Source organism: Balaenoptera musculus, chromosome 10 (assembly GCF_009873245.2).
Source record: "Balaenoptera musculus isolate JJ_BM4_2016_0621 chromosome 10, mBalMus1.pri.v3, whole genome shotgun sequence".
Classification (NCBI taxonomy): domain Eukaryota; kingdom Metazoa; phylum Chordata; class Mammalia; order Artiodactyla; family Balaenopteridae; genus Balaenoptera; species Balaenoptera musculus.
In genome coordinates this window covers 8,843,925-8,988,103 of record NC_045794.1, presented here as the reverse complement: position 1 = coordinate 8,988,103, position 144,179 = coordinate 8,843,925, and the positions used below count along the sequence as shown (strand labels likewise).

Genomic DNA, 144,179 nt, shown 5'->3' with positions numbered 1-144,179 from the left:
AAGCTGTGGGAAGGATTTGGAGAGTGATTTGGTGGGAACGGCACTTGCCGCTGCAACTTGGAAGGGAATTTAAGACAAACTGGCCTCAGTGGAGGGGAATCAGGGAGTTAAGAAAGAGTTGGCTTTCTTGTACAAACATGAAAGGTCAAGTCAAATGATTTCCGGGAACTCAGGACTTGACTCTTCCTTTTATTATCTCTTTGACCTTGAACATTAAAACTGAAACAGCTGAACTAAATGTTCTCTAAAGCCATGCTTGTCTTCATGCAGGGAGTCTGAACAGAGTTTTAAGGATAGAAACTGCTATTTTATCAATTCTCTGAAAAATTACCAAAAGAAAGGCCATTTTATAGGCAGTAGGAAAATGCCTGCTTGAAAGAGTACACCTAAAAACGAAAACTTTCCGTTGGTTCTAAGCAATAAACTATAGAAGTTAAGTGTTTGTGTCCTGAAGTCAGATGTGGTTTCAAAATCTGTCTTTATCACTTATTGGTTGTGTAATTTGGGCAAACTAATTAACCTCTCTAAGCCTCTTTATCTATAAAAGAGAAATAGTAGTAACTAACGTAACATTTTGTGGGAACTAAGTAAAATTACAAATATAAAATGCTTATCCTGCCGGGATTTCCGTGATGGCACAGTGGTTGGGAATCCACCTGACAATGCCGGGGACACGGGTTCGAACCCTGGTCCGGGAAGAGCCCACATGCCACGGAGCAACTAAGCTCGTGCGCCACAACTACTGAGCCTGCGCTCTAGAGCCCGTGAGCCACAACTACTGGGCCCACGTGCCACAACTACTGAAGCCCGTGTGCCAAAAGCCCGTGCTCTGCAACAAGAGAAGCCACGACAATGAGAAGCCCGCGCACCGCACTGAAGAGTAGCCCCTGCTCACCGCAACTAGAGAAAGCCCGCGCACAGCAACGAAGACCCAAGCAGCCAAAAATAAATAAATAAAATAAATAAATTTATTTTTAAAAAAAACCTTTGCTCTGTCTTTCATTTAAAAATGTTGTCTCCATCACAGGCCTTACGGAATTTGTGGGTACACAGAAATAATCCGTGAACTATTACCTATTTCTGGACACTGAATTGAGTCCAGCAAAGTGTCTCAAAACACGAGAAGGCTGAGATGAAGGCAAAGAGTAATCATCCTTGTACTTTTGCTGTCGTGGATCAATTATGCTAGATGGTCTCATTCTCAATGATGTGTGATGCCTCCTCATTATGAAAGTTTTCCAACTCAGGATTTAGAAAGGGTTCCTCATTCAGATTTCCTGAATGGTTGTTGAGATTGGCAGGAAAGATAAATATGTCAGGAAAGAATAAAGTAAAAGAGTCAATAACACCAGGTGGAACAGAAAGACAGCCACTAACAGCCACTCTAGGCAGTCTGATATTCCTAGTTGAGAGAGGAATGTTCTAAAGAGCATAATATCTGTCAGCCTTCACTTAGTTGATGATCTGTGTTAGGCTTCTGTCCCTGCATACATGAGGTAGCTATCCAAGTTCATCTTGTATTTTCATCACTTTGTGCTTAGACCACACAGAGCTTCTGTGAGTTTCTTCAGAGCTAACCATCATATTCCTCCAACAAGCAAATAGAAAATAAAGGGACTATGGTGGAGGGGGAAGATTGGGAGTTGGGATTAGCAGATGCAAACTATTATATATAGGATGGATAAACAACAAGGTCTTACTGTATAGCACAGGGAACTATATTCAATATCCTGTGATAAACCATAATATGAAAAAGAATATATATATGTATAACTGAATCACTTTGCTGTGCAGCAGAAATTAACACAACATTGTAAATCAACTACACTTCAATAACATTTTTTAAAAAAGAAAGTAAAGGGACTGTGATTATTTTTGCTGATTAACAAAATTTGTTGTTTAAAGGGATTAGAATTTTAAGAGCAAATGCAATTCTTTTACTGAGGCCAATATCCATTTAAATTAGATATGTATGTCTTCCCAGTTTTGTTGCTGTTGTTGTTTCAACAACTTCTTAATCTAAAGGTCTCAAGTCTTATTTCTAGGGAGTTATAGTTCCTCTTTGAATGAAGACACTTAGCATCAAAGATATAAAGGAACAATGCAATAGCTTCTTGTGGTCTGTTCCCTTGCCTTAAAATCATTATACTCCTTCATGCTGACTCAGATATATTTATTCTTATTTATGACATACAAACACATAGATTCTTCACCCTTTTGTATTCTAGAATGAACAACCTTCATTATGGCACAATTGTCAGATTCTTTTATTTATCATTAATTCTTCATGATGCCACTATGACATTTCATTTTAAAAATTATGTGCAGTGTTCCTATATTACATTTTAAGTAGAACTTTGCTTACTTTGATAGCAGAGGGATCTTGTCTCAGCTTTATTTGGTTTTGTTTCTTGTTATTTTTCACTGAGAGAACCGAATCAGCTTATCTGACATAGTAGCAGTGACCATTTACATATGTTGAGAAAGAGGGAGAGCCTGGTGTTGGAGTGAAGTCCTGGCTATTTAACAGAATGATTCAAAAATGAAGGCCAGCAAAGAAATTTAAAAGACTTTTATTTGGAACACCTTGTCTCTAAGAATCAGGTTTGTTCAAACCTTAAAAAGTAAGAAATGAGAAGAAGGAGGCAGTCTTGCTCTGACGGAGATAATGCTGTGAGTTCACCAAATCCCTTCTAGTGCTTGTCCTCCCTTGGAACAAGGAAAACTACTTCCCAGTCCCCCAAGTAGTTGGCTGGAGCCATGTGACCAATCCTGGGCAATGAATATGAGAACAAGTGACATGTGTCATTTCTGGTTTGAGGCAGCGAAAAGCCTTTTATGAGTCTCCAGGCAAATGTGCAGGCCTCAGGGTCAGTTGGTGGGACCATAAGACCAAAGCAGCCAGGATCACTGAGCAGCTGCATGCAGAGCAGAGAAGCTTTCAGACCCACAATGAGCTTTATGTGAGGAGGGAAAAAACAAACCAAAAAAAAAAGAAGAAGAAAACCTATTCTCTTAAGATTTGAGGCTTGCTGCAGAATAAACCCAAGAAAACTTACTTGCAAGAAAAATTCGAGAACTTAGAAGCAAGTTGAAACAGATATACAACAGAAAAGGAGCTTTATACCTGTACCTATGGCTTTTAAAGGCTGGGCTAAAAAGGAGAGAGAGAGACTCAAGACTGACTTAACGGAGAATGAAAAGCAAGAGCCTACATAACAAAGGGGAATCACTTTCCCAGGAGTAGCTGGTTTCAGAAATTATTCAAAGTATGACAGGAAATCATAAAGCCAGCAATTGACACCAAAAGTATTAACCAAGAAACAAAAAATAAAGATATTTGCAACACAAGTCTTTGATAAGGGCTTGTATCCAGAAGTTAGAAAAAACTCCTGCAAATCAATACAAAAAAATGAGAAAACCCATACAATAATAGGTAGAATTTGAACAGACTCTGTATGAAATAGTAAATGGCCAAAAACATAAGAAAGGATGCTCAACTTCATTAGTCATCATGGAAATGCAATGGAAACTATTACGTTAGAGAAAAAATAGAAGCACATGTGAAAAAAAAAAAAACACTAGACACCTGTCAACTGAAAAAAGGGCACAACCTAAAAGCTGAGAATTATGTTTTACTTGGCGGACAAAATCAAGGACTTAAGCCTGGGACACAGCATCTCAGATAGCTCTGAGAGGTAAGGGAGAAGCCAGGATACATAGGAGTTTTTGCAACAAAGACCAGGTAGTCGGAACATCAAAAGTTTACTGTTAATTAAAGAAAGTCAGATATCTCAAGGAATTTAGTGCTTTTTTATATATGGGAAGATACAGAAGTCTGGACTCACTGAAATCGTTCCTTTGATATGGATCTCAGTTATCTGGGGCCAGTATCTGATGCTTTCTCATCCTGAGTCTCCTCAGGGTGCGCTGCTGGGGGAGGGCGCCGCAGTTGACTGCTAGGTGGCGGGCACCCTGGTTCCATCCTGAGTGCCCTCAGAGCTCACCGTCGGGGCGGCTGTAACGTGACGGCGTGATGGCTGCAACCCCCTTTGTGTACTGACGTGGCGGCAGCATGTTTTTCATTGAGACACCTAGTCCACTTCTTCAGGATAGGATTTGGAATAGAGAGATATTTTTGCTGCTCTTGAAATAGTGCAGTTTACTTATGGCCTGAAAAATTCAGAAGCTGAAAAAAAAGGATGCTTGTGGAAAAGAGCAAGTTGATGAAAAGGGGTACACTGTTCCTTACCAGGACCTAAGGGCAGTTGCTCCCAAAACATCAAGAGCCCAACTCAAGAACAAGTTAACTGAAATGTTCTTTATCTCAATCTGGGAAGTAGATTTGTATGTACATACATACAAATATACATACAATTATATTTATACGTAAAATTTCATTAAGCTATAGAATTAAGATCTGTGCACTATACAGTATGTATAGTTAGGCTCGAAAAAAACCCTTAATTTGTTAAAAGCATAAGGTAAGAGTAATTCTCCAGGTGAAATGATCTTGGGAGCAAGAAAGAAACCTCCTCTAGGAGACAAGATTCATAGGCATCAAGAATGTCACTACAGGAGGTCACAGTGACAGACTTTAATGTAAGGATAAAAGGTCTGAGGCTCCTGCTGGGGACGAAAACATACATCTTCCAGAGCAGAAGACTGGAGTGAAGGTCAAGGTGTCTAGAATTGCCTATTACAAATAATGGTACCCTGCTTAAAAAGTACTGTAGAAGAAAGACTCCATTTATTTGTGATGCTAGGAACATGGGGTTCAAAAAAAGAAAAGGAAATTTAGAGGTTTCTCATCAACTAATGGGAAGAATTCCTTAAGTAAACTTTAGACAGTGTTTATAACACTTCAGACAGAGAGTTTCACGTTCCACCCTCTGACAGAGAATATATACATAAGGCATACAATCACTATTAACTTCTTAAAGGAGATATTTCTTCTAGTTGAGTTTTTAGCTCACAATTTGTGGACTATAGACATCTGGTAGAAGTTCACTGATAGTCTAAGTTGAAAACAATAATTTTCTCCTTGTTTTTGTTTTTCTTTTTCCATTTCCCTACCTCGGTGGCTTGCAATAGTAATGCAGGCACATTGCTTTTGCTCTTTAAATGTTATTGCTCCGGGCAAATTTTCTAAACTTATGTATAGAGATATTTTTGTAATATTCTTTTATATGCAATTATCCTTTTCATTCTTTGGAAAATGGGACATATAAGACACTGTGGGTGGAAAGCAAGGGGATATTTTTTCGACTTTGGAGAGTCAAGGACCTATAATTACTCAAGTGAAAAATGGCTTAAGCTCTGTTACAGCTAAAGGCAAATAGAATCTAACGAGGTATCTGAATGGCTTAAGGTGAACAGAAGATGAAATTGGAGAGCAGAGTATTTTGGAATTTAGTTTTTTTAGGATTTTAATTTGTAAAGGATAGGAATATTTCTTTGAAAAATTAATAATAGGAGGCATTTCCTTTGGTGGTGTTTTTCATTGTAACTTTTGGGTTCATTTTGTAACTATAGGACAGTGGATTTGCAATGGGGGACTTATGGGGAGAGAGGCATCTTTACCCTTCTCCATACACTTTTGACCTCCTTCCCATGTTTCCAGTCCTTTTCCCCATCCTTTCTCCTTTCTTCCCACCTTCCTTTCTGCTTCCTCTCAGGAGAGGAGAATTTGCTAATCTGCTTGTTCAGAACCAAGGATATGAGGCTATTAACTGTGCTCTATTTTAGGGCAGGTTTGCTGTGTCAGAATCCAGGAGAGGACGCTCTTGTCCATCCGCCTCCTGGAGTAAACCCTAGCCGGGCTCGCTCTCTTGAGGCAGCTGACTGCCCCTTCTCTCCCCACCATTTGGCTAGGACACTAAGTCACTTGGTTAAGTCAGCAAGTAGGTAAGGGTCCCCTCTGTGCTCAGCCTTCTTGAGAGAGAAACAGAGGTCAGAGGCCCCACTTGTGTACTTCCAATCCAGTTTATACCAAATAGTGCTACATAAACCTGTGCCTACCCAGATAATTTCAAATATTACAATGAAAGCTTTCCATCCATTTAACTTACTGAAATATTGTGTATACATTGGTCATCACTTATACTAAGTTTGGTTAAGCTGAAAAGAGTTGACGTGTGTAAGCAAACCTGAGGAAATAATACACAACGGATTCAAAGGATTTTTCAGATAGAAAGAAAGAGAAAAAGAAATGCACAGGGACTTCCCTGGTAGTAGTTAAGAATCCGCCTGCCAATGCAGGGGACATGGGTTCGAGCCCTGGGCCGGGAAGATCCCACATGCCACGGTGCGCAAGCCACAACTACTGAGCCTGTGTGTCACAACTACTGAAGCCCGTGCGCCTAGAGCCCGTGCTCCATAACAAGAGAAGCCACTGCAATGAGAAGCCCGCCCACTGCAATGAAGAGTAGCCCCTGCTCGCTGCAACTAGAGAAAGCCTGTGCACAGCAATGAAGACCCAATGCAGTCAAAAATAAATAAATAAATAAATAAATAAATAAATAAATAAATAAATAAATAAATAAATAAAAAAGAAATGCACAGTTCATGTGGCCAGACACGTGACTAGTGATGGATGTGTCAACATTTTTGAAGGAGAGATGGAAGAATTAACTAAGGGCATAAAAAAGCATAGACTAACAAAGGGTTATAGGACCTGATATCTAGTTGTAAAAACAAAAACAGGTGCCAAGCACTTTAACTTCGGCTGATTAGGGGATTTCCATGGGTAATTCTGGCAATACATGATTTTTCACCTTGTGTTCCAACTTTGGTTCTTAACTTGGTATCAGATGCCGCTCCACTGCAGTGTGTTTTTCTTTTTTCCACTGTTCCTTTCATGTAAACTCCTTAGTCAGGAACCCTGAGGCAAAAATCTGAGTGGCAGGATCCAGGATAACTGTTGAAGGACATCCAAAGCCACCAAATCTCACTCTGCCTTCTAAGAAGACTTCCTTTTTGTTCTGTTTTTTTTTAATTAATTTTTATTGGAGTATAGTTGATTTACAATGTTGTGTTAGTTTCTACTGCACAGCAAAATGAATCAGTTATACATATACATATATCCACTCTTCTTTACATTCTTTTCCTATATAGATCATTACAGAGTATTGAGTAGAGTTCCTTGTGCTGTACACTAGGTTCTTATCAGTTATCTATTTTATATATAATAGAGTGTATATGTCAATCCCAATCTTCCAATTTATCTTCCCCCTTTCCCCCTTGGTAACCATGTTTGTTTTCTACATCTGACTCTATTTCTGTTTTGTAAATAAGTTCATTTGTACCTTTTTTTAGATTCCACATATAAACAATATCATATGATATTTGTCTTTCTTGGTCTGACTTACTTCACTCAGTATGACAGTCTCTAGGTCCATCCATGTTGCTGCAAATAGCATTATTTAAGAAGACTTCCTTAACAATCTTTCCCTTTTCAATCTATTGTACTGGCTTCGACTCCCATTACTCTACAACATTACTCTGGATCCATCCTCTGTGCATGCCATGAATATTCCGCCTGGAAATAAAGATGACCTGTGATGCTTGGGATGGATACTGATTGCCTGAACAAAACACCTAGCTGCAAATGAGCCCACAGCTGTAGTTGCTTGTGAGGGGTAAACTGTGAAGATACCTGGGGTCATCAAACATCATGAAGACAAGCAAGAGGAGCATCTCAGCTGTCTCTTTCCTTGACTGGAACTCAGTTAGTTTTAGTTTGCCCTCAGTTCTATTGTCAGAAGAAGGGTCCTGTCCTCCTTGTCTCCTCCCACAAAGACAGGGTAGGTGGATACTTTCTATTGAATTGTTTAAAGGACCCCAAGGTCAGAGATCTCTACCTGTTTTGCTCACTAATATGCCCCAAATGCCTAGAAATGTTCCTGGGACACAGTGAGCAGTCGGTATGTATCTGATAGTTTTATGTAATGTTAATCATTAGAACTTGAAGGCTATTTCTTACTGGTTCGACTGGGAATAAAACATAGATTAACGGCAAAAGTAATGAAAGAATTTTTTTATTCAGTGATCTCTGATCAGTACAGAGGCAGTTTTTACTTTGGATTATTTATTTTGTCTTAGTTTGTTCAGGCTGCTCTAACAAAAAATCACAGACTGGGTAACTTACAGGCAACAGAAATTTGTTTTTCACAGTTCCGGAGGGTGGTGCCAGCATGGTTGGGCGAAGGCCCTCTTCCAGATTGCAGACTGCCAGTATCTCACTGTGTGCTCACGGGATGGAAGGGTCGAGGGATCTCTGATGGGTCTCTTTTATAACATTAATCCCATTCCTGAAGGCTCTACCCTCATGGCCCAAGCACCTCCCAAAGGCTCCACCTCCTAATACCATCCTCTTTGGGGTTAGAATTTTAACATATGAAATTTGGGGAGACACAAACATTCAGACCGTAGCAATTTCCTAACGTACTACTTACAATTCAATGAACCCATTGATGCTTTTTTTTTCTGTTTTAGCCACCTCCCCGGAGAACCTTGTAACAACAGAAGATCTGTCCTTCTCTTCATAATAGAGTACATGTCTCCAAAGAACTGAATTATTCTGCCTGTCAGATTCTTTGTTTCCTGCACTTGAATAGTAAAAGATGAAAATGATTAAAGTTTTGTTTTCAATTCTTTTAATAAAAGTCATGGATATTCTGCCACAACATTTTTTCAACAATTTAAAAAACAGTTATTTTTCATTCATGTCTTCAGGGAGATAAAATTCCAGTCATTGTAGTTGAACTTGAGTATTTCAAAGTCTTTTGAGCTATAGGTTGCCAAGTGTTTTCTTGCTTTAAAGCCCTTAGTACAGTTGAAATGACTTTGTTTTAGTATAATCACTCCTTTAACATCTGTCTCCTCTTCTGGTTTGTAAGCTCCACGAGAGAGGATTGTATCTGTTTTGTTCAACACTATTTCCTGACACATTTTGTGTTCTCTAGAACCTAGAAAGCATCATGTGGAGTTACCACTGCAAATGGTTAGACAGTACTTATATATATGTCTGAGCATGTGTGTGTGTGTGTTTGCATTTTTGGAGAGTTCTCTTCTTTTTTTCTGAGCTTATCCCTAAATTCAGTAGGACTTTAAAAATTGGTCTTACATATAATGATATACTGTAGTAAAAGATGCTGGACACGAGTTCAAAATAGTAGCAATAATAATAATAACAACAACAGTTACTATTTATTGAGTGCATATTATGTGACTGGAACAGTTCTAAGCTCTTTAAATGTAATCCTCACTATAATATTTTGAGAGCAGTACTGTAATTGATAACATTTGCAGATGAGAAACTAAAAGATGGGAAAATTAAAACTTTTTCAAACGTGACACAACTAGTTGGTAATTGAGGTGAAATTTGCACCCAGTGTAGATTTTGTACCTTTAACAGCTATCCCTCCCTGGGCGTTGAATCTTTCTCTGCTTCACGCTAATGGTGTGAATCTCAGTTAATCCTTGGACATAGTTTTCTCAACTTGAAATTATAATGATTATCTCAGACTTGTGGAGAGAATTTGGTGATATAATTTATAAACTTTTTGGAGATTGCAAAATGATGTCAGTTTATACAGGGTAGCCTATGATAATTATTCATGTTTACTCAGTTCAGTGCTTCGCTGATCTATCTATTGATCAGAAGTTGCTGAATACAAATATTCTTCCATTACTGGTATTGTTAATACGTGTTTTACTAGCAGTCGAGCCAATAAGAAATAGCTTGAAATAAGGAAAACAATTAATTAGTGGGCATTACTAACAGAATGGGCGAATGCAACAAACCTGACCTCCCAACAAATTTTTGAAAATGAATTTAGAAATAAGGAATAAATCCTTAGCCATACTGGAAAAAAAGAATGTCATTAGGAAAACAGAAATGTTTAGATACATCTAAAAGATAGAAATCTGACAGGATTGAATTGAGGAAGGAAAATTGGCTGAAAGGTAGACACTAGATATAATGGCTGATATGGTGAGATTAGTTCTGGAGACTCTTCTATCTCATAATCAATGAAAATAACAAGGAATAAGGAGCCAAGGATTAGGGTGACTGCTTAGAGATGGAATGTAAAACAGTCAAGCAGGTTGGTCCTGCTTCCACCCCTTCTACACAAACAAACACAAACATTCACACACCCACACACCCACACACACACAGAGCCAAGCAGTAAACAGTTCGGCATCTGCTTTCAGACTGAAGAAGTCAGTATGAATAACTGGGTCACAGAGGCAATACAGCCTTCCAGGTGGCTGGCAACACCCAAAAGGAATGGAAAAATCCTAATAGAGACAGCAGGAAGATTCTGTGCTAGCAGATTCCAACCCTCTCTACTGCAACAGTGGAAGCACTCAGGAATAAATTTAAAAAGTGTCCACAGTCAGGGAAAGAGGAATTCGCAAATGGAAAGATAAGCCTGCAACCAAGACTAACAAAACACACAGGGAAAAAACAATTTTGTTACAGAGAGGGTCCAAATAGGACAGCAATAAGGAAAAACGAACAAATAAAAAGCACAGATATTGAAAAGAAAGCAAGGAAAGGATCATTAACTATAGGTGATGTGATTGCTTTTATTGAAAATTCAAGAGCAGTTAAGCGACAGACCAGTCGAGTTAATAAACAAGTTCACCAGATAAAAGATTACTAAAGGATTTAAAATAACACCCTGTACATGGTAAGTACTATGTAAATCTTACCCTTTTATACAGCAGTGACCAATAGAAAATGCAAGTTAAAAAAACTGTTTACAAAACCTCAGTGTAAGATCTTTAAAAGGAAAACATAAGTGTTACCGAAGGACATAATGAAGATGTAATAAATGGAATGATAAACCATGTTTAAGAATGAGAAGAATAAATATTGTAAAGATATTGTCTTCCTGAATTCTTCTATAAATTGGGTGAAATCTCAATCCAAAATCATACCAGAATTGTTCCTTGAAATTTACAAATTAATCCCAAAATGTATCTAAGAGATTAAGTGAGTGGTCATGGGGCCCATCAAGAACAGCCACCCCAGTTCAAAGAACTAAGAATTCTAGATAGGACATGAAAAAATCTATTTCAGTGCATTGCTGAGCTAGCAAAAAATCAAAGGATATGCTCAGAGATTTAACCAAATAAAGTGAAAGCAGTACTCCATGGAGAGAAGTAAAGCCTGAAATTGGTGTCTGCCCTAAGAGGATCTGTCCAACCAGGAGAAACTTGAGCTTCCATTTTATAGCCCATGAGAGAAAAGGACTGACACAAAAGCAAGTACTCACTTAAATTCACTAGTGAAAAATCAGGAGTCAAGTTGGAGATGAGTTAATGGAAACCAACCCCTCCACACATACATGCATCTGAAATACAAGAAGGCTACACTCATTATGAGGGTGAACTGCAAAAAACAAACAAATTAAAAAACAAGCAAACAAAACAAAAACATAAAAACCCCTCCCCAGAAAAAGAATGACTTATTATAGAAAATGAGGGGAGAGAGGGAAAATAATCTCCACTGAGAATTCATAACCATAAACCAGCTTTCAAACACATTTGCTACATTTAGTCCTCAAAACCTCAAACCGAGAATTTGTTTTAAAGCGATAACATCAGTTGCCTCTAATAAACAAAAAAGAGAACCTCTGTGGAAGAAAGTAACTTGAACACAGATGCCAGAGAAGACCCATAGATGAATTGCTCGGCACTGGAAGTTATGGGAGAAATCACACACACACACACACACACACACACACACACCATGCACGTACAAATGAGGAACCTGGTTGCCACAAGTAAAACCCAGTGGAAACAAAAGGCAATAATCTGCTAGTATGTAGTGTTTTTGTTTTCCTGTGCTTGGAAATATGGAAACATGATAGAAAAGGGAAATGGAAGCAGGGACACCTAGGATGGATCAAGAAATATGTATTAATTACATATCCGTTGGGAATTCAGGTGCCCTGAGTAATACAATGAAGACATCTTTGCTTTCAAAGAGATCATAGTCTGGGCTTCCCTGGTGGCGCAGTGGTTGAGAATCCGCCTGCCAATGCAGGGGACACGGGTTCGCGCCCTGGTCTGGGAAGATCCCACGTGCTGCAGAGCAACTGGGCCCGTGAGCCACAACTACTGAGCCTGTGCGTCTGGAGCCTGTGCTCCGCAACGGGAGAGGCCGCTACAGTGAGAGGCCCACGCACCGCGATGAAGAGTGGCCCCCGCTCGCCGCAACTGGAGAAAGCCCTTGCACAGAAACGAAGACCCAACACAGCCAAAAATAAGTAAATAAATTAAAAAAAAAGAGATCATAGTCGAGCTAAAGAAATAATAATGCACATGTTAAAATAACATATAAGTCAGAGATATGAGCCCCAAAAAGATGTAGCATGGACCACTGTGGCCTGCAAGGCTCAGAAGAAGCAGGTTGAGGAACTTCAGTTGTGCCCAGAAGAAATAGGATTTGCATAGTATCAGAGAAGTGGAGGGATTTTTTCAGGAAGTAGGAGGAAACACAAAGATGGAAATTCTACAGCGAATACAGATAGGCTCTTAAACTATCACCAGATACTTCCACAGAAAAGAATGGCAAGAAAATGCTTCTAAAGGAAGAAAATTGGCAGCACCCAGGAAACAGACTAGAAGAGAGGAAAAACACACGTATATACAGTGCTATAAGCAAACTAATTAATTGATCAATTAAAGCCTGCTTATAAAATAAGTAAATAATGAAAAAATGACCACCAGCTAATTGTAAAAACAAGGCTCTGTTATCCAACTGTGTAGTGGGAAGACGGTCAGTTGGAAGTGAAGACCCAAAATTCTCTTCCTTCTCTTCTTCAGCCTTGAAATTCAAATTATTTGGGATTCAGCTTTAATATTTGAAAATTGGGGGAGGGGGTGTGTCCATGGAGGAGGGCAGGTTAATGCACGATCTTATTCATGCTGCAGCACTACCTTCAACTCTGCAAACCTACAAACGCCACAACTCTACAAATGGAATGATGAGTGTGGTATTTCCTTCAATGCCCAGAAGAGGGCACTCACACTGACAACTGAAATTTACTAAAGTAACTGTAATCCCCCTCTTTCGCTGGCTCAGACTGAGCTTCATTACCCAAGAAATCCACGGGGTGGCAATAACACTGAGTGAAAAGTAAATTCACAGTTGAATTCTAACAGGCTTCTTCAGTGGCTAATGTTGACACAGTTCTCTTCCCCCGCCTTTATGATGTCACCAAGGCCAGAGAAGCTGGGAGAACAAAGGCTGTCCCAGTCCTGCGAAGGAGACTTTACCGTCCTCATCCTCATTTTACATAAGAAACTAGGAAGAGAGAAATATTATCTAAGGTAGCAGAGATAGTAAGTGATCCAGCCAGAATTCAAAATTCAAAATTTGACCATGGTCAAAGTCCATGGTCCCTTCGCCACACTTGCTGGGGGAGCTGAAGAAAACCGATTTGATTGACAAAGGGACCTTCCTTCCTAACCACCCTTCACTGATACAGAAATGAGATATTTGCTCTTTTCTTTATAACTAAGGGGCACTTAAAATATTTGATTCCGTCTGAGCACAGGACAATACATATAACTTTCCCAGACACTATTAAATAGTGTAGTGATTGCTATAGCAATTTTCAACTTTAGGGTTTATTTGAATCACTCATATTTCTTTCCTGCCACTTAGATGGAGCAGGAACACTTTTTTTCATTGGCCATAAATTTAATCAAGGCACTGTGAGTTACACATAACAGAATTTCATTCAAACTTGGCTAAAGGGGAAAAAAAGGATAATTTTTCAGTGGAATAAAGGTGCATTTCAAAGAATCCAAAGACGAGAAGTTTCTTTAGGTGATACAGAAGGTTTAGAATCAAGAACCAGAAAACCATTAGGAATTATGGCAATTGCTGTCATACTCATTCTCTCTTTCTCTCCAGGTTCTCTAGCCCATGGATTTCTTGGCATGTCTGGGCTATTGCCTCTTTCTAATGACTGGCTTTGTCTTCTTCTCTAGATGCCACAGCTCCTGGGTTCACACACCCTCAGCTCCAGTGGCTAGCAGAGACTGGCCCACATCTTTCAATCCAGATTCCTAACCTCTGAGAGAAAGAATCCAACTTGGTTGGGCTATGGCTATGGCGTAAGTAATTAAGCACAAACAAGGGTGATGATTATCTAAGAGGGATGTTCTGAGCCAAGCAGCCACCCTAGAAAATGTATGTTACCAGTGGCTAAGTAACTTTCTGGGGAATTTGAAAGAATATCAGGATGAAATTCTAAGCCATTTGGCATTTCCACACGTCCCCCTATGCTAATGGTGATAACTCTCAAACCATAATTTAGGATACAGATTTTGATAATTTTTCAGGATATTTAAAGTTAGATCAAAATTAGAAAATTTGAAAATTTTCACTTACAACATCTATACCTCAGCCTACCCATTTAAAAATGGATTGTAAAAATTAAGATGTACTTTGATGATAGATCAAGTAGCAATACACTTAAAATGACAAAAGAGTAATTTAAATTTGACATACAGAAAGACTTCTGTCTAAGGGTGCGTCACTGAAATAGGTTGTCATTTACAGCAAACACATCTTTCCTGGAGAATGACCCTCAAATAATAAAGTGGATCTAGCAAGGGTATTTAATATCCTGATTAGAACCAAGTCAGTGAAAAAAAATTTTTAAGTGACACCCTTAAGTTTTAACAACCAACATTTAGTCTATTTAGCAAAAGAGAATGTAAAAGTTAATCAATACGTTACAAATGTGCACTATTATCAAAAGCTAAATTAAATGCTGTTTATACTCTACATCAGTGATTTTCAAAGTGTAGTGCACTTCAGAATTGCCTGGAAGTCTTGTTAAAACAAGAATTGCTGCCTGTCCCTCCTCCTCCAGTTTCCGATTGTCTAGGTCTGTCTAGGGTCTGATAATTTATAATTTGCATTTCTAAAAGTTCCCAGATGGCATTGATGCTGCTGGTTTAGGGATTGCGCTTTGAAACTTCCTGCTCTAAACTCAGGACAGAAGAACCGTTTCTTCTTCCTTCCTTCCTCCCTTCTTTTCTTTCTGTTTCTTTCTTTCCTTCTTTTCTTTCTTTCTCCTTTCCTTCCTTCCTCCCTCCCTCCCTCCCTTTTTCCCTCCCTTCCTCCTTTCTTCCTTCCTTCCTTCCTTCATTCATTCCTTCCTTCCTTCCTTCATTCCTTCCTTCCTTCCTTCCTTTCCTTCTCACATATTTTTTGGTGTATGTGAGAACATGTAAGTTTTCCTCCCTTAGCAAATTTCAACCATCCGATACAGGTGTTGTCACTATAGTCACCATGTTATACATTAGATCCTCAGACCTTATTCAGTTATAGCTGAAAGCTTGCACCCTTTTACCAACCTCTCCCTATTTCCCCCATGCCCAGCCCCTGTCAACCACTTTTCTACTCTGTTTTCTCTTCCATAGGTTGCCTTTTCATTTTGATGGTTTCCTTTGCTGTGCAGAAGCTTTTTAGTTCGGTGTAGTCCCACTGATTTATTTTTGCCTTTGCTTTTGGTGTCAAATCCAAAAATTTATTGCCAAGACTGATGTCAAGAAGCTTTGAGAACTTTAAGAACTCTTGTTCTAAGCTCAGAACAGAAGACCCATCTCTAACTAATATTTTTCTGGGTTCATGCAGAGTTATACCAAACACAACCAAAGGCACCAAAAACTGTAAGCAAACAAAAAAAAACAGGAAAATATTTTACTGGCTTACTTCTCAGGGTCCTGGTTTATCCCAATTGCAGATGTAGATAACAGTGGTTGGGAGAGTTAAATCTATAGACACGTTCACAAATGACATGTCATAAGCTCTCAAAGATGAATGAAAGCTCAAAAGCTGTAGTCAAGGCTAGTACTAGACAAAATGAAAGACAAAGAAATATGTGTTCAGATTGTCACATGTTTGTGAAGGATCATGGTATAATGGAATCATTACAGATTTTGTTGTCAGGCTATCCAGAGTTTAAGACCTAGATCTGCCATTTACCAAGTATGCAATCTGGTATACTGGTTTTCATAATACCTATTAAAAGTGATGTTGAGAACACTATCAGGTAACATATATTAAAATGTCTAGCACATAGTAGGCATTCAAAAATAACAGCCACCATATATTAGAGTCCTATTATGTGCAAGGCACTCAACTAGGTGCATTAGCTTGTCTAATCCTCATAAGAGCCCCTTGAGTTGTCATCATCATCATCACCATCATCATTCCCACTTCGCAAACAAGAAAACAGAATCCCAAGTCACTTAGGCAAAAAGTCAAAGCAAACCCCCAACAGCTTGAGACCAAATGCTTACCTTTTTTTTTTTTAAGCTTTTTTTTTTTTTTAATATCTCCACCTTTATTTCCCAAAGATGTCTTAAACTTTTTAAATTTTATTTTATTTTTTGGCTACGTGACATGCGGGATCTTCCCTGACCAGGGATCGAACCCGGGCCCCCTGCAGTGGAAGCGTGGAGTCTTAACCATTGGACCACCAGGGAAGTCCCCAATGCTTGCCTTTCTACAAAGATGAGTTGTCTAATCCCCCTTATCATTCTCTTCCCAAGTTCCCTGGCTGCAGTTATGAACCAGATGTTCTTATGCGAGAACAATTTCCTCATTTAGTTGATTTCCCATACCTTGCCTTTAACTTTCCTCTCTCTAAGTAATGTTCACTACTCTCATATCTTAATTCATCAAGATCTTGTTGGCAGACCTAATTAGGGAAAACTAAGATGTGAGGAAATTTTATTTTTCATAATCTAGTCTCCAGCTTTTTCCTACATTGCTTGAGTAACTCTGTAGTCTATCTGCTATTAGAGTCTGCTACCAGTCGGGAAAAATCTGACCCTGTACTTCTACAGCATATAGTTGCTCATCCTCTCTGACTATGCGGTACAAAGGAGTCTGTTTTATGGCATAAACTAGTTTGTATGGTACTGTCAGTGATAAAAATGATAACAACCTTTCTGGGCTATTTGATCACCTGCCTTTGAATAGCTGTTTTGATTTTTTTGTTGCATTATTCATTTGATTCTGCTTAGATACATTGTACAGTTGCTCCAGCAATTATGTCCCTAAATAATAACAGTAACTTACATCTTTACTGTCACAATGTTCACATACAATATTGCATAAAGCTCTTTATTGTCTCTGGTAGGTGGGTCTTCAGAACACCCCTTACTCCACACTTGACATTCAGAGACTACTGTGCTGTGTGGAGCAGAGACACCCTGTCATTATTAACTTAGTTTTATGAGGTACTCCTAAGTTATTCAAGTCTTTTACACTCGTTTACAAGCTGCTCTCGGAGCAATACTGAGAAACGGGTCAGCATTGTCATGCATTTTACAGATTGAAAGAAGAGGTCTCAGTTTACAGGTTATTTTCTGAAGGACTGACAATCAATGCAAAGTCTTTCTTATAAACAGAATCTAGAATCTCTTTTGCCTTTTTGGTCATGAACATTGTAATCGGCAGCAGGCGTTAATAAAATAATGTTATTTTCTTAGTGATCTTGGAATGCTTGGACTTTATTAAATCTCCACAATATGTGAGTTGTTACACAGATTACAGCTCTGACACATAGTAAGATGGATAAGTGACACAATATGTCAAATGTATAATGGCCCATGTGTATTGTCTATAGTGTGTTGTAGATTTTAATTTGGGTGCTTAGGTGTGGTAAGATATTCACATCAGGCTCTTCTCTTCATCAATGTCATTTTGATCCCTTCCCCGCCCTGCCCCATGACCATAATAATCATAATCAATTACAAAGATGCCACAGGGTCTGCTTCTAGGCCTTCTCCTTCTGCTCCAAGTCCTCTTCAGCGGTGCCTATCTCTGTGATTTTCTTCCATAGCAGTTGATAGTTGAATAAATTTTAAAACCTGTATTTGATTTGTAATGACAGAAAAGTGTATTTGAGTGTATGGTATACATATACATACTACACAACATTGTAAATGTATATAAAAAGCCAGAAAGGATTAAAAAGCATGTCTTAAAAGTTATTTTAACTTTTTTTAAGTAGATAATTTTCAAACATTCAGAAAGGCTGCAACTATAAGAATAATGCAAAAAAAAATCCACATACCTTTTACTCAGGTTTGCTTAATAACATTTTACCCCATTGCTTTGTCACTCTCTCTCTTTTTGCCTGAACCGTTTGAGGGTAAGTTACACCCATCATGGCCTTTTACCCCTAAACTTTTCAGTGTTGTCTTTCCTAAGAATCACAAACAGTCTCTTACATAACGACAACTCAATTATCAACTTCAGGACATCTAACACTGACACAGTACTTATCTAATCTACTCTCCGAATTCCAATGTCGTGAATTAAACCAACAGTGTGTTTACAGCATTTTTTGCCCCCTCTAGCACACATAACCAGTCTAGTGCTGTATTTCATGTCTCTTTAGCCTCCTTTTATTTTTTAAAATTAGTTTATTTATTTATTTATTTTTGGCTGTGTTGGGTCTTCATTGCTGTGCACGGGCTTTCTCTAGTTGCGACAAGCAGGGGCTACTCTTTGTTGTGGTGCACGGGCTTCTCATTACGGTGGCTTCTCTTGTTGCAGAGCACAGGCTCTAGGAGCTCGGGCTTCAGTAGTTGTGGCACGCAGGCTCAGTAGCTGTGGCTCACGGGCTCTAGAGCACAGGCTCAGTAGTTGTGGCGCATGGGCTTAGTTGCTCCACAGCACATGGGATCTTCCCGGACCAGTGCTCTAACCCATGTCCCCTGCATTGGCAGGTGGATTCTTAACCACTGTGCCACCAGGGAAGTCACCAAAAGACTTTTTAAAATGGCTGTGGTTCAAGATCTGATAAGAGTTCATTTGATAACTAATTCAGTTATTTTTGTGGCATACAACAATTTAAGACAATAATTGGATAATGAGGATATTGATAAATTTCTCTGAACTTCAATTTCTGGAATACCTATATCAGAAAACTTATATCCATATATATATAACCTAAGAAGGTTTATTATCACTTCTTATTTGACAATGTTTCCCATGTAATTTAACATGCCAAATAAACTTAATTAGTTTAACATCTCCTTTATAAGGTGAGAGACAAATCTTTTGGGAATTTCCAGGGGCCCTCTGGGAAATCTCAAAGTTAGTTTGAGGTCAAAAAGACTCCATTTAGATTTGATCTGGGAAGTTGTAAAAAATGTCAAAAGGTTTGAACATTTGACTAAATAGGATCACAAGTCATTATGAAATAATGCTTATTTAGCAGGAGTGACAATAGAAGATATTAAAAGCAAATACGGAAGGTTACATTGTTGTGAACAAAATTTAGCTCTTTTAGTATTGAGAAGACTCAGTTCTCCAAGGTAATCAAAGATCTAATAAATAAAACATGAAGCACAGGAAATTATTTTGGTAAGACACAAAATCTTTGCTTTCCTGGCAAGATTACCAAAGGCAACAAAACAAAAACAAAAACAAAAGCTTTCCCCCATCTCCTATCAAGAGCAGACTAATAGTCCAATAAACTGTCTTTTTAACAGAAACAAAAACATTATTCTAATTCTGCACCAGTGTACTTTTGATATTAAGGCTCATTCTTTAAAAATATAATTCTGATCATAGCCAGCTTGACCACACATAAAATTCATTTCCAGGATTCCTTTTCCACAAACCTTCTACAAGGTTTTTTTGTATCCCCTCAGGTTTTGTCTTATATTTGTCCTTACTCATTCTTCATCAGCCAGTCATTCCACTTCTGGACAAAATTACTTTCTTTTTCCTCTTAACAGAAGTATGTTCTTTATACCTTTCCTTATCCTAAAAACATATTCTTAGAACTACCATACGACTCAGCAATCCCACTACTGGGCATATACCCTGAGAGAACCATAATTCAAAAAGAGTCATGTACCACAATGTTCATTGCAGCTCTATTTACAATAGCCAGGACATGGAAGCAACCTAAGTGTCCATTGAGAGATGACTGGATAAAGAAGATGTGGCACATATATACAATGGAATATTACTCAGCCATAAAAAGAAACGAAATTGAGTTATTTTGTAGTGAGGTGGATGGACCTAGAGTCTGTCCTACAGAGTGAAGTAAGTCAGAAAGAGAAAAACAAATACCGTAGCTAACACATATATGGAATCTAAAAATAAAAATAAAAATGGTTCTGACGAACCTAGGGGCAGGACAGGAATAAAGATGCAGACATAGAGAGATGGGACTGAGGACACGGGGAGGAGAAGGGTAAGCTGGACGAAGTGAGAGAGTGGCATGGACATATATACACTACCAAACATTAAAATAGATAGCTAGTGGGAAGCAGCCGCATAGCACAGGGAGATCAGCTCAGTGCTTGTGGCCACCTAGCAGGGTGGGATCGGGAGGGTGGGAGGGAGACACAAGAGGGAGGAGATATGAGATATATGTATACGTATAGCTGACTCACGCTGTTATACAGCAGAAACTAACACACATTGTAAAGCAATTATTTTCCAATAAAGATGTTAAAAAATAAATAATAATTAATGACAGTAATGCAATATAACTCCCTTGAATAAACTAAGAATCTATAAAAAAAATTCTACTTTCCTTACCTACTTTTTATACACAGTTGTTTTCTTCACTCTTCTTACTTTAGAGTTTTTAATTAAATGTATTGATTAGAATTCTTAACCCTTAGAAACCTTAGTTTTAGTGAAAACTGAGAGGTAAGCAATTATGGGCTGGTTGTTACACCAGCATTCTGTGCACCGGCAAATTTATAAATGCTCAGTAATTTCTAGAAGTTACACTCTTTTCTCAGTCAACTTTTTAATTGTGGCAGAAGACGTGTTAACTATTAGACCCAAAATCTTTAATTCCTCTGTAATAAGAATCCAAAAGTAGATGAACTTATATTCAGTTATTAACACTTCAGTGTTATATTTTATTTGGAAATGATCTAGATATTCAATGACTATCCATCATTTAACTTAACTTTAAGGTTTCAAGCTAACAAAAAGATTTTGGAAACTATTTTTAAACAATTATGTTTAGATTACTCATGAAAATTTCACAAGACATTAAACAGCTAGCCATCTTCTTAAGTTACTTTTCTTGCTGACAGATTCTGGAACAGTGATAACATGGGCTTATTTGACTTTTAGTAAACCTAGGTAGAATAAAAGTTGTATGTTTGCATTATATTTAATGTGAATAGTTCTGAAGACATGTTCATTTTAACTAAACCAACAAAACTTCAAGTAGCTTATATTTATTGAAGATTATCCTGTATCACTTGAACTTGAAACACTTTTGGGTTAGTTTCTATATTTCTGAGAGAATACTTGATTTGTATAAACACTTATTTTTCATCAAGCTAATTAAATAGAGCTCTTTTACAAATTAATTTTGGCAATATCCTCTACGGTAGAAAAATCACACATCTATCCATATGTATATAAATATACATAAACATACAGACAGATACAGAGATCTTATAGTTTTTTTTAATTAATTAATTTTATTTTATTATTTATTTTTTTCTGTATTGGGTCTTCGTTGCTGCACGCAGGCTTTCTATCATTGAGGCGAACGGTGGCTACTCTTCGTTGCGGTGCATGGGCTTCTAATTGCGGTGGCTTCTCTTGTTGTGGATCATGGGCTCTAGGCGCACGGCTTCAGTAGTTGTGGCACATGGGCTCAGTAGTTGTGGCTCACGGGCTCTAGAGCGCAGGCTCAGTAGTTGTGGCACACAGGCTTAGTTGCTCCACAGCATGTGGGATCTTCCCGGACCAGGGCTCAAACCCATGTCCTCTGCACTAGCAGGTGGATTCTTAACCACTGTGCCACCAGGGAAGTCCCAGAGATCTTATAGTTTTAATTTTTAAATTACAGCCATGAGAGAGGATTGGTTCAAGATGGCAGAGTAGAAGGACGTGCGCTCACTCCCTTTTGTGAGAGCACCAGAATCACAACTGCTGAACAATCATCAACATTAAGACTCTGGAACTCACCAAAAAAAGATACCCCACATCCAAAGACAAAGGAGAAGCCACAATGAGATGGTAGAAGAGGTGCAATCACAACAAAATCAAGTCCCATAACTGCTGGGTGGGTGACTCACAAACTGGAGAACACTTATACCACAGAAGTCCATCCACTGGAGTGAAGGTTCTGAGCCCCACATCAGGCTTCCCAACCTGGGGGTCCGGCAATGGGAGGAGGAATTCCTAGAGTATCAGACTTTGAAGGCTAGTGGGATTTGACTGCAGGACTTCGACGGGACTTGGGGAAACAGGGACTCCACTCTTGGACAGCACACACAAGGTAGTGTGCGCATCAGGACCCAGGGGAGGGAGCAGTGACCCCATAGGAGACTGAACAGGACCTACCTGCTAGTGTTGGAGGGTCTCCTGCAGGGGTGGGCGGTGGCTGTGGCTCACCGTGGTGACAAGGACTGTGGCAGCAGAAGTTCTGGGAAGTACTCCTTGGCGTGAGCCCTCCCAGAGACCGCCATTAGCCCCACCAAAGAGCTGGAAAGGCTCAGTGCTGGGTCGCCTCAGACCAAAAAACCAACAGGGTGGTTACCCAGCCCCACCCATCAGCAGACAAGCAGATTAAAGTTTTACTGAGCTCTGCCCACCAGAGCAACACCCAGCTCTACCCACCACCAGTCTCTCCCATCAGGAAGCTTGCACAAGCCTCTTAGATAGCCTCATCCACCAGAAGGCAGACAGCAGAAGCAAGAAAAACTACAATCCTGCAGCCTGTAGAAGGAAAACCACATTCACAGAAAGATAGACAAAATGAAAAGGCAGAGGACTTTGTACCAGATGAAAGAACAAGATAAAACCCCAGAAAAACAACTAAATGAAGTGGAGATAGGCAACCTTCCAGAAAAAGAATTCAGAATAATGATAATGAAGATGATCCAGGACCTCGGAAAAAGAATGGAGGCAAAGATCAAGAAGATGCAAGAAATGTTTAACAAAGACCTAGAAGAATTAAAGAACAAACAAACAGAGATGAACAATACAATAACTGAAATGAAAACTACACTAGAAGGAATCAATAGCAGAATAACTGAGGCAGAAGAATGGATAAATGACCTGGAAGACATAATGGTGGAATTCACTGCCATGGAACAGAATAAAGAAAAAAGAATGAAAAGAAATGAAGACAGCCTAAGAGACCTCTGGGACAACATTAAATACATCAACATTCGCCTTATAGGGGTCCCAGAAGGAGAAGAGAGAGAGAAAGGACCCGAGAAAATATTTGAAGAGATTATAGTCGAAAACTTTCCTAACATGGCTAAGTAAATAGCCACCCAAGTCCAGGAAGCACAGAGAGTTCCAGGCAGGATAAACCCACGGAGAAACATGCTGAGACACATAGTAATCAAATTGACAAAAATTAAAGACAAAGAAAAATTATTGAAAGCAACAAGGGAAAAATGACAAATGACATAAAAGGAAACTCCCATAAGGTTAACCGCTGATTTCTCAGCAGACACTCTACAAGCCAGAAGTGGGTGGCATGATATATTTAAAGTGATGAAAGGGAAGAACCTACAACCAAGATTACTCTACCCGGCAAGGATCTCATTCAGATTCGATGGAGAAATCAAAAGCTTTACAGACAAGCAAAAGCTAAGAGAATTCAGCACCACCAAACCAACTTCACAGTAAATGCTAAAGGAACTTCTCTAAGTGGGAGACACAAGAGAAGAAAAGGACCTAAAAAACAAACCCATAACAATTAAGAAAATGTTAATAGGAACATACATAGCAATAATTACTGTAAATGTGAATGGATTAAATGCTCCAACCAAAAGACACAGGCTTGCTGAATGGATATAAAAACAAGACCCATATATATGCTGTCTACAAGAGACCCACTTCAGACCTAGGGACACATACAGACTGAAAGTGAGGGGATGGAAAAAGATACTCCATGCAAATCAAAAGAAAGCCGGAGTAGCAATACTCATATCAGATAAAAGAATTTAAAATAAAGAATGTTATAAGAGACAAGGAAGGACACTACATAATAATCATGGTATCAATCTGAGAAGAAGATATAGTAATTATAAATATATATGCCCCAAACATAGGAGCACCTCAATACATAAGGCAACTGCTAACAGCTATAAAAGAGGAAATCGACAGTAACACCATAATAGTGGGGGACTTTAACACCTCACTTACACTAATGGACAGATCATCCAGACAGAAAATTAATAAGGAAACACAAGTTTTAAATGACACAATAGACCAGATAGATTTAATTGATATTTATAGGACATTCCATCCAAAACAGCAGATTACACTTTCTTCTCAAGTGCACACGGAACATTCTCCAGGATTGATCACATCTTGGATCACAAATCAACCCTCGGTAAATTTAAGAAAGTTGAAATCATGTCAAGCATCTTTTCCGACCACATTGCTATGAGATTAGAAATCAATTACAGGGAAAAAAATGTAAAAAACACAAACACATGGATGCTAAACAATATGTTACTAAGTAACCAAGAGATCACTGAAGAAATCAAAGAGGAAATCAAAAAATACCTAGAGGGACTTCCCTGCTGGCACAGTGGTTAAGAATCCGACTGCCAATGCAGGGGACACGGGTTCAAGCCCTGGTCTGGGAAGATCCCACATGCCGTGGAGCAGCTAAGCCCATGTACCACAACTACTGAGCCCACGTGCCACAACTACTGAAGCCCATGCACCTAGAGCCCATGCTCCACGGCAGTAGAAGCCACCGCAATGAGAAACCCACGCACCGCAATGAAGAGTAGCCCCTGCTCGCTGCAAATAGAGAAAGCCCGTGCACAGCAGCGAAGACCCCATGCAGCCAAAAATAAATAAATAAATAAATTTATATATATATATAAAAAATACCTAGAGACAGATGACAATGAAAACATGACAATCCAAAACCTATGGGATGCAGCAAAAGCAGTTCTAAGAGGGAAGTTTATAGCAATACAAGCCTACCTCAGTAAACAAGAAAAATCTCAAATAAACAATCTAACCTTACATCTAAAGGAACTAGAGAAAGAAGAACAAACAAAACCCAAAGTTAGTAGAAGGAAAGAAATCATAAAGATCAGAGCAGAAATAAATGAAATAGAAACAAAGAAAACAATAGCAAAGATCAATAAAACTAAAAGCTTGTTCTTTGAGAAGATAAACAAAATTGATAAACCTTTAGCCAGACTCATCAAGAAAAAGAGGGAGAGGACTCAAATCAATAAAATTAGAATTGAAAAAGGAGATGTTACAATGGACATCGCAGAAATACAAAGCGTCCTAAGAGACTACTACAAGCAACTCTGTGCCAATAAAATGGACAACCTGGAAGAAATGAACAAACTCTTAGAAAGGTATAACCTTCCAAGACTGAATGAGGAAATAGAAAACATGAACAGACCAATCACAAGTAATAAAATTGAAACTGTGATTAAAAACCTTCCAACAAACAAAAGTCCAGGACCAGATAGCTTCACAGGTGAATTCATCAAACATTTAGAGAAGAGCTAACACCCATCCTTCTCAAACTCTTCCAAAATATTGCAGAGGAAGGAACACTCCCAAACTCATTCTATGAAGCCACCTGAAACCAAAACCAGATTGAGATACTACAAAAAAAAAAAAAGAAAATTACAGACCAATATCACTGATGAATATAGATGCAAAAATCCTCAACAAAATACTAGCAAACAGAATCCAATAACACATTAAAAGGATCATACACCATGATCAAGTGAGACTTATCCCAGGGATGCAAGGATTCTTCAATATATGCAAATCAATCAACATGATACACCATATTAACAAATTGAAGATGAAAAACCATGTGATCATCTCAATAGATGCAGAAAAAGCTTTTGACAAAATTCAACACCCATTTATGATAAAAACTTTCCAGAAAGTGGGCATAGAGGGACGCTACCTCAACATAATAAAGGCCATATACGACAAACCCACAGCAAACGTCATTCTCAATGGTGAAAAACTGAAAGCATTTCCTCTAAGATCAGGAACAAGAAAAGGATGTCCACTCTCACCACTATTATTCAACATAGTTTTGGAAGTCCTAGCCACGGCAATCAGAGAAGAAAAAGAAATAAAAGGAATACAAATTGGAAAAGAAGAAGTAAAACTGTCACTGTTTGCAGATGACATGATACTATGTATAGAAATCCTAAAGATGCCACCAGAAAACTACTAGAGCTAATCAATGAATTTGATAAAGTTGCAGGGTACAAAATTAATGCACAGAAATCTCTTGCATTCTTTCATGTTTGGTAATTACAATCACTGTTGCTTCTGTTGTGGTCATCCATTTACAATGTTTGGTGTCAGTTTATTTATCTCTCGTAAAAATAAAATACAGTGTGTGTGTGGGGGGGAAAAAAATGAAATCTCTTGCATTCCTATACACTAACAACAAAAGATCAGACAGAGAAATTAAGGAAACATTCCCATTCACCATTGCAACAAAAAGAATAAAATACCTAGGAATAAACCTACCTAAGGAGGTAAGAGACCTGTACTCAGAAAACTATAAGACACTGATGAAATAAATCAAAGATGACACAGACAGATGTAGAGATATACAATGTTCTTGGATTGGAAGAATCAATATTGTGAAAATGGCTATATACCCAAAGCAATCTACAGATTCAATGCAATCCCTATCAAATTACCAGTGGCATTTTTTACAGAACTAGAACAAAAAAATCTTAAAATTTGTGTGGAGACAAAAAAGACCCTGAATAGCCAAAGCAGTCTTGAGGGAAAAAAACGGAGCTGGAGGAATCAGACTCCCTGACTTCAGACTACACTACAAAGCTACAGTAATCAAGACAATATGGTACTGGCACAAAAACAGAAATATAGATCTGTGGAACAGGATAGAAAGCCCAGAGATAAACCCACGTACCTATGGTCAACTAATCTATGACAAAGGAGGCAAGGATATACAATGGAGAAAAGACAGTCTCTTCAGTAAATGGTGCTGGGAAAACTGGACAGCTACATGTGAAAGAGTGAAATTAGAACACTCCTTAACACCATACACAAAAATAAACTCAAAATGGATTAGAGACCTAAATGTAAGACCAGACACTATAAAACTCTTAGAGGAAAACATAGGAGGAACACTCTTTGACATAAATCACAGCAAGATCCTTTTTGACCCACCTCCCAGAGAAATGGAAATAAAAACAAAAATAAACAAATGGGATCTAATGAAACTTCAAAGCTTTTGCAAAGCAGACTACAAACAAGATGAAAAGACAACCCTCAGAATGGGAGAAAATATTTGCAAACGAATCAACGGACAAAGGATTAATCTCCAAAATATATAAACAGCTCATGCTGCTCAATATTAAAAAACAAACAACCCAATCAAAAAATGGACAGAAGACCTAAATAGACATTTCTCCAAAGAAGACATACAGATGGCCAAGAGGCACGTGAAAAGCTGCTCAACATCACTAATTATTAGAGAAATGTAAATCAAAACTACAATGAGGTATCACCTCACACCAGGTAGAATGGGCATCACCAGAAAATCTACAAACAACAAATGCTGGAGAGGGTGTGGAGAAAAGGGAACCCTCTTGCACTGTTGGTGGGAATGTAAATTGATATAGCCACTATGGAGAACAGTAGTAGTTTCCTTAAAAAACAAAAAATAGAATTACTGTATGACCCAGCAATCCTACTACTGGGCATATACCCAGAGAAAACCATAATTCAAAAATACACATGCAGCCCAATGTTCATTGCAGCACTATTTACAATAGCCAGGTCATGGAAGCACCCTAAATGCCAATCGACAGACGAATGGATAAAGAAGATGTGGTACATATATACAATGGAATATTACTCAGCCATAAAAAGGAACAAAATCGGGTCATTTGTAGAGACGTGGATGGATCTAGAGACTGTCATACAGAGTGAAGTAAGTCAGAAAGAGAAAAAGAGATATCGTATATTAACGCATATATGTGGAATCTAGAAAAGTTGTACAGATGCACTGGTTTGCAGGGCAGAAATAGAGATACAGACGTAGAGAACAAATGTATGGACACCAAGGGGGGAAAGTGGCGGTGGAGGTGGTGGTGGTGGGATGAATTGGGAGATTGGGATTGACATGTATACACTAATATGTATAAAATAAATAAATAATAAGAACCTGCTGTATAAAAAAATAAATAAAATTCAAAAAAATTAAAATTAAAATTAAAAAATTTCAGCCATGAGATAGGTACTTTTATTTTTCTTCTGGAAAGGATTATCTCCCTGAAGTTTGTATTTCAAAAAGATGGCCTTGGGTTCCTAGAGAAGAGAGGGTCAAAAATTTATACCTCAAAGGCACAGAGAATAGAGGTTAAGTTTTTCTCCAAGAAGGAGTTTTGTTTCCAGTGTCCTGATCTTTTACAATGTCTGTAAGCCTTTTGAGATGAATGTGAAAGGTTTGAGGATTGTTAAAAAGGATTGGTGGACTTTGAATTGCTTCTAGTGCTGCATTTCTATTATTGTAAAACAAAATACAGTTGTTTCTAATTCCTCAAAGAATTGAGTTGCAACCTGAAAGATATCAAGGGACTGATGCAGCCTTTTAACTTGTTGCTTTATATTAGGGAGAAGATTTCCAATAAAGATGGAAATCAAAAGAATCCTGTGTTCTAGATGTGGAGCTGTGTGTCTTTGGACTGTTTTACTAAATCCTTCCACAATAGCTTCAGGATGTTTTCTTTCCTTCTGAGTACATTGTTCCATTTTAGCTTAGAAAAGAAGGCCTTAAGAAAAGTTTCTATCAAGCTCTGAATATCAGCTTCCATCATCTGATCATAGAGCTCATTTTAAAAAGTCTGTCAATTTATTTTTCACATTACTTTTTCATTTTTTGATGTTCAGTGTTAGTAATAAATAACATCTACCATGTTTTGTGTCAGATAAGACAATACTGATATAGGTGCTGACAGATGATTCATCTTGTAAACAGATGATGTAAACTTATGGTATCAATAAATACAGTACAGTACTGTAGAAAATATAAAAAATTAAAAATGCTTTCAAATATCTTATTATCTGGTTTTAACCAGGACAAACAGTAAATATTTCTGGCTGTATTGAACACCTTAAAATTTTTTTTCCTTTTTCCTTTTAAACCAAAGGCATACCTATAAAGTGACTCAGAACCAAAACCAATAAGCCTTTTATGGCTTAACCATGGACACAAGATGTGTCCCCAAAGAGGGTTTGAAAGATACCCCTCCCAAGATCCAGAACCACTCCCAAAGATAACCAAAAGGAAGAAAGGTTTAGACAATTCTCATGAGACCTGGCAACAGTCAGTAGGATGCTACTGCAAATGGAGTGCAACCCACATTCCTATCCAGCCATATTGGGGTCCCAAACCTGATGGCTGAGCTGCCTGCACACACAAGAACTGACCACCTGCATGCCCTAAAGGGAGGAAAGCCAGGACACAAAACAAGACAAATGAAAGCAATAGCGGCCCCTGGGAGGGAAAGAATTGATAATCAATAGGTACTCCAAAACTAAATTCACAAGAGTCTGAATTTGGAAAGGAAGGAACAATATGAGATTTTACGTCTCTTTCTCGACCAAGCACTACAGACAGAGATCCAGAAAGCTGACTTTGGTAAGAATTCTTGCCCTTTGTCAGCTTCCACCAGTTTTCCCAGGATCCCATCTGCAGGCTCCAGAGTGAGAAGGGTGTCCCAGCAGGTCCCATCTGGATGATCAGAAACTGTAGGGGAAGAAAAATAATTTTCCCTCTGCCGTTTTGAGTTCTTGGCCGAGACTCCTTTTCCTCTAGGGCACCTCATAAATGGGTAAGCTTATCTAGGTTAAAAGTTTTCCACTCTGGCCACTGTAATTCAAGATTATGTTTCATAAGATTAACCTACTTGTTCAAAGAAACGCAACTTCTGGGCCCATAATTTTCATACATATAGTTAGCCAGAGTCCCAGATGGAGGAGTCCCAGATTCTCTGGACTTGAAGGAACGCTTTTTCTCTTTTTTTCCCCTTTAAATTTTTCTTATTAACCTGAGACCTAAAACTGGACCCAGTCTGGTTTAAACTAGATCCAGTTTGACCCCAGACCCAGTCTGATTTAGGAGGGATGCAGTCCAACTCTGGACCCAGTCCGGTAAAAGAAATACTTTAAGTCTGAGAGCTCATAATGCAAAAGTTGCAGAGCTCATATATCTGAGGGACCTGCCCACAACCTCCAGATACAGCGAGAAAGGATCTGCTGTCTTCAGTAAAGGGACCCAGTCAACCCATAGGGAAAGATCTTTGGAAATAAATGTCCCAATTTATTCTCCTCCCTTTCTCTGATCTCCTGCCAGTGCCTCTCAATGGCTGGACACAATTGGAATCCAGAGGTCAAAGAAGTCTGTAGAAACCATCCAGAAAGTTAACCCCCCTAGGCACAGAGCAGGGAAGAGAAAGGTGGAGACTAGCTGTAAGAGACAAACAAAAATATTCAGCCTACGTACATATTACATAGAGCAAAGTGTATTCATGCCTGCTGCTGAGATGGGCATTGTCCAAGCTTGTGAGAACGTCCAAGTCTGGTGGTCCCTTGGCTCTATGCCACAGTGTCCATGGGAATCTTTAGCAGAGTCGAAGATGCCAGGGAACATGATGCAACCCCAATGTGCCCACCATGCAGACATCCCCACATGATGAAGTCCCTACGGGGGCACCAGAGGGAGCAGGTCACGGTCCCAGTCACCCACAGTAACCTAACGTCCCTCTCCCAGACTTCAGAATCTTCTTGTCTTGGCTTCTGCTTTTGCATATCTCCTGACAAAGACACTAGCTCTTCTGCCCTTACCATTCAGAACACTCTAGAACATTATCTTTAGTCAGTTTGGATATTCATGATAGAAAGAGAGGTCTTGGGTCAGCTTCTGCCTTCGGTCCTATAGACCTAACAGCCAAAATCTTGGCTTTCTTTTTGGAATAAGGCAAAAGAAAATCCCAGAAACAAACCCAGTTGTTCAGAATTCTTCCTAATTCTTTTATTGCGACGTAAATAAATGCAACTTAATTTGCATAAATCAAACTGGAAATTTAAACGATGTTGGGGTACTATAGAAAAGGGGAAATTGAGATTAATTCTAGCATGTAAGACAGAAACAAGAAAAAATATACTAAAAAAAAGAAAACTAGCGTATAAAAAGACAGAAAACAGCCATAGCCTCACCATTTATTTTACTCGTATCTCTCCTTTCCTCTTCCTCACTTTGCTTCCATGCGTCTAAGCCTTTGAGTTTGATAGAAATGGAGGGACTTGGGAGGATAAAGGTAAGCAAATAGTGATGACTTCCTCTATAATTTTCAAGCAAACTTAACTCTCTGAATGAACGGTAGATAACTTTATAGAGCTGGTAGCCTCACATACTGTGTATGGATAAGGGTGGGAGGAAGCATCAGGGTAGAGTTGAGGAGATGGTCCTGACTTTGGACCTTGAAAGACCTGAGTTTGAATCTCTGTTCTGTGATCTACCGGCTCTATGACCTTAGACAAGTCACATAACCACTCTAAGTTTTGGTTTCTTCATCTGTAAAATTAGGGTCATGATACTAATCTTGCAGAGCTGGGGTAAGGGTTAGAAATAATAACTGTGAGGCCCCTGTTTAGTACCTAGACCATGAGAGATACCAGATAAATGATGCCTCTATTAGTATTCAGGTAGCTGTGCCACCCTCAGTACTATAGAAAACAGCAAATGAGAGAAAGATCTTAGAATCTGATGGATTCAAATGTGAACTGGACTAGAGTTAAGGACAAATGAAATTATAACAATGGCAACTGGAAAAGGTCAAGTGAAGAGAATAAGAAGTCTTTACCTAGAAGATATTTTTGTCTCTTTTTTTCCTGTTTTTATTTGAGGAATCAGGGAATCCTCTGATTACAGAACTTGCTCTCAATATGAGTTTGGTCCCCATCTGGAGGAAAAGGCATCAGTAATCCCAATCCAGCACTTTCTTGACAGACTTCTATTTCAAACACCACTATGGCCTATTTCTGTAGGTATGTACAGCTTGATTAAGAGTTTCAGCCATAAAAGAGGTCAAGAAAGTATCAACTAGTCTTGAGGGACCAGAATACATTGAGATCAGAAACTAAGGCTAAAGTGTGCCCAGTTATACCCGTTGAACAGCCATAGTAAATCTTCCTAAGCTGTAAAGAAGAGTTGAGTGATGAACTGAAGTGAGTATCACCCTCCAGAGCAGACTCCTGCTCCTGTCAAATCCAGGTACTAAAATACCAATTAAGACCATCTCTCTGGTGTGGAGAAAAGGGAATTGTTCTACACTGTTGGTGGGAATGTAAAATTGTACAACCATTATGGAGAATAGTATGGAAGTTCCTTAAAAAACTAAATTTAGAACTACCATATGATCCAGCAATCCCACTCTGGGCATATATCTGCAGAAAACCATAATTTGAAAAGATACATGCACCCCAATGTTCATTGCAGCACTGTTTACAATAGCCAAGACTTGGAAGCAACCTAAATGTCCATCGACAGAGGAGTGGATAAAGAAGATGTGGTGCATATATACCATGGAATATTACTCAGCCATAAAAAAGAACAAAATAATACCATTTGCAGCAACATGGATGGACCCAGAGATTGTCATACTGAGTGAAGTAAGTCAGACAGAGAAAGACAAATATCATATGATGTCGTTTATATGTGGAATCTAAAAAAAATGGTACAAATGAACTTATTTACAAAACAGGAATGGAGTCACAGATATAGAAAACAAATTTATGGTTACCAGGTGGGAAGAGGGGGAGGGATAAATTGGAAGATTGGGATTGACATATACATACTACTATATATAGATAACTAATAAGGACCTACTGTATAGCACGGGGAACTCTACTCAATACTCTATAACAACCTATAATGGGAAAAGAATCTAAAAAAGAGTGGATATATGTACATGTATAACTGATTCACTTTTCTCCACACCTGAAACTAACACAACATTGTAAATCAACTATACTCCAATAAAAATTATTAAAAAAATAAAAAGCCATCCCTCTGGGCTTTTCACAGTAAGTCAAGACTACATCCAGACACCAAACAACCTCCTGCCCACAAAGATTGACTTTAGAACCTTTCCAGTCAGGGCTGCCTCAAAGTCATTTTTCACATGACTGAATTTCTCACCACCTCACTGTCAGATGTTATTAAACTGACATCCTTCTTGGTACAACTTAATGTGGGTTCTTTTAGTTTACTCTTGTTAAAGATAAAGAAATAGCTGGCTAGCATTATTATACATTAGTGAAATTCAAAGAAAATGGCATTCTTCTATTTTCTTAGACCCTGACACACCTTTCAGGTCTTTTTAAATGTCAGGCTCCATACTTTAGCTTTAGGACAATATTTCATTTTATTATAGTTATAGATTATGGACCTTGAATCTGTATAGAAACTCATGAAATTGAGATACAGGAGAATAGGAGTAGCCACAGTGAAACAGTGTAATATATGTCTTTACTGTAAAATACTTCTTTATATGGTCCATCATCCTGAAAACAGGATTCTAGCTTAGTTGGTTTTTTTTTTTACAGTGGCAAAATAATAATAATAGTAACACATACACACAAAAAAATCATCACACCTAACCACCACCAAAATAAAGTAAGCTTCTCAAAAAACAAACAAAACCACTCCACTTGATTCTTGCAATCTTGTTTTTAAAAATTAGCCTATCCAAATTTAAATTTCCCTGTTGATATTTTACAACTCCTAGATTTTTTCATTTTCCATCCATGTAAGTTCTCGCTGTAGGGACTCCTACTGTGGTATAGCTTAAACTCTAAAAGTTCTGCTTTCATCTTTAAAAGCTCTAAAATTGCTCCATCTTTATCAATGAAACCATTTTATTTATTACTCCTTTTCACCTGAAATGGCATAATAAGCCAAAGAGAAGAAAAAACTGGCTTGAGAGTCATGATGTTGAAAATTACTCTAAATTGCCTAAGCAAGAATACAAATAAAGGAAAGATTATTTTACTAAAACTATTTTTGAAAATGTATTTCATGGCTTAATCCAAAACAGTACTAGGTGGATGTGTTTCTGGAAATTTGCAACAAGCTTATCTGTAATTACAAATTGCAGTACAATACAACTTAGTAAGGACACAGGTGTCCTACTATTATACTTCTTTTTGCTCACACTCTGCTCTCCAGCGTCCTATATGTATTAGAAGATCAAGGCCAATAGTGATGGATGCAAGGGATTCAGCAAAGGCAGAATAAAAGAAAGAGGACTAGAAAAATTTGCTCAGAGTGCAGTAAGATTTCTAGAGATCTAAGTACTTGGAAGAGGTAGATATTACTCTCCTTGTTTATATTTAGTTCGTAATATCAAAATAGGTACATACTCAGAACTACACTAGCAAATATTGCTAGTTTATGGTAATTTTTTTGCATATATATATATATATATATATATATATATATACACATATTTTTTTTCCCTTCAATATTATGCCCTTGTCATACAGAAGTCAAAACTCTGATGGGACTTGACTTATCCTTCTCTCTTGCAGTCTTATTAGGAGCTAGTTTCTTCCTTACCCTTCCAAATTTTCTCATTCTCAATTTCTACCCTAAAGTTCCCATGTTGGGGGGAGTATCAAAATCAAAATAAACAGATGTCTCCAAAAAATGAGTACTAAATGGATCATTATAGTGAGCAGTTAGGGATGCTAATAGAGGTAAAATGGAAGTCTGACTAAGAGGAAGATTTCAGATTAAAGAGGAGAGGGGAAAGAATTTTGAAGAGCAAAAATTGAAAAAGAGATCTTTTGGCAGCTTTTCCTTTTTCCCTTTGCTGGTTGAAGACTTATTTCCCAGAATTATCATATCCACCAAGAAACATAAGACATTAGATTTTATAGACAAGAATTTAGATTAGATATCCCTTGAGATTTAATTCCTAAACAAGTGAGGACATATAGGGAAGTAATGAAGAAGATGAAAACAAATAGAGAAAGCAGATTAAAACAGGAAGAAAAAAAAAAAGAGAAGTAACCTGCAGAAAGAGACAGAAGGAAGCTTTTTCAGGAAGAGGAGAATACATTTTATTCATTGTTTCAGAGAGTTAGCTCCAAAATGCTATAAAATAAAATTGCACACAGCTGCTTGTTTTCCTATCCAGGGCTCCTAATTGGGAAGATATGAACATCTTCCAGTATCCAGAGAACCTGCTCAGTTCAGTCTATTTCTGAAGTGAGTTCAGAGTGTTTACAGATTTCTCTGCATGTTTCTTACATTTTACCAGATTCCGATTATTATGTACTTAATCAAAGAGGAGAGTTGAAACACCACTAGACTCAGTGCCAGACCAGGAGGATTTTTTCAACCAGAGTTATATATACAGTAGAAAGAGCACTGGATTGAGTGTAAGGAGACTCAGGTTTGGGTTCTAGCTTTGCCATTAAATAGATGAATGAGTTTGAGAAAGTTGGTTAATCTCTCTGAGTCTCATTTGTAAAATGAGTGGGGTTGAAATGGGTAATTTCTAAGATTTCTTTCTGGTTCTTATTTATCTATCAGAAAATCTTTTCAAGTTCTTCAACCAAAAGTACACCAATTTGCTAGTCTTTAGAGAAACATTAGCTAAGTAGTTCAGGAAAAACCAACGAAAGCAAAACCAACGCAACGAAGTCTTTTATTTATTTTTTGACTAGCTTCTTTTTTAATTAAAGTATAATTGACATACAACATTATGTTAGCTCTATATGTATGATATAATGATTCAATATTTGTATACATTGTAAAAGAATCACCACAATAAGTCTAGTTACATCTGTCACCGTACAAAGTTACAATTCTTTTCTTGTGATGAGAACTTTTAAAATTTATTAACGAAGTCTTTTAGAAGCCAGAATTTTTATATAAAATCAGCATATGCTGAAGTAATCAGATTTTTTTAAACCTGCTTTTGAAAGTTCTCAGTAATTGCTTCTCCTCTCTCAATAATCTCAGATCTAGAAGTGCAACATTTTCCAAATCCTAAATCCAGTTTCCCAATGGAGAGAGATAAGTCACAATCTTACACCTACTCTTAGTTCTCTTAATGAAAATGAAGAAAGCCCACAATATATCTTCACTTTGGTACCAATATATATTAAAGTTAAAGAAGGAGAGTGTATGTTTGCAAAGGCAGTGATGACATGGAATGGATACTGTAGATTAACTTTATCAATACATACCCTACAGCTCTTCAGAATTATAGTTCGTGTAAATTCTTTGGGTATTATACATCATGAGGAAGCTCAAGTGTGTTATAGGTAGCATTACCCTGATGGGTTACCACAGACTGATGCATGGTCCAGATTGAAGGGCCAGGACGTTTTCCATGATGGGCTTCTGGAGAATTATTCATGCTAAAACTTCTAGTTGTCTAGAAGACTTGTATAACTCTTCTAGTGGCAATACGGTAGCCACTAGCCACATTGAGCACTTTAAATGTGGCAAGTCCAAATTGAGACATGCTATAAGTTTAAAATACACACCAGAGTTTAAAGGTGGTACCAAAAGAAAAAAAATGAATGAAATATATTGTTAATAATTTTTATATTGATTAAATGTTGAAATGATAATATGTATTTTGGATATATTGGGTTAAGTAAAATGTATTAAAATTAATTTCATCTGTTTATTTTTATGTGTTGTGGCTGCCAGAAATTTTAAAATTACACATGTGGATCATATTTGGGGTTCAAGTTATATTTCATTTGGACAGTGCTTGTCTAGACCATAAGCTCCTTGAATACAGGGCCAGTCTGGTCTTGATTTGTATATCCTTGGCACCTAATGTGACTAATCAATAAATGCATTGAATGCATTATTAGTGAATGACAGAGACTTGTCAGGGTACCTTCTCCCATGAACATTGCTCGAGACCATGACACACCTTTGATCTCTTATTCCTCTACTTTTTTTATTCCAAATTCTGTGTTGTTTTAGAATCAACCAGGTGTAGATTAATATTTCGCTGTTTTCCAGTTTTAGATATGCTCATATAGCAATGCTTCCATACTTAAGCTTTAGTCTCTTGAATGGTTTAAACTCTCCTTAATCTCTTTAGTCAATTAATTGCACTGTCTTCCTTAGGGTGATATGCTGGGTAGTCTCTTGTCAACTCAGCATCATCCTTAAGCCCCCTCAAAGGCAGGCACTACATTTCCCAGAATCTCCTTTCCTGTATGGTTCCAGGTTGGAAACTCAATGGGAGTCAACAGTTCAAGATTTAGAAGGCAGAAGAGGACAGCATTTTTTTTCCAGTCAGTTACAGGAAGATGCATGGGCAGATGGAGGTTCAAAGCTGCTTCCAGATAAACTTATTGAGGAACTCCAGCATCTTCATTGCCGACTTGGATAGCTGGTGCGGGTGGACTCAAGGTGAAGCTAATGAAGTTTAAACTTTGGGGCTCCTTTCTTGCATGGGCTCTTTCTAAGAGTCTGGAAGTGGCTAGCAATTTTGTTTTCACACTTTTATTTATTCTCAAAGTCAGCTCTCTAAATCGTGTAAACTTTAAGTCTCACGAAACCTGGCTCTAGCCCTGAATAGTTGGGAGACTGCCAGGGACCCTGTGACTCCGGTGGTTTCAGGAAAGCTCTTGAGAAGTACCGCCCTGATGGGGCTGGACTCTGAGATCCTCAGTGGTGCTCTCTGACTTGCTCTCCCACAGCCCTTCCAACAGTTGCGGAAGCTCTAACTTCTTTCATAATAGGAACAGAGTGCCTTTTGTTTTCATGACCAAACCAGTCATAGCTTAAAAATGATAGCTGTCAACAATTAGATTATGATTCTTTTTCATTGCTGTTCCACCTAATCTCAAATTTAAGACATGATGCTTTCCTTCGGTGTAAATGATGTGAAAAAAGTGATTTCACAGGAAAAAAACCTTAGCGGAAGCTTCATTTTGATCAACATCGGATACTCATAATGTAGCACTTTGACACACATAGTGTGTAGTTTAGTAAATATGTGCTAATGAGTGAGCAAAGGGATGGAAGACTTCGTGGCATCTGTATCAAAGTTGCTCTTTGATTATGATTATTGAAACCACATAGATCATGTTTGGTCTAGTTAATTCTCTCTAGATTTATTTAGCACAGTACCAAGAACTTCCAGCTGCTCACTGCTTTTTTTTTTGGATGAAAATGATGACTAGTTTTGGGAGCCATTCCAGCACAAAATTCTAGGAAATCCCAGGATGCATCTGTAATTATTTTAGGGTCTTCCAGAGGTTGGAGACCACACCTGTTACTTATGAATTATTTTCCAAGGGTGGATATATATATTATAACAAAGTGAATCAGCTATACATATACATATATCCCCATATCTCCTCCCTCTTGCGTCTGCCTCCCACCCTCCCTATCCCACCCCTCTAGGTGGTCACAAAGCATGAGCTGATCTCCCTGTGCTATGCAGCTGCTTCCCACTAGCTATCTATTTTACATTTGGTAGTGCATATATGTCCATGCCACCCTCTCACTTCGTCCCAGCTTAACCTTCCCTCTCCCCGTGTCCTCTACGTCTGCGTCTTTATTCCTGTCCTGCCCCTAGGTTCTTCAGAACCATTTTAATTTTTTTTTTAGATTCCATATATATGTGTTAGCATACGGTATTTGTTTTTCTCTTTCTGACTTACTTCACTCTGTAGGACAGACTCTAGGTCCATCCACCTCACTACAAATAACTCAATTTCATTTCTTTTTATGGCTGAGGAATATTCCATTGTATATATGTGCCACATCTTCTTTATCCAGTCATCTGTCGATGGACACTTAGGTTGCTTCCATGTTCTGGCTATTGTAAATAGAGCTGCAATGAACATTGTGGTACATGACTCCTTTGAATTATGGTTTTTCTCAGGGTATATGCCCAGTAGTGGGATTTATACATATATTTTTTAAGGGCTTGGCTATTAGATTGGAGTTTGAAGAATTCAAGTCCTCTCATTTTTTCCCCTTGCAATCCAGTTCTGCATAGCAATGATAACCATTTTGTTAGATAAGAAAGTCAATGGCCAGTCCTCACCAGAATAAATCATGCATATTATTTAATCGTAATTAAGACTACACTCTTTAAAATTAAGAAATAATTTAATCACACTTAGAACTGGACCAGCATTTTTAAATTAAAAAAAATTTTTTTTACACACCTATGTAATTTTCACTGTATGGTCCATATTGAAGTCAAACTAAAATATGAATCTAACATTTACCTCTTTGTAATTTTAAAAATATAGATGAGTTACATGGAAAAGTCAGATATTCCATATTTTGCTATTTTTTTCCTAAGAATTTTTTTTAGGTTTTATTTTTCATGGATGGAGTAAGAAAGTAGTAAGGCAGGATAGTTTTATAAGTATTGATAATGAATTGTTGACAAGTAATTGAGTTTGGAAAGTGTTGGAAACATTTACTGTGTTCTAGCTCTGTGATGGATACAGTGGTAACCAGTGTAGATACAGTGAGGAAATACACTTGGTAGATAGCCTCCTGATGTAGCCACATAACACATAATTCCAGGGGAAAAAAAAAGGGTAAATGGTTTAGGAGAATAGGGAATGAAAACAAGGAGCTTTTGTTGGATCAGACATTGGAGTTACATATGATAATCCCGTCTACTTTCCGTGGTACCTTGGAGAAACTCTCATAAAGGAGGAAACTGACGTTGGGACGTTGAACACCTAGTCCAAGTTGACTCCGTTAACTAAGAGCAGCACTTAACAGCCCTGTATCACAGTAGTTGTTGAGTGCAGGGCACAGTCCCTCTGGCCGGTGTTTAGCATAATCCAGTCCATTCTCTAAAGGCCATGTGGGCGCTTCAGACTCAGGATACCGTTTATTGGGTAATCTGTTTCTCGGTAGCTCTCCTCCCTGAGGCTCAGAGAGCTCAATTGCTTAAGTTTTCACCAGCTGGCAGAGGTAATTAGAGCAGAAGGTGGGATGTGGATTTATTCATTTTTTCCCCTAGTATTCTTATATGCATATTAACAGCTCGTTACTTGCTGCAGGTTACATTGCCGTAAACTGATATTGACATTAATTCTCGGAGGTTTGAACTTCAGTTTCCTCACCTGTGGCTCATAGACGAAATCATCCGTAACTTACCTTTCAGGAGGAAGTAGCCAAATAGCCTTAAGATTGTAGTATTCCAGCTCCTCATTGCTGTATCAGAAACGGTTTCTGGTGCTTCATAACGTTGAATGGGTAACTAGAAAGGATTTAAGAACGAGCGTTTGGGAGAGACAAGCGCCCCGTCATTTGGATGCCCTAGTTTGCCCCTCCTGGAAGATGTGGCGAGGAGGGAGAGCCCCGCTGCCTCGCTCCAACAAAGGGACGGCAGCGCGTGCTCCGCACAAGACTCCAGAGCAGCCTACCAAAGCTCAGATCCACCCTTGCCTTCCTTTCCCCGGCCCCTCGGCCCCGGCGCTCCCTCCCGCGCCGCTAGGCGGGCGGAAAGGGCAGCGGGCGCCTTTAAATGCTAATGAAGTCGATGCCCAACTCCGGAGCCAACTCTCCCCACCCTCTTCCCTCCCCGGCCCGTGCGCCGCCTAGAAAAACTTGAGCGGGGCCATTTTTGGGGCAGTAAGATCCAACGAGGAGCCCAAGAGCGAGCGCGCAGCCCGAGAGCTCGAGCCGCCTCCGCCGCCAGCGCCTCGAGATCCGCACCGGCCTCCCGAAGAGCGAGCCCCGGCCGCCGCGACCTCCAGCCGCGCTAACCGCCGACCAACCGCCACCGAGGCGCCCGAGGGAGAGCGGAGGAGGCGGCATGAGCGAGGCGGGCGAGGCCACCACCACCACTACCACCCTCCCGCAGGCTCCGGCGGAGGCGGCCGCCGCGGCCCCCCAGGACCCCGCGCCCAAGAGCCCGGCGGGCGGCGGCGGCGGCGCGCCCCAGGCCCCGGCCCCGGCGCCCGCCGCCCTGGTCGCGGGCAACCCCGGCGGGGACGCAGCCCCCGCGGCCCCGGGCACCGCGGCCCCCGCCTCTTCGGCCGCCGCGGGCAGTGAAGACGCGGAGAAGAAAGTTCTCGGTGAGTCAGGCCCGGGAGGGTGGGGGCTGCCCGGGACGGGGGCGGGATCGCTGACAGCACGAGGTCCCCGGGGACGTCGGGTCCCCGCCGCCGGTGGCCGCGGTCCCGCAGGCGCTGCTGAGCGAGCGCGCGGCGCCCTGCGCTCCCGGCCGCCCGAGCATGTTCCTCCTGGTCCTGGGCCCGGAGATTGGGTTCTTAACTCGGGCCCCTTAGGCGGGCCCTGTCGCATCCCGCGGCGAAGCATCCGTCGGTGCGACGGGGAGAGGAGCGGCAGTCGAGAGAGAGGACACGGGGTTGGGATGGATGTGGATGTAGGGATGGGACAGGCACCCACGTGGGACGGGGACTTTGGAGTCTTCGCGTAGTATCTGGGTGAGGAGAGCATTTCCTTCGGGGAGAGGAAGGCGCTCAGAGGAGACGGGGGAGGGAAAAGTGGAAAGGCTTCTTGCTGGGAAGGCTCAGGTGTCTGTCCCTGACGCCCTTCCCACGGGGGCGCGGGAACGAGGCCATGCTTCTGTCGGCCACTTGCCGGCGGAGAGGTGTTGCAATCCTCTCCGGGAAACTTGGGTCTTAGTCCTGCGTCCTCCTCCCTCTCTGTGCCCGCTGCTGCAGTGAACCACTGAAGTGTTTACCAATCACTCTCTTCTTCCTGGATTGTGGGAAAGCCTTTGGTGCAGCAGCTGAAAAAACTTCGTCGGAAGCGCGGGTATGACGTTAGTTCACAACAGCGTTATCTTGGGACTCGTAACTTAGGGAGGGAGCTCGGAAGTTGAGGTGTTCAGGTCGGGTGGGGGGCGCAGAGCATCGCAAAGGATGGCTGTGGTCGTTGTTGGTTTTGTCGAGTATTTCAGCCTTCTCTCCTTAAGTAACGCCCTGTGTGAGGCCTTAAAACAGGCTCACAGAGGGCGTGTGCTCTATCACTCCCTCTTTTTATTAAACAGGGAAGGTCAGAGATGGTGTAGGATGCTTCCGAGAAATTTTCAGTATTTTGGATGGGGCGTGTTTGATCTCTCTGAGCCTTGCCTGCGCAATTTTCTAGGAAGAAAATTGGGGGAATAACGTGAAGAAAGTTTAATACGATTCCATGTTTCCTGCCTTGAGAGGACTGTTTTCATGTTTTTTTTTGTTTTTTCCTCCTCCCCACAGGGCTGCATTTTACTCAGTTACTGTCAAACAACGTGCTAAATGTAACATGTGCAGGTTAAGAAACAAAATAAGCCTCATTTCCCTGGGCTAAAAGTTGCTTCAGTCCAGTCCGTGTCCTATTGTGATATTGTTTGCAACAAGTGTGTCTTGGAACACTTCCATGCAAAATGTCAGAGAGACAACCTTGGCTTATCCAAAGCAGTGTTAGGATATATTCTTAATTTGACTGATTTTCGCATAAAGGAAATTTTGCAGTTTTTCGCTTGATCCTTGTACCTTTCTGGATCTAACTAAACTCCTGAATTTTAAACTGAAGAAGATATCTTTAAAGATGAAAGAAACAGATCAATCAATTTCCTCAACCAACTGCTCTTAAGGCACATCCCTGGTGATGATGAGTCTGGAGGTCTTGGATCTTTCCACTGTCATTCCAACTCTCAAAAGCAAGGACAGCCTTCTGCATGACATTTCAATACTATCTCTGTCCAGTGTGTTCTGCCATCTCCTTTCCTTAGCCAAGCAAGCACATGGTGCCTAAAATGTGCCAGGCGCAGTGCTGACTGAAATGGAATTCTGGTTTGGGATTCTCACATTCTAGTTTTTACAAATGGTTCTAAACTTCAGTGCATAGCCACAGGCCAGGGAAAGTAGTTGACAGGACTGAAGGAAAACTTCCCTCCTAATGAAGCCTGATGGTCTTCCTCCGTCCCCACTTCCCGTTCTGTGTATATAAAGTGAGTTTATGGTTTTAAAGCAAGAAGAGTGCATGGATGTGTTTGGCCTTATGAAGTCATTAGCAATATTTGTGGAATTAGGAAATTTTTAAAAACTACAGTGGGAGTAAAAATAACCTTCAGCCTGGATTGAAGTTATACTTGAAAATCACTTTCATCTTTCTCGCTCTTAGTGTTGCTTTTTTAATCAAGATTATGCCTTTGACAGTGCCTATAGACATTAACTATATGAAAATGAATCAAAAAGAGTTCCTAACTTTATATTTTCCTTATATTTTTCTAGGTCATTAATTTTGGGGCAAATGAAGGGAGACACAAAAAGCATATCATTTGAAATAATGTGCGATTTAAAAGCATATGATTTATCAAAACCAGTCTTCTGTGTACATTTGGATCCAAAGCATAGAATGTTTTTTTCCTCTTTGCCCTGCTGCTCTAATTTAAATGACCTAAAACTGAAGATTTTAATAGTTTAATCTCTTCATTGGAGAGATCTTCCTTACTTAGCCTAAGAGCCGGAGATTCCTCAGTAAATGGTGGGCTGAATGACTTTGAAGGCATAAAGAGTTTTTTGTTTTTCTTTTTTTTACAAAGAGCTAAAATACTTCCCCAAGCATATCAATCTAGCAAAACTCAGAACTAACCCTGCCCACAGCAAAGTAAGTCCTAATTACTGTTTTAGTCTTGAATTTAAAAGCCAAATCTTTATTGTTTATCCTTGGAAATTAAACACTCTATATCGCATAGAAAGGTAGCATGGATTAATGTTAATTGTTACTTTAATTTTCTACTAAGCTTTTTTCTTCTTTAAAGGTACTCTATTGTCACATTTCCTGTTGCACTGAGTCTTGATAATTGCTTTATGCCTTTCCTAAATTTAGGCATAGGCATTTCTAGAGGTACTGGATTTGGTATTCACAGTTGATTCAGGGGAGTCATCTAAAATAATAAATGGCTGAAACAAATATGAATCTACGAAGTATAAACTCTATGACCATACTGTTTGTTTAGATTCCTTCTCTTGAGTTCTATTAAGATCTGGCATTCTACAGAAATGGTCCTACTCATGAGGGAAAGTAGAGACAATAATCAAGTTAAAGGGGAGGAGGTGATAAGAAAATGCTGAGGGTTTGATTCCCACCAAATGGAGAGAGTAGGGTAAACAATGAAACAGAATCCCAAATTCATCACTGGTTTGAAGAGGCCTGTTACATCATGTCTCAGGGTGGTAAGTACAGGACTGGGCTGAGCCGGCCTCAGTTCTATTATTACTCTCCACTTCTTTGATAGGCCCCCATCTGGCACCCAGACAAGTTTCTTCAGGTCCCTGTAGATGAGCTATTAACAAGGAGCTACTATTTCACTATGTAGTTTGCCGGCTATTTCAAAGTGTGATGAAAGTGATGTGTTAGGTGGTCGGTACTTACCTTGTTCATGTGTCTACAGTTGTTTTCGTTGTGACCCTTCTTTTGCACTTAGAACATTTTTCTGCTGTAAAGCTTTAAAGAGTGTGTTTTGCTTCATTTTTCTTTAAGCAGTGTTTTTCAGTTTTAATTATGGCAGAATTGTATAGACTTACGACCACTCCTTATCTTAAGACTTTATTGAAAAGTTTCATGAGGAAGAAAGGTTTATTCTTTCTGAAAAGTATTTCCCTGTGATAGCTTCACTTGCTCCATTTTCTTCTCCCAGTATACTTTGGAGTTAAGCTTTTAATGGTTTCCTCGGGTATGTTTAGGCTTTAAATAATGCTATCAAGACCTTAGTGGTATGAGCTTTATCTTTTTGTAGGTCAGATACTAATTTATCTGTTTAATCCTATTTTAGCCACCAAAGTCCTTGGCACTGTCAAATGGTTCAACGTCAGAAATGGATATGGATTTATAAATCGGTAGGTGTGTGTACCTCTACATGTTTTAAATACCTACTCGTGCTGTGGCACCTGCTGTTGGTGTCTTTTCCCATACTTTATGAATGGCTTGTGTAAGTTTTCAGATTTCTGAGCACCGTAAATATTCTCATTTCTAAGCTACTGATCATTAAACATTAATTAAAATACCTTTCTAAAACATTGTTAAGTACTTATTTTATACAATCTAGTCATTAAAAGAAAAAAAAGGTGGCGGTGGGGAGGATGAATGGGAAATGGGAAGGGCCTCAGGATAATTGAGTTGGTATCCACAATTTCACAGATGGAGAAGTGGAGTCTTAGACTGGGTAAGCAACTTTCCTAAGGTCGCACAACTAGTGAGTAACTGAGCTGGATCTGTAACCCAGGTCTGGTCCAAGTCCTGTAGAAACCGTAGTGTTTTCTTTAAACCATGGTAACTTCTAACCATATAGGAATGAGAACACAGCTGTAAGCTATGGGGGTATTCTGATGTTTTTATATGATACCATCCTTTTCTCTATTCCCCCTCCCAGGCCCCCCTTTTTAAAAAAATTCCTCCAGTTTCTTCCTTGTATGTTTTGGTGGGTGGTGGCAGTTTGGGGGGGGGTGTTTTAGGTTTCAGTGTAAGGAGAGCCTAGTTCACAGCTGTGCCCTGTCCTTTTAGCTGTCTTGCTTTGCTTTCGCTGGGAGGGAAATCTAGGGCTCTGGTTACACACCATGTGATTTAGAGAGAGATGAGAGGAAAGGGATGTTTCTGTAGGTTGAATCTGTATGCTTGGGTCCAAGCACTGTGGTCGTATGGAGGAGTGAGATGGATAGCTTTTGGGTTTAGAAGTTTTTAAGGAGGATTGATCTGAGGCATCTGAATTGAGTTTAGAGGATAAACAAACATTTATGCTGTGTTTTGAGGTCGTAGGATCTAAACTGTTCTTTTAAGTTTTTCCACATACCTAGTCCCTTTAATTGTGAGCTTTTTGTCTTCCAACAGAAATGATACCAAAGAAGATGTATTCGTACATCAGGTAAGAGTGATGATAAGTGTGACATTTGCTCTGTGAGGAGAGGGGCGTCTGTAATGTGCTATTATCCCTTTCCCAAAGTGAAGTCCTACACATTATTGTTCTACTCAAAACTCTTTCTGGGACTTTATTTTGGCAAGAGAGCCCAGTTCTACATTTTAAGATTTGCACATAAGCTCTTCTGTCCCAACATATTAACTGTTTCCAGACAGTTTTTATTTTTGCAGTCTCATGAAGTAATAATCAGACCACTTTCTAATTTTTAATGCCTTTGAGTCTTTAGCTAAAGCCCTTCTGTTTCCATGTTAGCATCCTATGCTCCCTGACTGTGGTTCTTCCTTGTGTTGGGCTGGACCCCATCTTCCTTGCGCCTGGCTGTGTATTGGTTAAAGCTCCTCCATCAGAGCAGCTTGAACTTGAAGTAAATAGCACAGTGAAACAGATGGTTAGGGTGTGTGTATCTAAGACATTAGGAAACTCCCAACTCCCAGGATAGTCCTCTCTCCTGCGAGAACGAGACACGCTTAGCTCATGTCCAGGTGAGGAAGGCCCGCAGCCCCCTAGATTCAAAGGAAATGTAGAAAATGGGTAAAATATGGAAAACATGGGCTTCTCTGTACAGGAAGCTCAGTCTTTCTTTACATTCTTAGCCTAGGATGTTATTCTGTTGTTCTGTATCCTGGACTTGCTTGGAAAAATAGGTTAAAAGAAGCATTATGTGCGCTTACTGTTCTTTTTGTATATTTAGTGTTCAGTGAATTGTCTCGCGTACGTGTGCAGTTCTCAGTGTATAACAACAAAGAAGTGCAGAGGCAGGTACCAATACCAGCATGTTCACCTCCAGGGCTCTGTCAAGCGTCTGGTTTTCTGTGTTTTTGTTTCCTTCTTTTCAGGATCGTGTGCATAATGGGGTGGAGTTTGGTGACTGGCGAGAGTGATAGCTAAGAAAAAGCTCTCTGGTTGTGGTTTCTATCAGTTATATTTCAGTTGCTCCTGGGTAACTGGAGTAGATTGGTTCAGACACAAGGACTTTTAAAGTCATAACAGACCTAAGGGGAGTGTTGCTTATAACACCTAGGGGTTAATAGACCTTTTGGGGTAAGAACGCTGCCTTTTGGTGACTGCTGGAGTAAAAGGACCTCACAAGTTTCTGTGCCTGCGGCCAGCTTCACTGACCTGATTCCAGCCCCCTGTGAAGCTGGGCGGTGAGTCACCTCAGTGTGTTGAGGCTTGCCCAGTTTAACAGGAAAAAGGGAAGAGCCGGCAGGGAGGGGCTGTTTTTGGACTGGCTGAGGGTTCAAGGCCTGCGAGTATATCCTGTCCTGAGCTGCCTTTTTCCTCTCTGGGTGAGGTCTCTGCCCTATTGGCTCATTTCTTTTTTTTTTTTTTTCCTCCCTCCTACTCAGAGTAAGGGAAGGGCTGGATTACACATGCCTAATCGCTTTATAAAATAAGGTTGACCTAGTTCCATAGAAACTCAGAGCCCCTTTAACTATTTAGAGATACCAGCTAAAGAAATGGGGAATTCGTTGCAGGAATTATTCTCTTCCCTCCACTGACTGAAGAAGAGAGGCCTAGTCATAAGCAAATATTTAGGTGCAGATGTTCAATGCAGGATAACATCTTCATTAACTTTTAATGTATTATCAGGGAGTGTGTAGGGATAAGTTGACATACTAATGGTGTGATGAGAAAAATTTGAATAAATATCATAGAGTTACAGTACAAGGGGTATAAATGTCCCCCATCTCCCCTCCTCTTCCCCCGGGCTGTATTTTTATAACCTCAGATAAATCCCTTATCAGCCTCCAGTTGGTTTCCTCATCCGTAAAATGGGAGGGGAGAAGGCGATCAGCAATGTTTTGTTCTTGAGGTAATTTCGTATATTCTGACGGAAATATTTATCCCCTTGGCATTTTTAAAATTTCTTCGAGGTTAGCAGTTTCTCTTGTGTACAGAAATCTGTGTCCCCGTATTTTTGTGTTTATGTGTGTATGTAAGATTTCATGAAGGCATCCCGCCACCAGCCCCCTGCACTGATGGAGATATAGTCTGAATCTAAGACACTTAACAGAGTGAGGGAGCTCATCTCTCCAGTATCACGACTAGTCCATCAGGCTGCAACTGCACATTCTGTTTAACCCAACTACCAAGATGAATTTTGAAGGCTAACATGAATCAAGACAGTAATGTGGAACATAGTTTTATACTGTTTTTTGTTTCGTTTTTGTTGTTTTGGAGATCCAGGTTAGTTGGGAGAGTAATTTTTAAAAGTAATGTTAGATCAACAATTTCTTCGGTATAGCCAGTAAACTTGAGAGCAATGAAATCTGTGGCCAGTTTTGACACATACTTCATTTAAAATTTTCTGTTCTCTTGACAGACTGCCATCAAGAAGAATAACCCACGGAAATATCTGCGCAGTGTAGGAGATGGAGAAACTGTGGAGTTTGATGTGGTTGAAGGAGAGAAGGTGAGAGGAATTGTGGCTGGGTATCCAGGGTGCTGGCACAACTCTCTTGCATAGTAAATGGTCTCTCAGCCCTTTATGAATTTGTCATTATGTACATTGTTTGATGTAGTACAAAAGAACATCTTAATTTCTATTTTAATAAACGATGAACCCTATTTAATCATGGAAGGAAAAGCTAATTTCTCAAGGTATAAGATGACATTTTATTTTGGTACCAAATGTATATTCAAGTGTAGTTTAAAATTAAACTGTTTTATAGTATTAAAAATAGATAAAAGCTGCTTTGGGGCAAAAGATATCTCTTTTTAGGGTTTTTAAAATAACATTTGTTTCTTAAAAGTTAACATGTGCATAATAGGAAACCAAAAAACACAAGAAGCAAAAAACAAGGATATCTTTTTCTAAGAGTAAAGTTTTTAGGCTGTGATTTATAAGCACTTCTGCACAAATAATACACAGTAAAGAATGTTTTAATCTCAATAAAAGAAGATTCAAATCAAATATAATCATTGTGTTTTCTCTTTGGCTTGGGTTTTGGAAAGCCAGAGGCATCTTGAGAGACTGTATAACGACCATCTTCAGATGAAGAACAGGCCAAGAAGCTAATGGATCATCTTGATGCGCATCTACAGATTTTTTCTTTATACTGTTATATACTTAATTCCAACATTAGTAATGTCCTTTATGCTTTGTTTTTAATCAACAGCATATTCTAAGTATCAGTAAAACAATATAGGATAAGAATAAAAACATTTTAAAGCCATATATGGTACTGCTGCCATGGAGGCTGATCGTGGCAGCTGAATTACAAGCTGAGTGAATGACTAGTTCACTCCCAAATGAGTGCTGTTTTCACGTACACACCATTCATTCCATAGTCCATATTCTTCGCAGCTCTCAAACTGTTTTCTGCTTTGAAAGAACAACAACTTTATTCCACCTAATGTAGAAATTTAAATGATTTCTTTACCAATGTGATCCCCAGGTTATCTTGCAAACCTCTTGGAGTTTCAAATTATCTACCTGCAAATGCTGGCCTGTAATGATCTCTAATGTCTCACCCAACTCTTAAAATTTTGTTTTGCCAGGTTAATTTTACCTCTGTATATTTTCAGAATTTGAGGTTATACAAATTGATGTAGAGTGGGAAATGTGCTCTTTTGAATCTCCTTTGTCCGAACTTTTTATACTTTTGAAGCATTACTTTATCAATTTGTCCATATGAGAATCCGAACGCTAAGTCTGTTTCAAGGATAAGAAGAAGGTTTAGAGAGGGACTACATTGTGGACACTGTGTATATATGCGGACGCTAAGTCAAGGACCGTTCATTCCTGCTGCTGCCAAGCTGGGAGAAGTTTCCCTCTCAGTAGCTCAGTGCTGGACAGAGCCATGTGAGCCCACGAGTGGATTCTCTTAGTACCTCACAGAGTAACACAGGTTTCAACATTTTCTAGGAAGAGAACATTATCTCAGTTGTTTTCCAGTGAGGAATATTCCTCCTGGTCTAGCATTCCTTTGTTACAGTTGCATTATATTTACCAGTTTGTGTTCCTTAAACAGATATATACTGCTCTTGAATCAAACAAGAAGGCAAAGGTTGTGGAAGCAGACAAGCTGTATACATTTATTATTACTATTTCTTTAACTTTTTATTTTATGTTAGAGTATAGTTGATTAGCAGTGTCGTGTTAGTTTCAGGTGTCAAGCTGTATACATTTAAATCAGGACGTCAAGCACCTTGCTCACCTTATTAAAACATGGGTGTGTTTTTTAGGTCACCGAAGGAATCTCTAGTATGTTCTGCCAGTCTTCAACCCTCTGGCTATCTAAGGCTGTGCTTTTGGCTTCTTTTTAACTCCGAGGCCGTCTTTGCTTCTTCCCTTTCTCAGGGTGCAGAAGCAGCCAACGTGACTGGCCCGGACGGTGTTCCCGTGGAAGGGAGCCGATATGCTGCAGATCGGCGCCGCTACAGACGCGGCTACTACGGCAGACGCCGTGGACCGCCCCGTAATGTACGTTGTCTGTCTCCCTAATCAGTGACTGAAGAAATGCACACATCTAAACTCAAGTGTGTATCCTTGGAGCACATAAATGCTGTATCTTCTCCTGGAGACACACTGGTTTTTTTGGCCGGGGGTGGGGGGAGACGGGAAATTTTTCATGTCCAGAATTTATCTGTATCTACTGGTCTTATGGGAAACTTGCCATTCAGCAGTTGTATCAGTTTGTATGTATTTGGCTGCAAGGAACAGTCATTTAATTATCTTGTAACAAGAAGGCTTAATGAAGGTTGCTGTGCCAAGGTTGTCAAAAAGGTTTTCTCTTTCTTTGGCTCTTTTACCCAGCCAGAACCGCGCCATGTGGCATTCACTGGGAAAGGGGACCGGGATTCCTGTGACTGGCTTGAATCTGTTGTTCCTCCCTTGTTAACGTCTAAGAAAGTCAGCCTTTGGTTGGCAAGGAGGAATGGGGAATGGCTCGGGAATAAGTGATGAACAGTGCTGGCCACAGATATATAAAGTAATTTGCCTCAGTTACGTAGCTATTTTATTTAGCATTGCATTTCCCATCATTTCAAAGTAAAGAAGCAATAAGTAATGCTCTGGATTTTTAGTTCTTTAGATTGGTACCAATCCAGGTGGAAGGGCTTACAACCAAGTCCGGCTGGAGTTTTCTTAGGAGGCTCAGTTTAAAGTATTCTCAAGGCACCCAAAAAGACTCCCGTCCAGTTTGTGGTCATGAGGATCCTATTTTATGTGAGTCATTTTTTGATGTTTCTAGAGTTAGTACCTGGGATTGGTACTATGGAATGAAATCCGAACACTAAGTCTGTTTGAAGGATAAGAAGAAGGTTTAGCATCACAAGATGCTTTGTGAGCACAGGATTGTGGCTATGTATAACATCCAAGGGAAACTTTGGAAAAATCTCACCGGAAGAAAGTATTTGCAGATTGAGAATGATTTATCTCTACACTTTGATAGATTAATATCTTTCTGCTTACCTAAATGCTTCCTCTCTTCATTCTGTCATCTTCACACACAGCCCAAACTGATTTTTATCAGATTCCTTATGACATCTTGTTTTTATATTTCTATATTTCTCTTACCCATGTTTTGCTTATCCTATGTGATTTTTAAAAATAAGCTGTGTAGGGGTTGGTAGAAATGAGCTACCATAGCATTTAGTCTTTCAAGTTCACCAGATTCACGGAGTTCTAGTTGTAATTATTTTGATTTCTAGGTTAATTCAGAAGTAAAAGTGGGCGAAAACCTTTAGTGAAAACTTTTCCTTTGAAGGCTTTTCTCCTCAGCTGGAAATTCTGAAGTCATGCATGTGAAAGATATTTAGAAATAAAATTATCAAAATTCTGAAAGTAAACATAAATGAAGGTTTTCTGTTGTGATGTCTTTAAGTCCTAACAGCTTATTGAGTATGTTTGGTAGTGGTGGTGCCATTGTTCTTATTTTGTAAAACTCTTAATGAAAGATCTGGCTATGGAAGACTCAAGAGATACAGAAAACCTAAAGAGAAAACCTTACTATTTTGGTGAACATTTTCTATGCTAATATGTCTTTACATATTTGGGGATTGTACCTGATACAGGCTTTCTAAATTGTAGAATGGCTTGGTTTTTCTGAAATTAGACTAGTTGAGGCCGTAGTTGAAGCTTTTCCTCTTTGGGAATTGGGTTGCCCATGTGAGCTTTGTTCTGGAGGGCTCTAAATCTTAAATATCCTCAACCCCAATGTCAGTCATTTTATTTTGTTCATTTTAAATTTGTTCATTTTTAAAAATTATAGTTGCTTCCCTTAAGACTACCTTTGGCATAGCAATCCCCCTGTAAAGTAGGATTTGAAATAAAAAATTCTTTGAGGGATATTTAGCTGTTTGCTTTTTTTTTTTTTGATATAAAATATTAGTAGGTGATAGGGTAGTTTAAATACAGGAAAAAATATAAAATGAGTCAGTACTTCCCTTTGTTAATAAGGTGTATTATATTCAGAAACTGTATTTATTACTTACTACCGTCTATTAAAGTGCAATTAAAACTTTATTCCTAAACATATAAAGAGAATCATGCCATAAGTCAGTGGTTCTCTTTTGGTTTTTGGACACATTTATATGCTTAAATATGGGATCCCAGAGTTTTTGTTTATGTGTGTTTATACCTATTAATATTTATTGTATTAGAAAGTAAAGCAGAAATTTAAAAGATTTAGTTTATTTAAAATAAGCTCATATTTATAAACATAAATAACATTTTTTTCATGAAAACTATATTTTTTAACTGAGAAGAGTGGTGTTGCTTTATGTTTTTGTAAATCACTGATCTCCGGTTTAATAGAAGACAACTGGATTCTCACAGCTCCTTCTGCATTGGGGCTGCCAAGAAGCCACGTGTCACTGTAGTTTCTGGGTGATTCCCCTTCCCCCCCAACTCATGAGAGAATGAGAGGAGAAAAGACAGATAGCATCTTACCAGCATTATGAGAATAGTTTGATCTCAATAACCCCCTGGGAAGGGTTTCAGAGAGCCCCCCCATCCCTACTTTGAGAACTGCTCCAGGAAGCAAACCACTTAGGACCAACCTGTTGATAACACCACAAAACATATTTTTCTCGCCTTTGCCCCAGTGGATGGCCAATGTTGGGGGAGACACATTTGGTGGAACTAAATATTCTAAACTTGTATATGTTTTTTGGGTGGCTGGTCAACTGGTATTCACCAATTCTAATTAGATGGGAACTAAATTCGTTAGAGATTGATTGCACTTGCCTTTCTGCTTCTTGGTATTTTATGTGCGCAGATCTACTTGAATCTATATGTGGTTTATCCCAGTTAATCACCTGATAATCTGGGTTAAATGCATTTTTGTCCGTCTAATAGACGGGATTGTCCCTTTGGGGGAGAGATTGTTTTCTTCCGTTGACATTCACCCTACATGGTACTCTTTGGTTCTCATCTTGCCGAAGCGTCTTCTGAACCTCTGTTTCCTTGCCTCGCTAGTGCGCTGGGGAGGAGGAGGAAGGGAGCGGCAGCGAAGGATTTGGCGCCTCCGCCGCTGACGGGCAGCTCGCTGGGGCCCTGAGTCAGCGGCGCCGCCCCCAGTACCGCCCCCAGTACCGCCCCCAGTACCCGCGGCGCTTCCCGCCTTACCACGTGGGACAGACCTCTGACCGCCGCTCCCGGGTCTTTCCCCATCCCAACGGAACGCAGGTAAACTTGCACCGGGGGCTCCTCTTCAGCAGTCCTCGCCCCTCCGTCCTTCCTCCGCCTCCTCCTCCTCCTCCTCCTCCTCCTCCTCCTCCAGCACCAGTGGCCGGAAATCAAACCTTGCTTTTGCCTTCCCGATGCTTCCAAAGTAGACTAGGCGGCCTTCTCAGAGCATTCATGCTAGTCACACTTCTACAAGCACGACCACCTGGGCCATGCCTATAACCGGGGACGCTGGGTGGACAGGGTACAGTTCTAGTTTATGGAAGAGAGACGTAAAGTAGAGACAGCTGGTACGTGTAAGCGCTGAACTCTGAAGCCAGGCGGTCCTGGATTTGAATCTTGCCTCCGTCTGTGAGCTTTTGAGGTTAACTTGGCCATCCATTGAATGGAGATAATTGCCTCACTCTGGGGTTGTGATGATTAAATCAAAGGTAAAGACCTTAGTGTGATGCCTCAGGTTGGAGAATGTCTATATAAAGTCCTTAATTTAGATGAAATAGTGTTGATTATTAAGAAAACCTAACACAGAGTAGAGATTGTTGATTCTCGACTGGTTCTCCTTTTTACTGCAAAATATTGATACAACTATCATGAACTTGACCTGTAAGTAATAAGCCTTTTAACAGCTTTGCAGTTCCCAGGAAACTTGGAAATCTCGGGATAGGACATCATTTTTGTTAGTTACTACCAGCTACAACTTCTTCCTCTTAGTATCCTTGGTTTTTGTTTTTTTACTAAGTGTTTTGACTGAACATTATGTTCAGTCTGTTCTTTGCTGCCCTTTTCCCTTCCTATCATGCATGACTGTGTTCTTTCTACATGGCTTCTTGTTTTTTTTCCCCTTCTACTCTTTAACAGCTGTCCCTGACAAATGTGCTAAAAATAACAAGTAGCCTTACATATATGGAGAGATTGGGTACATGAGGCATAGTAGGTTTCTTTAGAGGGCAGCACCCTGGGCCTCTAGGAAATGAGGACAGGGAGAGTCAGGGAGATTGGAATACACATTTATTTTTAGGGCATTAGTAGTACCTTCCTGAAATAATCCTTCTTAGTATTAGCATATACGTGTGTATCATACTTTTTTGAGAATATGATGATTATCTTCTAGATCGTTTGAAATAAAGTATATTTCACCTTAGGAATGGGAGGTTCAGAGCAAAGGGATTCTTTGGTGCGATGCAGAAGAGCAAGTTGAAAACTAATTTTGAAAATGTGCATATTCTGGTAACCACATTTAGTTCTCTTAACTTGGGTTGAAATTCTTACTCATTTAATAGCTAACATGAAATCTTCAACAGTTTTTCCTTAGAACCCTTCTAATACATACCATGTTTAATGTTCAGTGACAGAAGTCGGCTTAAGCCAACCAACAGCACCAAACAAAAATTTGTAGAACTTTCTTCTGTATAGTTTAGGCTACTTCCAGGTTGTCCATGTAATGGCTTAAAACTATAGAGAGATCTCTGAGATGGTAAAGATTGTTGAGGTCAAATGGAAAAGTCTTTGCCAACATTTTCTACTATTGTATATACAAAACTGTGAAATTTATTGGACACAACAGGAAAAAAATGAAAATATGAAGGCCAATAGTATTTCCCTTCTGTACCGAGGACGTAATATAGCATGATATATCAGTGTCCAGATGACTTCCATTTTTTTAAAGATAATAATTCTAGATATTTGAAAAATAAGTCGAATTGGTTACTGAGCTAAATCAGCTGTTTGTAGTCTGTGAGAAAAGAATTATATGACAGAGGAAAAGGAGCAACATTGTTTGGCATCCACCAAGGGACAGATGTTTGAAATCAGTTCTTAGTTTTCCCTACAGCTTTTTGGAGTTGGCAGTGGTATCCAGATTTTTGTTGTTGTTGTTGTTACAAATGAAGGGGTTTGAGTAGTTTAAAAAATTAGCAACTTTTACCTAAGGTTACATGGGCAAGAAGTGGTAGAGCTTGGTTTAAACTCAGTCTGTCTGTCCAGTCTCTTCCCATTCTGTCATTCCAGTAAAGGCTTATCCTTTATACATGTTCATTACTGTTTCTGTGTGTGCGTGTGCGTGTGTGTGTGTGTATCAAAGTTCCTGAGGAAGCAGCAGCTTGTTCAGAGAAGTAAGGGAGGCTCATGTGTTTGGGATGGTGTGAGTGAAGAGAGGGGTGAGGTGAGATTAAGGTGCTGTCTTAGGGCAGGTCAAGCATGCTGGGTAGACCAAGATAAGAACTATTGACCTACCCCAAATGTGCTGAAAAACCAGTTAAGGGATCTAAATAGGGGAGGAACGTATTTGAGGAATCACTGGACAGTTTAAGGAGGCTAGACCCCGGGGGCAGCAGCAGAAGTAGGGAGACCAGCTAACGTACTTCCCCCGTGGAGAGGGGATCAGGCGGGCACGGATTAGAGTGCTAGCAGTGGAGGTGTGAGGAGTGGTCAGATTTAGGAAATGTTTTCAGCATGGAAGGGGCAACATGTGATGATGGCGTGAACGTGTGGTGTGAGGAGTGAAGGGTACCTTTGTGAAGAGAGGCCAGGTTTGGGCGGAAACACAGAAGTCATTTGGAGATCTTCTCTTGGGCAGATCAAATATGCCACACACACACACACACACACACATACACACATTTACGCATGTGTAACTTACAGTGTGTGTATGTGCCTATGTATTTGTGTGTGTGTGTGTGTGTGCCTTATTTCTGCCTACTAAAATGGCCTGAAGTCAATGACATGTTAATAGCATTGAGCATGTCTGGCCCTCGATTTTTCATTTATAAATACCATTCTCCAATAAAAAGAAGCCCCTCTGGAGAAACGGCTGATTTCAGAGCCAGGCCAGAGAGAGTACAATATGAGCCTGGAACATCTTGCTGTGCCAGAAAGCAAGGAAGTGCTCAAAGAATGCTGGAGACACGTCCAATAGGCCATGAGCCAGCTGGAAAGGGTTCCCATTGGCCACTAATGATAGTAACAGATTATAACTCATTGAATAGCATAGAAAACCATGAGTCTTTACAGATATAGACAAACAAATATATTGAATTTGATAAGGAGTGAAATATTTATAGACTTTGAAAGTACTTCTTCACAAAATCCTCATAAATTACAAAGGGGGATAGAGTAAACTTACCCTGGAGGAGCCGTACTGCTTCTCAAAGTGAACACTGTCCGTAACGGTACGGATTGAAACCATATGCCGTCTGACAGGATGCAGTGAGAAGAATCCAGTGCCACTTTTGTGGCTTCCCTTCCAAAGGTGCATAAGCTAAATCATGAGAAGACACCAAACAGCCCCAACTGAGGGATGTTTTACAAAATAACTGCTCCTGTAACCTTTAAAAGTGTCAAGGTTGTGAAAACCAAGTAAAGATTGAAGAACTGTTCAGATAAAGAGACAACTAGATTCAAGGCATGGTTCCAAATGAGTCCCTTTGCTGTAAAGAACGTTACTGGGACAACTGGTGAAACTCGAATGGAGTCTGAGGATTAGAGTCTATACTTCCAGCTGTCCTGTAAGTTTGTGATTATTTAAAGAAAAAAGTTGGAGAAGATGGGTGCTATTTCAACATGTTTATATGCCTGGAAGGAAATGATGGAGGAGAGAAGGGGGTGGGGGATTGAGAGTTCAAGTGCCCTAGCAGGCCAGAAAGAGGGGCTGGCTTTGGCTATGAGCATGGACCACTTAATCAGTGTAATGCGAGAAGAAAAAGCAAGTGCAGTAGGTTGGTAGATTTGATGGTGAAAGAACGTGGAGATTCTTCTCTAATTGCTTCTCTTTTCTTAGTGAAATACGGAGAAAGAAGGGATATTACTTTTGAGGGGGAAAAATAAAGATTGAGATGTGGCTGTATTATAAAGAATTTCAGAGATTGTTGGTGGGTTTTTTTGTTTGTTGGTTTTTAGCTCTTTCTTCCCTTGAAGTTCTGCGATATATTATTTCCCCAGCTTAAAATAAATTTCTCAAGGAAGGATATTTTATTTTTTTAATGCTATACTTCAATAAATAATGCAAACAGATGAAAGGAAAAAATTGTGAAAGGAAGAAATCAGAGGTGAAGGTGTGGTGGAAACTTTGAATGTAGAAACCATTACCGTATTGAAGGGATACCCAGTCTGTAGAATGAGTGGATCTGAGTTTGAAAAGACCGAAAAGATTCTCTTTGCTCCAGTGTAGTACATCATTCCATTTCCTTTTGTAATAGAGGTTTTCTTTCAAGAGGTGAATGGAACACTTAAAAATTTTTAATATTGTAAAATAAATTTAGGTGTACTGGAATAAGGCAAAAGACTGTCTAAGGCAAAAGACTGTCTAGTGAGAATGAGTCTTTCTTTCTTTCCTGTCATTCACACAGATCTAATCAGTACATAGTTCACTGTTAGAATTGAGAGTTCCCAGCTCTGTAATGAAGCCTTTCATTTTCTCCTTTTAAAAAAATTTCTGAAGGCAACTGTGTGCTGTGTCTCATATCCTGCAGCCTGACACTCATCTTCAGCTCTCCTTGCCTCCTCCTAGGCGGGTGAGATTGGAGAGATGAAGGATGGAGTCCCAGAGGGAGCACAACTTCAGGGACCAGTTCATCGAAATCCGACTTACCGCGCAAGGTACCGTAGGTAGGTAACGTTTTCTAAGAGCTAATGACCGATTGCAGAACTTGTGAGCGACAGTAGGATGGAAGAGGACGTTGCAGGTCTGTTTTGTGGATTTCTTATGTAATGAGAAGATGTGGCTGTTTGGACCGTATGTCCAAGTTGTGGGAGGGGCTCTGCGATCTGTGTTTTCACACGGCTGTGTGGCATTCCCCCTGCTTAACAATTGGGATTTTTAGTTATCCCTGTACCAGAGCAGCATTTACTTCTGAGCACTTGCCCATGATGTAAAGTCATACTGGATTTTTACGATATTGAACGAGACAAGCGGAAATGAATTGATGGGTCATTCATCCGGTGGTGGTGCTATGAATGGAGGGAGAGTCGGCTGCCAGCGAGTGTTTGGGACACTGAATATTCTGACGACCGGGGCCGTCTAATGCGGGGGTTAAATCAGCCTACAGATCACATCGTCTGTGTTTAAATCCCCACCCTACGGTTAGCAGCCCCTGTGTAGCTGTGTCTCCTCCGGCAAGTTTCAGGACTCCTCTTAGACTTAGTCACCAGCTTATGCAGTGGACAGTAAGGGATATTCTACCGCTGTCATAGGGTTAGATATACTAAGGCGTTTCAGGCAATCAGTGTGATGCCTGGTATAGTAAGCCCTCAGTAAATTAATCGATTAGTACTACTACCAACATTGTTAAGGTTAGTGAGGGAGGGACTTCCCCGGTGGCGCAGTGGTTAAGAATCCGCCTGCCAATGCAGGGGACATGGGTTCGAGCCCTGGTCCGGGAAGATCCCACATGCCGCGGAGCAACTAAACCTGTGCGCCACAACTGCTGAGCCCGCGCTCTAGAGCCTGCGAGCCACAGCTACTGGAGCCCACGAGCCACAACTGCTGAAGCCCGTGTGCCTAAAGCCTGTGCTCTGCAGCAGGAGAAGCCACTGCCATGAGAAGCCTGCACACCACAACGAAGAGTAGCCCCCGCTCTCAGCAACTAGAGAAAATCCACATGCAGCAATGAAGACCCAACGCAGCCAAACATAAATACATAAAATAAATAAATTTATTTAAAAAAAAAAAAGATTAGTGCAGGAGTGTTATTTTATTGCTGCTTTATCCCTTGTGAAGACTGGATTGGGCTAGACTCCCTAAGGTTCTTTTTAAGCTTTTTATATTATAAGCCTTCCTGTTGCTTTACCCTGTCCTTGAGGAGCTTCATTCCTGAATGACGTTCATACCGCCCTGAAGTGTGGCAATATGGGTCTGTTGGGAGGCGAGTAAGTATATTATTTGGGGAAGGATTTGTAACACTCTACGTCTTCTTTTCTCCCAAGATTCGTTTCAGAGTTAGACATAGTCATTCTAATGATTCATTACAAGGGACTTTGGAAATAAAAGAGGCTTCATAGAAATGTCTTCAGGAAAACAGAAAAAAGACAGTAGTGTATGTGAACCCCAGCTCTGTCAATCTCTAGCTGTGTGATCAAAGTTGCATTTGACCTTTTTTGACCTATAAAAGCAGCAGTCCTTTATGGTTCAACCAAATACTTACCCTCTTTAAACCCCTTGGTTTTCTTACTGTAAATCTTAAACTCACAGAATTAGCCCTGAAATTAAATTAGATAATTAACGTGAAAACACACCAGCACAGGCTTTGGCACACAGTGAGCGATGTTCGTTTGCCTCCCACGTCGAATCCCCTTAGACTCCACTGCATGCTGTCCATGGAGGGCAGATATGGGAGCGCTTTTCTTTTTTAATTTTTCCATCCTCAGTGCCTGTCAAAGTGCCTGGTATGATCATAGTGTATGTTCGGTATATGTTTGTTCACGGTGTTCAGGTGAAGGGGGAAGATGACAGAAAGATAGGGTTTTTTCACCACATCTTTGTTCCACTTGCCTGTGCATAATTCTAACAGTAAGTCTTGATCCCTTGACTTTTTAATCTTTAAAAATAAAACCTGGGAATTTCCTGGCGGTCCAGTGGTTAGGACTCCGCCCTCTCACTGCTGAGGGCCCAGGTTCAGTCCCTGGTTGGGGAACTAAGATCCCACAAGCTGCGCAGCGCAGCCAAAAAATAAATAAATAAATAAATAAAACCTGATGTTCTTGAGGGCATCTGTTCTCTTTTCTCCTGTGTTCTCTGCTCTAGGGGCCCTCCTCGCCCACGACCTGCCCCAGCGGTTGGAGAGGCTGAAGATAAAGAGAATCAACAAGCGGCCAATGGTCCAAACCAGCCACCTGCTCGCCGTGGATACCGGCGCCCCTATAACTATCGGCGTCGCCCCCGTCCTCCGAATGCTCCTGCACAAGATGGCAAAGAGGTGAGTCCAGCCAGCGGAGGGGGTGCTGCCAGATCACCCGTAATCATGTCAGGCTTCAGTATTCCCTTCTACGAGTGGTTTTATAACCTGAAAACTGAGGCTTAAAACATGTGTAATATGTATCAGATACTTTTGTGTATAACGGTGTTCATTTATGTATGTGTGCGTGCGTGTGTGTGTGTGTGTGTGTGTGTGTATAAATATATAGAGAGAGAGACAGAGAGAGAGCATGCCCTGCACATATCACAAACCAAATATTTGAATTCAACCAGTTAGCATTCTAGCTAGAACGTTGAGAGCTTTCCAAACAAAAGACAGCGTTTAGAGAGAGGAACCTGCTTCTCAGCACATGTTGGAAGCAACTGTATATTTTTTATGGCTTTTTGCTATGGAGAGTGGTGGTGTTTAGTTGCCATCTGGAGGCCATTCTTCTGTGGTTCTAATTTTTTCCTCATACTTTAAGAGTAGTTAAGATTTTGCACAGTGACTTTACCTTCACAGATCCCGACTTGTGAGACCTTTCCGTCTTGAACTTTCCACTGCCGTATGAATCAGTTAGTTTCTGGTTTGTGGTTTTGTTGTGTGTTTCAGACCAAGGCAGGTGAAGCACCATCTGAGAACCCTGCTCCAGCCCCCGAGCAGAGCAGTGTCGAGTAACATCTGGCTCCCCAGGCACCTTCACCATCAGCAGGTAGGAGCTCGGGCGGCTGGCACAGGAGCTGATATTCTCTTTAAATAGCACTGATTTCTCAACAGTAGCACAGATCAGTCTCAACTAGTTCTGTAATTCATCTGGGCCAACTTTCTGATCTCCATCAGGATTCTGGAGAAAGAGCGGCTTTGGTGGTGAAATATCTCTGAGGCTGATCTTATTTTGCTAGGCATTGGGGACGCAAATATGCAGACAGAGTTAATGAGAGTCAAATTCATTTTTCTAGATAGACAGTTGTTAACTATTATCACCACCTCAGAAAACTTTTGAAAGTTTCACTTTTGTGACACCTCGTGGCCAATTTGATAATTTTAAAGTGCCTGACAAGGCCTCATTTGAATAACAGAGACTGTGATCTGTAGAGTAAACAAGAATGTGTTTTTTTCCTTCCCTTTTCCCTTTGATAACCAACATTATTTTGAGGCAGTATGTGTAGTACGTGAGAGCCAGTGGGTTTATATATCCAGTGCAGGAGCTAGTAGTCATTTGCTTGAATGATCTTGAGCAGTTGATTTATCCTCTGCAGCGGTACTGTCGGCTGCTGGTAAAATGAGGATACTGGCTAGATTCCCCACTAGGGTTGCTGCAAAGACTTAGTGAGATGACACATATGAGGTGCTTAAGCAGGACGCGGCAAAGAGTAACCTCTCCATAAAAGTTAGCTTGTTTTGGGCTTCCCTGGTGGCGCCGTGGTTAAGAACCCGCCTGCCAATGCAGGGGACACGGGTTTGAGCCCTGGTCCTGGAAGATCCCACATGCCGCGGAGCAACTAAGCCCGTGCGCCACAACTACTGAGCCCGTGTGCCACAACTACTGAGCCCGTGTGCCTAGAGCCCACGCACCGCAACGAAGAGTAGCCCCCCCTCGCCGCAACTAGAGAAAGCCCGTGTGCAGCAACAAAGACCCAACGCAGCCAGAAGAAAAAAAAAAAGTTAGCTTGTTTTTCTTCATTGTTGCTTCCTGCTTTTTTTCTGTCTTCTTGTTAAAGATCCTGGAAATTGTATATATACAGGTAGAAATATACTAGAAAGACTGGCTCAGCGAGTCTTACAAGAATTTATAAACCATAGTTGGTTTCATTCTGGGTTTTTCATCTAATAAGTCCTGAAAGTTTAAGTTTTTAGTATTTCTTGGTTGTTGCCCTTTTCACTACATAAATAAGGACTTCGCTTTTAGTTGAAAGACAGGTTGTAAAGCTCATAGCAGCAGTGTTATTTTTCCAAAAATTGTTCAGATTTTGTAAAATTTTGAGATCATTTTAAGTTTCTACTTTTTAAATGCCATCTGCTTTTATATGCAGAGGTTTGGGATTTCAATTATCCTTTCACTAGGTAGACAGTTGCTATGCTGAGAATATTCTGTTTTATCTCTGGGTAGCATGGACAGTTTATTATAGAAATAAATTCCGTATTCACACTTGCTCACATTAACTGACGGAATTATATATTAATCATTTGGCCATAAACTTTTACTTGGTAACATTATTTTTAGGTATTGTTCCTAAAGAAATAATCCAAAATATAGGGGGAAAAAATTTCTATTTACAATCTAATGTTGGAGAAGTGGTTAAATACTGTGGTATATCCATATTAGGAGATATTGTACAGCCACTAAAATGATTATGAAGAATTATCAATGCTATAGTATCATTTATTTGAAAAGGCTTCATGATGATAATTTTCTAGAATTTTCTAGAATTTTTACTATTGTGTACTGACTGTTCTGGTTTATAAAAATGTTTTATTAAAAATTTTCCATTAAATTAATGTTTCAGTTTACAAATCTATAAAAGATACACGGTGTAAGATTTTGTTTAGAGCTTTTGAGAATTGATTTTTTGAACTACATAAAAAACAGATAATTTTTGCCTTTTTATTCTTTAACTCTTGGTCATCTTGTCACTCTTCATAAGTTTGATTTGAATTTTTTCCAGGTGACCTAAAGAATTAATGACCATTCAAAAAATAAAGCAAAAAGCAGACCGCAACCTTACCAACACCAAAGAAACGTCCAAGCAATAAAGTGGAAGACTAATAACCAAGACGTGAACATTAGAATGCTCACTACTATTCTTTACGAAGCAAACAGCTATACAAGGAAAGCGTCAGCCAGTTTTTCCAGCAGCTGAGATCCTGGGAATGCCTGCACGCAACAAGAGAGCAACCTCCCTGGTTTCAGCAGCTACTAGGTTTATATTTTTTTCCTGGTTTTTACTGTTTTGGTAATATGAATTGAAAGAAGAAATATTAATACCACATGGGGAGACCCCCCCCCCCCAACCAAAGAAATCTAAAATATGTAGTAAATGCTTTTTTTTCCTTTTTTGTTCATTTTGGATGCTGGTGCTAAACTTTCATGAGTTAAAAAGAAATTTTATGCCCTTCTTATTTATTTTGAGGATGAGGGGAGGATAACAGTTTGCTTTCTTATGTGACTCTCTTTGAAAATGTGCAGTATGAAATTCCTCAAAAATAAAATTTTTACCCTTGAAAGGAAAAGATGTATAGCTGAAGTATGTTTTCCTATCTCAGCTGGAGTTGTTTTGTCTTTTTTTTTTTTTTGGTCTTTTTTCGTCACTTCGTTCGCTGAATAGTAAGCTCAGAGCCAAAGGTACAGGTGGAATAGCGCTCTTTAGTAAATGTAGGTGTATGAGCTGAGAGCATAGGAAATGGGGTTGTTTTTGGAATGAACAAGTTCACATCTGAGTTCAGCAATAGGCATGTTTGGTTTGGTGCTCTTAGCTCTTGACTAATCCTGGTTGAGATGGTTGATTACATTTCGGTTAACAGCTTCCTTTAGGTTAATGAAGGGGTTAGTAGTTCTAATATCCTTGAACTTCTAACCGCAGAGGTTTTCAGCACCAACTGCTGTGTCGTGCTTATATATGTGTGTCTTTCAGAAAAGAGGAAGGGGGCCTCTTTGCAACCGCACTACAAATTTCTTCCCCCAGGGAGTAGATGGTGCCCCTAGGTTGAGAGACACTACAGTATATGTCAATTCTGTTGAGTTACTTCTCAGATCCACTGCACCTTTCAAATTGTTTATTCCCTAAATCAAGTACATACTTGAGCCTAGGCTTGCGCAAAGCACTGTTCGAGTGGCACAAACCCACAAAAGACCCGAGTCCAGCTGAGTTTGCGTTTTAGTGAGTGAATATAGAGAATCAACAAATATGTAAACAAATGTGAAATTTAATATCAGATGGCAATATATGTTATAAAGAAAAATAAAACATGGTAAGGGGCAGAGATTGGCATAATTGTGGGAGGTATGTTTATTTTAAAGGGAGGTGTCTTTCCTATAAGGTAAGAGGATATATAAATGGAGTCCTGTGGTGAGAGATGGATAACCATTTGACTATCTGGAGAGAAGAACATTCCAGGCAGAGGGAGCAGATGCAAAGACTCTAAGCAGGGAGCATACGTGGCTTGTTTGAGAAATCATAAGCTGGAGAAATTGGATTGTTCAAGAACCTTGTATTGCTTTGCAAGTTTAAAAAAATCAAAACTGGTAATATATACAAGGCAAAAATGTTCAAAGGTATAAAAAAGTATTTTATGAAGTAAGTCTCCCATCTCAGTCCTGGTTCCCTCAAGGCAACCGGTTAGCATGCTTTTAAAACATACATCTATTTCAGATATCTTTTGTGCGTGAGTCTGTGTGCATGTGTATGTCTGACCAACTAATGTGAATTCGGGCAGATGGGGTCTTAATTGTCTCTAACGAGACTTATACATCTGTTGTTATAATTCTGTAGGTAACTTTACTGCCCAGCTGTTTGCTGTCTTTTCTAACTTTCCCCTTTTCCCTGCTCATTTTAAAGCAATTTTATTATTATGGAGTATTTCCAACATACTTTTTTTTTTTTTAATAGAATGATCTCGTGGATTATTACATAGGCATATGGGAGTCCACGGATTTTTTTTTTAAATTTTTATTTATTTATTTATTTATTTATTTTTTTTTTAGAATTTTTTTTTTTTAAGGCATTGTTTACTTTGTTTATTTATTTATTTTTGGCTGTGTTGGGTCTTCGTTTCTCTGCGAGGGCTTTCTCTAGTTGTGGCAAGCGGGGGCCACTCTTCATCGCGGTGCGCGGGCCTCTCACCATCGCGGCCCCTCCCGTTGCAGGGCACAGGCTCCAGACGCGCAGGCTCAGTAATTGTGGCTCACGGGCCTAGTTGCTCCGCGGCATGTGGGATCTTCCCAGACCAGGGCTCGAACCCGTGTGCCCTGCATTGGCAGGCAGATTCTCAACCACTGCGCCACCAGGGAAGCCCCTATTTATTTATTTATTTATTTATTTATTTATTTATTTATGGCTGTGTTGGGTCATCGTTTCTGTGCGAGGGCTTTCTCTAGTTGCGGCAAGCGGGGGGCCACTCTTCATCGCGGTGCGCGGGCCTCTCACTATCACGGCCTCTCTTGTTGCGGAGCACAGGCTCCAGACGCGCAGGCTCAGTCGTTGTGGCTCACGGGCCTAGTTGCTCCGTGGCATGTGGGATCTTCCCAGACCAGGGCTCGAACCCGTGTGCCCTGCATTGGCAGGCAGATTCTCAACCACTGCGCCACCAGGGAAGCCCTCCAACATACTTTTTTTTTTTTTTTTTTTTTTTTTTTTTAAATTTTTTTATTTATTTATTTTTTTTATTTTTTTTTTATTTTTGGCTGTGTTGGGTCTTCGTTTCTGTGCGAGGGCTTTCTCTAGTTGCGGCAAGTGGGGACCACTCTTCATCGCGGTGCGCGGGCCTCTCACCGTCACGGCCTCTCTTGTTGTGGAGCACAGGCTCCAGACGCGCAGGCTCAGCAATCGTAGCTCACGGGCCCAGTTGCTCCGCGGCATGTGGGATCTTCCCAGACCAGGGCTCGAACCCGTGTGCCCTGCATTGGCAGGCAGATTCTCAACCACTGCGCCACCAGGGAAGCCCCCTCCAACATACTTTTTAAAATGTTTTTTTAAAAATGCACCATATACATTTGGGCCCTGAGATTTTTTTCCACCTAATATCTTTCCTCTTGTTCCATCACCAGTGTATGTAGAGTCCTCTTATCCTTTGTACTGGCTCCATAACTTCGCACTGCATAGCTCCCCATACCTGTGTCAGTCTTCTGTTACTGGGTATTGAGGGTTTTTCAACATTGCAATTATAAACACTTTGTCATTCCAACACCCTTACCTCTAAATACCACCATCCATCAGGGTTACAGCTATTCTATTTCTAGAGAAAAAAATGTAGCAATGAGTGCATAGAGTTGGGGAAAAAAAGTCTTAACTTTGGTAGTGTATATAATTACAACCCTAAAACACACTGGTTGGAGCTACAGGAGAAAATACAAATTGGATGTGATATGAGGATGGGCCTGAAGTAAGTTCTTTTACAGCACAAAATCAGGGACTTGAATTACTTTACCAAGAGACACACGGTCCCTGGGTGGGAGCACAGCTATAGAGATTAACTAGAGCCTGTTATACCGTGATTACACATTAGCTGTGATCGGTATTCATTTGAAGCTCTGGAGTTTTGCATATTTGCAACAGCTCCTATTGGGAAAGTAGCCCTATGCAACTGAAAATGATAGAGTGCCTGCCTGCTATGTGCCAAGTAATGCTGGGTGTTTTCACGTCACAAATATATCAATTGCAACAGCATTATCGGGATTCCTGCGTTTATTGCACAGAGGCAATTTTCGAAAGTACTTTTGCCCTTAGTGGATTGAAGAAATGTATTTATAAAGACTAATACTTCGAGATTTTGAAGTAATAAAGTTCTTTGAATCTTAGAACTGACACATTAAATCCAAGAGCTCGTACTTGCTTTCAGCTGAAAAGAGGGTAAAAATTCTCTTGACTTTAGAGGAATAATTGTATATATTATGGCATGAATGTCTGGTTTAATAGGAAAAGTCTAGAAAGGAAGCAGGTGCTGATAGAAATCTCTGAAAATTAGGTGATCTTGTCAGTGGCAGTGGTAAAGACTTCATCAGCTTTGTGACTTTCTCAGGGTGAAAGCATTTCATTTTAACTGATAAGCTAGTTCCAGAGTCACCCAGGTTCTCAGAATGGGGATGGGAAGCTGTAACGGAATTGAAACCCACGCTGATAATGTAATATTCCCCCAGCCCCTGTAGTTTGGGCAGTATTCCATTAAGAAGGGTATAGAGTGGAAGCATGTGAGAAATGAGAAATTGCTACTTTGTTACTGCCATAGTATCATCCTTTCATGCACTGATCTTCTCACTTTAATTCATGGAGGATTTCACCTGTGGAGTTCTGGGTGACTCCTATACCTGCTACATTGACATGGCACCACTGGGAACAGGATTTACCAAGCAATAAAAACATTGGGAATTGCATGCGTGTGTGTGTGTATTTTATTTAAGAAATTCCTAAACTATTTGCCAGAATGGTTGTTAGGGGCTGAATTATGTTCCAAATTCTTACGTTGAAGCCCTAACTCCCAGTGCCTCAGAATATAACCATATCTGGAGATAAGTTAATGAGGCCAGTAGGGTGGGGCCCAATTCCATAGGATTGGTGCCCTTATAAGACCAGGAAGAGACACCAGGGGCTCGCATGTGCTGAAGGATGACCATGTGAAGGGGCAGGCAATAGGGCAGCTATCTGCAAGTCGAGATGCCTCAGGAGAAACCAAACCAGCCAGCACCTTGATCTTGGACTTCCAGCTCCAGGACTCTGAGAAAATAAATTGTTTAAACCATCCAGTCTGTGGTGTGTTTTTGTGGCAGCCCTAGCAATCTAATACAGTGGCTGTATCATTTTACATTCATAGCGGCCATGTATGAGAGTTCTTATCTGCATTTGGTATTGTCACTTTTTAAAATTTAGCTCTTCTGTAAATAATGTGTGTGGTGATATTTATTGTGATTTTAATTTGCATTTCCCTAGTGGCTAATAATGTTGAATATATTTTCATATGCTCATCTGTTGTGTGTATATTCTCTGGTGAAACATCTATTCATGTCTTTTACAATTTTTTTTTTTTTTTTTAAGCTGGCTATGAGTGGCTGAGTCCTTGGGCTCAGCCAATCTTTTCAGCCTCTGGATCTAGAAGGGACCGTTGGAGGAACAGACCCTGGTCCCTGCTTCTTTGTCCTGGTGGCTGGGCCGAACAGGGCCCTTGCTCTTGAAGTCTGAGACTGGGCATTGACCTTGTGGGAACACCCTGAATTTAAAGTGCTGGGAAGATTTTTAAGGGCCAGGGATGGATCTTTTCTAAATGTTATTACTTGTAAATAAAGTCTATTTTTCTCCCTTGGTGGGAAAATTTATTAAAAAAAAAAAACAATTCTTTATGTATTATAATTTAGATATGAGTCCTTTGTCAAATATGTGGTTTGTAAATATTTTCTTCCAGTTAGTGGCTTGTCTTTTCACCCTCTTAATGGTGTCTTTTGTTAGAGCAAAAGTTTTTGATTTCGATAAAGTCCAATTTATTGATTATTTTTCCTGTATGAATTGTGCTTTTGGTGTCGTGTCTAAGAACTTTTCATCTAGCCTAGGTCTTGAAGATTTTCTTCTATGTTTTCCTCTGAGATAATTTTTGTATAGGATGTGAGGTATAGGTTGAGGTTCATTTTTTTGCCTACGAATATCCGATTATCCCAGCACCATTTCTTGAAAAGACTATCCTTCCTTGGCTGCACTGCTTATGCCTTTGCCAAAATCCAGTTGGCCCTGCTCATGTGGGTTTATTTATGGGGTCTCTATTCTGTTCCATTGGTCTAGTTTGTCTGTCCCTCTGCCAACAACACATTGTCTTGATTACTGTAAATCTTAAAATATAGAAATACAATAGATTTTTATATGTTGACCATGTATTCTATAAATTCACTGAATTCATTTATCAGTTCTAGGAATTTTTTTTTTTTTTTGGTAAATTGGAATTTTCCGTAGTTACAAAACAGGATTTTTATCATATTATCTGAATATAGGGACAGTTTTATCCTTTTTTTCCAGTCTGTGTGCCTTTTATTTCCTCTCTTTGCCTCATTGTGCTGGTTGGCTAGGACTTCTGTTTTTATTTCATTGATTTCTGCACATTATTATTTCCTTTGGGTTTATTTTGCTCTTCAGTTTCTGTTTTTTTTAAGATGGGAGCTTAGATTATTGACTTGAGACTTTTCTCCTATTCTAAGATAAGCATTTTAATGCTATAAATGTCCCTCTCAGCACTGCTTTACCTGTGCCCCACAAATTTCAAATGTTGTATTTACATTTTCATACAGTTTAATGTATTTTAAAATTTGAGACTTTCTCGTTCACCCATTTAGAAGTGTGGTGCTTAATTTCCAAGTGTTTAGTGCTTTTTCTGTTATCTTTCTGATGTTAATTTCTAATTATATTCCCTTGTTGTCAGAGAACATGCTGAATAATTTTACTTCCTTAAAATTTGTTGAGTATTATTTTGGTTTTACGGCTCATGATATGGTCTATCGTATAGCATGTTCTATGAGCTCTTACAAATATTTCTGCTCTTGTTGGGTGGACTGTTCTATAAATGTCAACAAGATTCTGTTGATTGATGTTGTTGTCAAGTTTTCCTACTTTCTTGCACCAACAGACCATCTGTCCATCTAGACCCACTGGTTTCTCCTCCATCAACATGTAGTGCTGAGTTTTGGGGGAGACAAAGGAAATCTTCAAAGCTATATACTGACTGAGTTTATCAAAAGATGTGGTTTCAAACTGGGAGATTGGAATTGACATATATACACTAATATGTATAAAATAGATAACTAATAAGAACCTGTTGTATAAAAAAGTAAATAAAATAAAATTCAGAAATTCAAAAAAAAAAGATGTGGTTTCAGCCAGACTGAGTGAAGAAGGGGCAAGATCTTAGCACCTTTCCCACTTGGAAACTTGTCTTGTGAACTCATGTAGACCTAAGCTAAACCTATCTTAACTCCTTCAAAAATTTAAGAAACTGGGTTAGGCAAATTAAAGATGATAAAAATTGTATAGAAAAAAAGTAAAGAAATATGGTATTATTAACTTAGGGACTTTTTAATCTTTAAGGTTTCTTGCATAAATGAAAAATACATTAAGTGCCAATGTTCTCAGCATTGTTTTAAACCTTCACACCAATCCTGGCTAGTAGCTTTTGTTGCCATTTAGGAAATGAGAAAGTTGTGGATCCAGGTCACACAGATTCACTAGGAGGCTCAAACCCATGGAAATGGAGGAGACAGAGAGAAAGAGTCTGGGAATCAGAAGATCTGGGTTCAGATCCAAAGTTCTCATCATCTTTAATCTCAAGCCACTCACTCAGCAGCAGGGTTTTCATGTCTGGCTGAAAGGAAAAACGTTGTGTGGATCAGTGGTTTTCAACTGGGGGTCAGGGTGAAGTCATTGCAGAGTTTTCCCCAGCTCTCCCTCAACTTTAGTATGCCATTGTCCTTTCATAAGTGCCTCTGTCAAGATCACTTCTAGGGATGGCACCAAAGAACCATATTTCACTGGCTGATATTCGTAATCTGGGTCTGCACATAATTGTAGGGGAAATGATAGCAGAGGCAACAGCCAATGTAGAGTGTTCCAAGCATGTGGCAACAAACAGGAACAGGCAACGGAGAAGCTGAATGAGGATTGGACAACTTGCTCACTTAGTGTCAGTTTAGAAGTGTGTTTAGGAACTTCCCTGGTGGCACAGTGGTTAAAAATCTGCCTGCCAATGCAGGGGACACAGGTTTGAGCCCTGGTCCGGGAAGATCCCACATGCCCCGGAGCAACTAAGCCTGTGCACCACAGCTACTGAGCCTGCGTTCTAGAGCCCGTGAGCTACAACTACTGAGCCCGCGTGCCACAACTACTGAAGCCCACGCACATAGAGCCCATGCTCCGCAACAAGAGAAGACACCACAATGAGAAGCCTGCGTACCGAAACGAAGGGTAGCCCCCACTCGCCACAACTAGAGGGACCCCGCGCGCAGCAACGAAGACCCAACACAGCCAAAAATAAATAAATAAATAAATAAATTCATTTAAAATAAAAAAGGAAAAAAAGAAGTGTGTTTAAACTGTGATATGAGACCATTTTTGACAAGTATAGTTTGAGATAACTCTAAAGTCGCTGAAGTTAAAATGTACTAGTGACGGTTAAGAACTACTGAAGTCATTTTCTTGACAGACTCTGAACTTTTCTTTTTTCCTCCACTTTTCCTTTGCTTAGTCCTTGCGCTCCTCTTCCTTCTTTTAAGACATTCATTTTAAGGTTCAATTACTGCTGGTGTCACATCCTTTACAAATATGACTGTAGTTGGGAGGTTGCAGATGAACCACGGGAAGAGTTTTCCAATGCTTTCAATCTGGATTCCCTTTCCAATCTTATTCATCACAATGTCCCAGTTTGTGTACTTATAACTTAGAGTGGTCAGAGGTTTGTTTGTTTTTTTCCCTACCACAACCCTCAGGGATAAATTTCCTGATGTTAATAAAGAAATAAGAAAAGACTCAGTTGTACAGTTTTTCTCATGATACTATGCTAGTGGTTTCAAATGAAGTTATTTAAATTTCAGATACTATAGGTACCATTGAGAATAGTTGTCTCTGTTCTTTTAGTCATTCATTCTAATTTAAAAAATTGATTTAAGTCAATTTTTAAAAATGAGTATGCAAGTCACTTTACAGTACATCTGAAACTAACACATTGTAAATCAACTGAACTTCAATTAAAAATAAATAAATAAATAAATAAAAGTGAGTATGTATCCCAATGCATGCGTTTTTTAATACAAAAACTCTGTGTACGTATTTGTATGTACTTATAGTACCTGTTATAAAACATAAAAAAGAAATTAAAAATGAAAGACAAGATATCATGCAGAAAATGTTTATTAATGTAACAAACTTCTTACTATGATATTTTAATAATAACTAGTAAAGTGATTTAAATTGTTTTATTATTTGTAAAAGTATTGGCTTAATATTTTGTGATATGTGATTTGAAAATATGTTTTATATGTTCACTTTGATCTGATAGTCGATTTCAGTGGCTGTAATAGCTGAAAAAAATGTATGGGTCCAAATGGAAGAAAAGCATTTTGCTTCTATCATGATATATTTCAATTCCATCTACCAACTATTTAAATGTTTTGTTGGAATTTGCATAGAAAATTATCTATCTGGTATCAAAACAGTTATGTAAACTAGTTAGAAATTGTTACATAATAATTGCTTTCAAAGTAAGTGGAAACTATTCATTTATATAATTTTTAGAGAGGTTAGAAATTTTAAAAAGTTTTAGAAATATGTAAATATGAGAGAATTCAGAGGTGAAAAATATATCATTTCAGCAACAAAAAAATACAAGATAATGAATAATAACATCTCCAAAAACCCGTTTTCAAACCCCATAGCAAGGGTTCTTTTCAAAAAAGTTCAATTTTTACACATTGTGAAAATATCACTTTTACCTTGAAGGTGTTCATCTTTTCTACAACTATCTGCTAGCATACTCCTGTCAGTCACTGAACACAGAAAAAATAGCAAATTTAGGAGACCTGCCTTCATATAAAAGAAAAGTGGATAACATTTTAAATGTGACAATTCTCTTAAGTATACAGGTGCATCTATATAGGACAATTTATTACTTCTCATTTCAAGGTATTGCCAGGATTATACTATTTAATGGTTTTGATTTTACAAAATAAACCACATTGATATCATTATAGATTGCATTATGTTAAACATATATAAACAAATGTAAGTTATCAACCCCTTTTTTCATGTAATTGCATTTCTTTTCTCAGGATACCTCATCCTGCATACGTGACACGTGACCCTCTGACATGCAGATTCAGTGAGTATTCCATTGTCACTCTTTTATATAAAAATACAGTGAATTTTAGTGAGAAAGCTTACTTTCATATACTTCAAGATAAAAACATAAGCAAACCTTCGTATTTTCCTCACAATTTACATATATCTCACTAATGTATCCTATGTACCGAGCACTATATAGATTATCTTTTACCTTTACTGCAAGACTTTTTATTTCCCTTTTATTTATGTGGAGAACAGTGGCTCTGAAAAAGTGGTATGTCTGCATTTCTCAGGGTAATTAATTCTAGCTGCTGTAACAAACCATCGTAAATTTCAGTGGTTTACTATAATACACTTTTTTCTTATGGACACTTTTGGTTGAGTGGTTCCCATGGGCAATTTTCCTCCCAGTGGCTTCTTAGGAATAAAATCTCTTTCCTTGCTATGGGTCTGTTGTCTTTAATACATGGTTTCAGCTTGTCCTGCTGTCATCCAGCCAGTAGATAGGGAAACGAGAAGATGTCTCCTGGGCTATGGTCCTCACTGCTCTGAACAGGTAGGGGGAAATGTCGGTATATATAAGATATTAGAGAAGGGGGTATGTGCAGTCAAGCTCACATTTTGGCAGAGGGTTACTGCTGGTCACCAGGAGCAGATGCCTACGTGAGTGATTTTAGTGCTTTTCTAGATATCAGAAGATGCAAGAAATTGGGCTCATAAAATCTCCTCCTGAAAATATCTAACTATCTGAAGGCCTGTTCTGCCAGTTTTTCCCAGAGCACAGAGACCCTCATTCCTGATCTCCACCCTGAACCCCTTTTAAGGTGTGTTGAAGGTCAGGGATTGCTGTGGCTAGTGACTTCATCCTTGTAGAACCAGATGGCGAGTGACAATTTTTAGTTGGCAATATCTACTGTTCTTTCAATTCCTGAGACGCCCCATTTAGGTGGGGGGCATTGCTGCAGCGAGTCTATTGCTGACTCTGTTTACAGCTTGCATCATTGTTCTGTTTCCATGTGCCATGCAAACCTTTGTAAGCCTCTGGGCCTGTGAAGCTGTGTATGGTCCCCTGCTGCCCTCCTATGGTGAAGTTGGATTGTTTTCAGATAAAGTTGGAAGAATCCATTTGCCTCGCTTTTGTGTTATCTTCCTTTGAAACAGTTCCAAAGCAATGCTACCCAAAGTCTATCATAGTTTTTTGGCTTTGTTTTGTTTTTCTGTTTTGTGAAATAACTCTCCCAGTTGTACTTACGGTCACCTTTCCTGAGGCTCAGTTATGTTATGAGGTCTAGGCCAAAGGACTTCAAGAGACAGACACAACGCTGAACATCATTCTATTCTTGTCATTGGGCAAAGCCTTCTTGCTCTGACTCTTTCCTTATAATTAACAATTTTCTAGGGCTTTCTCCATGCCTCATGTAAACAGATTTCAGGAGGGTCCACCCCACCAGTCTTCAAGCTGGAATTCCTCCTCACATTTGTAGAATCCGACAGAATACACTAAATAACACAGGAACGAGTGTTGTTGTAGGAATTTAGAGGATCTGGTAGAGGTGTGTATGGACTAAACTGCAGAATGAAGAGGTCCCCAGTATATATTTCAGTGTGACCTCTTGCTGTTCAGTACTTAATATGGGCAGAGCGGAAAATGGGCATTCAATAAATGCTGATTGAACGAATGGCGAGGCCGAAATAGCCATCTGGCAGGGAAGGATGGACTGAAGCATTGCTGAAAATGAGTAAGAGGGACAGAAATTTGAGGCAGAGGTAATAATTGAAATTATAAGGGAATGAACACTTGGAGAGAAAAGAGAAATAAGGAATATCTAGACACCTTATTCATGCATATATGTGTGGGACCAGTGATACATATATGCCTCCTGTTTATAGCTTCTGTTTAAGATTCTCTATCTAGCATGTATGTAGGTGTTCCTGTGTCTGTGCAGTTATTTCCAGAGTTTTCTCTATCTCAGAAATTTTAAAAATTCATCATTTATTTGATTGTTTATTAAAATTGGAGAATAAACTTTTGAATCCCCCTTTGTTCTATCTGTATATATTTTTAAAAATTTCTAGGTCCTAGAGGTTATTACTTCTATGACTGTAGTGGGTCCTTTACAAAAACTAGATTTTTAAACACAATTCTGTGTATCAGAATGGGTATCTAGCAGTATGTTGGATGCTGCAGGAATTACAAAAATGAGTAAGCCATGGTCTCTGCCTTCAAGGAGATCAGGGTTTTTGGGGAAGTAGAGTAGGAGATTACATAATATAAAGCTCAGATCAGTTCATGTGTCTTTTTTTTTTTTAATAATGCGACTATCTTTTAAAATTTTTATTTATTTATATTTATTTTTGGCTGTGTTGGGTCTTCGTTTCTGTGCGAGGGCTTTCTCTAGTTGCGGCGAGCGGGGGCCACTCTTCATCGCGGTGCGCAGGCCTCTCACTGTCGCGGCCTCTCTTGTTGCCGAGCACAAGCTCAAGACGCGCAGGCTTAGTAGTTGTGGCTCACGGGCCTAGTTGCTCCGCGGCATGTGGGATCTTCCCAGACCAGGGCTCGAACCCGTGTCTCCTGCATTGGCAGGCAGATTCTCAACCGCTGCGCCACCAGGGAAGCCCCTCATGTGTCTTTATTCATCAATTATGACATAAAGGATGGGAAGAACATTTGACTGATGAGACTTCATCCATTCTTTTTTTAAAAATTGAGGTAAAATTCCCATAACAGAATTAACCATCAACCATTCTTAAATGTCAATTCAGTGGCATTCAGTACAATTCATCCTATTTTAAAAGAGATCCGAAGGAAATAAAACTGTTACTAGCAAAGACTAGAGAACTGAAGTACCTCAGTCTCTAAATGTGCCACATCACATTGCACCCAAATTCTTCCTGTTCTAATGATGCCCCCATTTCTGCTTAGTTTGTTAACAATGCTGAACAAACTGGCCATCTATTCAATCTATGACCTATATTTCTTGAATAGAACATGTATTAGGTGTTAGTATCTAATTTGGAATTCTCCCAGCTGTGTATTTTCTTCAGTGTCTCCTATGATTGTAAAATCCACGTGGGGGGACTTCCCTGGTGGCGCAATGGTTAAGAACCCGCTTGCCAATGCAGGGGACACGGGTTCGAGACCTGGAAAGATCCCACATGCCGCAGAACAACTAAGCCCATGCGCCACAACTACTGAGCCCGCATTCCACAAATAATACTGGAGCCCGTGTGCCTAGAGCCTGTGATCCGCCAACAAGAGAAGCCACCGCAATGAGAAGCCTGCGCACGGAAACGAAGAACAGACCCCGCTCGCTGCAACTAGAGAAAGCCCAGGCGCAGCAACAAAGACCCAATACAGCCATAAATAAATAAATAGATAGATAGATAGATAAATAAATAAATAAAAAATTTAAAAAGTTAACATAAATTCCATATGGGCCAGTAACCTAACTAGTTGTTCATCACTATATCCCTAGAGGAGAACAGAGCACACGGATTATGTAAAAAGCATTTGTGAATGATTGATTACCTACTCCTGGGATTTTTATTTTCACTTGTCCCATATCTATTGCCTCATGTCATAGCAGTGGTCAACATAATCTGGTGCACCCAGTAAAGACTTGGGGTTGCGATTGTCCCTGGAGCTAAAGTCAAATCCTGACCACTCTAAGCACCAATGAAGGCAGCTGTTATTGGGTCGCACAGGAGGTGGCGCTGTTGCGCTTTATCATGACTATAATTTCACCTGGACAGGCGTCTCCTTTATACCTGTCTAGCAATCGCTAGTGAAGGAAATGAATAAGTTGATCAGCAACAAGTCCACCTTTTACAGTTTCGGCAGAGGTTTCCTGCTGGTTCATGTGTGGTGAGTCCCGGAAACCTCAGTGCCCGCAGACTCTCCTTTGTGGGGAACCCGCCCAAACTCCATCCTTTGCTGGCAGCCACGCCCCACAGTGGGAAGGAGGGACTGAAAAGCATTTCCTTGAGGACGGCACAGCTTGCCCTACCCAAAACAGTCTTCTTTTTTTTTTTTTTTCCTGGCTGGGCCAGTTTCATCTGAAATACAGAGTGACCAGAGGAAGGACACGGTAGTAAAAAGCGTTTGGGGGTACTAAGGGTGGGAGGGGGATGGCAGTGATGCAGCTCTGGGTGGACTTTGATGTTTGGGAAGAAAAAAAGGGAGGCGGCCGAAAGTGGGATGGTTGCGAGTGGCTGTTTCTATTTTATGTGAACAGCGATCACCAGGTGAATGAATCTGTATGTCTTTGGAACAAGCATCTCGTGGGTTTTGGCTTCTGTCTTTTTTTAAGGAGAGGCTAAACTTGCCTCAGCAATCTGGAGAGGAGGCCGTCAGGAGAGGGGAGATATATAGAAACAAGCATGTACAGGAATTACAGGACTTGTCACAGGACAATACAGTCGTTCAGAAGTGCCGCCTTGGGCTCCCTGCTCTCAGCTTCAGTTCCTCATCTCTTATGCGTAATTAAGAACGTAATTACCTCACGGGGTTGTTGTGATATTTAAATGAGATGAGATAATATCTGTAATCACGCTTAAAAATTGTGCAGTCTGATAATGCTGTTCTTCGTTTACCGAATTTTGGTTTCCTTCTTAATTTGTCTTCTCTTTTTCTTTTTTATTGAAGTATAGTTGATTTACAATATTATATTAGTTTCAGGTGTACAGCATAGTGATTCAGTATTTTTATAGATTTTACTCTGTTAAAAGTTATTACAAAATAATGGCTATTATTCCCTGTGCTGTGCAATATATCCTTGTTGCTTATGTATTTTATACAAAGTAGTTTGTTATCTCTTAATTCCATACCCGTATCTTGCTCCTTCCCCCTTCCCTCTCCCCACTGGTAACTACTAATTTGTTTTCTATATCTGTGGGTCTGTTCTGTTTTGCTATATACATTCATTTGTTTTATTTTTTATATTGCACAAGTAAGTGTGAATACAGTATTTGTCTTTCTCTGTCTGACTTATTTTACTATGCATGCTGTTCTCTAGGTCCATCCATGTTGCTGCAAATGGCAGAATTTCATTCTTTTTTTATGGCTGAGTAATATTCCATTATATATACATATATAATGTATATACGTCTTTTTTTATCCATTTGTCTGTTGATGGCCACTTGGGTTGCTTCCATATTTTGGCTATTATAAATAATGCTGCTTTGAACATTGGTGTGCATGTATCTTTTCAAATAAGTGTTTTCATGTTTCCGGATATACACCCAGGAGTGGATTTGCTGGGTCATATGGTAATCCTATGTTTAATTTTCTGAGGAACATCCATACTGTTTTCCATAGCAACTGCACCAATTTACATTCCCACAATTAGAGTACGAGAGTTCCCTTATCTCTACATCCCTTCCAAAATTTGTTATTTAAAGCTATTCTGACAGGTGTGAGATGATATCTCATTGTGCTTTTGATTTGCATTTCCTTGCTGATTAGTGATGTTGAGCATCTTTTCATTTGCCTGTTAGCCATCTGTATGTCTTCTTTGGAAAAATGTCTATTCAGGTCTTCTGGCTATTTTTTTAATTGGGTTGTTTGGGTTTTTTTAATATTGAGTTGGATGAACTGTTTGTGTATTTTGTGTATTAAGCCCCTGTTGGTTGTGTCATTTGCAAACACTTTCTCCCATTCCATAGGTTGTCTTTTTGTTTTGTTGGTGGTTTCCTTTGCTGTGCAAAAGCATTTAAGTTTAATTAGGTCCCATTTGGTTATTTTTACTTTTATTTCTTTTGCCTTAGGAGACTGATCCAAGAAAATACTGCTATGATTTATGTCAAAGAGTGTTCTGCCTATGGTCTTTTTTAGGAATTTTATGGTTTTAGGTCTTACATTTAGGTCCTTTAACCATTTTGAGTTTATTCTTGTATATGGTGTAGAGAAATGTTCTAATCTCATTGTTTTATGTGGCTGTCCAGTTTTCCCAGCACCACTTGTTGAAGAGACTGTCTTTTCTCTGTTGCATATTCTCGCTTCCTTTGTTGTAGATTAATTGACCATAAGTGCATGGGTTTATTTCTGCTTTCTATTCTGTTCTATCGATCTGTGTGTATGTTTTTGTGCCAGTACTGTGCTATTTTGATTACTGTAGCTTTGTAGTCTAGTCTGAAGTCAGGGAGAGTGATTCCTCCAGCTCTGCTCATCTTTCTCAAGATTGTTTTGGTTATTTGGAGTCTTTTGTGTTTCCATACAACTTTCTTAAGTACTTGTTCTAGTTCTGTGAAAAATACCATTGATATTTTAATAGAAGTTACATTGAATCTGTAGATTGCCTTGGGTAGCCTGGTAATTTTAACAATATTAATTCTTCCAATCCAGGAACAGGATATATCTTTCCATCTGTTTGTGTCATCTTCAATTTCTTTCATCAGTGTCTTATAGTTTTCAGAGTACAGTTCTTCTGCCTCCTTAGGTAGGTTTATTCCTAGGTATTTTATTCTTTTTGAAGTGATTATAAATGAGTTTTGATCCCCTTCCCTCTGTCTCCTCCTTTGATAACCCCTTTAATGCAAATATTGGTGCACTTAATGTTATCCCAGAGATCTCTTAGATTGACTTCATTTATTAAAATTTGCTTTTCTTTTTGCTGTTATGATTGGTGATTTCCATTATTCTATCTTCCAGATCGCGTATGTGTTCTTCTGTATCACTTAGTCTGCTATTCATTCTTTCTAGTGTGTTTTTAATTTGTTATTGAGTTCGTCATTTTTGATTGAGTTTTTAAAAATATATTCTAGTTCTTTGTTAAAACTCCCACGGTGTTCATCTATTCTTTTCCTTAATTTAGTTAACATCCTTATTACTAATGCTTTGAATTCTTTACCTGGTAATTGTTTATTTCTGTTTGTTATTTATTTTTTCAGGGTTTTTTTTTTTTTGGCTTAACTTTCTCTGACTGTATTGACTCTATGAACAGTTACCTCTTGCAGTCTTTTTTTTTTTTTTAATTATTTATTTATTTATGGCTGTGTTGGGTCTTCGTTTCTGTGCGAGGGCTTTCTCTAGTTGCAGTAAGCGGGGGCCACTCTTCATCGCGGTGCACGGGCCTCTCACTATCGCGGCCTCTCCTGTTGTGGAGCACAGGCTCCAGACGCGCAGGCTCAGTAGTTGTGGCTCACGGGCCTAGTTGCTCCGCGGCATGTGGGATCTTCCCAGGGCTACGAACCCGTGTCCCCTGCATTGGCAGGCAGATTCTCAACCACTGCGCCACCAAGGAAGCCCCCTGTATATATATATACACACATATATTAGGTTGGTTATATATCCTGATCTTGGAGAAGTGGCTTATACAGGAGACATCCTATAGGGCCCATCATCACACTCTCCTTTGGCCACCAGAGCCATATGCTCTAAGGGTACCCCCTATGTGGGCTGCGTGGACCCTTCTGTTGTGGTGAGCTGACTACTGTAGGTGTGCTGGTAGGCAGGACTTGCCCCCAGCCAGTGGCTCTCAGGCCCTGCCTCATGTGGAGGATGCTGGCCCACTGGAGGGTGGAACTGGGTCCTTGGGTGACTGCTTGTGGGGCTTGAGGTGGGGGGGTTCCCAGGGCTGGTTCCCCCCATATGGCTGGTTTCTTGGCCTGTGGGGTCCTAGGACTGGTGTCTACTGGCTGGTGGGCAGGTAAGCCCCTGGTGCTAATAGGCTAGAGGGAGGATTCCAAAACGGTGCTTGCCAGTGTTACCGAAAGCTCGGCCTCTCTGTACACTGGTGCCGAATCAAATCCTGGAGACAGAGTGTTGGGTGAAATAGAAAAGGATGGTTTTATTGTTCAATACTCTGCCAGGCAAAGGGAGACACACTGGGCTTCTGCCTCAAAAAACTGTGTCTCAACCCCAGAGGATTTGATGAAGGGTTTTACAGCAGTGGTTCAAAGGTGGGGTCTCTGACAAGATTAGGGTATGAGCAGGGCTTGCCCTCCCTTAATCTCATCTCAGGTGGTCATCTCTTAATCTTTTTTTTTTAAATTATTATTTATTTATTTATTTTTGGTTGTGTTGGGTCTTCGTTTCTGTGCGAGGGCTTTCTCTAGTTGCGGCAAGTCGGGGCCACTCTTCATCGCGGTGCGCGGGCCTCTCATTATTGCGGCCTCTCTTGTTGCGGAGCACAGGCTCCAGACGCGCAGGCTCAGTAGTTGTGACTCACGGGCCCAGTTGCTCCGCGGCATGTGGGATCTTCCCGGACCAGGGCTCGAACCCGTGTGCCCTGCATTGGCAGGCAGACTCCCAACCACTGCGCCACCAAGGAAGCCCGTCATCTCTTAATCTTGATGGGCTTCTCTGGTCCCCTTAATCTTTCCTCAGGTGGTTTCCTGGCTGCTCCTCCCTAGATTAGCAACTGTTCAAATCCGCCCTTTGGAACTCAGGGAAGGTCATGAAGGCTGGAGTCTTGCCTATAAGAAGTGGTGGACAAAAGGAGGCCTCCGTGCTCAGGCCCCACTCGGTTTCACCAGCACCAGTGTTCTTGTAGTAGAATGAGTTCCCAAAATGGCTTCTGTCAGCATCTATGTCCCCAGAGGGAATCCCAGTTTCTTCCTGCCTCTCTGGGAGGCTCTCCAAGATCAGCACATGAGTTTAACCCAAGCTCCTTTAAAACTACTGACTCTTCACTGGGTCTTGCAGCATGTGAGATTTTGTGTGAGCCCTTTAAGAGTGAGTCTCTTTTTCCAAGGCAGCTCTCCCTATGCAACTCGCCCTATGCAAGCCCTCCAACTCTCCCTGTGCAAGCCCTACTGACCTTCAAAGCCAGGCATTCTAGGGGCTCAACTTCCTGGTGCAGGAACCCCAGGCTTGGGAGCCCAATGTGGGACTCAGAACCTCACTGCTTGATGAGAACCTCTGCAATTGTTATTATCCTCCAGTTTGTGGGTCACCCAGCTGCGGGTGTGGGTCTTGATTAGACCTTTCTCTGCTCCTCCTACTCATCTCATTGTGATTCCTTCTTTGTATCTTTAATCCTGAAAAATCTTTTCTGCTAGTCTTCAGGGCATTCTCATCTCTAGTTGCTCTGTAAACAGTTGTAATTTTTGTGTGCTGGTGGGCAGAGGTGAGCTCAGGGTCTTTTACTCCACCCTCTTGGCCACTCCACCTCAATAAAACCAATTCTTGACAATTGCGTGATCATAGCAACTTGAAGATAGTGATTGAATTTTTTGGACCTACACTTTTATACTTTCGTGGACTAAATTACTGGCAAGAATGATAAATGAAAGGGAAACCTGCTTCAATTGTTTTCTTGTACAGCTGTTAACATCTTATACCTTCAGTCATAGTAAACTGCCCCATCTTTGTATACTTAACAGTGGTTCTTAAAGTTGTCAGGTGACAAAATACATAGATATATGGTGCTGTTTCTAGAACATTGATCTAAATTAAAATTATTATATGTATATAATTCTAGGCTATGTTGGAATTCTACTAAGAACAAATTGTAGCACATGCTAAAGTTTTAGAAAAAGATGTGTTTCAAAGTGTATGTTGTACCCATAGAAAAATCTCAATAATACATATATAATACTCGTATGTTAAGCCAGTTAGCTTCCTGGAGAAGACTTCAAAATTATTAGTTTTCATCCGATCATCGTTTTGAATGATTTAACCAAATGTACTGTTTTGTTGGATAAATGTGGGGTGTTGGGTTGAACAACTCCGGGAGACACCATTTATGTTATATTCATATTATGCTGTCACCTGAATGATGAAAAATATTTGCCAAAGATGATAATTTGGAGCTTAGAGAAGATGATCTTAAGCATTATTTTTTTCTGAGAATAATCAGTTTCCAAGACCAATTGTAGACCCAGCCACCCCTAGTTTGTGTCATTAGGATCAACTTCTCCGAAGTCCCTTTTAAGTCAGATGGGGTTAGCTTAACCCAGACAAGGAAATCGCCTGCTGACCCTTGCCTACGTGCTGTACAATGCCCCTCCAGCTAAGAGTCAAAGTCAGTGCTGCCTCTGGCTAGTTAGAGGCTACAGCAGCAGGAAAGGACTTGTTTATCTGAGTAGAAGTGACAAGCTTGGCTTGTGGTTCAAGGAAGGGGGAGGGGAGCTTGGGAATGCTGAAAATCTGTCTTGACTGCCTTGTTTTCTACTGGATTTATAAGCAGATTCCACAAATCCAACCAGTGTGGTCTAAAGCTGCCCTGCCTCCTACCTCCGTGGTCTTTCCCCATAAGTTCCAGTGCCTCACCCCTTGAGTGTTCCTTGGGGCTGATATCTTAGTATGAATCAAAATGAGTTTTGGGGGAGGGATAAATAAGCAGAATAGTCACAAGAATATTCTTAAAGCCCTGCGGTGCCAGCAAGGAAAATACAACTGGAATGTAAAGTCTCTAAAACCTTGGAAACGTATGGGGTAGATTTCCAGAGGTTAATCCAGACACATATACAACCCAAAGGCCTGGCAGGCAGAAGAAACTATGAAACTATAGGCACATTATGAATTCTAAGAACTAGGATCTTCCTCCTTATCCTCATCTGTACAAAACTTAACTTAAAGAAGAGATCAAATATCCAGTCAGCCTTTTGAAGGGTGGAAAATTATAGTAAAAGAGCACCAGATGGACATTCAAGGCACACGAGGCTAGTCTTAGCTTAAGTTCTAATTAGCTGTTGGGAGACACCGAAATCCTGTGCCTCAGTTTCCTCACCTGCTACTTATGGAGGTTAGGGCTTTTTTGGTTGCTTTCAAAGGGCTCTTCTGGTTGTACATGTTTAGAATGCATTTGTGGAGTTCATGTTGCATCTCACAGTGTACCTGTAAAGCAGAATAAGAAATGGAAGGCAGCGTTGCTGTTTTTATAGTTTCTTTAGCAGGGAGCTATGTCTGTAGTGGCACAGGAGATACAGTGGTCGTTTATGGTGTGGGAGTAGAATGGCTTTTTGGCACTGAAAGGTGAAACTGCTGCGTTTGCGTCCCTTCTTGAAGCCCAAATATCTCCCTTAACACCAAGTGACCTCGATTTCATGCCCTGTCTTTCTTGTCCTCACCCATGTTCCACTCTTAAGATGGTCTAATAATGGATTCATAATCAGAAGGTCCCACATCTGATTAGATCTCTGATTTATTTTCTGACCCTAGGCGAGTCACCTTTTCACTTAGATCTTAGTTTCCACATGCAGTAAGAAGTTCTTAAAACAGCCATGGATTATTCTGAATGACTTGCTACCATAAAAATGCAGATAACTTAAGGGACTTCCCTGGCGGTCCAGTGGTTAAAACTCCACGCTTCCACTGCAGGGGGCGCGGGTTCAATCCCTGGTCGGGGAACTAAGATCCTACATGCTGCATGGCCAAAAATAAATAAATAAATAACTCTGAAGAACACTCCAAGTTTTTAGGATTGGGAAAATAAGAAATGTAGATTAACCAAACGCTATTTTGTAGTTATCTGTAAAGCACCTCCCCTTCATCACCACCACCTTTATCTTTCTAGGTCTGCTTTTCTTGGGCTGATATTAAAATTGATTATTTTTAATTCACTGAGTTAATGCACTGGGAACTAGAGGCAAGCTGACTTACAAATAAAAGTATGAGCTTAGGTTATCTACAAACAGATGGGCAATAAAGACTTGATAGTATCAGCAAGGCCACAGGTTGTGGGCTTATAGAGAGCTAGACAGTGTGTGAGATCAATCACTCTGAAAAAGTTCACTGAACCTTGGGATAGAACTCTGTGCTAGATGGAAATCCCCATATCTTTATATCTGAGTTTAACAGCTGTATTGGAGGCTGCACCTCTGTGGCTTTTATTTCAACCTTAATCAAACAAATTTTGGGTGCCCAGGGAACAGATTTTTTTTGTAGGTTAGGTTTATAGAAACATTTATGTTGCTAGCAATTTAGAGATGTGACTCTTTTGTTACATTCTCTAGTCCTGCCAATTCATGGCAACCTAAGAAACTGAGACCAACTCAGGAGGTCAAAGAAAATAAACTGGTTTCTGACACTGAGAGCTACAGAGTGTGGTGCTGTATAGTCTGTGTACTTATCCAGATATGAGAGAGATCAGTAGTGGGCTTCTATTATCTTACATAAGGCATGTCTGGCCAGCTTCTAGGAGACATGTACTGTGCAACCTGTTCTAGAACTGATTTTCTCAGACACAGAACATTCTGTGGTATCACCAAACCATACACAAATTCTGATTTAACCTTTAGAGGCCATAGACCTGCAAATGCTAACAATAAATGAGACTTGTACACTGAAAACTACAAAATATCATTGAAAGAACTGAATCAGTAGAAAGACATCCTGTAGGAAGCAGGAAGACTTAATATTGTTAAGACGGCAGTCCTCCCAAGTTGATGGGCACAGTCAATGCAGTCTCTGCTGAAATTCCAGATTTTTTTTTCAGAAATGGTCAAGCTGATTCTAAAATTCATATAAGAGGGAACACAAGGGACTTTAGAGTATCCAAAAAAATCTTCAAAAAGAGAACAAAGTTGTAGGACTCAGACTTAATAATTTTAATTTCTTTTTTTTTTTTTTTTTTTTGGCCACGCTACACGGCTTGTGGGATCTTAGTTCCTCGAACCGGGATTGAATTGAACCCAGGTCCTCAGAAGTGAAAGCGCTGAGTCCTAACCACTGGACCGCCAGGGAAATTCCCCAGACTTAATAATTTTAAAACGTACTACACAGCTGCAGTAATTAAGACCATGCGTTATTGGCATAAGGAGAAATATGGACTTCAGACTCTGGGACCCCTGTTTTCAGGCCTCCAGCCTCAGATTGAATTCTAGCCCCAGATTTCCTGGTTCTCCAGCTTGCAGATGGCAGATTGTGGGACTTCTTGGCCTCCATAGCCTTGTGAACCAATTCCTATAATAAATCTCCTCTTATGTATGTCTTTCTCTATATATCCTGTTGGTTCTGTTTCTCAGAGAACCCCCACTAATACAATGGATGAAACTTGAAAACTTGCTGAGTGAAAGAAACCAGACACAGAAGGTCACAAATTGTATGATTCAATTTATATGAAATATCCCAAATAGGTGAACCTTTAAAGACGGAAAATAGATTAGTGATTGCCCAGGGACTTGGAGCGGGGAGGTGGGCATTGGGGAGTGACTGCTACCGGCACAGGGTTTTTTTTGTGGAGGGGGATTAAAATAGTCTAGCAGTGTGGTTGCACAACCTTCTGAAAATGCTAAGAAGCACTGAATTGTATACTTTAAGAGGGTGAATTTTATGGTATGCGAATTATATCTCAATTTAAAAAAAACCCGAAAGCAATATTAAAGGTAATTTTTAAAAATATAAGCTTATTTATTTCTGGCTGCGTTGGGTCTTCGTTGCTGCACGCAGGCTTTCTCTACTTGCAGCGAGCGGGGGCTACTCTTCGTTGTGGTGCGCGGGCTTCTCATTGCTGTGGCTTCTCTTGTTGCGAAGCATGGGCTGTAGGCACGCGAGCTTCAGTAGTTGTAGCACGCGGGCTCAGTAGTTGTGGCTCGAGGGCTCTACAGCACAGGCTCAGTAGTTGTGGCACAGGCTTAGTTGCTCCGCGGCATGTGGGATCTTCCCAGACCAGGGCTCGAACCCGTGTCCCCTGCATTGGCAGGCAGATTCTTAACCACTGCGCCACCAGGGAAGTCCCTAAAGGTAATTTTAATTTTCAAAAAAGAAAAAAAGTTTTTGAGAATCTGCTATGGAAGCAGTATATAGTATAATGTAAAAACACAGATTCTAAAGCCACACAACCTGGGTTGAAGTTCCAAATCCCTGCTTACTAGCTGTGTGATCTAGAGCAAGTTACTTAACCTCTCTGTGACACAGTTTCTTTATCTATATGTAAAGTGCTTAGAACAGTGCCGAACACATGGTGAGCACTGTATAAGTGTTTGTCATTTTAACTATATGCCATAAAATGTACTAGGCAGTAGCGGGAAGCAAAAACCAGTATCAAGGAAGCTGTGCCGAGCATAAATATCAGTTAAGGGTGGAGTCCAAAGCAGATTGCTTCATTTGGTTTATTGTCTGAACTCTGCTCCATGCTCACTCGTGAAAAGAGCCTGGGTTTAGTGGAAAAGGAGGGAAAGATAATGTGGGTCCACGGATACAATACCTGAATTTAATCTTGCTACCTGGGTCCTGGAAAAAGGTCCAAAATATGTTAGGAGAGATATATAGAGAAAAAACCAGAGCAAGGGATGGTGAACAGTACTTAATATAGTTTTGTTGTTCAGTTGAATGTGTTAGGCAACAACTCTGAGGATTTTCCTCTGGAATTTAGACACTAACCTCATGATCGTTGTTCTCTTGTCCTATCTTTGTTGGGATCTTTTTTGCTCTTTCATTTCAAAATGTAAGATCAAGCAAACCTTTAAAGTTCATGTCCCTGCCACATTTTTATTCCCAGGACAAATCAAGAACCCAGGAGGGTGGCGGGAGTTTCAGGTAATCTTTGCATCCCTTTGCTTTAAACTGCTTTCTGCATCTTTGTAGGGGTGCATTTACAGTTATTGATTTTTCTGTAGATCTCAGTCTGTTGACAGACACCAAATAGAGATTCTAGTAGAAGGACAGGATTGCATACCCCTTTTGAGGGAATGATATAAGGTATTAAATTCCCTACTTAGAAGGATAGAGAAAAACCCTGTTGTCCATCTTTCTCTGGTTTTACACTTCTGAATTCTCTTCTACTATGTAAATATATTTTATACATACTTGGTTTCATCATAGTTCTGCTTTCTTGAATATTCTCCATTGGATATCAATAAATAATTATAATGCCTTGTATTTTTACTCTTTACATATTATTTCTTGGTGCTTTACATACAACCCTTTGCCAAAGAGATGTTAATTGACTTGTTTAAGGTCACACACAAGAACTTGCTGACCCAGAATCATTACTTAGATCTCGTGACTCCTTTGCCTGTATTAGGAGAGGTTTCTTCCCTTTTACTGTACATTTCTCCTAGAACTTTCTATTGAGAAATAATCTGGGTGAGGAAAATATGGCGAATTCCAGGGCAGAAGGCAGCCGAAGCCTGAAGATTAATGCCAGGGCCTCATTATACTGGCATCCACGCTGGTACAGGTATAGCTTTATTTAAAATTCATTCGATATCAGATTTTTCTCCTAGGTGAATCTCATATCATCTTTTTTAAGATGCATTGAACTTTGTCTCCCTAAAGATTATTAGTAGTGATATATGAGAAAAAGTATGACTAATAAATGATAGGGCAATGAGCAGAGTTGGCTTGAAGTTCTCTGGAATACCTTAACAAAGCTTAACAGATCCCCAAGTTATTACTATAGAAAAGCTTTACCTGTGGGAAGCAAGGGAACTTCAGAAGAGATGGCAGTGGGCGTGTGTGGGGTGTGTGTGTGTGTGTGTGTTGGGTGCGGGAGGGTGGAACATGATTCTGAAATCCTTTTATTCTAGAACTGTAAATGTCCTCTCATATGTTTTATGTCATTTGTCAGAATGTCTCTGGTTAGGTAGTGTAAGAATGACAATACATTATGTTATAGATTAGGAATTAAAACACAGGGGAATGATAATATTTGGCCAAAGAGAGCGAAAGAGAGAGTACTAAAACATAGCTGCCAATTTAGAGCCTTATCTATTCAGCGTGATCAGCTCGGTGCTCTGTGATGACCTAGAGTGGTTGGATAGGGAAAGTGGAAGGGAGGTTCAAGAGGGAAGGGATATCGGGATATATGCATACGTATAGCTGATTCACTGTGTTGTACAGCAGAAGCTAATACAACATTGTAAAGCAATTATACTCCAATAAAGATGAAAAAATAAAAAGAACCTTATGTATTTTTAAAAATAAATATATATTTTTCATTTTTGGCTGCGCTGGGTCTTCGTTGCTGCACACGAGCTTTCTCTAGTTGCGGTGCGCGGGCTACTCATTGCGGTGGCTTCTCTTGTTGTGGAGCACGGGCTCTAAGCACGCAGTCTTCAGTAGTTGTGGCTCGCGGGCTCTAGGGCACAGGCTCAGTAGTTGTGGCGCATGGCTTAGTTGCTTCACGGCATGTGGGATCTTCCCGGACCAGGGCTCAAACCCGTGTCCCCTGCATTGGCAGGCGGATTCTTAACCACTGTGCCACCAGGAAAGTCCCAGAACCTTATCTATTAAATTAGAGCCTGGTGAGTTTCCTCTGTATTAAGTAAGAAAGGAAGGTAATGCGGGTTTAAGGCAGAGTTCCCAAACTTGGTTGCATACTGGAATTAACCTTCAGAGCTTTAGCAGATCCCAGTACTTTGTTCCCATTCCCAGAGACTCTGATTCGGACTTAATTGATGCATCTTGGGTGCTGAAACTTTCAAAAAGCTCCTTCAGCCACACTGGTTTAAATCTGGGAGGGGGTTAGAGTTGGGGAAAGGAAATCTACAATCAGTTTTATCTACTTTTATTGTAAGTATATGATGTTTTAAATTTTAAAACTATGAAGCAATTTATAAAAAAGAACACAAAAGTTGAAAATTTAAGATTTAAAAAAATCAGATACTTCACAGAAGGAAGGTGAGAAAATTGTAGTAGAAGCCTGGTAATATTTACTATAAGGATACATTAAATTTAGATTTCAGGAAATAATTTTCTTATTCCTGTGATACACAGATGTATGAGTATTCTAATTGTGCTATTATGTCATGACATTGGTATGAAATCTTATCCAAAAGGAGAGGTCATTTGAAGATATCATAATTTGAATAATAATAATAATAGTTATTATTATAGGAATATTTTTATTTCTATAATTATTATAGGAATAATTAATAATAGCTACTGTTTGCTATGTGCTAGGTATTGTTCTAAGGATCATTTAATTCTTACAGTGACTCTTGGAGTTAGATAATACTGTAAACCCAATTTAACAGGTGAAAAAAAATGAGGTTTAAGAGAAATTAAGTAATTTGCTCAAGAGTACACAGCTAAATAGTAGCAGAAATGGGTATATTGGGTTTCAGAAATGCATTGGGCTATACTTCTGAGACTTGTAATAAAAACTGAAAGGTAGCTGAAGCTTGGGAGTATGCCTTTTTGGCCTTTGTTGTGGAAGATATAAAAGACCTCAAGGAAAGAAGCATCTAAAAACAAAGCATCTTCCTCATGCATATAAGTTCAGAGCAGGGAAGAAAGGGACAAAGGCAGATGGCTGAGATGGGGCCAGCTGTTGGGCTGCACTGGGGCTATATTAAGATAACAGGCCAGCTATAGAAGAATCGCTCACTTCTATTTAAGAAAATACACGCCTACGCACCCTACTCACCCACACCCACATTCGCCATATTTGCGTGCGCACACGCGGTGGTTCTGCGTTTTTTTGCTCACTGAATTTATTTTCCAACTATTCTCCTTTAACATTTAGCAAGTCTTTTGGCACTTTCATTATGTTGTGCCTGTGTTAAGAAGAAAGGGATTTTATCCACATTTATGCCAGTGCTTTGAAGGAAAGCCACACTCTCTTGAGATCATCATGGTGGGCCAGTAGTAATCAGAGTTAGAGACCGTCAAGTAGAGTATATTATTCAGGAATGGTACGTTGGACCCCTTGGTCTGAAAAGTAATTATGCTACACACATGAATTCTTGTTAGAAGAGGAACTTGTAACTACTACCATTGAAGAACACTTTTACAATCTTATTAATTCTCCCTAGAATCCTCTGAGCTAAGTGGTCATGATGATCTCAGTTGTAAAAATTAGAAAACCAAGGCTTTACAAGGTTGAGATAAATCCATTCTGCATCTCCACCTCTGGTGCCTGTGTTCTTTCTACTATACCACAGTTTGATGAAGATGATATATTAACTTTGTTCCCGAAAGTTCCAACTTGTCTGTTTCCCAGATAGGAAAGATAATGCCTCCAGCAAGCAATAAGAAAGGACTTGATAAACGTCAGAGCTTCACCTTGACTTTGGGCCAAGAGAGCCCTCTTTGAAGCCATAAATCTTGACTTAGTGATTCTACCTTATCTTTAATTCTGATCCCTAGTTAAGAAGAAGATTTTAAAGAAGAGTTTTTCTTCTGTCTTTTCTGTCACCCTCAGCCAGTTTTCTTTTGATGTCTCTGCTTTCAAATTTTTCTGCCTTCCAGACTTTCTTCCTTTTCATTTTTTTTTTTTTTTAAATGGCAAATCTTTTTTTTTTTTTTTTTTTATAGCTACTTTATTTATTTATTTATTTATTTTTGGCTGTGTTGGGTCTTCAGTTCGTGCGAGGGCTTTCTCCAGTTGTGGCAAGCGGGGGCCACTCCTCATCGCGGTGCGGGGACCGCTCTTCATCGCGGTGCGCGGGCCTTTCACCATCGCGGCCCCTTCCCGTTGCGGGGCACAGGCTCCAGACGCGCAGGCTCAGTAGTTGTGGCTCACGGGCCCAGCTGCTCCGTGGCATGTGGGATCTTCCCAGACCAGGGCTCGAACCCGCGTCCCCTGCATTAGCAGGCAGATTCTCAACCACTGCGCCACCAGGGAAGCCCCCTTTTCATTTTTTTATTATAAAATAATGAAGGCTTAATTCAGACTATCTGAAAAATAAAAAATGGAGGAAAAAAATCAATCTTACTGTCACCATTGTTGCTGTAACATTCTGATATATTTCTCTTTTGGGTTCCCCTGCACAGGTGTTTCCCCCTAACCAGTACCAGTGTGGTCTTCGCTTATATATGTATATTTTAAAAATCTGCTTTTATCATTTAATGTGCTACCATTAAAATTCCCCATTTATTAAAAATTTTCATGAACATAAAGTTAATGTATTTATAGTATTCCACTCTATAGCTATAGAAAAATTTAACATCCCTCTTTGTATTAGTTAAGGTTCTCCAGAGAAATAGAATCAGCAAGAAGTGTGTGTGTGTGTGTGTGTGTGTGTGTGTGTATTTATCTAGCTATCTATCAGTCATCAATATATCTACCTATGCAATCTATGAAGATATATGAACTCCATGGATACTTGGCAAGTTCAAAATCTTCAGGGTAGGTGAAAACCCAGGGAAGAGTTGCCGTTTGAATCCAAAGGTAGTCTGCTGGCAGAATTCCCTCTTCTTCTGGGCAGGTCAGTCTTTTTCTATGAAGACTTTCAGCTGATTTGATGAAGCCCACCCACATTATGGAGGGTAATCTGTTTTACTCAAAGTTCACTGAGTTAAATGTTAATCTCATTTAAAAAATTCCTTCACAGAAACATTTAGAATAATGTTTGACCAAATATCCTGGTAGCATGGCCTAGCCAAATTGACACAAAAATTAACCATTACACTCTTTTTGATGACAATTTGTTTAAATTTTTATCTTTTTTATAGAAAAAAGATATCTTTTTTATCTTTTTTTGTAGAAAATTTCAAATCTATACAAAAACAGAAAAAAGTAGGTAGGATGGGAAGATGGCTACTGATGTATTAATCACCCTAATTCAACACTTTTCAACACATGGTCAATCTTGTTTTTTTTACATCTCCACCCACTCTCCTTCAAGTCCTGGGATTATTTTGAAGTAAATGTATATTTTTGCTTTCAAGAGAAATAGATGACAGTACAATAAAAATGTTTGTCTGTGTTCAGAAACATCTTCCATTTAAAAAAGATCTTCTTATAATTGACTCCTAGGATAGAAATTATCGGGTCAAAATTATAAATGTCCTTAAGGCTCTTCATTTACATATTGCCAAATTTGTTTCTGTAAATGTTGAAATTTTGATAATGTGTCAAAAAAAAGAGTGAGCTTTTGTTGTTGTTTTTTTTTAAACCCTCTTGCACTGTTGGTGGGAATGTAAATTGATACAGCCACTATGGAGAACAGTATGGAGGTTCCTTAAAAAACTAAAAAAGAGTGAGCTTTTTAATAAAGCTCCTCAGTGCATCAAAGTTCTTTCTTTCATTTTTTTCTTAAGTGGATAAGCAAAAAAAAAAAAAAAAAATTGCATCTTGTTTTTCTTTTAATGTGTATTATTTAATTACTAGTTAAATTGAATATCTTTAATCTTACTCCCCCATGGTTCCATATTTGTTAAACATTTTGGTTTGATGAATTTGTTTTCTTCAGTTTTTCATTTTCCATGGCCATTTATTTATTGGCACCTTAATAATTTTGTTTATTGCTATAAAATTTCTATGCTTTTATTTGTTCATTGGTTGATCTCTTTTTTTTTTCTATTGGAAAGAATCTTTTCTTTAAAATTTAGCAAGTCCTTGCCAATCCAATATAACTTATACTGTTATTTTTTATGTTTCTTAAAACATACAGTCATTTTTCCAACTAAAATTTATTTTTACATAGGGATGAAGCAAGGATCTAAAGTATTTTTGCCAAATGAGTAACCCATAATATGCATATTATGCATAATTCATGTAATGCGTAATCTATCTCAGTACTTCTCAATACCAGGTATAGTTTAGTATCTCCTGGGAAACATGGAGATACTCTTCCTTTTTTCAATGCTGATAGGTGAAATCATAATCTATTGGATTCATAATCATCATAATCTCTTCCAGGGTTGGGAGGTGGTGAGCTCCAGTACTAGTACTAGTATTTTTTTTAAAAAGCTCGCTAAAAGATTCTAGTGTACAGCCCAAGTTTGAGAATCTGCTTGTTTTTTTCATGCTGACTTCTTTATATTAAATTTCTAAATATGTGTTTTATTTATAGGATATTTACATGTTCTATTAATCTTTCTCTCTATTTTTCAGTGTCATTGTGTGTGAGTGTGTCTATGGGTATGTGTGTGTGTGTGTATGTGTGTGTTAAGCTTTGCCATATATTCAGGTTTAGAACATGCCTCTCGGGCTCAAAGTTTGATTTGTTTTGTTTTTAGAATAAAAGATTACCTCATGCTGGGATGTTGCTAGTTCCCTTCCTCATCTTGCTGGAGCCCTAAGTTTCCAAACAAACCACCTATAAGAGCTCTCCCTGAACTCCTTATCTTAGTCTTCTCATTCATAGCTAAACATCTTTAAAAAGCTGCCTAAACACATTTTCTCCACATCCTCACTTTGTATTTATTCCCTGAACCACACCACTCTCTGGCTCTGCTGCTGCCCTGACACTACTCTTTCTATGGCCAAGAGTGATCTCCATGTTGCCTGTATCCACTGGTGACTTTTTTCTCTAAATTTTCATCAGCTTTACGACCAAACGCCTGAGCAAGAGATGTGAGATAAACTAACTAGGTTGCAGAGGTAGATGGTAGGTAAAGATGGACAGTTCAGTTATAGAGTCAAATGCAGGCAAGAATAAGCAACTTGGGTTTTTGGTGGCGTGAACAGAACACAGGGGCCAGAGGTCCCGGGGTGTGTGGGTAGACATGAAATAGAGCAGGGATGGGGTGATGGCCATGATTCAGGCTCTAGGCCAGCAGGGGCGTTTATCTGGGGGGAGATGTCTTCCCATTCGTAGCAGAACCTCAGTAACCAGAGTATAGAGCAAAGTTCTGATCTCATGAAGGAGGATTCATTTAGGCAGAGAGGACAGTAAGACCCTATCCACCCATGAGGATGGATTCAGGATGGGACTCCAGATTGGACAGTGCTTGGATCCAAAGCACGGCTGACCAGACATGCCTTGTGAAAATGGATCGAGGTTTTGTCCTCTCAAACTGGGGAGGATGGTGAGAGGAAGGGGAGAAGGGAACTGAGACTATTGATCACTATTGATCTCCTTACTGCCTCTGTCAAGATGGGTTCAGGACCTGGGTGAAGATTGAGCCAGCAGATAGATGGTATCAATGGAACCAGCTAGAAGGAGTTGAGGAATCTAGAGACAGAGGTTAATTAATTAACTAATTAATTATATCACTATTTATTAGAGCATTCTGTCTGTTTTTGTACCTTTGTTCACAGCATGATGCTCTTTGATCCACCATGTTTAAATCTCCCTTCCTCAACATGATTGTGTTTTCTTTTTTTAAAATTTATTTTATTTATTTATTTATTTATTTTTGGCTGTGTTGGGTCTTTGTTGCTGCACACGGGCTTTCTCTGGTTGTGGTGAGTGGGGGCTACTCTTCCGTCTGGTGCGTGGGCTTTCTCTGGTTGTGGTGTGCAGGCTTCCCACTGCGGTGGCTTCTCTTGTTGTGGCTCACGGGCTCTAGGCGTGTGGGCTTCAGTAGTTGTGGCTTCTGAGCTCTAGAGTGCAGGCTCAGTAGTTGTGGCGCACGGGCTTAGTTGCTCCACAGCATGTGGGATCTTCCCGGACCAGGGCTCAAACCTGTATCTCCTGCATTGGCAGGCGGATTCATAACCACTGTGCCACCAGGGAAGCCCAACATGATTGTTAAATTCAGACACCTCCTAGCAGGTATAATACTTAGGCTTTCAAATCACACCTTGTTGGTGTATGCAGATTTTTAAAAAATATTTATTTATTTATTTGGTTGCAGTGGGTCTTAGTTGTGGCAGGTGGGCTCCTTAGTTGTGGCTCACAGGTTACTTAGTTGTGGCATGGGAACTCTTAGTTGAGGCATACATGTAGGATCTAGTTCCCTGAGCAGGGATCGAACCTGGGCTCCCTGCATTGGGAGCGTGGAGCCTTATCCACTTCGCCACCAGGGAAGTCCCTGTATGCAGATTTTTAAAACCCACATTAATTTGTGATTACTTTAACTCACTCTTCAAACACAGGACTACATATACTTAGATCCACAAATATTATAAGTATTTTGATAATGGTTTTTTTGTTTTGGTTTTTTATTTGTAGTTGTATATGCTTACCTGATTGGTACAGCTGTGTGACTACCTCCCAACCTGGAAAACAGGTGAAGAAGGGAGAGACTAATATACTGTATATGGATTGCCTGTAATGGACCTGGCACGACACCAGGTATTTTACATAAATTATCCCATATAATTTTCAACAGCCTTGGAAGGTAGATATTATCGTCTCCACTTTACAGGTGGAAAAACAGAGGCTCAGAAAGTTAGGATAACTTATACACAGTCATGGTGAATATTAGAACTGAGATTCAAATAGAAGCCCTACTCCAGAGCTCCTTCTCTTACTATTACCCCAAAGGAAATTACAGGCAGGGGAGGGATAGGAATGAAAACTTGTGAGGTTCTGGGGCTGCCATGATGTGGGTAGGAAGATGCAGGTCCAAGGGAGCCTTCAGAATTTGAGAGAGGCGAGGGGGAATTCCTGGTTGTGGGGACTTCTTGGCCGGCCTGCCCCTTTTCTGGTGTCATTCATTTCCTGCAGCTCTCTGTAGTTCTTTACTACCCTCAGGAGAGAAGCAGGTGTCTTGGTCCCGAAATTAGGAAGAGAAGGAATGACAAGGTCAAGTGATATGCTCAGTGAATCACCTACTAACCCAGACTTAGAACTTCAAACCTCTGCTCTGTAATCTGAGCACCAGGTCAGCGCTGATCCTACTTCCCCGGACTCCAGACGGCTCAGCTCAGAAGCACGCTGGCCCACTCCTGAGGCGGGGAATCTACTGTTTGCTCCTGAAGGTGCAGAATGAGGTGGCGATGTGTTCCCACAGGTGCCTTTTTCATCTTGCCAGGCATTTGCTATTGTTTACCTGGAATTACCTTCTGTGTATAGAGCCCTGACAAGGACACACCCTGTATGACAAAGCACTGAGGTGAACGGAGGCTGAGCTGATTTCCTGATTGTGGAGTCTCCTGTCTATTTGTCTCTCTGCCTGCCTGCATCTGGGACTCATTTATCAGAGAACGAGAAAGTGTGCTTCTGTGTGTGTGTGTGTGTGTGTGTGTGTGTGTGTGTGTGTGTGTGTGTGTTTCCCGCAATCTTTTGCAGACTGTCTTCCTTCTTTCTTTTTTTTTTTTTTAACGGTGAACTGTTTGTCATATTAGCATTTCCTGATTGGCAAGCTTATAAACATATTCCACAACCTCTACAAATACACATTTTCTCATTGCATAATTTCTTTCAACGTGGTATAAGGTGTTTGTCCAGTGAACAGAAACATCTTCAGGTTTTCTCTAATAAGAAGATACAGTAGTTAAATGTAGACATGTTCAGCAATTAATCAGACTGTCTTCTTTCCGCCCTCCTCTCTGCAGAGGGCTGTGTGTTAGAAAAGGCTGGAGGCGTGGCAGGACAACAAAATAGATCTCCTCGCTTATACGGGAAATGGTCAGAAGATTTTTAAAGTACCAGAAGCTCCCCCTTAGAAGGAAAAGCCAAGCAGGGTGAATCATAAAGATGGGGACTGATCCCTGGAAATGCAGTGTGACTGACAAAGTATTTGAAACAAGCCCCAAGCAGCACATACAGACATCTTTGGTGTGTCCATCAGGTAGGAGAGAATAGATGGATCAGAGGCAACTCTGTTTTCAGAGCAGGTGGTGGTTGTATGTTCTTGGGCTTTCCTTTTTTTTTTTTTTTTTTTTGTAATAACCCACAGTGCCCAGCATATCACTGATATTCAATGAATGAATAAAGGAGTGGACAGCACTTTGCAGGGAGTTGATGTTGGGAGGCAGCAAAGGAGCTAAAAAGCCATTGGCCTTTCCTTCCTATCAATAATCTTTATTATGGGCTTGGGAAATTGCTGTTGGTTAGTAATCCCAGGAAGAGAAAATAGCCAGCAAGAGAGAATATAATTATATATATATTATTTCCGGGCTTTGGAGATTTGCACGTGGTGGATGGAGGGTTATGGAATCGGGAACGTGATAAGTAAAATGATCATTATAATAAAAATAAGATGTCTCGAATTTGTATAACACCTCAGAGAACATAAAATGTGTTCATGTCTATAATGATATTTAAAATCTGATGCTGTTTGTGATGTGAGCACTGCATCTCGTACCTGGGAATCCTGGGGCTGCCTATCTTGCATTCCATGTCCTCCCCTACGGAGCAAGCTTTTCAGGAGAAGCCAGGATACAATTTAGGCTTCCTCATCTCTACTGTGTATCACGTATATTTCAGGAATTCTCAAAGAGGTAAAAATTCCTGACAGGTAAAAATAAGCAAGAAGAGCTGGTAACACTCTGTCTTGTTGTCAAAAGATTTTGTTTCAACATGGCCAGGACTCCCAGGCAGCATGGCAGGGCCTCTTTTTTTATGGTTCAAAGTGCATTTCAAGCCTTAGGTCTCTGGGAAGGTGGAAGAGGGTGGAGAGCAGCACAGTCACAATCGTTCCATATCTGAGAAGAACGGGAGGATGAGGGATTCTCTCTGGTTACCTCCTCTCCTGTCCGCCTTATCTGCACCAGGAGATATCACTGGGCATAAGGTGAGTTATCTGTGCAAGTCTGACTCTCTGGGTTTAAAGAGCAAGGCCTTTCATCTACTTGTCCTCTCACGAGTGCACCTGCAGGAGAAGGGTAGAGCCTGAGGCGCTCTGAGACCCGGCAGGGCAACTCTAAGGCTTAGGCCAGGGCTCTGTCCCCTGGGGGTTCTGGCCCCTTCCTGACCCTCGGTCTCACAGTGGAAGATTGCTAGTCCTGGAAACCAGGCCCTTTTCCCCAAAATGGAAGATAGAAATAGGCTTGGGCTCAGATCCAGGAAAATGAACAGATAAAGAAAATGATCCTGGATTCCATCATCTGGTGAGTACTGGAAACCACTTCTGATTCGACACTCATATTCAGAATGCATTTTGAAGACAGACATGCAGACATGCCCCTAGGTGACCTTGGAGAACACACAGACAGATTCTACTCACCTGTTCTTTCCAATTTATGGTATATTTTTTGGTGAAATTTAGTTTCAGCATTGTGGTTTCCATGATTGTTTTGGATTCTGACATAATTCCTTCTTGACACTATGTGTCTTGTCCATTTGAATGGCAAGGGCATACATGTAACGAAGTAGTTTATTATTTATTTATTTATTTATTTGGCTGCATTGGGTTTTCATTGCTGCGCGCGGGCTTTCTCTAGTTGCAGCCAGCAGAGGCTACACTTCATTGCGGTGAACGGGCTTCTCATTGCAGTGGTTTCTCTTGTTGCATGGGCTCTAGGCGCGCAGGCTTCAGTAGTTGTGGCTCGTGGGCTCAGTAGTTGTGGCTCGCAGGTTCTAGAGTGCAGGCTCAGTAGTTGTGGCACATGAGGTTAGTTGCTCCACGGCATGTGGGATCTTCCCGGACCAGGGCTCGAATCCATGTCCCCTGCATTGGCAGGCGGATTCTTAACCACTGCGTCACCAGGGAAGTCCCAATGAAGTAATTTAAAGAACATTGGGTTTGTAGTTAAAAGACTGAGGTATGGGAAATTACCTAGTGCTCCAGTGGTTAAGACTCTGCGCTTTCACTGCTGAGGGTGCGGGTTCAATCCCTGGTCGGGAAATTAAGATCCCGCAAACTGCATGGCCAAAAGAAAACAAAAAGACTGGGGTACGAAACCTTTCTCTGACATTTATTTACTTGCCTTTTTTTTTTTTAAACCCTAATTCAGAACTTAATCTCTCTGAGCCTCAGTTTCCTCCTGTGTGTGAAAGTGGCTAGCCTAGCCTGATACATGCACACTGTAGTTCATCAATATATGTTTATTGGATCTGAAAACAGGAAGGACAGCTCGGTTTTCAGAATGTTGGAGATAAGTAATTCTGGAATCCTCTAGATCTGAGCAGTTCTTTTCTATCTTGCTTCCAACTTAACATTGTCACTCCATTAAGTGAATTTTTTGGCTAGACAGCTCAGGGGTAAGGATGATGGGGGAAGAGAAGGGAAGGCTGAGTGACAGAGCCAGAAGGCAGACGGTCTCCATCTCGGGGTGCCATCTCCATATATTTTATCTTCCTCACTTTGGGTCTTTGTGTCCTCTGCCCCATAGCCCACAGCTATTAATAACCCCCTCGACCCAGTGTCGTGCCCAGCTAGGCAGCGGGGCACTTGTCTGTATGAAGAGAACATGGCTGGCAGATCCACTTGTGCAGAGATGCAGGTGGTAAGATTGAGGGTGAGGCAGGCATAGCGGATTTAATCACACCTTATGGGAGCGGGACCATGTGTCATACAGTCTTTCGAGGAATTTCTCACAACACATAGGCAGACTGAGTACAGGAGAATGCATCTAAATTTTTTTTTTTTTTTTTTTTGGCCTCACCCTGTGGCATGCGGGATCTTAGTTCCCCGACCAGGGATGGAACCCCTGTCCCCTGCAGTGGAAGCTTGGAGTCTTAACCACTGGACCACCAGGGAAGTCCCTGCATCTAATTTTTAAAGTTTTATTTGTAGATGAATTTTGGTAAGAAGAGTTTCTTCTGGACACTCACGAGTAAATCGCTGTTTATGTCTGGGACATTATTATGCTAACTGAACAGAAATGTCACTCATCAGAGTTGTGTTATTATTGCAAACAGAACTATCTTTCTTTGTGTGTAATAAAACAGATGCAAAGATGCAGTGTGCATTGCACTTACATTGTAAATATGTGTAAGATTTTGGAGAGCTAATATGAATACTTAGTTCAATTCCACTTGTGATCATTCACTTCTATGGTTTCTAGACTGCAGTCTTGCAAAAATCTGGGGTGAATTTCTCTTCCCATTTTACTCTCATTCTCTTCCTATTTGTATCTCCTTCACAGTGCTCTGTGTCCCTCTAGATTCTCGATTCAGGGGGCGGGGGAACTAAATCTTTTAATATGCTAACAGAAAGTCAGGAGCAAATGAAAAGAGAAAAAATAAGGAAGGTTAACCACAAATGAGGCAATAATATTGTTTTAATCAGAACCCTGCCTGAGAGATTTGGCACCATACGTATGTGTAAACTTTAGGCAAGCTATGTACATATTTTCCACTGTCAAATATAGTTATCAGAATTAACAATTGCACAACCTCACTGGACCCTTGATTCCAGTGCCCTGCGTGTAGCAATACATGGCACTAAAGAGAGAACTTGAAATCTGCCAACTCTTTATTCGCTGTCTGAATTAGCTTTGTATAAAAATGAAATTAAATGTTTTGTTTAGAAAATAAGTGAGACACAAAGAAAATTAGACCTGCTTAAGGACCATAGGGGAGGTGGACTTTTCCCACATAACACACGGACCACAATTGTTCAGACAGGTGCTGTGAACATTTACTTTGGCCCTGGAGCAGGAGTCTTGGGTGGGAGGGGAGCCTTTAAAAATAATCTGAGAAACAATGGCATGAAAGGATAAGGCATCTAGGGTTGTGTTTTGCATACTTAAGGATTTTACAGTCCAATTAAGAGACGAAGCAGTAGCAAACATATTTTTTTCTTTTAACCCAGTGAGATATAGTTGAAGGGGACAGAGTATTGGTCATATTGTACAGAAATGCTGGTCAGGTACATTCTTCTAATAATCAGATGGGTTAGAATCAAACCCATAAGAACGGTCAGCCCAGAAGGTTTTTTCATCTAGCCATGGCTTTTCTTAGCTTGACACAGAGTGGGCAGGCCAAGTCATGTGGTCATTGAATGTTAATATTCAACTAATTGCAGAGAGAAAAATGATGTGGAGAGAAATATTGTTCTTACAAGTGATTATAAGAATTTTGTGACCTAAGTGCTTTGGAGGGCTCTGTGTGGTAAGTTTCCCGTGTAGGCGTTCATGGATATAGGCGTATACCTGGCGCGTATTCCTTAAAAATTCTACATTCATTTGGTATATTATAGATGCCTCTAGCCAAAGTGTAATCATCGGAAAGGGCTTATCATACAAACATCTGGAAAGCAATTTACTGAGTGGGCCTCGCCACATTCTAGGTTTATTTCCTTGCTTCAGCATCCAGTTTCGTCGGGCTGCTACGTGTTGTTAAGCCCAGTCTCTTTAAACTGTCTAAGCACAATTAAAACTGATGGTGAGAACCTTGCTCAGGAAACGCAATAGAAGGTCATGTTGTATCCCAAGGTGGGTGCTCCGTAGTAAGTGTGTTACCCAGGTGAAAGGGTATAGGCATGGACTTGGGTCCTTGGCCACAGGTATGTTTGGCCATGTGCTGTCATTGTGGGAGGCCACCTGAGCAGCTCTACGTGGGGACATGTGCACAGGGCTTTACATTTCGTGCTCAGGTATGCGTCAGCACGTGTGTGGCTTGGTTTCTGGGCAGAGCTCACGAGTTGGCACTGGCTGCTGGCTGACGCTTTTCTCCTCTTGTACTGTGGTGAGAGAGATTATGCTCACAGAACCGACTCCCTGGAGAGCCAAACTCTTTTAACTGGTTGCTCCCTGAACGAAAATAATTACATCTGATAATGCACCGAAAAGGAAGTAAGAGGAAAGGAAAATAAGAATCAGAATGACATTTGCAAATTATGTTTGAATTCTCCTGGCTGAGCTAATGTTTTATTTTTAGGACCTTCTTCACTCCACCGTCTCAAGGCTCTCTGTTTCTTGCCCTTTGACAAGTGTTTTCCCTTTCATGCAGTCTTGTGGAGTCGTGGGAACTTTCACCTTGCCTTTTTGGCTTACAAACTCGATGAGATGGACTTTGCTATCTTACCATTCATTGCCTTCATACTTCCCTCCCTATGAGCAAGCCCACAGATAAGAATTTCCCTTTCTCTCTGCGATGTTCCTTCTCCTGGCTACTCCTCTGTTTACTTAGGTTTCTGTCAACCAGCCACACACCTGTCTCTCTTCTGAGTTGTAAGGGGATTGTTTAACTCTCATCCCCTCAGACAAACTCATGGAACTCCAGGAATAGTGAAAAGAAGACCCAGCTGGCTGGGAGGTTTCTTTACATGTGTGTTTCCGGCACTGAGACACTCTGCCTCAATAAGGTATTAGTGGTTATTAGTATCAATAATAAAACACAACATGTAATGTAACAGACAGGACCATAATATGGCTAATGTCACATGTGTACAATATAGTATAATATCATATAAGCTACAATTATGATTTTCTAAAATTTACCTTGTTATTAAATCACTACAGAACTAGATCACATATTCAGAGTAACCTAGGCAGTGAAAAATCACCATATTTGTTTCAGATCAATCAGAATTAAAGAAGTTGGCTTTGCTGGCCATGGAATCAAGTTAACCAAGGGCAAAATAAAGTTTTTATATACATGGAAGTGTGATGACCACCAGTTCTCTTCAGAAAGAAAGAATTGGCTTTTTGGAAATATATGCTGATTATATAGAATTCTATAGAAATATAAGCTGATTATATAGAATTCTATAGAAATATATGCTGATTATATAGAAGTATAGAGAAATATATGCTGATGATATAGAATATAACCCTGTAAAGAATCTCTGACCAGGTAAGCAAGAAACTAGCAACTATAGTCTACTTGGAGGAGAATTGGGAACTGGACAGATGGAGAAGGATGGGGTGGGGAAAAGATTTTCATGGTATACTATTTTATATTTTTATTTTTGGATCATATGAACATATTTCATTTTTGTTAAAAAAAAAGAGAGGAAGAGAAGACGGCTTAGTGCTGACACTTGCTTTCATCCAAATATTGGTAAGAATGAGTGTCTGTGTCTATCTGTATATGATGGGCAGGGAAAGCTCCAAGAGTTGCAGAATTAAATAGTTTTATTGATAACTGCTATCTGCTCATTGGTAGTGAGAATGCGGTAGAGGGATGTTTCAGAGAAGGAAAGCAAATGCATAACTCATCTCTCTTGAAATCTGCCAACTATTGATTCATTGTCTGAATTAGTTTTGTATAAAAATGAAATGAAGTGTTTTGTTTAAAAATTAGGGGATACACAGAAAAAGAAAATTAGACCTTCTTAAGGACTGTAAGAGAGATCGATCTTTCTTACATAGCTCATGGACCACAATTGTGCACCATTCGTGGACTTGACCAGTGGAGCAGGAGTCTAGGGTAGGAGGGGAGCCTTTAAAGTAATTTGAGAAACAAACAATGGCATGAAAGGATAAGACCAGATCAGGGCTGGATTAGCCGTACAGAAAAATGGCAGGAAAAAAAAGTTCTTCCAGTCTGAATGTCAGATAGTTGGATAGAGATGAATTGGTGGCTTGGAGCGTTCCAGGTACCTGTGTACTTAATAACTAGTTATTTGGAGAGGTGTCTTAAAATTCTCTGTGTGCTCCATTTTATCTTATTTTTTTTTTAATAAGAATTTTCTTTTTCTTTTTATTTATTTATTTATTTATTTATTTATTTATTTATTTATTTATTTATTTATTTATTTATTTATTTATTTATGGCTGTGTTGGGTCTTCGTTTCTGTGCCAGGGCTTTCTCTAGTTGTGGCGAGCGGGGGCCACTCTTCATCGCGGTGCGCGGGCCTCTCACTATCGCGGCCTCTCTTGTTGCGGAGCACAGGCTCCAGATGCGCAGGCTCAGTAATTGTGGCTCACGGGCCCAGTTGCTTCGCGGCATGTGGGATCTTCCCAGACCAGGACTCGAACCCGTGTCCCATGCATTGGCAGGCAGACTCTCAACCACTGCGCCACCAGGGAAGCCCATTTTATCTTATTTTTTTCAGAACAACTCAACCCTTGGGGATTATTCTCTCTTGTTCTGTGCATCCTCTGGTGGTCAAGCGCTGAAGTGGACTGCTGTGTGGCAATGGGGGATGAGAGGCGCATGACGCGGATGCTGTTGGAATGCAGTCTCAGTGACAAGTTGTGTAGTAAGTACAGATGATATAGAGATCTGCCCTCTGAGTTTAGGATGATGGAGATTAAGATCTGAATAGATTCTGGAAGGAAGATCATTTGATTTCTAATAGAAATGAAGACAATGGTGATAACTGAATTGGCACTAGTGGCTTTGGGCGGAGGGGGGAGAGGGGCAGTCATAGATCCAGATGTGCTGCATCCTCCATCTCAGTAGGAAAAATGAGAGACGAGGCACAGAGCATACTTCATGGGCTAAGAGACAGGGACATTGGGATTTCAGAGTAGGGAGTTGATGCCAGTTGTGGTAGAGGGACCAGGAGGAAGAGATGATCGTGTGTGGTGAGCTGAAGACTGATGGGTAGGGGAAGTCAGGTGAGGCTGCTTCTTCAGTCTCTTCTCTACTTGCTTGATTTCCTACCTAGTTGTCCGGGAGCAGCAGTATGAAATCATCATCATCCCAACCCTTCTGGTTGGGATCTTCCTCATTCTCCTTGGGGTCATCCTGTGGCTTTTCATCCGAGAACAAAGAGAGCACCAGCAGTCTCCTGGACTACAAGGTAAAGCTCAAACCGGGGCTGGGCAGTGGCTCGGGGAAGATGGAGATTGTAGAAAATAAGGCACAAGCCTCAGTGAGCCCAAGTCTCGAGGACCCTGCAATGAGATGGTGGGTATGGGCCCTCTCCTGTGTAGTTGAGAGGGGGGTGAGCTCTTCTCAAGGAAATGTAATACGTGCTTGTTAGCTGAAAGAAGAGTAGGCAAGAGAGGCCTCCTGGAACCTGTTTCTGTCTTCTTCGTCCTATTGCACTATCAAATCTTCGGCCATGTGAGTGTCTAAGGACTGGGGAGCAAGGCTTGGGTAAAGCCCAAGGCTTTGTAACCAGCTTTGAACGATGACATTTTACTCTACAATGCATTACAGCCCTACCCTGTGCTTCTGGAATTTATGATGTAAAGGGGTAGCCTTCATAATAGTCTTTGAAGCATTAGGTAGGAGGTGATAATGTGCTATTCTGGAGTACCACTGAGCATATAATGGAAGAGAATCAGCTCATACAGGAAATGCAGAGAAAAAAGAAGGAAAACAATATCCTGACAGTAAATGAAACTCTACAGTGGCTGATCCCTAATCCTTCTCTAAATTGTATCCCAATTCTCTTATAATTCACTCTTACAAAAAACTTCTCAAAGAACTTGTTTAAACTCACTCTCACTACTTCTACTTGTCACATTCTCTTTTGAACATACTAAAACAAGGCTTCCCCCACCCCCTCCAATCCACCAAAAGAACTCTTTCCAAGATCACCAGTGTCAGCTCTGTTGGGTCTTCATCCTACTTGACCGGTCAAAAGCATTTGACACTATTTTGCACTTCCTCCTTCTTGAAACACTTTTTTCTTTCCTTTTAAATCTACAGTCACTTCGTAAATGATCTCATTTTCAGTCTTATGGATTCAATTACTTTCTCTATTCTGACTATAGTCCCCTTGAACTCAGATTTTTATACTAAACCACCTACTTTGCGGTTTGGACCTAGTACACATCTAATACGTAATGTGTGTAAAACAAAGGTCCTGAAATTCCCTCACAATGTCCTCTCCCAACAGCCTTCCCTATCTTAGTAAATGGCAAGCCCAGCTCCCTATGTGTTCAGTCTAAAATCTTGAAGATGTCCTTGACCCCTCTTTCGGTCACACTCCGTCTCTAATCCATTAGCAAATCCTGTTAACTATGTCTTCAAAATAGACTCAAGCCACCCTCACCTCTCATAGATAACTGTAATACACTCTTAAATGGTTTCCCTGCTTCTGCCTGTGTCCTTTTATGCTCTATTCTCCTCAGAGCAGCAGAATGATTCTTTTAAGGCATAAGTCAGTCCTATCAATTCTCTGCATGAAACTCCCAGTTGCTTCTCAACTTAGAATGAAAAAAGACAAAATTCTTTTTTAAAAACATTAATTAATTAATTTTTTTGGCTGTGTTGGGTCTTCGTTGCTGCGCGTGGGCTTTCTCTAGTTGCAGTGAGCGGGGGCTACTCTTTGTTGCGGTGTGCGGGCTTCTCATTGCGGTGGCTTCTCTTGTTGCGGAGCACGGGCTCTAGGCACGCGGGCTTCAGTAGTCGTGGCACGCAGGCTCTAGAGCGCAGGCTCAGTAGTTGTGGCTCACAGGGTTAGTTGCTCCGCGGCATGTGGGATCTTCTTGGACCAGGGATCGAACCTGTGTCCCCTGCATGGGCAGGCGGATTCTTAACCACTGCACCGCCAGGGAAGTCCAAGACAAATTTCTTTTAATGGCCTTACATGATCTGGGCCCTCTCTGGCCTCATCTCCTGTAACCCTCCAGTTATCCCCTTGGTTCCAGGGGCACTGATTTCATTACTCTTCCTCAAATATGTCAAGAATGCTCCTTCCTCAACCTCTGCACTTCTTCCTGATACCAGTATGGTTTGCTCTCAAATTGCTTCCAGGTATTTCTCAAAAGTCATCTTCTCAGAAAGACCTTTCCTGACCTTCAAACATAAAATTGCATAACTGATGCTTCTTATTCCCCTCTTTTCCTCCATAACACTCCTTACCTAGTATATTATTATCTGCTTCCTCTCTCCTACCACTAGATGGTAATCTTCATAAGAATCTGGACTTTGCCTATTCCTATCACCTAGAGCAGTGCCTGGCATGGAGGAGGTGATATTTGTTGAATAAATGGATGAATTAATGAATGAATAAAGATTTAATAAAAAGAATGAATCTCTCTTCTCTAATGGAGAAAAGCTGGTTTAGAAAGGGGGAAAGTACCAAAAGAATTTTTTGATTGAGACTCTTGGAAATACGGAATAACTTGACTTTGGGGACAACTTGAGGGAGGAATAACTTTAGCTTAGAGTTGAGTAGTTATCCATACCTACCCTCCACCTTGGGAAGCCGTTTGGTTGACTTTAATGATAGTCTCCACTGGCAGTTACCACCACCTTTAGATGTCTGTGGTTTGAATACCTATTCAGTAACTTCCTTAATTATCTTCATACTATACTCATACTGAACTGTAATTCTGAGGGAGACTGAAATGAAATGTCATTACCCATTTTCAGAGGTCCATCTTCAGTTGTCTTAGAAGTAATGGGATTATTACATAAATTCTACAAGGTTTGTATTGATGCTGGTTCATAGAGAAGCATCAGAAGGTATCGTCACATTGGCCAGAGAGAAAATTGCTGAAGGGACTCCTTGCTGGTTTGTCCCAGGGTCTGCTTTCTTGGAGTCCCTAGGCTAGGAAAAAGCTTGTTGGTGCCACCTCTTTGTTTTAGGTGTTGCCCACGTGCCTCCATCTAGGGACCTAAGCTGGGAAGCAGCAAGACGTGAAGGAAGTGTGTTTGTACCACTTAAGGAGACATCAGTGGAAAGCCTTCTACGAACTTCCACACATGCCCTGGCTAAGCTGCAGGTGCCCCGGGAGCACCTCTCTGAAGTTCTGGAGCAAATCCACAATGGTAGTTTTGGGACCATCTACCGAACCAAGATATATACTGGGGACCCTGATAAGCCCAAGAGTGTTGTCCTCAAGGCTTTAAAAGGTAAAAGGAGAAGTGTTGGACTTCCTTTCCTCTTTTAACTTGTTTACTGTGAGCCCTCAACAGTGAATGCTAACAGGCTTTGCAGACATTAAGATGTTAATCAACAGATAGTTGTGGTCACAATTGGGCACAGAATAAGAAGGGAATAGAAAGTAAAAACTCGCACCAGAAAGGTTCTTCTTTGGGTCTTTCCCTAGCTCAACCTTGCCTATCAAGGCTGTTAAAACCGATTTTTCCATATTAGATATTACTTGAATGAGGATTTTGAGGTTGTTTCTTCATTTTTCTTCACTGTTTTGATATCTTTTCCAGTTACTGCATTTTTCTTCTTTTTGCTGATACTCATGATATGGACCAGTAATGATGGATACATAAAACAGAACAAGGATAGGATTAGCAAGAATATTAATCAAAAGGTCTAGAAGTGATAATATTTTAATGTGTGATAATATTTTAATGTGTGATAATATTTTAATGTGAACAGAACACTTGTCTATTAGGCAGAGGAAAGCCCATCCAGTTCTAAAGACCTATGGTTCTATGTTACCTTTGACAAAAGATCAGTGACATTGAAGATCATCTTCTAATTGATTCTCTTTCTTTTTACTTGTTGTCTACACTCACTCCCCTTTGGAGCCTTGAAATTTATCATCTGAGGTTGCTTCCTGACTTGAACCCCCATTTTATTGGTGACACTCTGACTGCTCACTCCCCATGGTTCTTCTGTCCTCCACAGAACCAGCTGGGCTCCAAGAGGTGCAGAAGTTCTTAGGGCAAATCCGGTTCTATCAGTACCTGGGGAAGCACAAGAACCTGGTACAGCTGGAGGGCTGTTGCACAGAAGGGCTGCCGCTCTATATGGTGTTGGAGGATGTGGCCCAGGGGGACCTGCTCAGCTTTCTCTGGACCTGTCGCCGGGTAAGTGGTAGGGTAGAGGTGTTGGGAAGGAAAGGCTTGACCTGGCTTATTAGCTGTTCACATGTCAATTAGCCTGATAAATGACAAATTAGAAAGACATTATAATAGCATAACAGAGTGATTATCACCAACCAATAGAATTTTTAGTGATGATGGAATATCTGCTCTGTCCAATATGGTAGCCACTAATCACATGTGGCTACAGAACCCTTGAAATGAGGCTGATATGATTAAGAAACTGAATTTTCAAATTTATTTAATTTTAAATAATATATGTTTAAATAGGCATATGTGGGTGATGGCTACCATATTGGGCAGTGCAGATTTAGAGAATGGACTTTGGGCTCCATCTCCTACAAGCTATGTGACTTTGGGCAAATCACCTCTCTGAGCCTGAGTTTTTGGAATTTGTAAAGTGGGAGTAATGATAAATACTTACTAAAATTCAAGGAAATTACGTCTGGAAAAACATAGTGATTGGTACATATTAAGCACTCAAAATGGTAGCTGCTTTAATGATAATTGCATAACAACCTAACTACTGTTAGTAATAATTTGGTTGTTAGTGTCAAGTATATTTTCCATTCCGTAACACCACCCTAGTGTGCCGAGGCTGAGTTAAGGAGAAATTCAGCCTGCAAGTTTGTATATCTCCAATTCATATTTAAAAAAATTTTAATGTTCAGAAATTTCCATGCTAAAGTGCAAGTCCTATTCCTTACAATTTCACCACTTCTGTATCTACTCGTCTTTTTGAAGTGCTCCATGTTTTCCTAGTTAGCTCGTCACTTGCTGATGAACAAAGTTCAATATTAATCAAGCCTCCTAGGTAGGCTGATCATCGTATTACTAAATGTTTATGAAAAAGAGACCTTGTTGACCTCTTCCATCCAGTGATGCAAATAGGACAATGTGCACATCATGAGATTTTAAACCTTTTTAAGAGGTTATCCATCTGTCACTTGGTCTGTGCCCTAACCTCACTTGTTTCTTTTTATTTTTCAGACTGCATGCCTCTCTATTTCAGATTGTTTTCGCATGCTTTTCTCATTACACCAGACTTCTCCCTTTCCCTTCTTTGTAGGGTCAATGGCCACTCACTCTTCGGATCTCGTCAAGAGCTTTCCTTTCTTCTCCAACTGAATGAGCTCTCTTTCCTCCACCATCATATGATCTCTTTTACATTTCTTTCATGGCACTTATAGATATGTAACCATGTATTTATGTATGATTATTTTATTTTGATTCACATGTTTGCCACAGTATAAGCTCCAGAAGGCAGTAGACATATTTATTTTGCTCACTTTTGTATTCTGAGTTCCTAAGATGGAATCTGGCACATAGTAGGCATTCAGTCAAGATGTGTTGAGTTAATGTGCTTAATTAATCTCTCTCTCTCTCTCACACACACACACACACACACACACATATTCTGCCCTAGGAAAATTGCTGCTTTATCCAATGGATAGTCTTATATATACTTGTCTTTCTTACCTGCTATTCTGTTCTTCCTTCATTCTGCTATTTATCTACATTCTTTACTGTTTTCCTGGTCTGATAAATCATGGTACTTCTCTGCATATCTGAGAATCTCTCATTACATCTGTCCTTGAATCTTTTTTTTTTTTTTTTTAATATTTATTTATTTATTTATGGCCGTGTTCGGTCTTCGTTTCTGTGCGAGGGCTTTCTCTAGTTGTGGCAAGTGGGGACCACTCTTCATCGCAGTGCGCGGGCCTCTCACTATCGCGGCCTCTCTTGTTGCGGAGCACAGGCTCCAGACGCGCAGGCTCAGTGATTGTGGCTCACGGGCCCAGCCGCTCCGCGGCATGTGGGATCTTCCCAGACCAGGGCTTGAACCCGTGTCCCCTGCATTGGCAGGCAGACTCTCAACCACTGCGCCACCAGGGAATCCCCTGTCCTTGAATCTTATAGTCCTTATATTTTTGTGTATTTTCTTTAGCTTTGATAACTGCATTTAAGAATATCTCTGCCCCTATTTTTTCTTTCAGATCTGTTCATGTCATTTTGATATACTTCTTTTTTCTGTCTATTTAGGATGTGATGACCATGGATGGCCTTCCCTATGACCTCACAGAAAAACAAATATATCACATTGGGAAGCAGGTCCTTTTGGCTGTGGTAAGGCTTGGAGAAATGACAACAGATGACAGTGATTTTTCTTGTTAGCTTGGTATTTAATGTCATATTTCTCAGTTATGCTCTCAAATGGGGTATATATTATAAAGGAAATCAGATGGAAGCTAGGGGACGGAAACTCAAGCACCAATAAATTGTTTTCAATTCTTTCATGAAATTATTTAGATAACATAATTCAGGATTGGTAATTCTAGGAAGAAAGTAGTCAGTTTGAAGTGTTTTTTTTTTTAAATAAATTTATTTATTTATTTTTGGCTGCGTTGGGTCTTCGTTGCTGCGTGCAGGCTTTCTCTAGTTGCAGTGAGCGGGGGCTACTCTTCGTTGTGGTACGTGGGCTTCTCATTGCGGTGGCTTCTCTTGTTGTGGAACATGGGCTCTAGGCCCCCGGGCTTCAGTAGTTGTGGCACGCAGGTTTCAGTAGTTGTGGCTTGTGGGCTCTAGAGCGCAGGCTCAGTAGTTGTGGCGCACGGGCTTAGTTGCTCCGCAGCATGTGGGATCTTCCTGGACCAGGGCTCGAACCTGTGTCCCCTGCATTGGCAGGCAGTTTCTTAGCCACTGCGCCACCAGGGAAGCCCTAAAGTGTTTTTTTTAAAAAATATTTATTTATTTGGTTGCATCGGGTCTTAGTTGTGGCAGGCGGGCTCCTTAGTTGTAGCTCACTGGCTTCTTAGTTGCGTTACGTGGGCTTCTTCATTGCAGCAGGCGGGCTCCTTAGTTGCAGCTCGCCAGCTCCTTAGTTGTGGCATGCGAACTCTTAGTTGCAGCATGCACGTGGGATATAGTTCCCGGAGTAGGGATCAAACCCAGGCCCCCTGCATTGGGAGCACAGAGTCTCAACCACTGTGCCACCAGGGAAGTCCCAATTTAGGGTTTTTAGAAGGAACAGGGGGGCTTCCCTGGTGGCGCAGTGGTTGGGAATCTGCTTGCCAATGCAGGGGACACAGGTTCGAGCCCTGGGAAGATCCCACATGCCACGGAGCAACTAAGCCCGTGCGCCACAATTGCTGAGCCTGTGCTTTAGAGCCCATGAGCCACATCTACTGAGCCTGCATGCCACAACTACTGAAGCCCGTGTGCCTCGAGCCTGTGCTCCCCAACCAGAGGCGCCACTGCGATGAGAGGCCTGTGCACCACAATGAAGAGTAGCCCCCGCTTGCAGCAACTAGGGAAAGCCCAGGCGCAACAATGAAGACCCAAAGCAGCCAAAAATAAATAAATAAAATAAATAAATTTATATTTTTTAAAAAAAGAAGGAACAGGAAGGGTTTTAAAAGGTTTCTCAGTCTTAAGGGTAAAAAACCAGGGCCAACAGCTGTATGTCCACATACTTCCAGATATATACTAATGTTAACAGATGTAAAAGGGGAAAGGGGAAGCAAGTTGGGAGAAGAAATGGGAATAGAAACTGAATGGGTGAAAGGCTACAGAACCAGAAGGAAGCTTATAATTTATACCTGTAAAACAAGAAATACTAGTTCAGAACATGTTAGGTTGTAGATTTGCTTTGATACTGAATGTGATAGGAATTACAGATACTTTAAAAAGAACAAGGAACAAGTGGAAGAGGAGGAATAAGAAAGGGCAAAGGTGAGAGTATTTCTTTATTTTAAACTAACCTAAATAAACAGGGAAGAGAAAGAACTCAAGGTTTAAGAGAAAAAAAAAAGTTACCTTTACCAGAATTACTCAGGAAATTTAGATGACTATTCCTATGAAATTATTTAGATAATTGTGTTTAAAATTAGCGACGGAAAATCAGGGCTCTGTGAAGCTACTATTTTAGTATTTGATATATCTTGCCACCTTGAGGTATGAAATATACAAGGGATCTAAATGGAATCAGAGAAAGCTTAGGAAAAAAGAGGTGATGAAGTGAGAAAAAGTTAGTTGAAGTTCTCATGGAGCAAGGGAGAGAGCACATCATACAAATAAATGTTAACTATGGTGTTTGGATGGCCTAGTTGGTATATTTCCTTGATAAAGTTAGGGTATCAGGACAAATGAACTATTTAAAAAACAGAAATAGACTCACAACATTGAAAACAAACTTATGATTACCAGAGGGGAAAGGGGAGAGGAGGGATAAGTGAGGAGTTTGGGATTAACAGATACACACTACTATATATAAAACAGATAAACAACAAGGACCTACTGTATAGCACAGGAAACTATATTCAATATCTTGTAATAACCTATAATGGAAAAGAAACTGAAAAAGAATATATATATACATATATGTGTATATGTATATATATATATACATATATATCTGAATCACTTTGCTGTACATCTGAAACTAACACAACACTGTAAATCAACTATACTTCAATAAAAAGTTAGGGTATCAGGACAGAGCTTACCTTGTATTCTGAACCATAATTGCAGGGGTGCCATAGAGATGCAGTGATCACACTGAAGCATTCCTCAGAGCCCTAGTTTACCACTTATGAGGCAACATCATAGTATTTTTTCTAACTCTTAACAACCTCAAGATCAGTACATTCTTCAATTCTTCTCATTAGAGTATAATATCTTTGTTCTGAGACCCCACCTGAGACAAAAAAACAAAAACCAAAAAAACCAAAAAAATCCCTGCTAGTCACTGTTTGCTTCACCATCAATGACTGGAAGTTACCACCTTCACCTTTTATTTTTTCACACCATTCTTGTTTAGTAATCATAGACCTCAGTCTCTAGCACTTCAGTCACATATAGTTTTTCAGCATCTCTGCATGCCTTGAACACCTTGATGTTGGGGGAAATGATTTCAACACATCAGTGTCATTCAGGTGCAGTGGTTCTCAAATGTCTTCTTGGCTGTGCTATAATCATTTTGATGCTTCTTAAAAATATAGATTATCAGGTCCCTCTTCCTAGATTTTGGTTAAGTAAGTCCGGAGAGAAAACCTTATGAATTTATAAATCTCTCAGGCAATTCTGATTTGCAGCCTGGCCTGAAAAGTATTAGTAGAATTTGTAGTACTTCCTATGAATTAGAATACTGGGTTCTGGTCACTACTACTTAGTACCAGTGTGACCTTATATAATCATTTAGATTTATCTGAAAGTTACTTCCCTAATTCACCTCATCTAGTTATTTTAGGGTCAAAATGAGATGATGTAAAACTGTATATAAATTTATTATTATGACACTCAATTTTGCTATGTATATATTACCCTGTTTGGGAGACTGCTGCTAGAAACTTGAAACCTACATTCCTTCCCCTTGTCTAGCTGGGTCCTATCTGAGAGGAAAATCAGGCCAGGGTCAGGGTCAGAGTAGGGGATTATAATTTCCAAACCCAGTACAAATGTTATTTGGATTATTTGGTCAGTTTGCTAAGCTTTATTTGTTTGTTTTAAAGCAAAGCTAGTGTATTTACTAATAAATGTGTCTTCAAAAATATAAAGGGTATATCAATGTATCCAAAATGTGTAAATCATTTGTCAAACCCCAGAGAATGTACAACGCGAAAAGTGAACCCTGATGTAAACTCTGGACTTCAGTTGAAAATAGTGTATCAGTATCAGTTCATCAGTTGTAACAAATGTATCACACTGATGCTAGTTGTTAATAATAGAGGAAACTATGAAATGGGAGGGAAGGGATGTGGGAGTGCTCTGGATTTTCCACTCAATTTTGCTGTCAACCTAAAACAACTCTTAAAAAAATAAAGTGTTTTATTTTTTTAAAAAGAGGAATGAAGTATTGGTATCAGTTTGCTAATCTTAAACACAATGCAAACATGTCTGATTCATTATAAATACTTGGAAGTGGGACTTCCCTGGTGACGCAGTGGTTAGGAATCTGCCTGCCAGTGCAGGAAACACGGGTTCGATCCCTGGTCCAGGAAGATCCCACATGCTGTGGAGCAACTAAGCCCACATGCCGCAAGAGCCACAACTACTGAGCCCGCGTGCCACAACTACTGAAGCCTGCGTGCCTAGATCCCGTGCTTTGCAACAAGAGAAGCCACCACAATAAACCCCTGCTCGCTGCAGCTAGAGAAAGTCCTCATGTAGCAACGAAGACCCAACACAGCCAAAAATAAATAAATAAAAATTAATTAAAAAATTAATAAATACTTGGAAGCAATATGTCATTATTAATGAGCCTTGTTCAGAGTAGAAAATCTCCTTGTCTTTTCAAGGATTTGTTTCTCTTTACCTGTGACCTAAGCCATGACCTCAGAGAGCTGATCCATCTTTGATCTCATGTTGACAGGAATTTCTCCAGGATAAGCATCTGTTCCATGGGGATGTGGCAGCCAGGAATATCCTGATCCAGTGTGATCTCACTGCTAAGCTCTGCGGACTGGGCCTGGCTTATGAAGTCCACTCCCGAGGGGCCATCTCGTCTACTCGCATCGTACCTCTCAAGTGGCTCGCGCCAGAACGGCTTCTGCTGAGACCGGCTGGCATCAAAGGAGACATGTATGGTTTGTTCCTGCCCTGTGGATTTCTTCCTTTCTTGACCCAGGTGTCCTCCAGCTCGTGAACATGACTGGGTCTATTGTCAATTATGTCTCCCCATGAAATCTCTACTGAGAAGTCAGACTCTCAAGCAAAAATGTGTGTTATGTGGCAGAGCTCATATTTGACATCTGCCTGCAATGCTTTGTACTGCCTTTTGAAGTATTCCCTCTGTGTTAGATTAGAAACCTTAATTAGGAGAGAAAAAAAGTGAATAGATTATTCATGCTAGTATCTGAGGACTTAATCTGGTGGAGTTTTATCTGTTTATCTAGTTTTATCTGAAAGAGGTAGGTCCGCTTAATCAAAAGTTTAGTTGAACTCGGACTTATTAAAATAAATAAATAAATAAATTGTGTGTATACTCAATTTATTTTAACTTAAAACATATAAGTAGATATTTAATTATCAATCTTTTGGAGGAGGGCCAAGGGGATAGACCTGCTATGCTAAATGAAGTTACGTGTTGTGTTTCTTGTATAAATAGCACCCATAATGAATTATTTTTGAGTTTCAGTTTGGGATGACTCTAAATAGAGAAAGAAACTTGAAAACAATTGTGATGCAATTTGACTACAGACATTTATTGTTAATTTTTTCCCAGTTTTCTACAGTTGTCTCACCCACACAATTTGACAACATTTTCTTTTTAGCAGCTTGGTTTTATAGAATATTTTCAAAGCATTCAATCTAGTTTTCAGGGAGCTAATGCTTTTGGCATGTATATTTAATCAGCTGACATAATATTTAATTGATTACATAATTACAGTTACATATAGGATTGGCATAAACAGGATTGTAAAGAACTGTGATTGACTTTTGGTAGCCATATAACTCAACTGCTCGGAGGAGCACATAAACATAATATAGAATATCTTACTAGCCATGAATGTTATGAGTTGTGGGGGAAATTTAGAACATCAGTTGATGTGGTGAGTCAATTAAGAGACTGCTTTTTTATTTTATTTATTTATTTTTTGGCTGCACTGCGTGGCATGGGGGGGCTTAGTTCCCTGACCAGGGATTGAACCCATGCCCCCCTGCAGTGGAAGTGCAGAGTCTTAACCACTGGACCTCCAGGGAAGTCCCCAGAAGACTGCTTTTTTATTTCATTGCTGCTTCGCTGACATCTGCTTTTGAATAGAGGTCTGGGAATAATAAGTTTAACTGGGAAATATTGCTCATTTAATGATGATATTATAGAATAGTGAAATATACATCTCTTGAATCATATTGCTTAGGCAAATGCCTACCCCAATTATGTATAAAACTTGTTCTGTTAATATTTTTCCTAGGTTTGGGCAATTAGATCTACTGAGGAAATAGTAGATAAATGATAAAACTTGCTTGGCCTTGAGCTAAGAATAAAGGCTAGAATTTCAGCAGGGAGAAATGGAAAGGATGAAAAAGATGAAGAGGGGAATTTCTGTATGTTTGGGTGAATATCTTTGCACGTTTGCACAAACACTCACAATTTAGCAAATAATGGTAAATATCTATTAATGTGTAATATAGAAAAAAGGAGACATAAATTCAGTACTCAAATAGTTTAGATTCTAAGGGGATTGGACAGAAATGCTTTCTTTTTTTTTTTTTTAATTAATTAATTATTTTATTTTTGGCTGTGTTGGGTCTTCGTTTCTGTGCGAGGGCTTTCTCTAGCTGCGGCAAGCGGGGGCCACTCCTCATCGCGGTGCGCGGGCCTCTCACTATCGCGGCCTCCCTTGTTGCGGAGCACAGGCTCCAGACGCGCAGGCTCAGTAATTGTGGCTCACGGGCCCAGTTGCCCCACGGCATGTAGGATCTTCCCAGACCAGGGCTTGAACCCGCGTCCCTTGCATTGGCAGGCAGATTCTCAACCACTGCGCCACTAGGGAAGCCCAGAAATGCTTTCTAATGGCACTACCTCATTGCTTATTGTATCAGTCACCCTTGATTCCCTTTCATTGCCTTTGTAATGGGGTTCTTACTGAAGGCCTCTGGTATTTAAGTGAGCTGTCTTTACGAAAGGCAGAAATAGAAATTAAATCCATGGCCTTGTTTCTTTTACAGCTGGTCTTTTGGGATACTGCTCTACGAGATGGTGACGCTAGGTAAGGAGAATCCCCAAAGTAGTGTGCGCCTATACAAAGATATACAAGGATGTTTATTTGGGTGGTGGATGACATTTGCTATGGGAAGGGGTTTCGGTACAATCTCTGAAGGTTGAACTGAGTTGACATAGAATCCTGATTTTTGAGATAGTCGTGTAATGTCTTGATTCCCTCCCTCTCTCTCTCCTTCCCTCTTTCTGTTTTTAACTTTCTTTTGCTTTCTTTCCCTTTCTTTCCCTCAAGACTTTACCAATTCCATGGGATGTTTTAAAATCCAAGGATGATTCCAAGGATGATCTTGCATAAACATAAAAGTATTGTCTTTAGATTTATTAATCCACTTGATGGAGAAACTATAGCACCTTCTCATGTTTGGGAAGTAGAGGGCAGATCTCATTTCTCACTTTGCTTTATTTTGTTATTTTCCTAAAGACTCAACGTTCTGCTAAGTTATCAGTACCCACGCCCCCGTCTCTTTTTTTCCAAAATTCTCTAAGCTATATCCTTACTTGATCACCAGGGAGCAATTATATTATATCTATTATTTTTCCTATGGCTATACTTTTGCAGGCAATTAGCCCAGGTGGATGGAGAGTAGTGTTAGTTATACTTTATATTCCAGAGGACCCTTAAGTTCTCTTACTACTCTCATTCTTTCCATACCAACAGGGGCACCTCCATATCCTGAAGTCCCTCCTACCAGTGTCCTACAGTATCTCCAAAGAAGGAAAATCATGAAGAGACCCAGTAGCTGCACACACACCATGTAAATGGTTTTTAAAATCTTTTTTTGCTCTTCACCAGTCGTGCCCCTTTCAAAGTGGCTCAGATGACCCTCAGCTGTCCTTTATGTGCTAATGTACAACCCTAAACCAAACCTATGAAGTAAAACACATCTGCTCACATATACGATGTACATGTATATGTATATCATATGTATGTATGTGTGTATACATACACACACACAAAATATTGAGGCAACCACTGAGTACTATATTAGAAATTTAAGTTTGCTAACGTTGTTAAAGCTTAGTTCTTCTGGAAGCTTTTAAAATAGACCAAATCCAATGCAAATACAGTAGTGTTTTATCTATTTAAATGTCAGTCTCAGTTAGAGACTACTAGCTTCAGTTCTAATATAGTTGTCATAAAATCCATTGCACTACAGTTACTCACTGGTTCCTATTTAATATTTAACTTAAAAAAATATTGATTATCTGTTTTCCCAGTTCTAAGCATGCTGGAAGCCAACCAAAAGGGGGGTGGTGAGAAGAAATTAGACAGGAGAAGGAGGATATCAAATTGTCAGCAGAAAGGGACAGTTGGTGAACTAACGTAGAGGCAGAAAATGGAAAAATTAAAAATTACCCTCAGAATTTTATAACCAATAAAGTACAAAAAAAGGTTGTTATAGAACATAAGAAAAGGTTAAATTATTTTTAAGAAGGCAGGAGTTAATATATTAATATACATTTCTATTAAAGTTGTTGCTATTTTGTAAATTTTTCAGCACTGAAAAGGTAAATTTCCAGCACCTGGGTTTCCCAACATTAAACAGTTACAGCATCAAGCATGTTAAAAAATGTTAAATATCAAAACTGTTGATATATATTTTTATGTGTATATACACACACATACACACAGTATAGTGATACTGGCTGGGTATACTAGAATGAAGTTGTTGACAAATATTTCTCATAGGCTTTATGTGTATAAAAGGCTGTCCTTGATACTGGGGAGAGACATTTAACTGATAAAGTACCTGGTCTTGAAGAAGGATATCAGAAACAACATGAAAATCAACATAAAGTTTGAGGCAATAAGTAGAATGGTTAAAAGCTCAGATTCATCTCATGGAGTCAAAAAGACACACGTTCAGCCCTAGTCCTACTACTTTACTGTGCGTTGATTACTTATCTTCAATAGGTATAATGATAATCCTACCTCAAAATTATTGTGAGGCTACAATGAAATAATGCATGTTAAGTTTCCCTACCATGCCTTTTATAATAAGTAAGTTCTTGGTAAAACGTTAGCAGTATTATTAAAGTAGCATCTTATACAAAGTCTCATCGTACAACATTAATGAGTGTGGGAAACACAGTGCATGCTGAGGTTTATAAGGAAAGGAATTGAGACTTAAACCTGTGGGAAAGGATAACCATGGAGAGGATATTCAAGGAATTGGGCAGAGCACGAGCAAAGACAGAGTTGGGTGTTAACTAACCACATCTAGGGCATAGCAAGACACTGACTTGTCAGGAGGAGAGGGCTTCAGTTAGGCAAGAACTATGTGGTAAGAAGCTAGGGGGTGGGATGTTGACTTTATATGGTGAGCAGTGGGAAATCACTGTAGGTTCTTGGGCAGGAATGAGACTTGATGAAGACTGTTTGAAAACAGGCTATGTTGTAAATTCTCTAGAAACTGGATTGAAGCAAAGACAGATTAAAGGTGGTAAGTACTTCTATCTCGATTAAGGCAATTTCCTGGAGAAGCTAAGTAATAAAGGGGGGAAATGACCTGGATTAAAGGAAGGAACCATCTAATTACATCTGAAATTAGCATGAATCGTATTATTCCATACCTTCTTATTTTCCTTGCTGTAATGTAGCTCATACTGGTAGATAAGTTATAGCAATGGTCTGGAATGATGCAAATTAATAACATGTAAGATGAAAACACTTAAGAGCTTTTGGTAATCTAACGGAAAAAAAAAACTGTTCTGTCATACTGATTGTAGTTTAAGAAATATTTAGTCATTCCTTTTATAAAAAGGGTCCTGTTGAGAAGATGATATTAAGAGACTTAGCATTAGGAGGATGAGAAGGAACAGTATTCTCTGGGAAGCATATGGGACACAGCAATGAGAAGTAGATTAAAGACTCGTAGGTTTCTTTTGTTAAGGTTTGTTAGGAGAGGAGACAGCTTCTCTTGTTTCTCTTGTTTCCCTTTCAGGTACGGTCTCATGAAGTCCTGCTGGCGTTGGAGTGAGGACAGCCGCCCCTCACTTAGAGAGCTACACTCACGCCTGGAAACTGCCGCTCGAACTGCAAATGACAAGGCTGTGTTGCAAGTACCAGAATTGGTGGTGCCTGAATTGTACGCAGCTGTGGCAGGCGTCAGCGTGGAGAGTCTCTCCTATAGCTATAGCATCCTTTGAAGATCCTGGGGCAACACACATTTTTGGGAGATCATATACTCTTGGAACCAATTCCTCCAAGAACAGAGAAAAGACTTTCTACTGGGACATAAAGGGAGGTACGGGACATGGACCCTGCATCTTCCCCTGCACATTTCCCTAGAAACCTGAAATGATGCTAGATGAGGCTGCACACACCATACACCCTCGAGACTGAGACGTACAGTTTCATTTCTGTTATCCCCGTCCTGAAGATGCAGGGTAGGTGGATGGACCGTGTCAATGCAAGGGAGGTTTTACAAGTCTGCAGTGTTTGTCGCAGCATGGCACAGATAAGCTGGTCCCTCCCACCACAGGCTGGTTTCCTTTGAAACACACTTTTATCTAGACTATTATAAGGTCCAGAAAATTGGAATCAAATGAGGGAAGAGAAAGCTGATAAAGAAGTTGATGAGAAGAAAATTGAAGGTTCTACTTGCTCAGGAGTATAGATGAGGACCAAGGTCATCCTTCAGAGAGAAGGGGGAGGAAGGACATACAGGACTTCATTCCTGGTCCGTTCATGCAGGGCTGAAGGAGAACCATTAAGGAAGACTTCTGAGCTCCCCCTAAGGTGTATATAGGAGAAATATGGTCCCCTTTGATCTAATTCTGAGGTAGGTGAACCCTGTTGGTACCATTTTAACTAGAAGCTGGAGGGGTCATTTCATGATTAAGAACATTCAACTTGTACTTTTCAACAGTCTGGCTTCCTGGCCCCTATGAGACTAGGGAGACTGAGCCCAGAGGGTCAATTGGGTCGATGATGAATACACTGTGTATTTAATAAATGGGAAATATGGAAATCAAGCAAAAGTGCTTGGTAGGCAAGGACGTCTTTAACAAGGGCTAGAAAAGGATGTAACCTGAGATGGAAGGATGATGGGTTCCCATTTTCAATTATCCAATGATCTACTGTGAAAGTTATTTCATTAAATTCATATTTATTGAGTGAAAGTAGGCTTTTCAGGTTATACAGTTGCCAAAATCTCTCCAATAGGAAGGATAACGGTAGATAAATGAAAGCTAATGTCAACAGAAAAATTCAAGAGGCAATCTACGTTGTCAGAAAAGGGATTCCTCATGCGTGAAAAGGGGATACTACCTATCTCACAGGGTTGTCATGAGGATTGAATGAGAGTATATATTTGTACCGTATCTGGCACATACTATGTGCTCAATAAATGTTAATTTCCATACTCTCATCCTTACTAGCCTAGAATCTTTCATATCTTTTTCATTTAACACCTACGGTGGCCAAGAAGAGAACCTCGGTCTGTCAGTCACACTGCAAGGGAGGACATGCTTAAAGATGATGGTATGGTGCAAATACCACTTGACTAAAATGAGGAAGTCATAATTTTTGTGTGAGTGTCTGGATGATGACAGTCATCTCCTACTAGTTCAAAATACTGGAAATACCATGATAATGACAGTTCAGTTGAACATGCGGTCTGTGATTTTAAACAATACCTTGGATACTCTAGAAGGGACATCCAAGGCTGCTATAGGAAAATGACTGGCAGTTGAAAAACTTGCAGAATTTAGAATCCTGATGGAGTCATAATGAGTCGCCCAACTGAATAATGATTCTTGCACCTCTAGGAATACCGCAATGACTAGACAGAATTTAAATGCGTGGTAAGCAGCAATAGGGAGAAGGGAGGAAGAATGGCTCAGCACAAAATGATGAAGTCCTATGGAATTAATTGTTCTCAGCTGTTGATTTAAGTCAAATTTACAAAATATTTATTTATTTATTCAACTATTTTCAAAGAATAGAGTGTTAAGGCCAACTGTGCCAGACGCCATGCTAGGTGTTGGATAATAAGAAAAGGAGAGCTTTGGCTTACAGTCTAGAAAGCAAGAGACACTATATACACATTTATGTGGGTATTTGTTAATTACAGCTGTGATAAGTGCTGTGAAGAAAAAGTATAGGGTAGTAGAAGGGAGTATAAAATGGGGACCTCCCTGAAAAAATGGCATTTAGACTGAGACCTTAGGGATGGGTGAGTAAGCCTGACAGTGAGAAGAGCCTTCCAGTTGAAGGATTATGTATGTGAAAACTCTGAGGCAAGAAAAAACTCAGCTTGAGCAACTGCAAGGAGGCTAGTGGGAGGGAGGTATAGTGAAGCGGGAGGAGAGTGGTGCATGATGAAATGGAGCATTGCTCTTTCACGCTGTATTTTTTTTTTGCAAGGGAAATAATGAATTCACCTTTACCAATGATATTCAAAGTAGTACTCGACACTCATCCATCAGGGGTAAATTAGGAATAATAAAAATCAACTCTACCAACAGTCTGGGAATAGATCAGATGATCCAAGAGGGAATACTTCTCAAAATCCCCACCATGTACAAAAAGAGACTCAATGGAAAAGAGTAGCTTTTAAAATATGGAAGAGAAAAAAATATTAATTCTACAAATAGTTATTCATTGTATACCACATACAAAGCTCAAAGTTAGCTTCTATGGAAGAAATAAAGACAAATCCTGAATGACTCAAGCCCTCAAGTCACTTATTTGGTAGTAAATTGGTGCCCCTCATTTTTTTTTAATTACATATCTTTATTAGGAAAAATATTTTGAGCACTCAACCCTAATAAAATTATATAATTTATATGTAGATATAAAATATACACAGTATAAAACAAATGCAATATAAATTAAAATTGGTAAAATAAAGAAATATTTTTAAATTTTTATTGGAGTATAGTTGCTTCAAATAAATCTTATTTTTAAAATATTTTGCTAATTGTTTCACATTGTATGTTAATGTTTGTTTTGGTAGGAGGTAAAGAAGCAGACAATTGCTATTTTAAACTTTGTTTTTCTGGATATAGGTCTGGAACATTGGATACAGTAATTGTTTATTCAGAGGAAACGGGGTCTTTCCCTCACTTGGCCAGGCTTTCTCTAAAGGAGAATTATATTTCTGGCATCTTTGACTTATCAGCCATACCAGGTATTCCCAAGCTAATGAATGGAAAAAAGAATGAAAATATTTACCATTTAATCAAATTGAATCCAGGTTAGGGTTTGTTTTACTGTTTTGATTCCCTCCTCTCCCAGTCTTGCTTTTCCAATGTATGCTTTATGGTTAAAAAAAAATTGCAAAATAGCTAGGAACTGAGCAAATGCCCACCTGGAAACCACGTCTCATTGAAACTTGACAATGTAATTCAACTTAGAATAGTCTGAACCAGTAGTTCTCAAATCATGTTCGTGCACAACACTAGTTTTAGGTATTTTCTATTAAAATTGAATAATAATATTTTTCACCATGCTAAAGAAAAAGTTAGTGAATAGAATCTTCTAAATCTTAACCTTGCTGTAACAACTGTTGTTAAATGTTTGCTCTACCATGACTCATTTAAACAAATAAATGTGTATCAAATACAATACAAGACTGGGAGAATCACCTATTATGCTTAATTTAGCAGACTGGTTTTACTTGTATGGAAATAAGAATTAGTGGTTATGCTATGTGTTAGAAGCATATAATATTGTCATATGCTCGATAAATTATTAGTTTGAATAATGGAATTGAATATATCATGTTGTAATAATCTAGCAATAGCTTCAAGTGCTCACCATATATGAACATATTTGAGAAACAATGGTGTGGAAGTTTTGGTGTTTCTGCATGATGGTGGTTTTCTCATTAAAAAAAGTAACTCCACTGAGTGGTTTAAAACAGGGGTCCCCAACCCCTGGTTGGGGGCGCTCCTGTTAAGAACCAGGCCGCACAGCAGGAGGTGAGCAGCAGGAGAGCGAGCGAAGCTTCATATGCCGCTCCCCACCGCTCCCCACTGCGCGCATTACCGCCTGACCATCCCCCTAACCCCACATCCGTGCAAAAGCTGTCTTCCACAAAACCGGTCCCTGGTGCCAGAAAGGTTGGGGACCCCTGGTTTAAAAGACATATATGGTTAAAACAGATAAGTCTACTACAGAAGGGAAGAGAGAAAGGTGGATGGATGGAATGAAGACTGAAATAGACCATAGTCATTCTGACATTTAAAAACATTTCAATTACCTTAGAATACTGTGTTAGACCATATAATATTCTTGATTTACTACTCTGATCCGTTTAATGTAATGAGCTAGCCCTAACAGTTTTTGTCTGTAAATACAAAATCAAAACTATTCAAAAGCTACTGATAACATAATGAAAACAACAACTATCTTTGGGCTTGCCTGGTGGCGCAGTGGTTAAGAATCTGCCTGCCAATGCAGGGGACACGGGTTCGAACCCTGGTCCGGGAAGATCCCACATGCCGAGGAGCAACTAAGCCCGTGCGCCACAACTACTGAGGCTGCGCTCTAGAGCCCGCGAGCCACAACTACTGAGCCGACATGCCACAACAACTGAAGCCCGTGCGCCTAGAGCCTATGCTCCACAACAAGAGAAGTCACCACAATGAAAAGCCCGCGCACTGCAACAAAGAGTAGCCCCTGCTCGCCGCAACTAGAGAAAGCCTGCGCACAGCAACGAAGACCCAATGCAACCAAATAAATAAATAAATGAAAATTAAAAAACAAAACAAAACTATCTTCTCTAGTTATCACAAGAAAATCAGAACATATTTCTGGAAATTGTAAGTAGGAATGATCTGATAATTTTAAATAGTGGGGCAAAAGGCAAAAGAGGTGTAAGGACAGAGCAGACATGAGAGATCAAAGGAAGAGAGAATTTTAGACACAGGAAACATCAGAATATTTTAAAAGACGAAATTAACACTTAGAAGAAATAATCATCTCTGACCCTAGCCCTCTGACTTGATTCGTCATCATGAAGTTGAAAGCAATAAACTTAAAAACTTAATGGGGAATCATTATTTTATCAATGAATAATGTGTATTTGATTAAATCATTAAGCCTTCATTTCAGCTGGAGTTGGAAAATAAAATGTTTATTTCTTAATTACTTCACAAGGGTTTTTGAAGCTAACCACAGAGATTGCATTAGCAAAGGCAGAAATAGTTCTTCATTTGGCTTCATTTAAGCAGCCCAAACATTTATTTTTATAAATAAACTATGCTGTTGCCAGTAAGTATGTCCTAATTTGAAGCTTACAGCCATTGAGATTGAGATTTCTCAATGTTCCAAAAATATTTTCTCTGTTTCCAGCCCATGTAAAAGCATATAAAATGGTTCTTATATAACTTTATTGTCCAAAATGATAGCCACTAGACATGTCTGGCTATTTAAATATTAAGTTCACACAAATTAAATAATATTTAAAAATAAAAATTCAGTTCCTCAGTCTCGCTAGCCACATTTCAAGTGCTCAGTAGCCATTCAGAAAGTTTCCATAGCTCTGGTGTATAACATCCAAGAAGACCACAATACACAAATGCTTTATCACTTTCCAATCTTTACGGTGACACAAGAGACGTACAGTTGGCCTTTTTTTTTTTTTTCTGCTAATTATAGGAAAGATTAAGTAAGTATATTTTCACACTTCATCTTAAAAACAGATAGGGTTAGAGAGGATTAGTCTTGAGCTCAGATGTCTTTTTAGGGGATAAAGACAGTAATTGGTTACAGATAAAAATCTTAACCCTGTGCGTTCCATAAGCTCTATTTACACAGTCACAGATCTGGTACCTATAGCTCTACTTAGGTAAGCGTGAACACTTGGCACATTTGCCAAAAATGGGAAGGAAATGCATTAGGAAATCCAAAGATTGCATGAGGCTCCCTACAAAAAACAAATGGATTACTGCCTATATTTTCAGAGATACTATGGAATATTACGATCAAGTTTCTGTGGATTATTTTTGTGGTAAGTACAGTGACTGACGTATCCCAGTTTGCCTGGGAAGTTCCAGGTTTTAAGACTGAAAGTCCCACATCCTAGGAAACTCCTTGGTCCTGGGCAAACTGGAATGGTTCATCACCCTAGTGATGAGGGATGGTGCTTTATGTTTCTTGTATATTTTCCATAATGGCAGCCTATATTGGAACTGAATAATTTTTCTATATTAACATTTATACAATGGTTAATATAGTTTTCTATATTGACAGTTATACAATTGCTAATACAGACTCAACATAACCTGCCCAGTCTGCTTTTCTGGTTATTCCACTTCCATGAACTTTGTGTTCTAATTATACTGAAATTCTTGGCTTTCCCAAGGCATGCATTGTAACACGACTGCACGTTTGCTCAGGCTATTTGCTTTTCCATCCCTCTGAACATATACTGAATTTATCCAACAAGGTCCAATTCAAATAGCACGTCTTGTCACAAGCCTTCCCTGGTACTTCCCCTTTCTTCAACTTCCCCAATAAAGTGATTTGTGTCCTCTGCTGTATTACCAGCATTAAAAAAAAATTTTTTTTCTTATAGCATTTGCTTCCTTGGGCTAATATGTGTCTACATGTTTGTTTTCTAGACTACAAGTGCAAAGGGCTCTTTTTTAATTACCAGTGCCCAAAAATTTCTGGCATGTAGGAAATGCCCATTATAACTCATTATATAATGTTTTATAAATTCTAAATCTTATTTTACATGCATTATCTCATCTGATCTTTTCAACAGTTCTTTGAGCTTGACAAAGTTGATCGTAGTCTATTCATTTGGCTGACGAATAAACAGGCTTAGAGATAGCGTCTTAACCACGGTTAGGTAGAGATACGTGATGGGAACGAATCCCAGGTCTTCTGACTGCGACTCTTTCTACCAAATCCCACTGAAGGTTAAATATCATCCAACAGGCAGTATTATTCTGTGTGTTGGTAAAAGAAAGGTAATGAATAATATCTGAACAATAGGCTTTGTGTAAAGCTCACCTTGCCTTTCTCCATCCTTCAAAACCTATCCTAGCTGAGCACTCCTTCCCTTCCCCCGTGTAATTCTATCTGGTGAGAAACGCGGGCTAAACCATTTGATCTTAAGTCAAGTTGCCAAAACTCCACAGGCCACTAGAGAGTAACCCTTACTGAATAAATTTTACTATTAAAAGGAATTCTTTTATATCATGACAGCCAGAGATTTTTCAGTTTCAACGTGCCTTTCAAAATTTCAGACTTCATGTCTGATGAATTCTTTTTACTTTGCCTCTACTATCTAGCGGAAAAAGGGTTTTGTTTTTCCGATGTGCCATTCTGATTCTGGGCTTTGTCTTTACTCACTCCACGAATCAGGGGAATAAGGCCACACCCACCTCACGGATGCCGCGAGAATTGGAGACCCGAAAAGTCAGAGCGACTGGCAAACCTTAGTTCCAAGCCCATAACAAATGCTTTTATATTTCTACACTTCTTTGCTTTCCTAATAGAATATGATCTACTGAATTTTGAAAATAATATGCTTCCAACCCTAGTAAAGCAAAGTCCAGGTCGCTGCCGCCCGCCCCGCCCCCCCGCGCGCCTCCGGGTCTCTCACTCGAGTCTCCGCCCGGCCGCTTTCCTCTGGGGTCGTGGGAGGCGGAAGGGCCGCAGTGACGCGTTTATCCTGGGCGACTGACGTCACTGCCAGGCGCCCGGCGGCACGTCTGCTGGGCCTTCGGCGGGCTTTTCGGGGACAAAGATGGCTATGGCCAGCGATTTCTACCTGCGCTACTATGTAGGGCACAAGGGCAAGTTTGGACACGAGTTTCTGGAATTTGAGTTTCGGCCGGACGGTGAGCAGAAAAGCGGCCGCGGCAACGAAGCGCGGTGCTGAGCAGGGGGAAGCGAGGTGGAGAGGCCGCGGAGGAGTTGGGGTGGGTGGGCGAGCCTCCGCCGGCTGGCGAGTGTGCAGTAGGGCCGAGGAGCTTAAGGAAAATAGGAAGCGTACATTGGCTTTGTGAATAAACGAGTAAATTGGTGTCAGTTAATTAAGAAAAGCCGATCCTGTCAGATAGTAAAGTTCAGAATCCTAGCATCAGTTCACCGGAAGGGACCTTAAAGGCCGTCTAGTTTATCGACCTAATACTTGAACGTTTGTGAGAACATCTCCACCACGCGGTGGACGCATGGATGCTTCAAATCTTCCGGTGAACAGTAAATTTCGGACTGCCCATTCATCTTTTTTATTCATTCAGGCGCTGTATGGAAGGCAAAATGTCGAGAAAAACGAATGAGGCCTGCTCTGGAGCGGGGAGCCCCACGTGTAGAAAAATGAGTGTAATGACGTGTTTGGGGTGCCTAAATACAGTTGTTCCCTATAGGATGCATTAAGACTATAAAGAAGGGGCGTGGTTAGTTCTACATGAAAGAGTCGCAGTCTTTTTAGAGAAGGTGACAGTTGAGGTGAGTCTTGAAACGAGAGTAGTTTTTTTCTTGGTCTCTGAGGGGAAAAAAGGAGTCAGACTGCTGAGAGCCCTATGAGGTGAAAGTGCCTGCTGCCCAAAGAAAGTGCAGCAAATTCTGTCTTTTGACAGCTCTGATTCTCTTTAGATGGTTGTACTGTATATTGAATTCTAATTGTAACAACGACAGTCCAACTGCATAGACTTTTCTTTTTTGAATGCATATTATGTGCTGGGCAACATGTAAAAACAAAAATTGAAGGGACAGTAGTGCATAAGACTCTTTAATTCCCCTCAAGGAGTTATACCTTGGTGGGTGACATAGACATGAAACTAACCGTAAGGCAGTATAGATATTAAGTGCTGTGTTCATGCTTTGGACAAAATTCTGTGAAGGCATGAAAGAAAAATTAAGGGAGGATCACATATTAGGAAGGGGGAAGAACATCGCACATTTCATGTAGAACTCAGGGTAACTTTGGCTCTGCAATTATTTAGAAACCTTAATCACCTTAGTCTCCCTGGTTCTCCCCAAGTCTTTTCTAAATTTAGCTAAGGAGCCAAATTTACCTGAATTCTCCATCTGTTCTTTCTTCGTGTGATACTGTTTTCAGGGCCTTGGCCTGTGAACAACTTTTAGCTTGTCCGTATCACTTTTAGCCAGTCACGTAAATTAAGTAGTCTAAGATTATCAGGGAAATTTCGTTCCAGAACACTGGTTCTCATCTGCCACCACACCATTCCACAACCTTTCCATAAGTAATGATGAGTCCCAAAGACAGTGATTCCTAAGGGGTTCTCCTCATTAGGATAACCTGTCATTTTAGAGGCTCAGGATCTCATTACATCTGTATCTGGGCAACTGACTAGCCGTGAGGAGAAGCATACATTAGGGAATACATCAAAATTAAATGTAGATCAGGTAACAAACTGGTCAATTTTTATTCAGAAGATATAGTTTGTGTGCTTCTTAATTACAATTCTAAAACAGTAGCATTGCCATAGTACATTAATTTGAAGGAAAATAATTAAAGGAACATTTTGGAGTAGTGGGGAAAGCATGTGTATTGGAAGAAGGTAGATCTAGGTCTGAATCTTGTGTGACCCTGGGCAAGTTACTTAACTCTCTGTTTTCTCAACTATGAATAGGTGAGAGAATAAAACATACTTTTTAGGGTTGTTTTACAGATTAGATTAAATGTTCTGGGTAACTCAGCACCAATAAGACATGTAATGTAAACTTTAGAAGAAATGTTAGTTCCTTTTTCAGATTCCCTGTCTAGATCATGACATAGCTTAAGAAAATGGGCCTTGAAAATGGCCCTCCCATTATATGGAATTGTATTGAAGGCATGGAGTTTAAAAAGTTGACTGGCTTCAACTTCAGCCAACTTAACAGCAAATACATGTTCAGCATTGATCTTATGTCCAGGAGGGAGGAAATATTAATAAAAGTAGTAGTATAAAATGGTTTTTACCTTCAGAATTGCTTATGATGTCATTTCTTTATATTTTAGCAGTTTTTGCTGTTATAGATTGAATTTTTTTCCACTTCCCACAGGAAAACTTAGATATGCTAACAACAGCAATTATAAAAATGATGTCATGATCAGAAAAGAGGTAAGTTTTTTACAGATGTGTAATTTTTTATATTAAGCCTGTTTACCTCATGTCTATGGTTTTATTTACATATTTAAAGTACATCTGGGGCTGTAAAGAAGCCAATGTATAGATTGAAAAAGGCTTCTGATTGTAGCATCTATAACAACAAAAGAAGCAATCTGAATATATTAAGTTGTAGTCCCACATTCGAGTGTATCATTTAATTCATTTTATAATTAACTTTGTGTTTTTACTCTATTCATTATTTAAAACTAATTGATAATAATTATGTTTTAAACACAGTATGAATTTTAAATGAAAGTCTCAAAAGTTAGGTATAAGAAAAAGTTCAAAGCACTAACCGTGATGTGTATTTGTATTTGTCACTGTTCACGTCATAGATGTTGTGTTGACCACCCACAGGTATTTGAGTTCTGTGTTACAAAGGCAGAATACAAGGTTTCAAGATGGGGCTGGTGTTGAGAAGAGGGAAAAATATGTTTTAAAGGAAAGGGCAAGAGAGTGAAGAAACATCATAAGGAAGAATGATTCTCTCCCATCTTGTACTTTTAGAATCAGAATTAAATTTTTCTTTAATGTTCTATTTGAATACTCAGGGTTTGTAACTCTGTTTTACTATTTGCTTCTGAGTTGTGTCGAGAAATAGAGAGACACTGAAATTTTTATAACTTGTTTTCAGGCTTATGTACACAAGAGTGTAATGGAGGAACTGAAGAGAATTATTGATGACAGTGAAATTACAAAAGAAGATGATGCTTTGTGGCCTCCCCCTGACAGGGTTGGCCGGCAGGTTCGTACTTAATAATTCTTGAAATCGTAAATACTAAAAGTTGTTAATATAATTGTTATGTTTCTCCTTGTTTATTTAGAATAGCTCCTCATTGGGTCTTGGGTCTTCCATTTAGTAGGCACCTGGTAAATACTTTATAATTTTATTTCACTTTGCGTCATTTTCTGTGCTACCGCCTAGTAGTGAAGGCGTCAGTTTAGACATCTTTCTGAACAGTCTTCTCTGCAGCCACCCCAGCTAAAGTTAAGATGTTTTCACAATGTTATGAATAATTGCTATTATTGGTTAATTTTATTAGGAAATAAAAATAGATAGGAAAAAACACAAGTGTTTGTTAAATTTGAGAATTAGCATTCTCATTGACTACGTAAAATTCACTTTCGCCAGATTTATAACTTTGAAAGTTCTTACTTGCATCTTTATGCCCCAGAGAGTGATTTGATTGGTTTCTTTGTTCCAACTGACCATTGCCTTTGCCTCTCATATTCCCTTCAGAAAAATCGATGGGCTGCTGAAGAGCTCTGAAGGCCTAATTTCACTCTGTAGAAAGCCAGTTTGATTTCTGAATTGGGTCTTTTCACCTGTTGGAGAAATGAGATATGACCCCAGGAGGAAGAAACATTTAATTTCGCTTTTGTATATTCCCGAGGATTATACTGTATAACAACTTCTTTGACTAGAAGAAAATGTGGCGAAATCTAATAGATGCTGACTCTCTGTAGCAGTAACTTAACACTTCTCTTTAAAGAAATGTTATTTAGGAAAGCAAAGGTAATAGTTAACAGTATTTATTTTATGCACTGCAAACACTTTTAAGAAGTAAATTTAGATCTGTTTGTTTTATACATACATACGTTTGCATTAAAAACAGCAACAAGCCTTTTGTTATCTCTTTTAGACTCAGGGAGAGGGCAGTGTTTTCATCTACCCACTTGGTGATGTGTTCGTGTGTTTTGGTTAGTGGGGAGGATTACTCATGCTCCAGAAATTGTCTGTTGGATCTTTAAGTCAAAGATTTTGTGATTGTTTGAGAGTCTTATTTAATTCTCCATTTTGTGTGTGCCATAAACTGTGCATAATTAGATTTTCTGCTCAAATACATAGCTAGGAGTGTCTTTAAGGTCATCTGTTAATTTAAACTGAAAAATCACTACAGACGTAGCCTCTTACTTCTTCATTTTAGATTTGCAGATAAAATACGGAGAAAAATTTATACTTAATTTTGGCACACTAGAAATGCCTATATTATGTTATGTTTGTTTTACTAGTTCTTAATTTTAATTGTTTTGTGAAGTCAAAAGAGTATGAATCTTTCAGTATTATAGTCCAGGATTCAAATATTAGTACCATCGCTTACTAGTGGTTCTACATCAACAGTTTTTTTCCTCTGCTTTATGAGTCTTGGATTTCACATTTGTAAAATTAGGCAAATAAAGCTGGCCTGAGAAGGGTAGGCTTTATTAGCCCAATTTTAGGGATTACAGAGAATGTTTGTAAAGTCCCTAGCACCGGGCCTGACACATAGTGGGTGCTAAGTAGTGCTATTATTAATACTATGCAGTTTATTTGTAGAGCCTGGTAGAAAGGGTAAATGTGTTTGTATTTATTATATTAAAAATAGGCTTATACCCATATTACTAGTTTTACTCACACTATAAGAAACATTTCTGTGTCACTCATAAGTATATCATTCATTTGATAGCATCATCTTTTTGAGATCTCTGGAAAGCAATTCTTTTTTTTTTTCTATTTTTTTCGTGATTTCCCTTTTTTTTTTAACATCTACATTTCTTTCTATTTATTTATTTATGGCTGTGCTGGGTCTTCGTTGCTGCGCATGGGCTTTCTCTAGTTGGCGGCGAGCAGGGGCTACTTTTCGTTGTGGTTCGCGGGCTTCACGTTGCTGTGGCTTCTCTTGTTGCGGAGCATGGGCTTCAGTAGTTGTGGCTCATGGGCTTAGTTACTCCGTGGCATGTGGGATCTTCCCGGACCAGGGCTGGAACCTGTGTCCCCTGCACTGGCAGGCGGATTCTTAACCCCTGCGCTGCCAGAGAAGCCCCTGGAAAGCAATTCCTGATTCATCCTGATACTGGGGACACCTGAGGAGCTGGTGAGGTTTTGTTTTACATAGTTCATAGCTAACAGGTCGCTTCGTTTTTTTTTCCTCCTCTATGATGGCTAGAAAACTTGCAGCAAAAATTGGGACTTCTTGGTAGCAAGAATACATATATCTTGTGGGATGGATTTTTATATTAACTACATTTCTCTGCTTTATTTTTTTCAGGAGCTTGAAATTGTAATTGGAGATGAACACATTTCTTTTACCACATCAAAAATAGGTTCTCTTATTGATGTTAATCAGTCAAAGTGAGTATGTTAAAGCATTTTGACTAAATTGACATAATTTATTAGAGGGGCTCATTTTAGAACTATAGCCAGTTTGGGAAGATTATTTTAATTGCAACCTGTATCAGTTTATTATGTATATGTAATCCTCATTTTTATAGTAGTGAAGACTTGTTATCAAAGAAGTTAGCGGTATATTTTACTGATTGCCAAAAAAAGTCTTAATCTGGACACAGCGTCACAAAATTTAAAAGAAATCCGTATTGGATTTATCAGCCTTATTAGTCCCATATAACATCATTCTCTTCCTTGGATTTAATACTTGAAAGAAATGGAAAAAGCCCCAGTATAGCTTAAGTATGGCTTTAGCTACCTGTGTCTTCCCAAGCTCTGTAAGTGCGGTACCATATACCACTGTCTGAAAAATCTCTCTGCCTCCAATTATTTCTTTCCACTCTTTCCCCTCAAAATGTTCTTATAGTGTCTTTTTCCTATCCCCCTAAATTGTAATAACTTATTTGTTTGCTTAACTGGCTTCAGTGTAAGCTCCCTGAGAACCTTGCCGTATCTCAAAGTTAGTGCAATGCCTGGCACACAATAGGTGCTTTATAATTTATAGAGGAAAGGAGAAAGGAATGAATGCATAACTACTGGATACAAATGGCTATGTTCATAAAGACTGCCGCGATACTTTTAAACTATCACATCTATTTTCCTATAGTTGGTGAGGATGTGGCATTTGTTTCCTACTGGGATTGTAAATTGATAACAGTGTTTTTTGGAAAGCAATTTGATAATATGCATCAAAAGCTGTTAGTATTTTTCTTTTATCTTTGTCCAGCTAATTTCATTCCTGAGCATCCATCTATCCTAGGAAATACTCTGAAATAATGAAAAAACTTTATTATTCATAGAGATGTTCATTAAAACCTTATTAATAATTGGAAAACAATCCAAATGCTAACAAGGAGAGAATTGCTAAATTAATTAAAAATTATTTGTGAATTTTTTTTAATGTAATGGAAAAAGTAATGTTTAAAAGGCCACAGTGAATGATTTTAATTATGAAAAAAATTAGGGAAATACCAAAATATTTATAATTATTCCATGAGGAATGACATTATATAGTATTGAGTTTCTTTTTTCTATCTTTATAATTTTATTTGCCTTAAACATTTTTGTGATGCATAAATATTATTTTTTATAAGGAAATAAACACTTTAAATATGAAATGAATACTGATGAAGAAATTTATGTATTTTTTTCTTACAGAAAAGATAGAGATGGGAATTGTTCAGGATATCCATTTTAGTTATCAGAAAATGCTTCCTTTCTCCTCAGAATTCCTTTAACTTAATTGTTTTAGGTTTTTGGTCTTTGTTTTGTTTTAGGAATTAATTTGTACTATTATGTTGTTTCATTTTAGGAAGAAAAAAGTAACTTTTATCTTTTTAAATTTTAGGGATCCTGAAGGTCTTCGAGTATTTTACTATTTGGTACAGGACCTGAAATGTTTAGTTTTTAGTCTTATTGGATTACATTTCAAGATTAAACCAATCTAAATTGTGTGTTTTTTGAAACTTGTTTATATTTAATTAAGGGATGGGTGAGGGAGGGTTTGTCATTTATGATGTTGGGGTTTTTATGAATGTGAAGCAAGCTTCTTTTGTATGCAAATTGAAAATAAGAAAATACATAAACAGGCTTAATGGTTATCTTCACTTGGATCCAAGTGGATTGGATAGTCCCCACACACATTAAATTCTCTAAATAAAAGCCACCTTTATTGAAGTTTTGCTCCAATAAAATATATCAAAGCCTGGATGGAGAGTGCATTTTTTCCTTCAGGAGGCTGTATCTCTGATTCATTTTAAAGATGAAAATTGTTCTAGTAGGTGCATTCTATGGCAGAGGGTCTTTCACGTAGAAACATGTAGCCAGATTCCCATCCATTTAAAGGCGATTGTAGATCTTCCCTTGTTTGTACCATACCTGATGGGATTTAATTTTTTGGTGCTTATAGAAGTTGTTTATAGAAGGTTTTGGATTTTTTACATTTGTCACAAACCCCTCAGGGGTCATTCACATTTAAATGTTTTTGTATAAGCAGTGATTTCCTCAAGGTTACGAAGATAAAAGTCAGTACCCCAAATTAGGCATATCTTTTATTATGCTCCTTTTTCCATTATTTCACAATGTATATATTTTGTATATCTGTGGGAAGTAAGTGAGTTCTCAGCTCTAAAATTTACTTAAAATTTAGACTTACGTATATATGTGTGTGTGTGTGTGTGTGTATTTATATCCTAACTCCTAATGAACACAGGTCCCAGTCATATTTCTCAGTTCCCTTCAACCTCTTCCTGGTAGACTGGATTACTTCTCCTCTTAGTAGCTAATGCCCTGATATTCTGTGACTTTTCCATCTGAACCTTCACTCAAAGTATGCAGTCCTGTTAGTCATCATCTACTTTGCCCAGGGACCTTAGGGTGGAAGAATTGGTGTCTGAAGGCTCACCGGGGCTCCTGAGCAGCTCTGTCCAGTAAACTTCTGTGCGGTAATAGAGATGTTCTGTATCTGAGCAGTCCGATAGGGTAGCCACTGGATACTACATGTGGCTACTGAGTACTTGAGATGTGGCTAATATAACTGAATTTGTAGTCCTATTTAATTAAAAATAGTATTTTCCACCATTTTATTATGAAGAATATTATGAAGAATTTCAAACGTAGAAAACTTGAAAGAATTGTAAAATGAACACCCATATGCCAATCTAGATTCTATAATTAACATTTTTCATTTACTGTAATAATTCTATTATAAGTCATATCATGTTGATTTCTCACTTATGGGTGGAAAACTGGTATAATTGGTGCCAATAGACTTATTTTTATTTTTTTATAAATTTATTTATCTATTATTTTTGGCTGCGCTGGGTCTTTGTTGCTGCACGCAGGCTTTCTCTAGTTGCGGCGAGCGGGGGCTACTCTTCGTTGCGGTGCGAGGGCTTCTCATTGCGGTGGCTTCTTGTTGCGGAGCACGGGCTCTAGGTGCGTGGGCTTCAGTAGTTGTGGCTCGTGGGCTCTAGAGCGCAGGCTCAGTAGTTGTGGTGCACGGGATTAGTTGCTCCGCGGCATGTGAGATCTTCCTGGACCAGGGCTCGAACTCATGTCCCCTGCATTGGCAGGCGGATTCTTAACCACTGCACCACCAGGGAAGCCCTAAATTTACTTTTCAAGTGTTGATTTTGTGCCTCATCCCTTCATTTGCCCCTTCATGGGATGGAGTGTCACTACCCATCATCTAACACAGTCTTTTCTATATAGTAGGTGCTTTGTAAAAATTTTTTCAGCATTTTATTGTCTTTTATATTTACTGCCTTCAGATTATTTGTCTTTGTAACTTAGTCTGAGGTGTAAGAGATTCATTTCTGTCGCTATGGATACCTTTCATTACCATGCATTTTTCAAATGCACATACCACAGAGTTGTATGTTCGAACACAGTGGATAAGGATGTGTCTTTTGGATGTGGCCCAACTGTGATCCTAAGTTCTGTGTACAGTCTGAGTTCCTCAGTCAAAGCAACCAATACAGCACAGCAAAGAGGACGGGTGAAAAGCGGGATGATCCGCCAGGCTCTACTGTTCTATTTTATTTATATATATATATATATTTGTTTGTTTGTTTACAAAATATACTTTATTTTTTAAATTATAGATTTACAAAAAATTGAAAAGGTAGCACAAAGAATTCCCATATGCCCCCCACCCCGTTTCCCACATGTCCCTCTTTTACATGAATGTAATAAAAACTATGCATTATTATATTTCTCTTTTCCTATTGTGCCTACATGTGCCTATTCCTACTGTGCCCCAATAATTATTGTAGATAGAGAAATAGATATTTAATATTATAAATTGGGGAGTGGAAATCTGTAGTATTGCCCTAGTAACACCATCTTAACTTGGCTTGAGGTCAAGAAAGCCTTTGAGAGACATAACCCACGGAAAGCTGAAAGCTGACCAACCTCTGGTGGAATTTGACCTTCTGGGGAGGACTACCAGTCGGGTAAATGGTGGTATCTCTGCCATGAAACCAATGCTAAATCTGGAACTTTTTCTAAGGGTCAAGGATAGCGGGGCATGGTGGAAAGAGTTGCTTAATGCTGTCAAATGTTTAAACCTCTGGTCTTTGAAGTCAAGGGTTGGGCTAAATAATCTTTAATGTTTCCTCTTAGCCATAGTAACATATGAGGCAGAGATTTAAAAAAAAAAAGTGCTTTATATGAAAGAAAAACCAGGTTTTGTGCCTCTTCTTACTGTTAAAAGTACAGGTAGATATTTCATTGATATCAGGCTGAGTCTATTCATGTGGGCATTTAAAATATGAATATACATGAGATTATTTTATATATCCTATTGTTAGACTACTTTGTTTTCATTTGAAATGTGTGAAACCTGTGAACATGGATTGTGCTGTAAGTTCAATGACTGATCCATATGATTTTTTTTTTAAAACTATTTTTTTAGAGCAGTTTTAGGTTCACAGCAAAATTGAGAGGGAAGTACAGAGATTTCCTGTATATTCCCTGCCCCCCAACTCATGCATAGCTTCCCCCATTATCAACATCTCCCACCAGAGTGGTACATTTGTTACAACTGATGAACCTACATTATTAGGTTTCACTCTTGGCCGTGTACATTCTGTAGGTTTGGAAAAAATGTATAATGATGTATCCATTATTATGGTATCATAGAGTGTATTTTCACTACCCTAAAAATCCTCTGTCTATTCGTTTCTCTCTACCCCTAACCGCCAGCAACTTCTAATCTATTTACTGTCTCCATAGTTTTGCCTTTTCAATAAAGTCATATAGTTGGAATCATACAGTCTGTAGCCTTTTCAGACTGCCTTCTTTCACTCAGTAATACACATTTAAGATTCCTCCATGTCTTTTCATGGCTTGATAGCTCATTTCTTTTTAAGGCTGAATAATATTCCATTGTCTGGATGTACTACAGTTTGTTTATCCATTCACTTACTGAAGGACATCTTGGTTGCTTCCAAGTTTTGGCCATTCTAAATAAAGCTGCTATAAACATGTGTGTTCAGGTTTTTGTGTGGACCTTAAGTTTTTTGATTATTTTCATAATTGGTTTCCTAGCATTATATGGCAATGAGCTAGATTGAAAATCCAAAAAAATTAATAAAAATAACAAAGGTAAATGAATGATTTGAGGAGGAGCTTAGAGTCCAAATCATGTGATACAGTGGCAAGAACACTGAAGAACTGAAATTCTTCATTATGGCACTACTTCACAGAACTATTTTCCCTTTCAACCTGTGAATAGGCTTTATCCCTTAGTGGCACAGAGTCTGAATAGTTATCCAAAATCCTTTTTTTTGCCATTATTTTTTCATGCTTTCTTATTTCCTCAGGTGTTCCTCTCATTTAGTTAGAAGTTGGAGGAAGGATGCTTCCTGTTTGATTGACTGCTGGAGACCAGCTGGGACAATAGAGAAATTCTCTAGAGCATTAGAATAGCTTTTATGGTCAAGAGAAGGACAAATAAAGTAGCTAATTAGGGAAACAGGAAACCTCAAACAAGGTGTTCTTTTGAGTTTTTACTGTAAGAGCCAGGAAATTTCATATGGCTCAGTGGCATAAAGGTGAGGCATTAGGACAAATAGCCATGGAGGGGGGAACCTGGCCAGGTGAGGTTACTCCTCCCAATAAGAGGAGTAAAGACCATCTTTCCCTGGGAACTGGTGGTTATTCTCGAAGCCTTCACTTTAGGCTGCGACAGGAAGAACAGCCTGCTGCTGTGAAATGATAAGCCATTGAGGTTTGAAGGTGTGACTAGAAGCTGTGTGCTAAGCTTCTGGCTGACGAAGTTAATACCATCAGGAAGGGACGGGTAAAAGGTGTGGTTTCCTAAATGAAGAACGCCTTTAAGCAGCCAGGAAGTAAATGAATGCTTCATGTATTCATGTTGTGTATGTGTTATCTGTATTTTGCACAAAGGTGAATTCGGAAGACAATGTACAAGAACATTCAAAACATTCTTCAAATTATTCATCTTTCTGTTTTCTTAAGGAGTGGGTGTGATAGATGAAGTTTAGTGCTTCCATTTTGTGCTTTGACCAAACGACAATGCTAAGAGTTTCAGTTAGTCCTGTCTGAAGTTACTGCTGTTATCTTCTGATGCTGGTTTGTCTTCTCATTTAAGAAGAAATTTGCCTTTCCCAGAAATGAGAGCTTAGTAATAAAAAGAAACTAGAGCTTAGAGGGAGCAGCTACATAATTTGGCTTTCCCGTTATTAATCTCATGATGTCTCTCTACGAAACTATGAAAACTCTAGATTTTGTAGTCAGTTCTTACCTTTAACCACCTCGTTCATCAAGGGCACATGTAGGCCTCATATCTCTTCCATGTGCTACAGTTAGAATAACGAATGGGACCGATGTTCTCATGGTATGGAGTTTATACAGAGGAAACAGACGACTATGTAAGTGTAAAAATATGTTCTGCCCCTGTCTTAGCCTCCATCATGAGAGCTATCCACCCTCTTTCCAGCTATGAGCATGTAAAACAAAAGAGAAAAAAAGCTCAACATCACCAATATCTCCATGGGGCGTAAGATATAAAATAAACAGATCTGAGGTCATGGAATGCCTTTTTCTATAGAGGCAGTGGGATGCTGCCATGTTTCCCAGCTCCTAAATTGTGTTAATATGCACAGCCTCCACCCCCCCCCCCGGTCCCCCCGCCCACCCCCGCTTCCTTCTAAGCATCTGCACTCCTAGCTCAGTGTGTCAGCATTTCTGGATTGCAGTCCTGGCTCTTTCACTCTTTATAGACCCCTTGAAGAAAGAGAAAAAAATGAATATTTACTTATTTTTGAAGTCTAAGAAATCCTAGCTGCAGTGCTAATCTAATTGAATTCTTCCAGATACATAAAGTGAGTGACATTCTTATTGAACGTGTGAAGAAACAGGCTTGAAGATTTGGAGTGACGAGTTCAAATTTTTACAGCTAGAAAGGATTTGAATCTTGGACTTCAAATAATAGTATTTAACGTTTAATGAACGTTAGCATTAGGTCTGGTTAGCGCTTTATATACCCTACAAACTTGGGAAGCAAAAGCAATATTTTACTTTTGTCGAATCTGAGGTTTAAAGAAGTGAAGTGACTTGCCTCAAGTATTTCTGGTATTTCAAGCCAGATCTGCCCGGTTCCAGAATTCATGCTTGGTGGCAAGAGATTAGTTGAAAATCCAGGCTCTTCTGAATCCAAAACCCATCTGTGCTCTATGTATTCAATCAGGCCTGATTTTAAACATGGGTCAAGAATTAGCAATAATGTGTTCTTTGGTAAGTCAATTACCTTCTTAACATTAGCTTCTTCATTTGTAAGAGGGGGTGACAATAAATAGCTGTCAGCGTTGGGAGGTTTCAATATAGTTATACACACAGCAGTCCTCCAGCAAATGATGGCATCTCTCTCTGCCACCTTTTGACAACCATTACTATTTCTCCCACCCCTACTCCCTACGTTCTCTCAGCAGACTTCATTCATTCATTTCTGGCATTGGGATTGAGGGCTCGGGATCTTTCTGTTTTGAGATTGACAAAGTCAATCCAGGATGAGGGTAAAGAGAGAAGAAAATGCACAGCAGTCAGTGTTCCTGAAGTGTCCAGACTCCACTCATGAAACTTTGTGCGACTGAATTAAATTAGTCTCTGGAAGGTAATTCAGCTGACTGCCTGCCTGTGATGACAAGTGGCAGACTCAATGGTGATTCTGAGATTAAGAGTTGCATCGGAGGATGGGAGTGGGTCAGCTGACAGCCAGACAACAGGCAGCATAACCTAGGGGGGTCCTAGTGGTCAGAACATTCAGTAGACTGTGTTTGTAAAGTAGTTTGGAAGAGACGTGGGAGGTGAAGAATGGGGATGCCTTCCAAAGGGTGATGGTTAGTTGTGGCTGGAGGTTGGTAAGGGAAGAAAAGAATAAGCAAGGAATGTGGTTAGAACCTGGTGAAATAGGGCTGGGTTTGTCTCTGCATAATCAATTTCACCTATGTTTCCCACCTCACTCCTCTTCCCCCACAGGGTCTGGCTCATAGAAACAGACTTATAGAAATGAATTTCTTTTCACTGGAAGATTATAGGTCTTCATGTGAGGTAAGATTCGTGGATGAAACTCAAGTAGAAGAATAATTCACCAGTATCTCTTAAAAATATCAAATGTGAACACTTTCACACTAGTGTTGTATAAATAGGAACAACTTTTCTGGAGGGCATTTGGTAATACATATCAAAGTTCTTTAATGTATATATCCCTTGGCCCCATAATTTCTTGTTTAAAATTTTTTTCCTAAGGAAATATTTGAAAGTACAGGACAAATTTTTTTTATATTCACAAAAAATTGGAAACAACCTAAATGTCCAGCAGTATGGGATTGCCTAAATACATTATGGTATAATCTATATGGATAAAAGCTATACAATTGTTTTTAAAATAACATTTTAGATGAATATTTTTAAATGAAGAAACACTTAGAAAATAATAGATCAAAAGCATTGTGTGTGGAATGACACCAACTTTGATAGTAAACATACGGATAAAAAACTAGAAACATATACGCCAAAATTTTATAGTGGAATTATGGATGTTTTAAAATACTTTCTAAAATACATTTATCTGCATTAAACATCAATGGGAAAAGAAAAAATTTTTTTCAAATAGCAATCTATAAGAGAAGGTTTCTAAGAGACAGGTTATTTGTTTAGTCATAATATTTCTTGTGTAGATGTCTCTATATTTATGCATATACATTTTAATCAGTAGTTTTTACTAGTAGTTTCTTTTAAGTATGCTAGTTTTTGTTAAAGATCTTACTTCTTGTTTCCACCAAAGCTGTGTTCCTTTATTTTTTCAGTCCTCCAATGTAGATTTCGAATGCTATTCTGCAGAGTACCCAAGTGGTTGGTTGGCTGAAAAGGAGGAAGATATGGCTCATGACCAGTTTTCCTTTCTCGTCAACATCAGCTTTTATCATACAATTTCCTTTTATCACTTTGGTCAAGAGGAGGGGCAGAAAATTTTGAGTTGGAGTATCATTCAGAGACAGTTCATTTCTGCCTTCCATCTTTCAGCCACTCACGCACCCAAGGGATCTGGGGTTGGAAAGGCCAACTTCTCTCACCTAATTTTTGGGTCAGCTTTCTCTGCCTGCCTCGCTGCATGGCACAAATACAGGTAACATTTGCTTTTATTCCCTCAGATCTTTGTACCTGAATATCTCATTTGTCTGACTTATAAAGAAACGATTCTAGGGAAAAGAAGATTCTAGGAATGTTGCATTTTATTATAAATGACTTGGCATGAATATGGAATGGATAGGAAAGCATTCTTTATTGATTGGGTTAGAACTGCATTAACTCTAAAGGATGTGAAAACTAGTTCAGCATTCATGGAAGGTTTTTTTCTGTTTTTAAAATATGTTATGATTTTTGCTTTGTGTTATCAAAATAAAGCAGAGGGATTTAGGGGATTACTTTTTATTCGGGTCTCATGATTTACATATTATCTCATCAATCGTAGAGGGTTCTATAATAGAAAAGACTCATTTTCCTTAGGAAATTAGGGAAAATGTGAATAATCAAGTTCAGGAACTTTTAGAAATTAAAAAAATTTAAAGAATATAGTTACATGTGCCATATGTTTTCCATATTTCCTGTTTCTTGGATAGCACCTTTTCATAGTGATTAATATAAGAAGCAAGGTATATTTAAAATATCTACTATTTAATAATTTTTTATATTGATATCTACTAATAGATTGAACCCTTTATGGATATTAACTAAAGACTACCTACTGACAAATTTTATTTTCACATAGGCTTCTCTGGCAACTAGAAGATTATTTCTAAACTTTTAATATACACATAATCATTGGGGATTAAAAATACAGGTGTCTGGGATCTAACCTGAGAGATTTTTACTCAGCACATCTCCCACGAGACATTGGAATCTGAAATGTTAACCAATTTTCAGTGTTAACCCTCAGTAATTTTTTTGCAGCTGGTGTACGGGATACACGTTGGGGAACACTGTGGTAGAGTCATGTTATAGTTGAAAAGAACAATGCAATGTATTTATCTATTCGGGTCAAGAAATAATTATCTCAAACTGACATTGACTTACTATTCAAATCCTTGTAAGAACTTTTTACTACTGATATGTAGTCCTGAAT

At 39.6% G+C, this 144,179-nt stretch overlaps 4 protein-coding genes and 1 long non-coding RNA gene across 9 annotated transcripts in view; 4 read left to right on the top strand and 1 right to left on the bottom strand.

Moving 5' to 3' along the window:
- The first annotated feature begins 40,713 nt into the window (after window positions 1-40,713).
- On the top strand, window positions 40,714-63,763 carry YBX3 (Y-box binding protein 3). 2 transcript variants are annotated; one of them, XM_036865220.1, is made up of 10 exons: window positions 40,714-41,158; window positions 44,866-44,929; window positions 45,918-45,951; window positions 48,332-48,421; window positions 50,312-50,434; window positions 53,432-53,641; window positions 58,146-58,243; window positions 60,378-60,549; window positions 61,141-61,240; window positions 63,195-63,763. In XM_036865220.1, exons 1-9 carry the CDS (start codon window positions 40,897-40,899, stop codon window positions 61,204-61,206), a joined length of 1,119 nt encoding a protein of 372 aa, XP_036721115.1. In that variant the 5' UTR covers window positions 40,714-40,896; the 3' UTR covers window positions 61,207-61,240; window positions 63,195-63,763. The 2 variants fall into 2 exon arrangements, with proteins under 2 accessions (XP_036721115.1, XP_036721116.1); XM_036865221.1 differs by lacking the exon at window positions 53,432-53,641 and having other exon boundaries at window positions 40,715-41,158.
- A 13,246-nt stretch (window positions 63,764-77,009) lies between these two features.
- STYK1 (serine/threonine/tyrosine kinase 1) lies at window positions 77,010-124,509 on the top strand. Of its 2 annotated transcripts, none has more exons than XM_036866672.1 (10): window positions 77,010-77,134; window positions 104,383-104,529; window positions 104,941-105,075; window positions 107,820-108,086; window positions 108,823-109,004; window positions 111,063-111,146; window positions 115,390-115,598; window positions 117,690-117,730; window positions 118,400-118,496; window positions 120,687-124,509. In XM_036866672.1, the coding sequence occupies exons 2-10, from the start codon at window positions 104,466-104,468 to the stop codon at window positions 120,889-120,891; spliced, it is 1,284 nt and encodes a 427-aa protein (XP_036722567.1). In that variant the 5' UTR covers window positions 77,010-77,134; window positions 104,383-104,465; the 3' UTR covers window positions 120,892-124,509. The 2 variants fall into 2 exon arrangements, with proteins under 2 accessions (XP_036722567.1, XP_036722566.1); XM_036866671.1 differs by lacking the exon at window positions 77,010-77,134 and adding an exon at window positions 96,437-96,504 and having other exon boundaries at window positions 120,687-123,541.
- Window positions 111,656-128,350, bottom strand: LOC118902400. The gene is made up of 3 exons (XR_005021561.1): window positions 128,310-128,350; window positions 113,525-113,715; window positions 111,656-111,692 (listed from the first exon to the last, which is right to left on the bottom strand). It is a non-coding gene; the product is annotated as an uncharacterized LOC118902400 (long non-coding RNA).
- Window positions 128,351-128,373: 23 nt separating this feature from the next.
- MAGOHB (mago homolog B, exon junction complex subunit) lies at window positions 128,374-135,495 on the top strand. Of its 2 annotated transcripts, none has more exons than XM_036866673.1 (5): window positions 128,374-128,547; window positions 130,718-130,776; window positions 131,459-131,569; window positions 133,854-133,936; window positions 135,378-135,495. In XM_036866673.1, exons 1-5 carry the CDS (start codon window positions 128,454-128,456, stop codon window positions 135,475-135,477), a joined length of 447 nt encoding a protein of 148 aa, XP_036722568.1. In that variant the 5' UTR covers window positions 128,374-128,453; the 3' UTR covers window positions 135,478-135,495. The 2 variants fall into 2 exon arrangements, with proteins under 2 accessions (XP_036722568.1, XP_036722569.1); XM_036866674.1 differs by lacking the exon at window positions 128,374-128,547 and adding an exon at window positions 128,667-129,157.
- Window positions 135,496-140,762: 5,267 nt separating this feature from the next.
- The window catches only part of LOC118902849 (killer cell lectin-like receptor 2), a 16,926-nt gene continuing 13,509 nt past the window's right edge, over window positions 140,763-144,179 (top strand). For both annotated transcript variants that reach the window (XR_005021604.1, XM_036867529.1), the window contains exons 1-2: window positions 140,763-142,105; window positions 142,864-143,183. The gene's annotated coding sequence lies outside the window, so the exon portion shown is untranslated. The remainder of the gene's footprint in view (window positions 142,106-142,863; window positions 143,184-144,179) is intronic.

What these genes read in the sequence shown, in the direction of transcription:
- MAGOHB (XM_036866673.1), top strand. Translation starts at nt 128,454, where the DNA reads ATGGCTATGGCCAGCGATTTCTACCTGCGCTACTATGTAGGGCACAAG. An exon ending in ATTTGAGTTTCGGCCGGACG is followed by an intron (nt 128,548 to 130,717) that starts GTGAGCAGAAAA and finishes CACTTCCCACAG; the next exon opens with GAAAACTTAGATATGCTAAC. An exon ending in ATGTCATGATCAGAAAAGAG is followed by an intron (nt 130,777 to 131,458) that starts GTAAGTTTTTTA and finishes ACTTGTTTTCAG; the next exon opens with GCTTATGTACACAAGAGTGT.
- YBX3 (XM_036865220.1), top strand. Translation starts at nt 40,897, where the DNA reads ATGAGCGAGGCGGGCGAGGCCACCACCACCACTACCACCCTCCCGCAG. An exon ending in GGATATGGATTTATAAATCG is followed by an intron (nt 44,930 to 45,917) that starts GTAGGTGTGTGT and finishes GTCTTCCAACAG; the next exon opens with AAATGATACCAAAGAAGATG. An exon ending in GCCGTGGACCGCCCCGTAAT is followed by an intron (nt 50,435 to 53,431) that starts GTACGTTGTCTG and finishes TTGCCTCGCTAG; the next exon opens with TGCGCTGGGGAGGAGGAGGA.
- STYK1 (XM_036866671.1), top strand. Translation starts at nt 96,480, where the DNA reads ATGAGGTGGCGATGTGTTCCCACAG. An exon ending in TGTCCTCAAGGCTTTAAAAG is followed by an intron (nt 108,087 to 108,822) that starts GTAAAAGGAGAA and finishes TGTCCTCCACAG; the next exon opens with AACCAGCTGGGCTCCAAGAG. An exon ending in TTCTCTGGACCTGTCGCCGG is followed by an intron (nt 109,005 to 111,062) that starts GTAAGTGGTAGG and finishes CTGTCTATTTAG; the next exon opens with GATGTGATGACCATGGATGG.